The 141,252-nt window shown below is 41.6% G+C and overlaps 12 protein-coding genes across 15 annotated transcripts in view; 6 read left to right on the forward strand and 6 right to left on the reverse strand.

Moving 5' to 3' along the window:
• The first annotated feature begins 7,914 nt into the window (after positions 1-7,914).
• On the forward strand, positions 7,915-17,524 carry rundc3b (RUN domain containing 3b). 2 transcript variants are annotated; one of them, XM_071529258.1, is made up of 11 exons: positions 7,915-8,009; positions 11,305-11,420; positions 11,825-11,958; positions 12,944-13,029; positions 13,347-13,436; positions 14,054-14,134; positions 14,256-14,430; positions 14,887-15,044; positions 15,982-16,128; positions 16,213-16,334; positions 16,806-17,524. In XM_071529258.1, exons 1-11 carry the CDS (start codon positions 7,915-7,917, stop codon positions 16,949-16,951), a joined length of 1,350 nt encoding a protein of 449 aa, XP_071385359.1. In that variant the 3' UTR covers positions 16,952-17,524. The 2 variants fall into 2 exon arrangements, with proteins under 2 accessions (XP_071385359.1, XP_071385360.1); XM_071529259.1 differs by lacking the exons at positions 7,915-8,009; positions 11,305-11,420 and having other exon boundaries at positions 11,914-11,958; positions 13,350-13,436.
• An 82-nt stretch (positions 17,525-17,606) lies between these two features.
• Positions 17,607-23,213, reverse strand: slc25a40 (solute carrier family 25 member 40). The gene is made up of 10 exons (XM_071529236.1): positions 23,031-23,213; positions 22,734-22,841; positions 22,438-22,497; positions 22,228-22,334; positions 21,482-21,549; positions 20,968-21,092; positions 20,334-20,617; positions 19,768-19,849; positions 19,519-19,599; positions 17,607-19,407 (listed from the first exon to the last, which is right to left on the reverse strand). Exons 2-10 carry the CDS (start codon positions 22,831-22,833, stop codon positions 19,274-19,276), a joined length of 1,041 nt encoding a protein of 346 aa, XP_071385337.1. The 5' UTR covers positions 22,834-22,841; positions 23,031-23,213; the 3' UTR covers positions 17,607-19,273.
• Positions 23,214-23,512: 299 nt separating this feature from the next.
• On the forward strand, positions 23,513-30,908 carry dbf4 (DBF4-CDC7 kinase regulatory subunit). 2 transcript variants are annotated; one of them, XM_071529265.1, is made up of 13 exons: positions 23,513-23,580; positions 24,144-24,273; positions 24,414-24,586; positions 25,151-25,354; positions 25,588-25,638; positions 25,749-25,818; positions 25,956-26,032; positions 26,141-26,186; positions 26,328-26,373; positions 26,666-26,791; positions 27,020-27,125; positions 28,296-28,411; positions 28,598-30,908. In XM_071529265.1, exons 2-13 carry the CDS (start codon positions 24,213-24,215, stop codon positions 29,436-29,438), a joined length of 1,917 nt encoding a protein of 638 aa, XP_071385366.1. In that variant the 5' UTR covers positions 23,513-23,580; positions 24,144-24,212; the 3' UTR covers positions 29,439-30,908. The 2 variants fall into 2 exon arrangements, with proteins under 2 accessions (XP_071385366.1, XP_071385365.1); XM_071529264.1 differs by lacking the exon at positions 23,513-23,580 and adding an exon at positions 23,757-23,879.
• Positions 30,909-33,564: 2,656 nt separating this feature from the next.
• Positions 33,565-88,899, forward strand: adam22 (ADAM metallopeptidase domain 22). The gene is made up of 32 exons (XM_071529275.1): positions 33,565-33,673; positions 33,981-34,141; positions 37,496-37,572; positions 50,412-50,478; positions 53,540-53,622; positions 57,274-57,337; positions 70,425-70,491; positions 70,682-70,758; positions 71,525-71,599; positions 73,296-73,367; positions 74,471-74,637; positions 74,724-74,808; positions 75,466-75,556; positions 75,669-75,720; positions 79,466-79,565; positions 79,737-79,808; positions 80,591-80,683; positions 80,781-80,861; positions 81,001-81,051; positions 81,155-81,218; positions 81,397-81,502; positions 81,612-81,731; positions 82,491-82,659; positions 82,824-82,935; positions 83,771-83,861; positions 83,972-84,025; positions 84,536-84,736; positions 85,398-85,498; positions 85,623-85,689; positions 86,594-86,683; positions 88,295-88,418; positions 88,649-88,899. The coding sequence occupies exons 1-32, from the start codon at positions 33,586-33,588 to the stop codon at positions 88,667-88,669; spliced, it is 2,943 nt and encodes a 980-aa protein (XP_071385376.1). The 5' UTR covers positions 33,565-33,585; the 3' UTR covers positions 88,670-88,899.
• Positions 65,813-69,537, reverse strand: cldn12 (claudin 12). Its single transcript, XM_071529276.1, has 3 exons — positions 69,410-69,537; positions 68,038-68,295; positions 65,813-67,934 (listed from the first exon to the last, which is right to left on the reverse strand). Exons 2-3 carry the CDS (start codon positions 68,254-68,256, stop codon positions 67,140-67,142), a joined length of 1,014 nt encoding a protein of 337 aa, XP_071385377.1. The 5' UTR covers positions 68,257-68,295; positions 69,410-69,537; the 3' UTR covers positions 65,813-67,139.
• Positions 88,900-92,063: 3,164 nt separating the features above from the next.
• Positions 92,064-96,990, reverse strand: gtpbp10 (GTP-binding protein 10 (putative)). Its single transcript, XM_071529261.1, has 10 exons — positions 96,858-96,990; positions 95,586-95,779; positions 95,256-95,347; positions 94,690-94,834; positions 94,467-94,540; positions 94,272-94,324; positions 94,038-94,145; positions 93,799-93,876; positions 93,455-93,578; positions 92,064-92,805 (listed from the first exon to the last, which is right to left on the reverse strand). The coding sequence occupies exons 1-10, from the start codon at positions 96,888-96,890 to the stop codon at positions 92,561-92,563; spliced, it is 1,146 nt and encodes a 381-aa protein (XP_071385362.1). The 5' UTR covers positions 96,891-96,990; the 3' UTR covers positions 92,064-92,560.
• A 3,331-nt stretch (positions 96,991-100,321) lies between these two features.
• Positions 100,322-105,233, forward strand: osgin2 (oxidative stress induced growth inhibitor family member 2). Its single transcript, XM_071529271.1, has 6 exons — positions 100,322-100,336; positions 103,013-103,105; positions 103,323-103,459; positions 103,542-103,733; positions 103,862-103,953; positions 104,051-105,233. Exons 2-6 carry the CDS (start codon positions 103,039-103,041, stop codon positions 105,231-105,233), a joined length of 1,671 nt encoding a protein of 556 aa, XP_071385372.1. The 5' UTR covers positions 100,322-100,336; positions 103,013-103,038.
• A 1,714-nt stretch (positions 105,234-106,947) lies between these two features.
• nbn (nibrin) lies at positions 106,948-117,887 on the reverse strand. The gene is made up of 17 exons (XM_071529250.1): positions 117,720-117,887; positions 117,083-117,204; positions 115,042-115,169; positions 114,652-114,811; positions 114,469-114,572; positions 114,244-114,361; positions 112,495-112,685; positions 112,265-112,365; positions 111,962-112,094; positions 111,635-111,843; positions 111,187-111,358; positions 110,343-111,027; positions 110,094-110,183; positions 109,600-109,740; positions 109,088-109,201; positions 108,683-108,732; positions 106,948-107,919 (listed from the first exon to the last, which is right to left on the reverse strand). The coding sequence occupies exons 1-17, from the start codon at positions 117,748-117,750 to the stop codon at positions 107,886-107,888; spliced, it is 2,583 nt and encodes an 860-aa protein (XP_071385351.1). The 5' UTR covers positions 117,751-117,887; the 3' UTR covers positions 106,948-107,885.
• A 285-nt stretch (positions 117,888-118,172) lies between these two features.
• Positions 118,173-119,247, reverse strand: msmp2 (microseminoprotein, prostate associated 2). The gene is made up of 4 exons (XM_071529284.1): positions 119,126-119,247; positions 118,895-119,005; positions 118,691-118,799; positions 118,173-118,595 (listed from the first exon to the last, which is right to left on the reverse strand). The coding sequence occupies exons 2-4, from the start codon at positions 119,001-119,003 to the stop codon at positions 118,421-118,423; spliced, it is 393 nt and encodes a 130-aa protein (XP_071385385.1). The 5' UTR covers positions 119,004-119,005; positions 119,126-119,247; the 3' UTR covers positions 118,173-118,420.
• A 7,744-nt stretch (positions 119,248-126,991) lies between these two features.
• LOC139652232 (small ribosomal subunit protein bS16) lies at positions 126,992-133,008 on the reverse strand. Of its 2 annotated transcripts, XM_071529232.1 has the most exons (6): positions 132,422-133,008; positions 131,427-131,481; positions 131,077-131,191; positions 130,725-130,962; positions 130,676-130,694; positions 126,992-127,562 (listed from the first exon to the last, which is right to left on the reverse strand). In XM_071529232.1, the coding sequence occupies exons 1-5, from the start codon at positions 132,713-132,715 to the stop codon at positions 130,677-130,679; spliced, it is 720 nt and encodes a 239-aa protein (XP_071385333.1). In that variant the 5' UTR covers positions 132,716-133,008; the 3' UTR covers positions 126,992-127,562; position 130,676. The 2 variants fall into 2 exon arrangements, with proteins under 2 accessions (XP_071385333.1, XP_071385332.1); XM_071529231.1 differs by having other exon boundaries at positions 130,676-130,962; positions 132,422-133,001.
• A 451-nt stretch (positions 133,009-133,459) lies between these two features.
• LOC139652245 (putative uncharacterized protein MYH16) lies at positions 133,460-136,005 on the forward strand. The gene is made up of 4 exons (XM_071529251.1): positions 133,460-133,936; positions 134,246-134,300; positions 134,635-134,752; positions 135,004-136,005. The coding sequence occupies exons 1-4, from the start codon at positions 133,640-133,642 to the stop codon at positions 135,035-135,037; spliced, it is 504 nt and encodes a 167-aa protein (XP_071385352.1). The 5' UTR covers positions 133,460-133,639; the 3' UTR covers positions 135,038-136,005.
• Positions 136,006-140,454: 4,449 nt separating this feature from the next.
• The window catches only part of them4 (thioesterase superfamily member 4), a 6,161-nt gene continuing 5,363 nt past the window's right edge, over positions 140,455-141,252 (forward strand). The window contains exon 1 of the mRNA XM_071529268.1: positions 140,455-140,882. Coding sequence (XP_071385369.1) covers positions 140,733-140,882 — 150 coding nt within the window. The 5' untranslated portion in view covers positions 140,455-140,732. The remainder of the gene's footprint in view (positions 140,883-141,252) is intronic.

Raw genomic sequence — 141,252 nt, forward strand, 5'->3', positions numbered from 1 at the left:
GGCTCCATCCACCTGTGCTACTCTTCTGGGAAACAATCACACATAAACTACAGTGCCTATAAAAAGTATTCACCCCCTTGGATGTTTTCCCCTTTTATTGCTTTTATAAATGGAATCATGGTCAATAAAATGTGGCTTTTTTTGACAAGAATTTACAAAAAAAACTCTTTAATGTCAAAGTGAAAACGGATTTCTACAATGTAATGTAAATTAATTAAAAATATATAATGTAAAATAAGTGACTGCATAAATATTCACCCCCTTTAAAGTGACTGACCTAATTCAACAGAGGTCCAGCCAATTGGTGCTAGTAGTCTCACAACTAGTGAAATGGAGATCACCTGAGTGCAGTGAATGTGTCTCAAGTGATTGTAGTATAAAGACATCTGTGTCTGGAAGGTCCAGTCACTGGTTAATCAGTATTCCTGGCTACAATTACACCATGAAGACAAAAGAACACTCCAAGCAACTCCGAGAAAAGGTTATTGAAAAGTATAATTCAGGGGATGGATACAAAAAAATTTCCAAGTCACTGAACATCCCCTGGAGTTCAGTTAAATCCATCATTAAGAAATGGAAGGAATATGGCACATGTGTAAATCTGCCTAGAGCAGGCCGTCCTCACAAACTGAGTGACTGTGCAAGAAGGAGACTAGTGAGGGAGGCCACCAAGACACCTATGACTACTCTGAAGGAGTTAAAAGCTTCAGCAGCTGAGATGGGAGAGACTCTGCATACAACAACTGTTGCCCGCGTTCTTCACCAGTCAAAGCTTTATGGGAGAGTGGCAAAGAGAAAGCCACTGTTGAAGAAAGCTCATATTAAATCTCGACTAGAGTTTGCCCAAAGGCATGTGGGAGACTCCAAGGTCAACTGGAAGAAGGTTCTTTGGTCTGATGAGACCAAAATGGAGCTTTTTGGCCATCAGACTAGACGCTATGTTTGGCGGACACCAAACACTGCACATCACCACAAACACACCATCCCCACCGTGAAGCATGGTGGTGGCAGCATCATGCTGTGGGGATGCTTCTCTGCAGCAGGCCCTGGAAGGCTTGTAAAGGTAGAGGGTAGAATGAATGCAGCAATATATAGGGAAATCCTGGAGGACAATCTGATTCAGTCTGCAAGAGAACTACGACTTGGGAGAAGATTTATTTTCCAGCAAGACAATGACCCGAAGCATACAGCGAAAGCTACGCAGAAATGGTTTAAAGACAACAAGGTGAATGTTCTGGAGTGGCCGAGTCAAAGCCCAGACCTCAATCCAATAGAGAATTTGTGGCTGGATGTGCAAGCCTGATTGAGACCTATCCACAAACTCAGTGCTGTGATTGCGGCCAAAGGTGCATCTACTAAATACTGACTTGAAGGGGGTGAATATTTATGCAGTCACTTATTTTACATGATATATTTTTAATTAATTTACATTACATTGTAGAAATCCGTTTTCACTTTGACATTAAAGAGTTTTTTTTTTGTAAATTCTTGTCAAAAAAATCCACATTTTATTGACCATGATTCCATTTATAAAAGCAATAAAAGGGGAAAACATCCAAGGGGGTGAATACTTTTTATAGGCACTGTATCTGTCATTCTGGGTTGCAGGATTCCATTATCCACATCTTTCTTTACCTTTCAACAACTGACACGCCGACACAATACTGAGGAAGACACACACACACACACACACACACACACACACACACTGTATACACACACACAAATGAGACAGATGGAGTGTTAGTATCTGAAGCCCTTGAAGATTCAGGAATGGGTACAGGAGAGAAAAAAGTTCATTTCCTATATTTAACTGAATTTTATTTTGTCTTATAGTCTTTACTTCTTCTCTTTTCTCTTTCCCCAAGATGTTATCCCCCCCCCTCTATTGATTATCAATGGTAAGAACGATGATCAGTGATGATGATGATGATGTTGATAGCAGTGATGATGGTTGTAAGGACAGTGGTGATGATGTTGACAGTTACAGTAATAACAATAATTTCATTTTATCTATTCCTACTTCCTAACAACCCCCTCCTCTTAACTCAGTCTGTAATCCCCTACCATTTGATCATATGATTGGCAGTATTATCAACACTATGTTTATCCAAATATTACTATGAAATTAGAAGCCTTTGTATGTCAATGTCCATGTCTTCATGTCACACGGTGCATTATCAGGCGTACTTTTGTGTTGTCGTATAGTTGTAAATTGCTTGTATTGTCCATATTTGTTGGTAATGTAACACACTCCTGGTTCTGCTCCCTTGTGGTCTGTATAAGCAATAAAAAAAAGTGTTCCCTTAATACTTATAAGTCACTGTCAGCGGCTTGATCAACAACACAAAAACTGTTAGTACCTCACATGTATAACTATACTGAACAAAAATAGAAACACAGCATGCAACAATTTCAAAGATTTTACTTAGTTACAGTTCATATAAGGAAATTATTCAGTTGAGTGAAATTCTTGGCAAAAGAGAAATGCTCACTAACAGGAGTGTAAACAAATTTGTGCATGAGATGTGAGAGAAATAAGCTTTTCATGGGTGGTGTATTTTATTTTAGCTAATGAAACATTCGACCAAAACTTTACATGTTGCGTTTATATTTTTGTTCAGTATACTTGACATGGTAAGCTAAACTGGTCCCATCACATAGTGAAGTACACCATGGTGATGCTTTGTCTTCAGCCCCTCCTGAAAACAAGGGGGTTCATGCTATAGAGGCCAGAGGGGTCTGGCTCTTGTCTTCAGCTGATGGATCTCTGTTTGAACGAACTCCACTCTGACAGCTGGAAGCAAGGCAGAGACATCTAGCCCACACACTGACTAATCACTCTCACAAGAAATCTCCACCTTCTGGACCTGAGAGGACATAAGAGAGAGAAAGGCACAGAGAAAGATAAAAAAAAAAAAAAGAGCATACATTATATCACAATTTAGACTCACGTGGGAGACCAAACTATCTGAAAAGTAACTGTGTGCGTGAGAGTGAGCGGTGTGGTCAATTCGTGAAATAAATCACTCTGTTACGTAACAGGTAATAATGTTTTCTTAGAGTGAGGGCCAAAGGTTGCAATAGTCATCAGCAACACGGCAGCTCCACACACACACACACACACACACACACACACACACACACAAGACAGAGACATCTAGGAGTGAGTGAGGTAGGTGCAGTGAGAAAATAAAAAAAAATCCTGAGGTTGAGGTTTCTTTGTTTTAAATTCACGCAGAAAAATTATTAATGTGAATATAGTCATAATCTCATTTTATGCTGAACTGTAAAGGGTGACTCATTGACAAAATGCCATAAAGACATAGATTTCACACTATGACCTCACATCCTGTTCGGCAAACACCAAGGGCACTTCACTGAAGAACAAAGTTGATTTATTATGTATGTCGTCACACACTCGTCCTAAAACTTTAAACAGTCTCTCATAACCTTTTTTGGTGTAAGAGCAGGTGAGTTTGTGCTATAAAGTTATCAACAAACCCTTTTATGGTAATTACAGCTCAGTGAAACAACGTAGATAGAAACGCACGTGGATGACATCTTGCGTGAAGGATGTTGTTGGGAACAGCACATTTTAGAAATTAAAATTTAAAATATTAACAATATATAATGAAATAAAAGCCATACCAGATTTCTCTGAGGATTACATGGCAAGGACAAAACACAGATTCAACATCAACTGTATTATGGGTGAAGTGCCCCTTTAATATTGTCGTTGCCAGGTGGTTAGTGCTAAATCCTCACAATTGTTATTATAGCAGGTTCACCCAAGACAGAAAAGAGTCTTATACCCAATGATAAAACTGCCATCAGTGAATTAACTTTGAATAAGTCATCATATTTCCCCCCGTTATGACTGTTTTTGTAGTTGTGGTTAATTTTACTCACCTAATTCATGGGAACTGTCACCCTGGTGGTATGTCAGTAGTTTTGACACTTTTTACACTTTCTTTTTATGTCAGCAAGAGTGCATTTGCTTGCAGAGCAGAGACTGAAAAGGTCGCAAACTAAAACCACATAAGTTAGACAGAACACGGAAGAAGATCACAAGACTGTGTGCTATTTTGGTGGGGTTTCCCCCCACAGATACACCTGTTCTGACAAGATTTAAATGATGATCTTGACAGTTTTGAGTTTTTGGGGTCAGAGGTGTTTTGTTTTTAAGATGTAAAATTAACTTTCTCCAGTCAGCTATTTTTAACAAAAAAAACTACCAGTTAGGTTAGTACTGCCAAGTGAAAGTCTTTACAAATTCTTCCCATTAGTATCAAATCACTGATGTAGCTTCTTCCTTCAGAACAGAGAGACACCTCAGAGGTCAACTCAAGGACAGACTAGCAGTTTCATAGTGGCATGGAAATCCAATCAGAGATACTGTGACAGTAAAAACATACAGTATTGCCATCCATTGTGGGGTCAGCGTTGCTGCCATTGGCTTAACGTGGCTGTAAACAGAGAGTTTATCAAGTTTTATAGTGATACTTTGAAACCTCCTTGAGTTAGAGGCCACTATGTGACTGGCCAAGCCCACATTGACCAATCACAGCCAGACTCCATATTATAACTACAACTTGACTCTATAGCAGTAGTTTGGGATCCTGGTCCTCAGCACCCAGAGTCTGCTGGTTTTCTATCCAACCAAGTGGTGAATTGCATCCACCTTGCATCCCAGGTGTAAAATACTCCATGATTAGATGGCTAGAATGAAAACCAGCAGCGCTCTGGGTCCAGAGGACTGGGAACCACTGTGGAACAGATACACCAGTGGTGGGTAATCATGTGGTTTCACTGATTAGCTCCTCCTCTGGTTGAAGGTGTGTCAATCAATGAAATCAGCTGGTTTATTTTGGATGGAATGAAAACCTGCAGACTCTCTCCCACCATGGCACATGGTTATTTTAATCTAATTTTAATATACAATTTTAATATATCCGCTTTTTGGCATTTGTGGTGTCTCCTATTGGATCTTATGAAAATGGCTTGATCTTTATGCTTAGCGTAGCCTATTCACAATATTCTATTACATCTTGGTAGGAATAACAGGCGATTGTAATAAATTAACAGGTGATTATAATCAAATGACAGCCACAGCCAAAGAGCTGTGTATATGGTAAAGCACCGTATTGGTAGGAAATGCATGTGATATCATGGTAATACTGTGAATTGCAGTGGTTCTCAAAAAATCCTGATTCTCAGGATCTACTGCTGGCCCTCTATCCCACCTACATTTGCAGTTAATTGCATTCACCTGGCATCCCAGCTGTAAATCAGTCCCTGATTAGGGCTCTGGGGGAAGGGAGGAAAACGAAGGAAGGGAGGAAAACAAAATTAGTTCGACACGCCCACGTCTCGTGAACCTTAATAAGATGACAGAGACAGGACACACATTGTGCTGAGTTTTTTGAGGCCACTGGATGTCGCTCTCCTCCACTGAACCATCATGACTTAGTTGTATTGAGCCATCTAACACCAGCTGTTTACTCACAAACATTGTAAATACCAAATGTGAACTTTAACAAGGAAAATCACAGAAGTTGGATACATTTTTTCCCAACTATTTCCTTGGATTTATCAGCCTTTTGTCGCGTGCAGCTCAGCAAAAGCCAATACTGTATATCCGCACTGGATGTAAGTTTGTTTACTGATTACTAAAATCTCTTGTTATTGCTCCGCGGCTCTAGCCTACAGCTACCTGCATGTCCTGTTTGATTCAATCGATAAATCGTTATCAAACATCATTGATTGTAAGCACAGCAGGCACTCTACTCCTCTGCCCTATTCAGCATTATAGCAGTTCACTGTTTTTTTGTTTGTTTTAAAGAATATTTTAAAAGACACGCCATTCATAATGGATCAGATGATGTCCTGTGTGTAGATGACAGGCAGCAACACTCCCACCGTTATTTCAGCTCTCAAACCGAAGATGGGTCAAAAAAATCATCTGCTTTTTCAGGCTCCCTCTGGAGGGCTATAGACTAATATAATATAACACTTATATATATATAATACAGGCCTAATATTTACATGCCAGAGACAGAGAATAATCGGCCTACCGGAGGTTAGGCGATCTTACCTTCAAAATAAAAGTGTGGCGCTTTGATGAGAGGGTGAATTTAAAGCTAAGAAATAAATATTTGATGACACAAAAAACACACCAGAAAATTTAGGGCGATGTCTACAGTGTTCGACCGAAATGTGTTTGTTTTTGAAGGCCGATATAGATACACTAGGCCTACCGACTGGACTCGCCGAGATTTCCAATAAAGGATTTTATAGGGAGAATTGTATTTTTAAAATATTCAAGAATTGCATTTTAATTTAGTCTATAGCCTACTGACCCCACTTAATTATATTTTTCATGTTATTATTTTTGTATCATGTTAGAATTTTTTAAGAATTTCTTGAAATCTTTTCACAAGCTCTAAGAATCTCAAATAGTTTTTTTTTTTAAATTAGGCTTTATAATATAATTTCATCAAAAATTGCCATATGCCTTAGTCAGACAGCATTGTGAAATAAAATGAACAATTTGAATGTATTCCTATCTTTAAGCTGTTTAGTTTTTCCACATACATATAGCCTACATATATCTTATTTTCTCTTCTAAATCATATAAACTGAATCTACTGCAAGATACATAGCCTATCTCGTTGATTACTGACAGTTGCACAGACAGGAACAGGAAAATTGTCAGCTTTGAAAGCAGAACCTTGAATTTAAACTATATAGACACAACTTCAAGAGGTGAATGATAAATCAATTGATAAATAGATAAAAAGGAAATAAATTAAATTACATTTTGAGTTGCTTGGCTGAGTTTAAAAGCATTTAGCTATTGCTTATTTTCATAAAGCCTCAATAGACTATTATAATTCCCCGCAAAATAACGCGCCAAATGTGCGCCAAAATAACAGCAATTCCAGCGCACATTTAGTTTGAAAAGAGGGAAATGTGTCACAGTTTTATTAATTGTAGGCTACCACTTAAATGTGAATTTAATTCATTTTTTTTATAGGCTAAATTGTTTTTAATACATATAATTAATCACTGAACTAATCTATAACAATAAACAAACACCTAGCTACTAGAAGCTCCTATTGAAAAAAACGTTGCACAGCATGCTCAGCTTAACTGAGATTTTATTTACCTAAAAATGGGTTGTGAGGTGGGAATATTGTGGCTTCCTGGACATGTTTGGGTTAAGGGGAACGAATTTGAGGACAAAATTGCCAAATGTACTTTGAACCTTGCTTTGAACAGGAGAATATAGATTTGTTGATGAGTGTTGTTGTGAGACTCAGTTAAGCTGACAAGCTTGGGGTTGGATCACTACGAACAGCAGCCTAAAGTTAATTGGAGACCATTGTGGTCTCTCTCAAACAGTTCAGCATGTTTTTGTTAAATTGCAAGAAATAGGCATGACTAAAGAGAGAAGGGATTTGTTCAAGCAGTTGGGGAAATTAGGGGTTTCTTCTTTTTCTTTGTAAACTTTGTGCAGTTTTGTGACCCACAGGCGGAGAAGAAGATAATGATATTTTACATTCCACAGTTTATATTATGGGATATATTCCTAATGTAGCCTACGCAATTAATGTTTTTCGACCTGTAGATGGCAGCAACACGCTTCAGCTCGTCTAGTCTGCCAGAAATCACAGCGAAGAAGAAGAAGATGGTGAGCAATGGGGGTTTTATTTTGAAAGTTCTGACCAGAAGTCCTATGTATATTTATTCTGTCTGGCTTGACACAGGTTCCCGTCCAACCCCTCCTTCAACCCGACGGGAGAGCACGCCGAGGTGACGGAGCCTCCCAGTCCCGCCTGGTGCAGAGGGACCGGGGACTGCGCACTGCTTCCCCCACCGGACCGGCTGCACGCACGGGAACAAGCCGGGATGGCGTCGCTCAGCGTCGGGCTGCATCTCAGCCGCAAGCGGGGAGCCACCAGGAGCGGAGCTGTGGAGAGGAGGAACCTGCTCACAGTATGCAGGTGGGAAATTCACACTGAGCTCTTGATAGTGGCTGTCAGTGTCACAGACATGAGGATGAAAGAGCTACTGCAGCGTTGGGTGGGTGATTTTTGATGGCAGAGATTGGTTAATTAACACTTCAAAACAGCGCATGTAGCCTACTGCCTTTGTTTGAGGTTAGCTGAACTAAGGTAGATTTAAACCCCTGCCACCCTCCTCAATTAAAACATGATTTAATATGTCTAAAATAGGGAAACGCATACAAATTAAATGGAAAAAGTGCATCTATGCCTGCTGGATAAGTTGCATTGAAATATTATCTAACCAAGTGACTGTCTTCAGACATTCTGAAATTTTTAGCATCACATTGATCTCTGAAATCTAAGACTCACTGGTCCAATAGCAGTTCATTTCTGTAGGAACAGAAGCTGATGTCTAATGTGGTCATGATGGGGAAATATCTCTCTCCTGCATGCTGTTTATACTCTGTACTGAGAGCATCCGAAGTACCTACATTACTCTCTCTCTCTCTCTCTCTCTCTCTCTCTCTCTCTCTCTCTTCTCTCCCTCTCACTCACTCTCACACAGACACATAGTCACCACCAGCAGCATCCACAAGCCTTAATTAAAGATTCATGCAATCACATTTCAGTTCCCACTCAGTATACTGTAGGTGTATGGGTTGCATTCATGAATGATAAGTTGGGCAAGAGAGAGAGAGAGAGAGAGAGAGAGAGAGAGAGAGAGAGAGAGAGAGAGAGAGAGAGAGAGAGAGAGAGAGAGAGAGAGAGAGAGAGAGAGAGAGAGTGAGAGAGAGAGAGAGAGAGAGAGAGAGAGAGAGAGAGAGAGAGAGAGAGAGAGAGAGATTCTCCAGTATGTAATGGCCTATCTCTCTTGGGTTTAATGAATGCATGGCAGGCTCCACTCCTCATACACAGTGTAGTCATGAGTTATCAGTGCATTGGCTTGACACAATGACAGAAATGCCCAGTGTAATTCAGCATAGACTAAAATAGAATCTGACTTGATGGAAGTTTGGTTGGTTGACTACAGTAAAGCCGCTATAGTCTGCACACAGGTGTCACCCATATGTCAGTGTTTTTGTTCGGGGGAATGAAAAGGACTCTGCTGTGAGTATTGATCTGCGGTCCTCTCAGTGTGCTGGGAGATGTCATTTATACTGACATTCAGCCTGGTTCATCTGAGACAGAAGCAGAGGAGGAGGAGGGGTTAGAGAAAAGGAAAACATGGAGGTGTAGCTTTATTTTGGCACCAAATACATCCACAATCCAAAAATGAAAAAGCAAGTTCAAAATGCACCACCTGTGCTGGAACACTGTTCATCCTTGTGGGGATGAGTCCAACAGATTTACAAAAGAACGAACATCCTTTCCAGGCTCCGGGACATGTGGCTGTGCTTCTTCTGTCAACGTCAACTGAAGCACACAGATGTAATTAGGCACAGGTGCGCCTCGCTGACCAGCTGGTCCGCTGCCGGCTCTCTCTCCGCTTCCCAAACAACCATCAACTCCCCGATTTGCTACTAGGAGAAGAAGGAAAAGAGTGAAAAGAGAGACGACAAAAGGGCATCATGAGTGGAGAAAGAGTAAAGTAGAGCGTTGGAGTGAAAAACAAGGAGTGAAAGAAAAACAGGATAAAGTGTGTGTGTGTGTGTGGGGGGGGGGGGCAGTGAGCTTTACTGGGACGTGAGCATTCGATCAGCACTGGAACTAAGTGTGGAGTAGGAAGGAGAGCTGCTATTGTATTTGCAATAGCCTTTAATACAACTACAAAATACAATAAAACACAGTGACACACTGCCCATTAATATCCATTAGATGTTTCATCTCATGCTCTCCTTGTGTTCTTTTGGTAATGGTTATAGAGAGCATACTACCACAGTTGTGAGGCATTTTCTGTACTTCTGTGTACTTATCGCTGTGGAGAGAGAGAGATTCTGTGGTGGTAAATTGAATTTATGAAATAATTTCATAACCCATTTTGGCCGTTGAGCAGCTGTGCCATCACACAGATTAATACTGCAGACACTAACTCCATACTCCATCATAAGCCCTGCTGCTCTCAGCCCTTGGGCTGCATGTGAGACAGAAGGATGAAGCTAACTTTACTGATGAAACCTTGCTCTTCATGAAGTTTTGTTCTAACCTTTATAGGGACTGTAAACATTTCATTATCTTTTTTGTCTTCTCATATATAGTCATAGGTGTTTATGTTAGTTAACTTTTCCTTTGTTTCTTTGAGGATTTCAGTTTTCCTGTGTTGCATATGACTAGGTTTTAAGGGTGTGTGTGAATGCTTGAAAGAGGTAAGAATTGAAGAGATAAGTTCAGTACTTTGAAGAGAGGGATGGGTCTAAATGGCTTCGTAGAAATAGAGCTGTTTTAAAAGCATCAGACAGGTGACGCACACTGTGTGTTTACCTTTATCAAGACCCGGTTCTCCCTCATGGAAAAAGCTGAAATTCGGGTTTTTACCTCTTTTCACAGGAAGCACAGGCCCTGTGGTCACATTGCTGCTAAGCAACGCTTGTGCGTGTGTGTGTGTGTGAGAGAGATACTGAAGTCAAACTACTCAGTTGTTGACTTAAAGGGCTACACACAGTTTGGCAGAATTTGCAGAGCATACACACACACACACACACACACACACACACCGACACACATGCAACCTTGTCCATTAACTCTCCTTGCTGCCTAATTAACTGAAGCCAGATTAGGCAGAGTCGGTGCACATGACTGTCATGGTGGGCAGCACAACTCAACTCAATGACTGGTTTCATCCCAGAAGGTTAATCAAAGCCTCATTACAACGTTAGACGCCTGATGTGTTTATTCCCTTGCCTGTTAATTGGCGACACTAATGTTAAGCACTGAGTAATAAAATGAACAACACAATGTTTGTCTTGTGATGACGATATGATGATCGTTCTTCTGCTTTTCTCTTCTTCTTCTTATTTTTATTATGATTAATGTTTTTACCAATGTAAAATGGTCACAAACGTCTGTAAGAAAACAAGGTGAAGTGAGATAAGCATTCCTAGTAGCTTGATACAAGTATGTTAGTGTAGTGTGTGTGTGTGTGTGTCTCCTAATGCTTCCAGATCTGTGACTCACTCTGGCATGATGCAGTGACAAGGGAGGTAGTGTTCATCATGGACACTTAGATGGCAGTGCAGAAAAGTTAATTATATGTGGATACCTCTCTCACGCATTTAGGCTAAAGGTTAAATGATTAAATTAATGTTCTCCAGATATTTACCCTGATAATAATGTTGTTGTTGTTTTTTGTGTCCAGGTTTTCAGTGAAGACTCTGCTTGACCGCTCCTGTTTTGAGACAATAGATGACTCGTCTCCAGAGTTCACTAACTTTGTTTCCATCCTGGAGCATATCCTCAGCCACCGGCTCAAAGGTAGAAACACACAAGCAACCCCCTTGTCGCACACCCACAGACACACACACACAGGCACACAAAGATACGCAGCATGAGCTACATTCACCTCAAACACACATATATCAAACACAGGTATGCAACATTAAAGCTGTAGTAGCCAAGATTTTTATGTAAAAATATACCTGTCTCATCAGTCTAAAATCAAAAGAAGAAGAAGGAGTGTGCAGTTTACATCACATTAACATGATCTCTGGGTAATGAAGTCCTTCAAACTTTAAAAAATTCAAGCAGTTGTCTGTCTCTGCCACTTGTCAAAGTACGAAGTTGCCCAGTGCAGCTTTAACATACAGATTGGAGACGGATTCTTGCTTGCACATACTGTAAGTTTATGCTGAGTCTCTGCCACTGTCTTCTTCTCTCAGGTCAGACAACGTGGTTTGGCTACGAGAGTCCTCGCAGTTTCTGGGATTACATGAGAGTCGCCTGCAGTAAAGTCGCTCACAGCTGTATCCGAAGCATCGAAAGCATGGAGAATGTGCGATCATCTAGAGCCAAGGTGAGCATGAGCGGGTGTGAAAGCACATGAGCGCAGGACAGGCCCAAACCATCATGGGGTCTTGGCTTGAAGCCCATTAGACTTATTCACCTGCAGCAGAGGGGAGAGAAAAACACTCAGATCTTCAAAACAGTACAAAGTTAAACATATACAAACACTGCATTTGCAGTTTTAAAGGTTCTTTGATTTGACCAAAAAGTGAAAGGTAATGGCAACATTAGTATATACATATAGTATTTGATACACTTACAGTACACACACACATTATGCAGACTCAGACATTCATGGCTTCAGCTTAGTTTGTATTATCCCTTTTAGAAATGAACAAAGGGGACACGCAGCCCAAAATGTTAAGAACACACATGCTGACAAAAACGTGACTCAGTCTTACCCCTTGGATAAAAGAGCACTCAACAAAAGCTAACTTTGTTCTGAAAACCCTCTGTAGATCAGAACAAGCAACAAGGAAAGGGAACGACATGCACACACACACACACACACACACACACACATACACACACACACACACACACACACACACACACACACACACACACACACACATCAAGAAGTCGAATTTTCGGGAATCACAAAAAGCAGTCTTATCTTCAGTCTGACAACCAGCCACTTTTGAAATTATACATTTGACTTTTTAATGAACTTCCTCTGCTTTTCAGTCATGAGACCTGCTGAGCATACAAATGATGGTGCAAGCTTTTAATTCAAGATAATTAATGAAAGTACCAGGACAGGTTTGACATGGTTTCTATGCGACTTGAGTGATTAACAGCCTTGTTGTGGTTTCAGAGATTCCATCAGGAGCGTTGCATACTTTGATACTGGACCTCAGCTTATTATTATCCTGTGCAGAGTCTTACTAGTTGTCTATTTAGATAATATAAGGCACCGTGAAGATGTAGCAGTAGGTAGAGGATATCGGCTAAATATTTCTCTCTCTCTCGCTCTCTGTTTGTTGTGTCTGTAGGGCAGGGCGTGGATCAGGGTGGTGCTGATGGAGAAAAGACTGTCAGAATACATCTCCTCCGCACTGAGGGACTTCAAAACCACCAGGTCTTGTTGTGGCTCACAATTTCCCCTCATCCCCCTCATTAAATTCAACCCAATTACAGAAGTTTCATCAAAGCAAGTGTGGGTTCAGAAGGGTTTCTCTCACTCCAGTGTACTGCGGTGGTACTCAGCTAGTTTAGACCTTCTGTCAGCACAAGTCTCTCCTCACACCTGACCTCGAGCAGTCAGTCATCACACATCCTGCAGCTGCTCCAGCCGGCACCGAATGTCTGCTCCACTTTCCGATTTTTCCAGGTAGCGGACCAGAAAAGTGTGAGTTGCGTGAGCTCTGATAATGTGTTTACATGTGTTGGCTGCAGGAGGTTCTATGAGGACGGAGCGATTATGCTGGGAGAGGAGGCGGGGCTGTTGGCAGACACGCTCATCGGGCTCAACACCATCGACTTCAGGTACAAACCTCGCTCTGCTGTTTCTTACTGGAGCTCATCAGTCCTGCTTTCTCTCTCTGCTGTTCTGTCAGTGTGGAGTTTTCTCTGAATTCAATGCATTTGCAAGGAGTCATCAAATGATGATCGCCCCACTATTGTGCCAATTTTGAGGTTGAGGCTTTACTATTAGTAGAGGTGCCCAGAGATTGCACATGGGATATTATGTCAGCAGCTGCACTTCTTTATTCAAATACATTATCCATAATATACCAGATTATATATTGTGTTTACAATACTTCTTCAACAAAATAATAATTTCTTAAATTATAAACTGATAGTAATCGCTGCAGTATGGCTCAAATTATTGAGCTGGTGCTCCAAACTGAAATAAAATCACAAAGGGCCTTGGAAATTCTTTAAAAAAATAGTAGAAACTTTACCATGGTAGTTGAGGTCACATCACTGGCACGGTCATTCTAGATGGAATAAAACTGGGGGTGCTCAGGACAAAATGACACATCATCAGACCCCCCTGTCATTATACATGTCATTTCATGTGTCTCACACAGTCATATACAGGGGATACAGAGGTTTGATCTTCCATCCATGCCATCAGTGTGTCCTCTCTCTCTCTTTAGCTTCTGTCTGAAAGGCGAGGGTCTGGACGGCAGCTGCCCCGCTGTGATCGACTACACACCTTACCTGAAGTTCACTCAGAAGTATGTGAGGCCTAATGAGTCCCGTAACACAGTTCATCATCAGTATACAACATTGTGTCTACCGATATGCTCTCTGTGCTCATCTGAGGTCTCTCCCTCTTCACCCTCGTTCCCTGCGCAGTGCAGACAGCATCAGCAGCGACGAGGAGGAGATGCGGACGCTGGGGAGCAGCGGCAGTGAGAGCAGCACTCCTGACAAAATGGCCACCGCTGCCTCCATCTTCACTGAGCAGAGCAGCTTGGTTAGCAAGTGCAAACGCCTTGAGCAGAAGTATCGCATGGCACTGGAGCAGAAGGTAGCACCTGTGTGTGTGTGTGTGTGTGTGTGTGTTTCATGCGAGTGTGACATTGGGATAAATAACTGCACTGAGTGACAGAGGTGGGTAATGTATGCCAGTGTGACATTTTCTTTGCGTGATGTCTGAACAGTAATTAGGGGCTTGAATTGTTAAATGTCAGGATGAGTGTGTTCTGTGAAGGATCGTGTTGTCTGACACAGACACACACGGAGCTTGACATTTATCTCTTGCATACGACAAATCCCCAATGTTTCCGACACGCTCCTGTCCTCTGTTGCTTCAGTTGTTATTCAATATGATGAAACTACCATAAAGTCTCTTCTTTCTACTTTATTCTTTTGCTTTGAGCGAAAAGTATGAGTTCAGATGCAGAAAATGAGGTGAAAGCAAAGCGATCCCTTCACGGCATGAAACAAGCAGGTGAAAAACGGAGTGTGTGTTTGTATGCGTCAGGGTTACCTGGAGGAGCTGGTTCGTCTGCGAGAAGCCCAGCTGTCTGAGGCTGCGTCTCATAACAAAGCTCTTCAACAGAGCCTGGCAGACACACACCTCTCCCACACACTGGAAAAGGAACAGCTTGAATACATCATACTGGAGCTACAGGACCAACTGTGAGTTCATTCTGTTCTCTGTACATGTGTGTGTGTGTGTGTGTTTGGGTTTGTGAGATCGCAGAAGATTGGGTGGAGAGCACATTGCAGCAGATCCAGCTGTGAATTTGACATTCAGGACACAGTGAGAGGCCTTGATGATGCAGGTGGTTGTTATTTGTGTGTGTTGATGAATCAGCACACTGTCTCTGGCCAGAGGAAAAGCTGGACCAGCGTTGCATCTTTTAATTAATGTTGTAATCAGCGGGAGATCTCTCTGTGATCAATATTTTAGTGTGGGCTATATAAGATCTGTGATGCGGATTTGTGTCACAGTCCCTGGAGATGAAGCTGCAGTGTGAAGCCAGTGATCAGTGAGTGGTATGGATGCTTTAGACACAGCAGATGGAGGGAAGAGAGTAGTGACACAGAGAGTGAGGCATTGACAGTTACTGAGAGACCAGGAGAGTGAGATGCAGTGACAGTGACCATAGGCAGAGAAACGGTGACAGTGTATGACAAACAGGGAACGTGTTGGGGGGGGGGAGATAAAGGTGAAAGAGTGATGACAGAGGGGGAATACGCCAGACAGAAAGTGTTGGATTGGGGGAATTTTTAAAGAAAGGATGACAGATCTCTGTCCTTGAGAAATCTCTTTGTGTTTGAGGACATTTGGGCTTATAAGGCAGCTCAGTGTTTTTGCCAGGGGTTTGTAGGAGTGTTAGGCTGCAGAGACTGGAGACGGGAGGTGGTTGACAGATTTTTATTTTGTTTGGTCTTTGTTTCTGTTGTTTTGTCGTTGTTTTTTGTGTATGTTTTTGGTCTGGTCTTCCAACTTTTTGCTTACCTTGTGTATCCAAGAAGAAATGGGCCATGACTGTGTACACACACTTTATTTGGTCAATAAAGGGATGTTAACTGTCAACTCTCCGTCTTCGTTCGTCTGTCTCACCTTCAGGACAGTGCTTAAGAACAATGATTTGCGGTCCAGACAGGAGTTGACAGCCCATCTGACCAATCAGTGGCCGTCTCCTGACGCTTTGGATGCGAATGCTGTTGCCTTGGACACACTCCTGTACAGGAAGAGGACAGGACAGTGGGAGGAGTATGTGGATGGGTTGTCACCCCCAGCTTCCATGTTTAGTTTGGTTGTGCATGATCTTTATTGTCCTCTGTCCTCTCTATGCAGGAAGAGTTTCCAGAGTCTGGAGCAGCTGTCCGCTGACATGAGCCTCTCCCAGACTTCTCTAGAACCGTCACACACACTCAGCCTGGAGACCAGGCCAGCCAGCGCACACTGGCCCCACCACGGTACGTCTGTTTCTGCAGGCATGTACTGGGTCTGGGTCTGGGTCTGGGTTCCTATGCATGTCTGGCAAGCCTGGAAATGTATGGGGAAAGAATTAGCTAATCTCCAGGTCTTGAAAAGCTTGGAAATGACTCTAAAAAGTTAGGAAAGGTATGGAAAAATATAGTTGTACTGTCCTGATTATACAATACATTTTCTTTGCACATTGTTTTCATACGACTACACATTTTCTGTCCTCTCACATATTCTGGTATTTGTTGCTGTAAAAAATAATCTTCATTTATAGAGTGATATGACAGTTAGTAGGTGCGAAATCTGTCCGTGTAAATCATACTGACCAAAATTTTCAAATTAAATCAAGAAATTAAGTTCTGGAAAAAGTTTTGTTGCTGAAACTGTGTAGGAACCCTGTGCTTTACAGGAAGAGCTCCACCCCTGATATGAATATTAACCCTGTGCACCGTGTCATTCAGGTAAAGAGGAGACTCCATCTCTTCGAGGTCTGTGTGGCTCCCTGACCTCGGTAGCCAGCTACAAGTCTCTGGCCAGCCTGAAGTCCAGTGAGTGTTTGGCCAGTCCCACCACAGAGATCAGCAGCCCGGGCCTCACCCCTTCCTAGGGGGCAGAGAGCCAGACAGCAGATAACCAGGTCCAGACAATCCAAGAACTTTCTGAATATAGATAATATTGGTTCACTGTTTGTTTGCATTCTGTATGTAGAGTCCAGAGCTTTAAGAGGGGGAAGCTTGGAAATCTGAAATCAGAGGTACAAGTTGAGAATCTGGTGTAGCATGTTCCTTGAATTGTGTTCGAACTCTGACCAGCTCCAGCAGTCGTGTCTCACTAACGTACCTTTCAATTGAAACACTGCTCAGAGGACCTTGTAAGCGTAGATATGTGTTTGATTTGTTTGGTATGGTTTGTCTGTGTTTTCATCTATAGACCATCACTTTCAGTTTCCTTTCTTTTAGCTGCTCTGATAAGTGGGAAGTTGATTTCGGGGTTAACATGTCACTTTACAGTACTGAGAAGACACAGCAATGAACGCATGTGTCTTCAGAAGATTTAAGTTTTCACTACTCTCAAGAAGAAAAGAGTTTGACAGGAGAATATAGCATGTCGTGATACCATGAGAAAACAAAAACACTAAATGTTGGTCTATGTTCTGTCTCTTTCCAATGATTCTCATTGCTAATCGTTTCTTGTAGTTGAAAGGCTCCTTTCATATTGTCTGAGCTATTACTTCATAAGTCTGCTGCCATATATAGTTTCTTGAAATAGTTTCTTTTTATCTGTGCTCGTTGCTTTGATTTATGAATGTACCTGCACATTTTGTCAGCATTTTATCAGTGTTATGTTATCAGTGTTACGCATCATGCAGTATCACGTTGTTTTGTTCTCAGGTAACCATCACTATGATAAATGTTCACCCTGCCATTCTGGGTTTTAACTTTAAGTTTAGCTTTATCAAACACAGACGAGTGTGTTCTTATTCCCTTTAATTCGCAAAATGCAGTATTCACTTTTTAAGGCTAGTTACCACAAATGGGTCATTCCAAATATTCTATGTAATGAACACTGTTAGGACTCAGTAATGAATAGATCACCCTGCAACTGGCAACTTGATCAGATGAACAGATATTTGAGAATGAGAAATGAGTGCATTTGCAGAATATCAGTACTGTTTAATTTATATCATGTGACTGGGTTGATGACTAGCCGTGTTCCTCAACGGTGAACTCATAACCTTACTATTTGCCTTTAGCTCATTCCAGCAGTCATTTGCACATACAGCAGATGTTTTATGGTTATTTTTGCCTTTTTACCCTTCATTTTGAATAAACTCTGTACTTGCCAAAACAGCAAGACTACTGTATTGATTGACATTTGAGTCTCTTGTTCAGATCCAAAAGGTGTGGCGAAACCTTGTTAAAAACTGCCTTTGTACAAATAGTCAAGGGTCACAGTCTAAGCAATCTATGCTGTGCTCTACAGTTGTTCATATGAGGTTTGAGTCGCTCATAATGTAATGAATCAAATAATGAAAAGATGGTTAAATAAATGAAATCAGGCATGAATTGAAGAATTGAAAATTTCAGCTATATTTTCATTTTGCATTAATCACACAATTTGTCACAGTTGATGGGTTTAAGGAATAGGAAGCATCAGTCGTATGTGCTGGGACAAACTGGGTTCACTAATTATTCCAAAGTGAGATTCTTGTAAAGCTCAAAAAGACAAAACCTTCATAAGTGCTTTCCACATAAACTCAATTGGCACGATGGAAGTGTGTCTCTCTCACACACAGAGAGACAGAACACAGGATTGGGAGTGTTAGTGCAAAAGAGACGATTTCGATCATTTCTAGGGGGAAAGGGCACAACAACTTGGACCGACACAGAGGAACACAGCATAGGAGACTGATCTCACATCTCTAGTGTAAAGGACTCCAGGCACAGTGTGCATGACTACACATCCCAGTGACACACACACGTGGGACTTGGAACAATTACGTCTTAACAAAACAAAACTTTGGCTGCCATCTGCTGGCCGTTCTGTTACACGCACTTCACCGCATGTCATTTCAACACTGATATAATGAAAAATATTTTTTTCAGTCGTATGTACAGGATCTAGCAATACAAATCAAGGAAGGAATTCTGAAAAAATGTAATATTAAATTACACATTTTACTATCATATCTTGCTATATAATAAAAGCTTTTAGATTAAGATAAATTTGTGTCATCTATAATCTCCTGCAAGCAAAAAAAACAACAAAAAACAGAATTTGCTCAGCAGTTTCTATGTTTTCATTATCTTCCATTTCTGTCTGTATTTTTGATATGGCAACACTAGCCTTTTCCTTCCAGGTAAAGGCTAGTGCTGGCCGTATTGCTGGTTTACTCTGGGTTGGAGAAATTCAACACTCTGGAGAGCCATCAGGTGTTACTGGTCTGCAGCGGCCCCAGGGTTCTCTCCTGGTTGTGCTTGCGGAAAAAGGCCTTCCCAAACTCATAGGTGCTGATCATAATGGCACAGGCTGGGGCCACTTTGATCAGCCGGGGCAGGAAACCTGGCAGAGAGACGAAGGATGGGAGGAGGAGGAGAGGTTGTGTGTCATTTCACAAAATGAAACTAAAACAATTCACAAAGGTTTCACAGGTGAGCAGCATGAACCGTCTACCTGCAAACAGTCCACCAACGCCATTCTGGGCCACAATCCTACTCATCACACTGAGGGTGGAGGAGGAGGCTCGACTCGACACTGACAAGACACAGAGACACCGGTCAGCATGAAATACTCCTCAACTCATTCAACAACTGACTATTAATCTACAACGTTTGCAATCTTCAGAAGCCATAACCAATTAGAACTAAACAAGACACAGAGTATAAGAACAAAATATAGCATAACAAATAATGCCATAATTACAATTCATTGCTTGTAGCTCTCCAAGCTCCACCTGTCTTCTAGTTTTGACAACATCAAAAGGTAATGTTGCTATGGAGGCAACCTGAAAGAAATGTACAAATGAATGAGGAAACAATAAATGCTTGTTTACTAGGGCCGGGCGACATCGTTTATTGTCTTTCAGTGGAATCATATTGTGACGATAAGGTCATTTTGGGATATCGTGACACAATTTTGCTGATTAAATTGATGACAACAAGCTAATTTTATTTTAAAAATCTGACAAAATGAGGTATGAAAAATTTCAGGTTTGTTTGACATCACACCTAACATTACCATTCGGTCCAATGGGATGAACATGAATTTGACTAACGTGAAAATCGGGAAAAAATCGATCAAAACATGATTATCGTGGTATTGATTTCAACCATATCGCCCAGCCCTATTGTTTACTTATGATTTGTGATATCTTCTGTCCTCTAGCTCTGTCAAATAGAAAAAAACTTTACTGAGTAATCAGATATCCTCATCTACAGGATGCCTAAAAGCATGAATGGTGTTCAGTTTCAGAGGAGAGAGGCACTTACCGAGCCCGACACCGCTCCAGATATGAAGGTGATGGCGAGCGTGGGCTCCCTGGTGTTTTGGCGCTCACACAGCCAGCTCTTGCCCCTCTCATAGTTGTACCAGTACATGGCTGAGAAGGGCACGTCTCTGAGCAGCGTGGGCCCCCAGCCCCTCCACAGAGACAGCCAGCCTTCTGCCTCCACCGCTGAGCGAATACAGTCAGTCAGCTCCCTGTACGACTGTTTCTGAGACTGCAGCTTAGTGCGGATCAGCTCCAGAGGGCTGATTACTGTCACAGAGCCCACTGACACACACAGAGAGAACGACACTTCAGATAACCAGGGCAGAGAATAACGTTGATTGACTGGTCATGAACTCAAATGAATGGTATACATGAAATATTGCTATGAATTGAGTTTACCAAACGTGAAATGTTCGCATATGCAATTCTGATACTAATGACTCAAAAGAAGTCTTTTCTCCTAGTACGTTTTTCTTAAATCACAATTTTTCTTTTGATTAAAAATAAAAAAATAAATCACAAGGCTCAAGAGAAGCAGATAAACAGATGTTAAACCTATTGTTACAGTCAAAAAAATCTCTGTGAGTGCTTGAATGTGTCCTGGTTTGGTGATGGGACAGCAGTCGGCTCACCTCTGGCGATAGCTCCTGCCAGGAGAGGAGCCTCCTGAGCGCGCTCGCCCATCCTGACCCTCAAGGCCGCGCACAGCTGGTCGTAACACGTGAAATAGATCACAGTAGCCGGGACTGCCATCACACTGGAGATATCACATATGAAATACCATAAACTTTGCTGCCATCAAACTTCTGCTTTGACATTCCAGTCAGGCAAAGGTCAGAAAACCACTAAAAGAATACAAACTCAAAGTCACTAACAGCATGATTTAGCAAAGATCCAAAATTGCTCTTACCATACCACTTAAGTCAAACATCAGTCTTTGAGAACAATTCATGTGGCTTTCCACTAATTGGTACAACCTCAAGAGGAAAGCACCCGTAACAAGTGCATCAGCTATAGGCGATGACTGCTGGATGACATTCGACCAACCACATTAGCTGCAGCTGAGCATAACTCAGCCTTAGGGGAGAGTAGGCAGGATGAATTGTAATGAGGGAATAAAATAGAAGCACCAGACTTCACACTTACAGGGTTGGAGGGAGACCACTCCATAAGGATTTGATTCCTTCACGATGTACTATCTTGACAAAGGCATCCTGCAGAGACAGAGACGGCTCAATGTAACGAGGCATGGTGTTCGGCAGCCATGGGTTTTGAATCACAATACAGCTGTTCAGGTCTACTTTACACATTTGACCAAGAATAGGCTCTATGAATATGGGCAGAGATTAGTGCCAGTGGACACTGAATCTGAATTGCATTCATTTGAATTTTTGATGCTATAACCGAACAGTACCAGTAAAACAAACACACCTCAAGCTAGCCACAGTCACCAAAATCCCAAAAGTCTCAGAGACTTTGAAATTGAATTCTAAGAACTGAATTTGAAAGAATATCGAGGGTTGAATTTTTACCTCAGTCTAGTTTATAATAAAAGTTGAAAGCAATAATGATCAAATTCAAACCATTACATTCAGCTTCAAAGTTGACAATACAAATTCAAATTCTGCAATTCAGATAATTGTTGCATACAATTTCTGTTTAAGCATCAAGAATTCAAATTAATGCAATTCAAATTCAGTTTCTGCTGGTACTAATTTCTGCCCATAATATCAGCCACTGCAGTACTAATGCAGGACAGAACCATGACCAAAAACTTCTGCCCACTACTGTAGACCTATATATCTTATCTTATTACAGTGAACAGTGACTGGGGACAGACAACAGCTGTGTGAGGCAGGAAGTGTGTATGGGAGGGTGGGTGAAATGTTTACCAGAGTGCCATTGAAATGTCCACGGGCTTTGTACCACGCCTTGGAGTTGCCGTTTTCACACACACATATGTGGTCCATCAGTCCATTGCAGTAGACAAAGCATTTTCCTGGGCAATAATGAGAAACATTTGTAGATTACTTAAATATACTGTAGCTGTAACTTATGAGGCCATATAATAATGATAATAAACCAATGCATTTCGTTTGTACCTTTGGGGAAGGGATTTTTCTGTGCTTGAAGTCTGATCTTCACAACATCCAATGGTGTGACTGAAAACAGCAAAAATTCACGATTAGTTTCCACTACAACTTTATCTCCACAAATGTTGCCAAATCTGATTTCTCTGTAACCTGGGTGACTAATGTATTATAATACATCTAAGTTTAAACCTTTATTTAGACTATTACTATGTCAGGTATCAGTGTCACTCAAGATACTGCAAGTGCGCATGAGCTTTGCATTGTTTGAAGAAAATATATGCCAGATGTGAATTTGGGGATCTCACCAAACAGTGATGTGAGGATGGCTCCAGAGCAGGACGCCACCATCTGCTGGAGTGGAGTAATGCCATCTCTGGCTACTGGAGCAGAGCTTTGACCACTCATAATGATGCCTACATAAAACACAAAGACACAGTTCAACATTAGACTTCATTTAATATTTAGTTAGGATATGATTATGCGTGTGCCAAATTAGCCAAGCTGTGTCTACAGTAGCTAGATAGTTACAGCGTTAGTAACGTTACTTTCATTTTGGTGCGTGACGTTGTAGCACGCTCTGGCTAACTTAGCTAAATTCCTACCTGCTAAAGCTCTTCACCATCAACAAACTCTTCCATGAACACACACATCCCTCTCGGTTTTCACTTATTTATTTCCCTAACGGTGGCTAGAGCTGTAGTTACTGTCGTCCTATAGTCTCTCAGAGGGAAACAAATCTAACACATGGTATAGTGGTGTAGTGGGCTAGCCTAGCTAGCTGGTCAATTTACACAACAAACATGACATTTGTTATGCAGTTTTGATTTCAGCAGAGCACATTCTTTCGCATACATTCTTGAATTTCATGTTACGTAAATTGCAATAAAAATTATAGAAGACACTTATATACATCGTATGATAAAAAATAATATTTGAGAAATAGAACTGGAAATTATGGATATACGATTTTTTTGTGTGTGTAGAAACAGCACATTCAAACACAAAGGCAGCTTTACCAATTTCCGGGGTTGCCAAATTTGTAGCGTTCCAGCAAAACTGGACCACTTCTCGTATGTATGTATGTATGTGTTTAAGACCCCTTAAAGGCATGAAAAGACGAATAACAAGGCTCACGAAAGAAAGACAAAATATGTAAGTATTGACGTGGAAATTTAATGACAAAATTGCTGTAACGGTAAGTCGGCAATTTCAGTGCTTTCCAACTCAATGATTTTTACTGGTCAGGAAAGTGTCAAACAAATATGGCAACATTCACTACCCCATTGTATTTGAAGCGGGAAAGGGAATTTTTGTGAAATACCAATTCAAAAAGTTAGGTCTAAACCAGGCTAAACAGTGGAGGGGCTTTTAAAATCGCTTGCTAGTGGGTAGTCGACGGTAGCAAACTTGTGAATGTTTCAGCTGAGCTGTCTACTAGCTTACAAAAGAAGGTAACGTAAACTAAGTAACCGACAAAGTTGTCTGTCGGCTGTTCGGCGAAAGTGACGTTAGCTTACTGTGGACTTGAATCTCTAAATGGCAATCTGCGTTTTAACATAAATTAAATCCCTTTAGAGTTACGGGGCTAACGTTAACCACCATGTCTTACCCTTTTTTTTAGCTGTTAATGTCGAGACACGTGTTTTGTTTAACTCCTTGTTGTCTCCTTACCAGTGAGTTTGTAAATAGCCCTTCTTTGTTTACACATACTGCAGAGCGGAGAGCCAAGGACTTGGGAGATGTTAGCGATTCAAGAGAAGACAAAGTAAGACCTTGGTTTCTCAATGAAAGAGAATAAAATGAAGCCAAGACGCATCCAGAGGCATATCAAACCCAGTTTGCAAGGTACGGTTGTTTTCTCTATTCATAGTATTCTTTTGTGATGCTTATTTTTGTGTTTTATAGCTAAAATTGAGATGCTTATCGTAGCAGTTAACTTGTTTACTCCTCTCTCTTACCCTGTGGCTGTAATGCTTGTCTTTCAGAAAAAGTTGTTGATATTGGTGACAAGTCAACACTGAGCCAGGCTAAGTCGTGTGTGCCCTATCGGTCCTATCCTACACAAGTCAAACCTTTTGCTGGGAGAGTGTTTTACCTGGACCTGCCAGCCAACAGAAAAACAGAGACATTGGAGAATGACATTAAAGAACTGGGAGGGGTGAGAGAAAATCACATTTGCCCTTGGCTGCTCTTTGGTTGTCAGAAAGCCTCTGGTATTACTTCAATGTCAGCTTAACTTGTCTATGATTATGTCACATTACTCTTAGGTTTCAGAAGTATTCATGACACATTTTAAAATTGTTATATTTTCTGCTCAAGATGACATCCTTCCCTGGCAGCCTAATAGGGGAACAATTTTCCTAACACAGTCAGGCCTGTAGTCTCTGTATCTTCCACTGTAGACTTTATCAGACTGCACCTCTCCTCTACTTCCTCCTCTGCACTTTATAGACTGATACTTTTTATCACTAGCACTGTATTATTAGGCTATAGTCTGTGATTGTTTCTCCGGTATTTAGCCATTTAACTGACCCTGTTGCGACTTTATTGTGTGACTACTTGTTATGATTGTGATATGAAAGTGTTCTCTGCTTCTTGCACTCATTGCAAGTCACTTTGAAAGTGATTGGTATGTCTGCAATGTAATATAAATGCTTGTTTTCCTAAGTGATAGCTTTCCTCTCAGACACCTTATCCTAATTTTCTCTTCTCTGCCACTCAGACTGTTGAGAAGTTCTTCAGTAAGGAAATAAAGTATCTGGTATCTAACAAGAAGGAAGCTAGATATGCGCAGTGCTTTAGGCGTGACTCGCCTGTCCCCAGCCCCGACTCTGGACACAGTTCACCTCACCCTCACCCAAACCCACATCGACCCGCGAGCCACAGGGACAACCTCAAAGCTAGGTCTCAGGGCCAAACGGACACTGTGAGTTCACTATCATTGCTCCAGAAGCCACAGTACTGGTATTTTGTATGTTTGTCTCACTTCTTGCAAGTGTTTTATCCATCCGGATTGTTTTTTACAAACAGCAATTAGTGATACAATGTTAATATCAAGATTTTTTTATCTCCTTATTTTGATCTTTCTGGGATTTTTCTGGGCTGTTGAATATTTTTGAAAATGTGCTTTCTTTTTTGTGTCTCTCCACTATTTTGCAGTTTGTCACAAGTCGAGGGAAGTCTCTGGTGGCGAGAGTGGTGAAAGAGCAGGTTTGTTGAGTTGACACTAATGAGTTTACTAAGGCACTCCACACCTAAATGGTATTTTTCAAATGACCCCTTTTGCTTTTCTGTGCTAAGAGACATTTGTTTGTTTTTAGGAGAGGATACAAATGAACAAGATTCTGTCAAATGCTCTGGAGTGGGGTGTGAAAATCCTCTACATAGATGGTATGCTCTAGAGGCGATGTCCACTATAACATTACATTCACTATTGTTTATGTTGTTTATCATTTGAGTGTGTACTGTGCATAAGATGGTGGTTAATTTTTGTATGATTTAGATTTATTCTTTTATTCTGATTGCAGATGTAATGGCATATGTTGAAAAGAAGAAAACAAATGTCACCAACCAGTGTACTGTAACCGCTGCTGTCAAAAAAAGTGTAAGTTTACAGGTTTGTGTTTTGGTTATTATGATAAATCTGATTGATCTGACTTTGTAATTTGTTAGAAATGTTGTTTCTAAGTACTAATTACCGTATTCTTTGTAGGCCAAAGCTGAATGCACAGGAAGGCAAGGCTTTCAGAAATGCAAAGGTAAACGTCTTAACTTGAACTGAACAAGTTTTTAAAAAGCTGTTGAAGAAATGACCCAGTCTGCCTTTTATTTTCACCCTGAAATCTTGTCCTCCTTGTATGCTTACATTTAAAAAGACTACCTGCTTTTTTTTTCACCAGGGGGGCGGATCAGTAAACCTTTTGTTAAGGTTGAGGATTCAAGCAGGTAAGAGCCATTGGTTTAAAAAAAACAAAACAGCTAACATTACCTGTGAAATTGTACCATCTACCTCCTTTTAATTGTTTGCATCTGGGGATTTGTTCAGAATCTTTTGTCAGCATTTTTGGTGATACAAATATGTCATACAGTTTATTTAACAAAATTCCATCCAATTAGCCCAAAAGTACCCCAATTACGCCATTTACAAATTTGCAATACTTGCAATGTAACGTATCAAAACAGAAGTTCCTAGATCTGGGGATTTGGATATGTAGCATTTTCCTTTTCCCTTCTTCAGACACTACCGTCCAATCTACGTTGCTATGCCAAACATGCCTGAGTTTAACCTGAAGACGGTCCCTCCCTGTACTCCGTTTTGTGTGGAGGACAAGGATCATCCTGGGAAGAGACAGCGGGGACAAAGGTATGGTGTCTATTCTCTTCAGTGCTTTTAGGTATCTTGACTTTCATAAGGACTCTAATCTTCTTTGACAGCATCATTTTCTGAAGAATAATAAATACATTAATACATTTTATGACCTCGCTTATCAAGTTTGAACCAAAATTTGACAAAAACCTGTTTACAATGCAAGCTATTTTCTTGTTGATTTGATGCCATTTGTTGACCAACCTGTGGGTTCCTTGGGGACAGAGGGCCGAGTGAGGAGAGGGGACAGGGCAGAGCCAGGAAGAACAGAGACAAGAAACGAGGCGGCTACTGCGAGTGCTGCATGCTCAAATATGACAACCTCACAGTGGTGAGTTTTCAATCCTGTAATTGTTGAAAACAGTCAACATAAAATCGTGCCTATAATGCAGTTATAACTGGTATTACCACATATGCCAAAATACATATAACCTGATCTAATGATTCAGATCCTGTCATTGAGATCACTGTAGAATTCTAGGACACATAAACGGCTTACTGTTGTTTTTCTCAAATAATTACCATGCGTCCATTAAAGATTAGATGGAGTAGGCTTTATGCATTTGAATTTACCACTGTTTGTATTTGGATTACAGCTAGATTAAGTTTTAGCAGGGTGTACAAAGTAAATTGTAGCCTATATAAAAGCAGTGGTCATTGTGGACCAGCGATACAAGATCTGACACCAGGATGCTCCAGTGATCCCACTTCACTGCCCAACCAGAGGGAACGGGGAACAAACCCCATTGCTGATTTTTATTATTATTTTTAGTTTTAACCTTATTATAGGATACACAGATCAGACAAAGGCTGAAGACCTTTTCATCAGAGTCTAGATATGTTTAGACATTATTTTTTGTTATTTGCTAATGTGTCATGAAATGATCTTAGATGACAATATAACTGACGCTGGCAATAGCTGGCAAACTTGCAATTGAGTTTTGAGTTGTAGTATTGAGTTTAGTTTCACGTCAATTTAGCTGTGTGCAGCGAGCTGAATTAATGGTGTTAGTTCAGTTATTTTCCTCTAGCTCATAAGAGATGCATCTGTGTTGGTACAAGACCGAGGGGGGTCTTGTTTTGCTCTGAGATGCAGCGCAGCGTGTGTGTGTGTGTGTGTGTGTGTGTGTCATGAACCAAGTCAAACAAGTCATTCTTGTGAGGAGAACTTTAAACCAAAAAGCACCAAGCTGTCTGTCAGTGCTATTTCTCAAGTTCGAGGAGATGGCAAGCTCAGCCTGGTACTTCAGTAGGTGAAAATTAGCCCGGTTGTGCTGAGTAGTTCAAGTTAATATCAGGGAAACACCGCTCATAGTAAATTTTGTCATTCAATTTAACCTCCATATATGCTCTATATCAGGGAGAATATTTTTGCATTTAGTTGCCTGCAATGTAGAGGAGACTGTGCTCTGCGGCCTCTACTGGACAGCGGGCATTTTATTAATTTTTTTCCAAAATCTGTAAAGATTTCCAATCATTTATCTGGGTGGTTTTTGTTCAGCATCTAAAGAGTGAATGTCACAAGGCCTTCTCCAGGAGTGATGAGTACTTGGTGGTGGACAGACTCGTCTCAACACTGCACTGCAACTTCATCCATATCAAAACCAAAGTTAACAGGTGACTTTTGACATTGCTTTTGCTGATTCCTTCATAATATCCAACTACATGTGTTCTACAACTACAAAATGCATGTGAAGTTCTTTTCCCCAACGTTAGTCTTTATGTTCAGGGCCATTATCATTTATTTTCCTGGTTTCTGTTCCACTTGGCTCATGTCTGATTTTTTTTGTTTCATCTCATTAGGCCAAAGTGCAGCATATCCTCCATTCTTATTGCTCCTGGACCATATGGGAAAACTGAGCAAAGGCATATTGACACTACAGAGACAAAGGAAGAGCAGCAAACCCCCTGGACTGTCCCTGGGTGTGGGGAACTTTCTTTAGGGCACCTTTTAAAAAAACACAGTTCAGTTCCTGTTTCTGCTCCTGTGATCCGCGGTGAGGGTGACAGGAGGAGCTGTGACAACACCTCAGACAAATCCCAGCACAAGCACAAATCTCTCTCGCGTAAACGGCCTTGCAGACAGGATTCCCTGAGTATTCGCACTCATAGAGCAGAGCTGGCTCAAATTCCTAGACCCAAGGCAGAAACAGCCCCCTCTAGAGGTGAATCTTTTACCTCCAATCCAGCTATTCTCTCCAAAGTTCCCCAGGCGCACCCGGAGTGCCACAGGACTCATACAGACAAGAACGGCTCAACCTCACACAACAACAAAGAGGACTTACAGAATGAATTTCCCTCAAATAGCCTTAATGTTACGTCAAGTCGGCATGAAGTGTCTCCCAATATCCAGGATTCTTCATTGAAGGAGTCTACTCAGGACGGACACGTGTTGCCAGAGCAACTGACTGGCGTCTCAGAAAGTGAAGGAGGCAACATTCCTACACAAAGCCACTCTCCGGTCAGGGCGATACGGAGGAGGGTCCGAGTTTACAAACGGAAAAGGCGGAAAGTGGACACACAGCTGACATGTCAGGAACATGCTAAGCCAGGTGACATTCCTGATAACTCCATGCTGAAGCTCTGGCAGCTTTTCCAGTCTAGTGAGGACATGGACTTGGAATTTCGGGGGTTTGAGGACTAGGGAGGGGGCAGAAACTGATGGAATAACCTGGAATGCCATTGGCTTTGCTACTACCACAATTCTACCACTCTGTCATCCCTGGACAAGATTTTTCTTGTCAGCAGAAACAGGTTAAAAGAAGCCAGAATGATGAAAATTTCTCTTATTTCAGATGAAATGCAGCTGGTGATGTGCTATGACATTTCTGCTTGCAGCATAGTATAAGGTCTAAAACTTGAATGAGGTAAACATTTCTTTAAATAACCTATATGAACAATACAACTATCTTTACAGTGCCTGTTAAACACCCCCCCTGAAGGTGAAGGTGACATTGAGTCGTGGGTAATGACCTTTTCTAGCACAGCACCCTTTGATGTCACACCCCACCCCCCACCCCCCGACGTTATGCGCATTTTTTTTTCTTTTGCTGCAAAAAATATTTCAAAATACATTAATTTGGCATTTTTGGTCTAAACTCTACACAAAGTATTGTATCCGAGTAGAGTGGAAATTCATGGATTTTAGCTGGATTCATCTCATCCATGAAAAAAGTAAGTGTCTCTCATATTTTACAATGGTATTCACCGATTTACTCACTTGGGCTGTTATTGCCTCTTGGCCAAAATCATTCTATTCTCTTCAAAATTGCTTTCATTTAGAGCAAAAAAGTGAAGATAAAATGCACTGCTAGTTCCCCCTCTATACATTTATATATAGTTATTTATATATAGTAACCCCATGAACTCGACTCAAATGACATCTGTAAATAAAATGGCAATTCCATGCTAGACTTCTGAAGCAGAAAACACCTGACATCCTAAAATCCCACCAGAAAGTATTGAAGGGACCTGGTATAAGATTGACAGAAAAGAGTATTTTGTGTATATTTTAAGACCAAAAGTTCCCAAATAACTGTATTTTGAACTAATGTTGCAGAAATATGCAAAAAGTCAAGGTGTTGCAGCTGCTGTCTAAATGAAATGTTATGGTGTGTTAATGAATCTCAATGAAAAGTGTTAAATTTCACTGTTTACAGTCTCAGCATGCACAGTCTTTTCCGTTGCATTACTGAATGTCCTTCAGTTAAAGGGAAAGGCAACAGTGGCAGCTTCAGTGGAAACATTTTAACCAAACTACAGTAATCTGGAGGAAGATGACTTGAATCTCCACAGACAGGGAACTGATTGTAATGCATTTTAATGTGAAATGAACTGTAGGTTTCATTTGTGGTACTTGGTATTGTATGTGACATTTTAGGATACATCCTAAGTGCAATTTTCTTGACCTTAGGTCTATGCTTTGTCTGATGCAGTTGCTTTAGTATATTGGTATTGTACAGCTCAGAAAATCTATATCTATATTCAAAATACATGATGGTTTAAACTTGTCTCAGCATTTGTTTGTTTTTCATTCAAATGTGTTTTGATTATGACCTGCTAACTTTACAATGCATCATATTGATGTAATACAAATGAGAAACAGAGATTGCCTACAGTGTATATGTTTCCTCTTCCATAATAATAAAGATGAAATTGGATTTGCTGCTCCTACTCAATATTGATAGAATTACTCCTGGCATAACTGAGGGAGCAATGCATTAGCTTGATAGCTTCTCCCTTATTTGTTTTCCTGCATTTAGGGCATTAGCATAGTGCCCCTGTTCTCCTCACTGCTCTCAAATGGATGCACTGGGTCAAATGGGACTCTCTGTGTCACTAGGAACAAGGCATGAGCAACAACTTGTTCTACGAGGTACAAAGACAGGTGTGCTGCAAATAAAAAGGCACCGCTGAATGCAAACATTACCTTCAAATCCATGCTGTCCCATGGGAGCTCATTACTCAGATTGTAACCTGCCATAATTGGGAGGTGTGATCATGCATTTTCACAGATAGGGTCCAGACTGTGCTATATACCTGCCTGATAAGCCTCTGTAGTGGCTTCAAATGTATTCAAAGTTCCTTTGCTACAGTGGGAAATGACAGTTATAGCCACACAAAAATATTTATTTTCCTTGGTTGAAATACTCATCTAAAGTAAGATGTTTTGAATAAACAAAAAATAAGGCAGGTAAATGTGATTCAAACCAAACAAAAGAACATACCAGAAGTAAGATATAGCCTTGGTTAAAAGATTGTGTCCTGCTTGCAGGTGGAGAAACGCACACAAATCTAACATGTTTTGGCTCATACAGCTTTCGTCAGTGCATATGCCCTTGTAGATCTTTCTAAAATTGTTTTGAGACCCATATTTAAATATATGTGTGTAAAAATATGTGTGTATTAGAAAGTAATCACTGCAATATTCATTAGTAAAGCTCCCTCAGCTACCTTGCCTGTTATCACATATTATTTCCTATTCTTGCATATAGTTTGTTTTTACGATTACTTTGACTCAATAGTCAACAGTCAACTCAACAGTTTTAAAGTGCAAAATTGATACTCCTAATCAAATACATTACACTTTTTTGCAGCAACAGTAGCCCAAAGAAACCCAAAGTGAAAATAGTAGTCATAGTAACCAAAAATACTGCTACTAATTTTCAGTAACTGTGAGTGTCAGCTTTTAATACCATCTGTATTGGCTCCATGTTATCAGAAACAGCCATACAGGCTTTCTAACAGCATTTTATGAAGTGGTGAAGTGATTATAAATAATTGCATTTAATTTGACATGAATTGGAAACAAAAAGGAATGTTCACTGTGTTTATAAGGCCCTCACTCCTACAGCTGCCCGCCAGAGTCTGGATTTAAACATAAACCAAAAAACCCAATCCAGGTTCATCAAAGGATGAAGTGGAAGGAATCTCTCTGAACTTTCTATATATAATGTTCATCACTCCATCACTATATTTTCACTCTGACACCTGTCTGAGGCTTCAGTCTGGACCTAAACCCAAACCAAACAATCCAACCTTCACAGTAAAAAGTAAAAGGAATTCTTTAACTAAAAATACAATTTTAAAAAGTCTTTGTAACATTTGACTTGTGTAACTTTAACAATTAAAGGAGTAAATAAAAATCTGTAAAGCTTGCTGTTTTTGGCATGAACATAAATTGTGTCAGTGTAGATTTTACTATTTTTCAATTAGTATCATATCACTGGACTGGGATTCGCAGAACATTACTCAATATCTTGAGTCAAATCAAATATGATGTTGTTTGATCAGCTGTTGCAGACACTAGCTGCGGTGTCTTGAACACCTGAATGCGGGGTGAATGCTTTTAATTATGAGAATAACAGCCATAGATACTAACCTGCTGGGCTCTATCAGTAGTTAAAAATTGTGAGGAAAAATGAATAAATGGTAAACACAGAGAGGAAAAATAAGAGATGAAAGGGGAAGCCACTGAATGCAAATGATACCCATCCCATAGCCTATTGTCTGGTCATCTGGTATATCATGGCTTTCTGAACATGTGCCCATGATGTGACAAAATTGGAAAATATCACAGGACATCTAGGACAAGGGCTCCCAGAAAATTGTTTTGTAATGAACCCCCCATCCCCCATCCCCCACCCCCAAACACACACACACACACTGATTGCCTGACTGGTTGTCACATCTCATTTTGCTTGTGGGCCAAACTTGGGTTTTGGAAGACTTGGCAGATGATGGAGTGAGCCACGGTGATTATAATCGTCAGAGCTACAGAGAGGATGGGCGCTTCTGCAGTAATTTCACATGGAAGATGCAGGACAGAGGCGGGCGGGCTTTGGTAGAATCATTCCAGTCGGTCCAGTAGGAAATAGGCCGGGCCCACAGCTTCCCTGCATCCCTGCATCCCATCTCAGCTCTCTCTCTCGCTCTCCGCTTCTGCTCATATTTATGCATAAGGCGTTTCTGCAGTGAGCCGCTGGATATTGATGTGTTTTAAGGAGGTGTCCCCGCTCCTCTCCTCCCTCCCTCCTCTCCCTCCCTCTCTATCCTCTCTCCTCCCTTCCCGCTCCGCTGTGCTGAACCGTGGGGTTTCGGTGCGCTCAGATGCGCTCGGCGTTCAGACTCATAAGGACCCCGATGGCCCCTAACCAGAGGGACTGCGCTAACCAGACGACCAGCCCCGGCTTCAAGCTGCCCTAGCAAAGGCAGGACCCCGCAAGTCCGCTCCTGGAATACCGCATTGTTTTATCATTTCCCTCCTCTGTCATCAACAAGAGAGAAAGGTGATGATGCGCCTGCGATGGTGGATTTCCCTTTTGTGCGTCTATGGATTGATGCACGTCGGTCACCCGAGCAACCCTGATGCCCGAAATGGTAATCAAGGCTATTTAAGATATTACATGTAACATTATTGCGCAGCTAGAATAAAGCCGAGCGGTTATATCGTTATCAGCATGTTTAATTTCATTCTAGGCTAGGCGAATCCGTGAACTGCCTCTAAAATATGCATGTAGCCTATAGCTATTTTATCTTATCAAAGAAAATCTCCCCGTTGTCGGTCTTATCACCGTTTGAAATGAAATGTTTGTGATGGAAGTGTCTCTGCATCGTAATAGTGTTTTCCGCAAGGAGGCACAGGCTAGATCCCAGTAATGAAATCGGTGTTTTCCTCCCTGTGCAGGAGACGCCTTGTCGAGCTTGAAAGCTCTTCGTGATGCAGGCAGGTTTGTCGGGAAGGAGGACACAGTGCCTCTCCGCCTGCTCTACAGCAGGCACAACCACAGCCAAATCACACACGACGTGCTCAACACAAGGGTTAGATCCGGCTCCAGCTCGACGCAGGTACATGGTGTCTTTAGTGTTTGTCTTGTTGGGATGCGGTGCACACATGTGTGTGTTGGATCTCACAAAGGAAGATGCCTTCAGTAGCCCGTTGCCATAGGAGCCATCCGCTATTTCGATCTTGTTTATGTTTTTGTTGATTCATCCCCTCCTCTGCCCTTGTCCTCAGATGGGCCCTTTGTATTTCTACCCACAATTAGTTAATTACTATCAATATTCAAACAAAAACAGAGGCTTGAAACATTTTGGCAGGAGCAGAAATGGGATAATTAGATTGCCTCTGCAGGTACTATGTGGGTCATCTACAGGATGCTTGGCTTCATAGGCTATACAATGGGCAGGCCACACTGCCTGGAAGTTAATCAGAAATGTCTAGTTCAGTGGTAAGCCCATTCAGATGCACCTTCTGTTATTGTTTAGACTGGTCATACTTTGTGAAAACCATTACCCTCTGAAACTTAGGTTGGCATTTGGCCGTGCTGAACCATGATAATCAATTATTGAGTGATATCTTTAGCGCTTCCCCGAAAATGTAATCTTCTCATGTCTTTGAACCTTTCCCAGCAGGTGTCTCACCTCACCTGCTCATATCTAATGCAACAATACATGAATTACCTCAATTTCTTCATGAATGAAAGTGACCAGCAGGCTAGATGCATGGCCCTATTGCAGTAATCTACAGAAAAAGTGTTGTGGAAGTCTCACTATCACTTTACAGATTGACTTGGAATCCAAAGGTGGAGGGTTAAAGGAGCATTAAAATAGATCCCCCAAATTATTCTTTACAAATGGGTATCAAAGGTTATTATCTACAGTAGGCCTATGTTAGGATGCCAAAGGCTTCCTGTGCCCCTTTTAAATGTAAGATGAAATAAACGCTGTACACTTGTAGGTAAAGTAAGGTAAATTGGGTAAATTGTGTTTTATGTGCCTACACAATCACCCACAAAATCTGTTATGTAACAAAATTATCCAGAAAACTATTGGTCCTAAAGAGAGTTTTAAAACCAGTACACTGGGTTATCGAAAACTCATGGGCTTAACAATTTTGTTGTCTGGCAAGATAGCCTACCAGAACCAGTTGGCTGGTCCATAATAAGTGCGATATAGTGCACTAACCATAATCACTGTAAGTGTGTTCACTGACTCAGTTCACTGTACCAGCATGTCGACTGGGTTCATTTCAATAGATGAGTCAATTAGCATTGTGCTAACCTGTCATGCGTTTTTAATTTGTGAGGCTTAGGCTTGTGTAGGCTAGCCTATTCAGGGCTCCTAGAGAGTCGGAGAGGCTACAGATGGTGGCAGGCAGGGAGGTGTTAACCCTTTGTCTCTCATACCTCAGACAGCGCTGGAGCCTGATGGGTAAACAAGCTAATGGGAACCATCTGCCAACAGATATAATGTTATGTTTTTTTACATTTTCCTTTCAAAGCTGTTATTTATTTCCACCACAGATGTGTCACGTATCACAGTTGTTCTGCCGACTGGATGGGATGTATTTTAAAGCCAGTGGCCTAATTTTTGCAGAACAAATGAACGCTAGTTTTGTTTCTACTTACTGTGAAAAGAATCTTGATTCACTTCACCAATGTCATGACAAAACCCCGGTGTTATTACAAAGAGCCATTTACTTTATGTGGAGCCAGTTGAAATGAGCATAATTCCTGAGTTGCATATAATTCCTGAGTTGGCAGCCCATGAGATGTTTTTGTTTTGCTCAGTCTGATAATTGTATGGAGTATACACTGTGTCAGCTTATGGTTATAAAAAGAACTCACATATAAGGAATCAATTTCTACCTCAAATTTCTCATTAAGCTATATAAGATACATTGTAAGTGAGGAATAGAAAGAGATGGAGGAAGGAGCAAGACAGAGGATGGCATCTTTGATTTGATCTGTGTTCTCTAGAGAGTTAAAACAGGCCTGCAATCAGCCGTGATGTCACTTGCAAAAGTTTTGATCTGTTTTTAGCTCAACAGCCTAAAACAAATCTGTCAAATAGTCCTGAAAATGTGTGACACACAGAAAGCTATTTATAGACTTCTGTTGCATTGCCTATTTTCAGTCTCAGGCACAAACAACTACACCACTGAATGAGCAGTTGGGAGTTCAGCAAAGTGCTCTTGGTGTTTTGGTGGAAAACAAATGCTTCAAGTAGAATCAGTGTGTGTGTGTGTGTGTGTGTCTGTCTGTCTCTGTTAGTTTGTATGTTTGTTTGCCTGCCTGTCTGTCTGTTTGTCTGAGCCTGTCTGCCTGTTGGTCTGCAGTGGAATGATAGCACTTAAAGTCATACTTCCATAGTCATGAGTGGAAAGTCAGGCCTGTTATAATTTAGAAATCAATGAAACAAGAGTCAGTGATGGTCTCAGAATATTGGCCCAGCTCAGTCGAACTGGGAAATGTGCTCCCATTAAACACAATTACTGGTACCACCTCCCACGGATTCAGTCTGCCGGATTAGATTTCATCTGAAGTGTGCCGCGAAAAGGGATTGCCCTTTGTACGTGCTCACACACACGCACACACACACACACACACGCACACATACACACACGCACACACACACACACACCCCTTATATATGCATTGAACACACATGCACACACAAACAATAGAGTCTGTGGTCACTGGGGACCTCATGGTCTAAGGTCGTCCTTGGGTGAAAATTGGGGCATCTCCTCAAACAGAAACAGAACACACACACACACACACACACACACACACACACACACACACACACCCTCCTCCCCTAGTTGTCATGCAGTGTCCGGTCTGTAATGAAGGTGGCCCGTGGGCCGTGCCTGGGGGAGGGTTAGCCGTGTTTTAGCTTAGCTCTGGGACTCCCCTAGTCTTACACAGGAATGATTGGAGGGAGTTCTCATTGCCCCTGGGGTGTGTAATGAAGCCTGTACCATATGTGCCCGGCGTCGGGGATGAATCAGACCCTCCTCCAGCCAAATCAATCACACACCGTGCATGCAGTCAGGGAGGAAGGTGTGTGCATGTCTGTATGTGCACACGGTCATATGCTATCCACATGCATTCATGTGTGTTCTTAGTGGTGTGTGTATATGTGTGTGGGTGACAAAGAACTGTGTTTTTAGCTCAAGTCAAAGTAAAAATCTTTGCTGAAATTCAGAAGATGGTAGAATTTGGTGCCTTAATGACAACAGTCTTTCACTCACAGCTGATTGGTGCTGACAAAATACAATACGGCCACCCCATCAATGTTATGAGAATTGATCCATGAATATGATGAAAATAGCCTTCAAACCCATTGCATTTATTTATTTATTTTCCTTGATGAACTGAGTATTAGTCACTCTTCTCTTCTCTGCCACCTCTTCAGGTGAACCATGTGGCCCAAGCAAGCTTTCAAGTCGATGCTTTTGGTAGAAAGTTAATCTTGGATGTGGACCTGAATCAGTAAGTATTACCATATTATTACTTTCTCTCACCCTTTTTCAGTCCCCCCCTTTCATTATCTATCTATCTATCTATCTCTCTCTCTCTCTCTCTCTCTCTCTCTCTCTCTCTCTCTCAGCACAATATTGTTTTGTGTAAATGAAAGTGGATTCAGTAATTTCTAAATGTTTATGTGCTGAATCTTTCATTGCTGACATAGCCCCAGCAGGAGCCAAGTGATTGAACAAGTGATTGTCTCTGGACTGTAAAGCACTTTTTGAGAAATTCACATCATACACTAGTTTAGTGTAAATCTCCAAGCACATATTGCTCCTTAAACTAGTGTTGACTCCAGCAGTATTTTAGCTGAGGCTGATCATGGACGTCCTGCTGGACGGACAGGGCCATATTTCCCTGTTCTTTCTTGTGTCGTGTATTGCCTGTATTTTTGGAAACGGGCAATAAATGTTAGGACATAAATAAAATGTAGTAGTGTTGTGTGCAGAAGTGGATCATTGTATGTATGCACGTATGTGTGTGTATGTGTGTGTTTGTATGTCTGTGGCTGGGCGGTTATTGTGTGTGTGTGTGATTTAGAGGTCCCATCATAATAGCAAGTGATTTACGGTAAAGGCTGGAGCGCTGCCCTGTCAGACACTGATATTGATCACACCACTGTTGATGGAAGGAGAGCAACTCTCTCTTTATTTCTCTCTCTCCCCCTTCTCCTTGTCTCCATCTCTCTCTCTCTCTCTCTCTCTCTCTCTCTCTCTCTCTCTGTGCCTCCTTCTCATACACTTTTTTCTTTAATCTCCCATTTAGGCCTCTTGCCATCTAAACCGTTTCCTGTTTTCCCTCTTTCTTTCTGTTTCCCTCTTTCACTCTTTGAGCCCATGGGCGGTGTTTGTCTCATTTAGCCCAGAAAGAGAAAGACCATGTGAACGTGGTACACAACCAGAGTGAGGCTGCAGCTCATTACAGCTGAAGTCACTCCCCTTCCTTCTCTGTTGGACTCGAGTCTCCCTGTCCCTCTCACGCGTCGAGTGTGAGAGTGAATGAAACGTTACATCACAGGAATTCCCAAGTATAAAGGATGTGTTACTGGAAGCCTGCAGCTCACTGCATGACGCATCGACATGTCATGGATAGACTCATGTATGCAAATGCACACACACACACACACACACACACACGCACGCACATACACATACCACACTCTTGCACACATGCAAAAGCACACACACATTTCACATATTCATCAGCACATGGTTTTAATGATGATGCAGTTGTTATTCATCTCTGTGAGACAAAAGTGTGCTTACAGCATCCAACTCTATAATTTCTTAACAGGAAATGGCGAAGAAAGTCCAAAAGAACATTGGCTGAAAGTAAATACTTGTCGTTTTTTTTTTTTTTTAGTATTAGTTAAATCATGTTTTTAGCCTACCAAAGAGTGAATTAGCCTCTGACCAGAAAGCGCTGGGCAACGGTTTGACATGCGTGGCTCTGAATAAGAATGAGACACTGCAATCAGCAGAATAGAGCATTGTACTCTGTGACTTGTGCTTATTCTCCACTTATCTTTTCACGCTCTTTTCTTCACACTGGCTCTCCTTCCTGCCATACACACACACACCCACACACAGTGTTATGGTTGCTTAGGTTGAAGAGGTCTTATGTTATAGGCTGCATGGCTGTGCTGTGGTGCTCTGAACGTTCCTGTCTCCGTCCCAGTCCCAGTTTTCCATCTCTCCTGGGGTAGATTCCTAGTTTCCCACTGTGTCTGAATGACTGCATCCCAGATTCCTCTCCCTGTCGCCCTCCTCTCTCTCTCTCCATCCCCAGAGCCTCTACTATACTGCACTCCACTGTTCACTGATCCCTCGCTTGACAGCCAAACCCATTGTGTTTACAGATAGCTTTCATGCCAGTCAGAATAAACTCTGCTGGTGTGTGTGTGTGTGTATGTGTGGGAGGTATTTTAGTTGAATGAGCCAACATGGTTTTTGGCTCCCAGTAGCAAGACCTAGTTCTCTCAAATTGATCAATGAGTAGCTCTGCTGTGTGTTTTTTGTGTGTTTAACTGTTGCTGTGAGCAAACAAGAGAAGTTTTTTTTCCAGTTTTAGTTGTCTGCTGCGTCTCTGTTGCTGTTTAACATCATCATTATCTTTTTGGAACGACCTTTCAGAGTCTTTGCCTACAGTGTGCGTTTAGGCATCATGTTAAAAAGTCACATGTGAAAACCTGCATGTGAATTCAAAGCACATGTGCTTTTTGGACACATGTTGGTTTTCATATGTGTCATAAATCTTTCATGTTGTATTCTTCAATCAGTTTTTACTTCAAATGTGTAAATTTCAGTGCACAGGTGTTTTTTTTCCATGAGAACATTTTTTTCATCCATTGCATACTTATAAATAATTGTTTCACATGTAAAAACTTTCCCTCGAATGTAAATAAACATTTCATTTGCACATGGGAAACCCAACATATGTCCAAAAAGCACACGTGCTTTGAATTCACATGTAGGTTTTCACATTTGTCTTTTTTCGTAAGGGTTCTTGTCTTTGTTTGGACCAATAAGCGGCTGAGAAGAAAGCTGCACTGAATAGCCAGAGTGTGTCCTGTATGTGAAGAATAATCAGTGTGTGAAAGTGTGTGTTGTAGTCATTAGCTCTGTCATCAGTACGTGGCGTATTGACGCAAGCCTCCTAGCTGAAGTGTGTCTGTCTATGGGGGGGGTCATGGGGTCATTACTCCCCCTAGCTGTCTTTGTCTTCGGCCCACCCCAAATTGCCATTCATGGGATTGGAGTGGGATGAAAATGTGCTTGGTGTTGGGGGTTGCCTATTTTTTTTATCATCCCCTTTACCTCCCCTCCCCAGCACACACACACACACACACACCCTTCTTCGTAGCCCCCCCCCCCCCCCCCCCCCCCCCCCCCGTACTACCCCTTTACCCCGCCCCTCCCACCTGCTCACGCTGAATAATACATGGTGCTGTAAGATTAAAGAGAGCTGCTCAAATGGGATGCGTGTGTGTAATGGCTTCCGTCCCTTGTCCGCCGTGTGGTGTAAGCGAAACATTCAGTCGATGTACGTGCGCAGAGTTGCATACAACTGCACGCCCACACAAACAAACACACACACACACACACACTCAAAGTTAGTAAATCCAGTATTGTTTGAGTTGAAGACAGCTGTATATGTGATTGGATCAGTTTGGGTTTTGCTTATTCAACAGTAATTATACCACTCAGTGCATTGTTTGGAAACCATGGACCAGAGATGGCCCTCTCAACTCCTGTATTACTGTACTATGATGTACTCCTGCATCATTTACATTAGATAGAAAAGCTGTTGTGTTAACACATATTCATCTAATTCTGTTCCATCAGCTCTCTTTCTCGGTGAGGAGGGACTGAATATACAAAACTCATTATTAACATTTGACCCCACATAACTGTTGACCCTTTATATAAACAAGCAGCAAGATAGCAGCCTGGCCGTCCCACAGTGTGTATGTTTGCGTGCGTCTGTGTGTGTGTGTGTGACAGAGAAAGAGAGAAAGAGGGAGAAAGAGTGTCTATGTCTGTATAGTGTTTGTATACGGTTTCTGTTCACATGTATGTTGTGTACGTATGGCTATGTGTGACAGACAGGTGGGTAGGTACAGCAGGGACCAGAGAGTTTGCTAACCACTACAGTGTTATGAAATAAGCTGCTGCAGCACAAAAGGAGGTGGGATTCTCCATCTTCTCATGTGGGATGTTGTCAAGACACTGACAGACACACCACATATTATTGTTTCTACTACTCTGTCATGTCAGCCTCCCCGCATGCACACACAAATTCTCTATGCTAATGCTGAGGGTCAATTACAAGCAATGCTAAATGCATTATTCATCATTTTAAAGGTGTGGGTGCATTGGGGATGACAGCATTGGTGGGGGGTGAAGGTGGTGCTGGTGTGTGTGTGTGTGTGTGTGTGTGTGTGTGTGTGTGTGTGTGTGTGGAGGAGGGGGCGGGCAATACAGCGTTGATATAACCATTGGGTCTATCTATGTTAGGGAACCATTGGGTCTATCTATGTTAGGGAAGTCCAAACATTTGTCCCATGGTTCAGTGGTTTGATGAATGTGTCCATATGTGTGGTGCATCCGTGCATGTATGTGAATTTGTGTGTATGTATGCTTGTGTATGTATGTGTGTGTGTGCATCTGTTTGTGTGTATGAGAGAGACAAAGTGGTTATTCTCACCAATGTGATTTGAACCCTGAAAAGGTTGCTGCTGAGTCTTTGTGTGTTGGCTGGTTGGGCCTCAGGTGGAGAAGTTGCACACAGAAGTGGTGTTTTAATTAGAGATAACAAGAATGGATTGAAAGAAATGAGGCTTGGACAGAAAAAGGAAGGATCAATAAACAATAGGAGGAAAATGAAGAGGAAAAGAGAAAGAGAAAAGCAAATTTCTTCATCTCTGTTTCACGCTCTCTCTCTCAGTTAACCTCCTATTCACCCTTTTTTCACTCTTAGGACAGATAAGCGCATCAAAATGTCATCAGACTGATAGCTAGCTCATGTTGACTTCATGACTTTGTGCATGTCCGACTTTGAATGGATGTGTTTGACATTGGGCATTTGATCACTAAAATGTGTGTAGGCCTCAGACCGCCTTGGACCGTGAAAGGTGCTGATGCTGTGGTGTTATTAGTGCGTGTCCCTGTACTGTGCGTGTGTGTGTGTGTGTGTTTGTCGCTTGTACACGTGGGTGAGGTCTTGCATACACACATGCATATGATTGAACCCTCTTGCTTGCCCCATCACAGGCTAATTCATCATCCACCCTTGTCTCCCTCCTTGCATCCTGACTTTGCTACAACCCGACTCTGCTCTTCTCCTCCTCACATCTCTCCTTCTCCACCTCCATCTCTCTCTCCCTCTGTTCCCAGGTCTGTAATTTATTGCAGCGAGGCGTGATCTGATTTACTGTGGACTTAATGAGAAAAACACAGAGGGGAGTGTGTGTGTTTGTGCAAGTGTGTGTGTGTGTGTGTGTGTGTGTGCGAGAGAGAGGAAGATAGAGAGAAAGAGAGGGAGAGAGAGAAAGAAATAGTGAAGGATGGAGAGAGCGAAAGAAAGACAGAGAGTTGCAAACCGAAGAGCACAGAGGGAGAGAGATGTGGATGTCCTTCATGCACCCTTGAGTCTTGGTGGGTGGGTTGAGCACATACAGGAGAAATGGAGTGGACTGTGTGTGTGTGTGTGTGTGTGTGTGTGTGTGTGTGTGTGTGTGTGTGTGTGCGTGAATGCGTGCTCGGGGGTGGGAGGTACTTGAAAGGAGGAGTACCTGAAAAACAAAACAGAGCATCCCTCTCCTCTCCTCTCCTCCTCTCCTCTCCTCTCCTCTCCTCTCCTCTCCTCTCCTCTCCTCTCCTCTCTCCCTTCTCTCTCTCCCTCTATCCTACTTTCTCTGTCTTTTTCACTGTAGCCCCAGGCAGGGCTTCTCTCTCTGATTTGTGTGTCGTCTGATCACACACACACACACACACACACACACGCACACACGCACACTTTAGCTGGCTCAATATCACAGCCGGAGATGTGTATATGACTGTGTGCATGAGTATGTGTGCATGTGTGTCCGTTTGTGTGTTTGTGTATCTGTGTCTACGAGCTGTATGTGCTCACATACAGTATATTAGTGAACTGGCTCAGTATCACAGCCAGAATTGTGTGTGTGTGTGTGTGTTTGAATATATGTGAGTGATGTATACGTATATGCAATGTGTGTATGTTTGTGTGTATGTGAGTATGTGTGGCAGGAGGGAAGAATTCAGCAGCATTGAAGGAGGTGTGGTGTGATGAGGAAGGGTAGGTGGGTTAATTTTGGTGAGGTGGGAGGGGTAGTGAGGGTGTTAGCATTATCTGTGTGTGTGTGGGGGGGGGGGGGGCACGTGTCCTTTTTCCTGCAGGCATTCTGTAGGCATGGTTGCAGAGAGATAAACAGGGTTAGGTTAAGGGTAAGGTTAGGGAGGAGGGCCCGTCTTTCTTTTTAGACTTGCGGGATGTTGAGCATTGGATAACGGGGTCCTCCTTTTACCCTTTCCCCCCCTCTTTCTCTCTCTCTTCCTCTCTTTAAATTTCTCCATCTCTGCCCCCTCCTTGCCCCCTCTCTCTTTCTCTCCCGCCCTCCGTCCCTCCCTCTATTCCCCCTCTCTTCTGTCGAGCCGCCTCACTCAGTATGGAGGATTAGTGGAGACAAAGAGAGATCCAGGAACCGGCTCTCGCAGAAGACAGGGACAGAAGCGTTGTTTTCTCAGCAGGAAAAGATACTAATGCCTGTTTAAAGACTATTGTTCCTCATAGATTACTCCTTTTCCCCTCTGTCATGCTGAATAAACATCCATTGATCAACTGAAAGTATAGTACGCTGTTATGAGATTGCCACCTGAGACGAACCACATTAAGACATTTTACCAATACACAGAATCTGATGTAACAATCCCTTTGTTATTTGATAGATACTTAATGGAGAGCAGTTTTATCAAGATACACACACGCATGCATGCATGCACACACACAGAAGAAGTATGTTTGACATAACAGAAATAAGTTGGCAATCAAAGAGAAAACGGAAACAGGGCGTCGTTACTTAGTCCCAAGTGTGCAGGGCTCCAAAAGTCTGTCTCTCTCTCTCTCTGTAAATCCTGTTTACATGCTGCGGGGTTCAGCGGTACCATTCCACATACTGTCACAGATACTGATCTTCATGTTCTCTTTACGGCAGCGCCCACAACATCCCCAGCCACTGCATAATTCAGGAGTCAACTGTGCTTTGCCTGTGTGTTGCGTGCTATAGAATAGGCTGTGTAATAGACCCAAGATGCTGCGTTGGGGAGAGACATTTCCAAACGAGGCTCACAGGGCCTGGGAATATAAGGTTATTATTTTTTCCCTACTTGTTCTTTTTTTATTCTATTAGCAGCGTTTTCTTGTTTGTGAGCGTCAGTATTCCCTGTGCAATAAGAGGAGGGATCCCGGTGAATATGCCGGTGGAATTGCCCATTTGATAAGTGATTGGAGAGTGAATGAATTACAGCCTGGAGACCTTTAATGAGGCCTCAGTGGGAGGGAGGGAGGGAGGTGGGGGGTAGGGCAGGTGAGAGCAGCTGCAGCTTTCCCCCAAAAAGAAACCTTCCCCCCTCTCACTGTCCCTCTCCTGCACTCCTTTCTTTTCACGTCTTATTTTCTCTTACCCACCCCTTTCCATCTCACTCCATCCCCCCATGCATCCTATAATGCATTTATACTTTCCTCTCTGGGTTTCTCCTCTCTGACTCTGCCTTTCTCTTCCCTCAGCACTCCCCCATCCTCATTACAGACCCCTGACACAGCACATGTTCAGCCCTTTGTGTGGTGCTGCCCCTGTATTACCGGGTTAAATGGCAAATCCATATATGGAGCAGAAGTCCCTTTGATTTGCCTAGAGTGTATATGTGCAGATGCGTATGGATCTATGGATGTATGTGATTGGTTTTGTGGCTTAATTTGTCTTTTGTGCGTGTATTCTTATGTTTGGCTGTTTTGGAGTATTTTCTTTTTTTCAAGTGAATGTTTTAAGAAGAGTCTTTGAAAGGAGCTGTGTGAAAACGATGAAAAGCCTGGTACCCCAACACTTGGAGGGTTCTGCCAGCCCACGCACACACACACATACACACACACACACACACACACACACGCACATTAATCCTGCCAATCTAGCCTTTTTGTGCTCTTTCTCATCCTAGTGCCATGGCAGTGCCTGGCGACACAGTTCGTGAGAGGAATTTTAGAGCACATGGAAACGTGGTTTCTGTGTGTGTGTGTATGATTCACATCAGGAGATCAAATGGAGTTGCCACAGCAGATGTCATTACCCAGAGCAACTCACAACAAATGCATTAAAGGAAGGATGTAAGAGGAGGCTTGGTGTGATTGACAACCAGACGGACCCTGTGGACAGCTTGCACTCCCCCGCTCAGCCCCTCTCACTGCTTCAGACAGTTTTACCTCACGAAAGTTTTTGTAAAGCCCCACTTAATAAAGTTGAATAAGTCTTTTCTGTGCAGCATTTTCCCAGCTGAAGGTGCATGCAGTGCTCTGATGTTGCCATTGGTGTTGAGAGTCTGTGTGTGTGTGTGGTGGAGAGAGAGAAAAAGAGAGAGAGATGTGATTACTATGTAAATGGCTGTTCTCGGGTAGCTCTGGGGTGTTTTCAGCTGATGTGTGTCTGCAGATCCATGTCTGAAATCTCCTCTAGGCTTGATTGACAGCTGGACGCCAGCTCACAAGCAGATGTTGCCGCGGCGATGAGGCCAACACATCTCATCCAGTACAGTGGAGGATAAGCAGCGGATTCAAAAAGCAATGAACTGAGAGAATGAGAGTAATAGGCAGTGAATGTGAGAGAAATTGAGCAAGAGAGGAAGAAGAAGAAAAGAGGAATGGAGAGATGTGGGAGACGTTTTTGTCTCAGTTTCAGACACACATCTGGTTTCCACGGAGACCTGTAGGTGCCAGATGTGCATTAACATGTCAGTCTGACATGAAATCTGTCCGGTAAACTCTGGTAGACCAATTGCGCCACTATGAATCCATTTGCATGTTCTGGAGATGTGATATTCTACTATATTTATAAGCATAACATATCATCGATGTCTCTGTTCCTCTTCCCTCATCCCTCTTTTTTACTTCTCTCCGTTTGTCCTTGTTAATGAAGTCCTCTCCCTCGATTTACAAACTCCCTCCCTCTGATCATCATTTATGTTGAATTTTTGCCGGGCTGCTTCCCAGAGAGATGGATCACACACAAATAATGTATGAGTGTATGTGTGTGCATCTGTGTGTGTTATTTTTGTGTGTTTCTCAGTGTATGAGAGCAAACCTATTAAATCAGACATGTACATATATATAGTGTGTATGCGTTAACAGGGAGGGGATTGCATGTGTTGGAGGAGAGAGCGCTGTGTGTGTGTGTGTGTGAGAGAGTGTGGGGGATGGGGTTATGGGGTGCAGCGCGAGCGAGAGGCTGAGTTTGCGTCTTTGTCTGTCCAATAAATTATTTAAATCCCGCAACAATTAAAGCTGAAATCTGTTATCGGCGTCCTCCATTAGCGGCCCCCGTGTCTGCCATGCTGCCTCCGTACGCTCCTCAGTCGCTCCCCCTGCCTGGGCTCAGCGTGGGGCCTGATCCAGATCACAAGCTCTGAATCTTAAACACACAACAAAGGCTAACACCGCGCCGCGTCTGCGAGTCAGGGATGCGCACACGTGCGCAACGTCTTCATCACAGGAGCCCGTGAATATTTTGATGGAGGTTCTTTTTGATGCGAAATCAAAAGATGTTGACACGATGTTGCTCGTGCCTCTAGATGCGTGGCGTATTCGCCGTGTTTAATTTGTCTACATGTGCGATGGGGGTTAGTTGTTAGTCGGGGGTGATGTGTTTAATGCATCATCTGAGGTTGGAGGGTGCGAAGAAGAGTGGGTGGGAGGGAATGGGGGGGTGGCTTGTTTTTCACATAGAGGTCGCATGCTTTTTCAGGAGAGAGCTTCAGGAGAGATTAGGCGGTGCATGATGGGATATCTGTTAGGGCCCCGAGCTCTTTATTCACACCTTGTTCCTCCTTCCCCTTTAACTTTCACTGCCTCTTTCTCTTCCTCTATCTATCCCATTATATTCCCCCCTTGACAGCCATTCCCTCCCTCTTTCCATTTTATCTCACTCTCTCACCTCTCTCCCTGCATTTTTTTTATTGCTGTAGCAAACTGCCCATTAGTCATCTTAGAACCAGTCTGCTTCCCTAGTGTATGTGTGCAAGCTGAAGTCATACACATGCGCACATGCACACACGCACATGCACACACGCACGCACGCACGCACGCACGCACGCACGCACGCACACACACACACACACACACACACACACACACATCCATGTACACACACTGCACACACTTATGGGTTTCATTCCAAACACTATATATCCATTTTGGAAAACTTTTGATATTTCAAAAACACAGATGATTCTAACCTCAAAAACAAAGCCATTTTGTAAGAAACGTTATATAAGTTATGATGACTCATAACTTCAATAGTAATTGATATTTTTGCTTCACTTTCAAGACAGCGGTCCTTTCGTCAAAGAAGATATCACAATTTTCAAATGGTGTTTATAGAAATGAAACTATTCATACCTTAGTGCTGGTCTGTGACAAAAATAGCATTTTTAATTGGTCGCACGCATGATTTAAATAGTCCCATAACCAGCATAATCTGGATTTCACCTAATTGGTTACATAAACCATCAGAGCTACTCCGGGGCTAAACAAATTAAACATTAAACTTCAAACTAAGTGCAGTGCAGAACCATGGAAGTGATAACAACTTAGTCTCAAATGAGGCTAAACAGAGTGAATGAAGATTATTCCAGTTAGTTAATTCAAGACACGAAAATAATACATGCATAAGCATGTTGAAAAATTGTTGAAAGTTTTTAAAACTTTGCTATGGAATCATGATTTTAATTTTTAATAACATTTTCACATTATTTTTTCATGGATTCTTTTTTCTGGTTCTGTCTGATATTTTGTCTGTGATTGCTTGGAGCTGACAGCTCACTGACATTCCACTGAAATAATGAAAATACTTGTGTTTAGCCCAAGTCAAGGTTTTTGTGAAGCGTCCCAGAGCTGAGACGAAATAGGTCTTGATTTTATAAGACACGCATACTCCAGAAGCTGTTAGGCCAAATGTAAGCCTTGTTCACAAAAACACTTACATTTTCTTGCATAGTTATACCAGATGAAGTCAAACTCCTGCTTTAATAGCTCCTGCTTGTAAATAGCCTAGATGGAATATTTCTTCTGGACAAGAAATGTAATAAACAAAGTGATACCTGGAGGTAAATTTAATTGCCCTAATCTTTGAGTTCAGCTGGAAGCTGGATGCTTCCATACAAGTACTGCACTCCAAATAAAGTCAGGGAAATACATGGGAAGATCTTACACGATATACTGTATATCCATCTAACTCTACTATCTCTAAATTTAAACATATAAGTGATATTTATCTTTTGCCTTGCCATTTTTTAATGTCCTATTGTGAATAAATTCTGGAAAGTTTTTTCCTCATACATAATATATTCTATTTTGAGTATAGAAGTAGACTGAGAGTGTTATGGCAAAAATATTATATATTGCTTTGAAAAGCAAGAGAACTTCTGTCTTGAATACATTATTAACCTCCTTGTTATGTTGGGCAAATTCTCTTTACACAAGCAGAAATTTAAGAAGTCATCTCCAATGCTCCAAGTATTTTTAAGTGTTATTGAAAATAAAAGTGCTATAATGTTATATAATAATATAATAATAATTTGTACATTTGCATTGTTTAAAAAAAAAAGACAAAAAAACAACAAAACGACAGTCACCTCATACTCACACCCACACTTTCCAAACTTCACTGTGCCCCCACACTGTATGGATGAAATTGAATAAAGAGTGGTTTGCTCAGCGAACGTTTGGGGTGAAAATCCATCCCACCTACTTTGCTCTTGCCGATGATTGGATGCTGACAGGAGGTTGGAGGTGATTGATGGCTCTCTGGGCCAGTGTGGTGAGTGGTCTATTCGGGCACTGCATGCTATCTTGGTTATGGATTTTTGTGTCACTTCCTATACTCTGACTGATAAACACCAAGGCGCTACCGGTGCTGGGGCACTGCCAGTGTTTCCCACAGATTTGTTGCTTTGGAAACGATGTTAAGGCTCCTGATTCAGCAAAGTGGTAAAATTTAGCTAGTAATGCTGATTCTTTTATACGGTTTTCCTCCTCTGATGTGAGGTTGGTTTCATTTGTGGTGCTTTGTCCGTAGCATTTGTATTGTGTGTGGGTGGGTGTGTAAGTGTGTGTGGGTGAGTGTGTTTATAGAACTGGTCTGAGGTGACACTTGGTGTGTATCCAAGCATCAAGTTACTGTTGGCCCTGTCACTGCTCATTGAATGTGTATATAAAGACATCAGAGCACCTCAAAGCCCACTCCTACCCTCTTGTTTATTTATATGTGAATGTGTGCTTGTGTGTGTGTGTGTGTGTGCTTGTGTGTGTTTGTAAGCGTGTGTGCCTGTGACCGCCTGTGTGTGTCCATGTTCAGGTCACCTATTTGTGAGATAAGAGGCTGAAACTTTTAACTGTGATATTGCTTGTTAAAACAGGCTGAAGAAGGAAGAAATCACCATTTCTGCACCGCATCCCTCTCTCTGTGTGTGTGTGTGTGTGTGTGTGTGTGTGTGTGTGTGTGTGTGTGTGTTCACTGTAGCTCATACATCTCTGTCTCAGATAGGGCCTGCAGTGTGTATCTCCATAGGGATTCTTGGGTCCAGCTTTGCTGAGAAAGCACACATAGACTGATTTACCCTTATTTATGCCACTCTTTCTCTTTCTTGCTCTCTCAATCCATGCTTCCTTTTCACTCTGTCTGTGTTACTTCTTTTCCTCCTTATCAACCTTCACTTGTCCTTCATTGCTCTGATACTGACACACACACGCACACACACACACACACACACACACACACACACACACACACTAGACATTTGCTTGAAGGCTGGATTTGTATAATTGTGTTTGTGTGAGTTTGTGTGCTGGAAATAGCTTTGTCCCTCTACGCTGGTCATAATTGGCTGGGCTGATGCTCTGAAGCTCTGTGCTGCCAAGACAGAATACAGTCATTCTATAAAATACAATTACACTTGTCCAACTGAGGGACACTTAGAATGAAGATCGGCAATTTTCTAATTTTTCTTTTCCCTTCCCAGTGATCTCCTGTCTTCAAAGTACGTGGAGAGGCATTTGTCTGAAAATGGGAAGGCTGTCATCACCAAAGTAAGTCTGCAACTCATCTCTCTGGATGCTTTCTCAGACTTAAATAGTTGCAATTAGAATGAAAACGACAGTATAATTCATGTTGCCTAGGTGTTTTGACGCAGTGAAAGGTAGTGTGGTTCTGTGCGCCAAAGGGTAAGACACCTATAATGTCACGCTGTGATGTCATTCCCTTTAGCGTACTTTTACCCTGACTCAGAGTCAGAAATTACCAGAGTGGCTGAATCAGCGCTACTGATGATGAGTCTTCAGCTACATGTTGTAAAGTTGCAATGTCCTTTATGCCCTGCAGGATTTCCTCTCTCCCTTAGAGTTCAGTAGATTAATCAATATGTTAGAGATATATTACCTCATGTGGCCAGGTCTTGGTTAGGCCCTGATTTCAGAGGACCTGAGTGGAGCCAGCTGAAGCGGTGGCCTAAACCTTTAACTACCATGAGATTAAGATTGCTGCGATAATCCACTGGAATCTGGATTTCCATTACAGGTCACATGCTGCGGCGGTGTAGTATGACAAATAAGTGGTGGGATTAGAGGATTCACTCAGCTAAGCAGCAGATTAGTTAGATATTAGATATTATACAGAGAAGAATCCAATTTACTCCAAATACTGTATGATCTGGTCACTCAAAATTTTGATTATTAGAATTTTGTTTGCTTGATTACAAAGCGACCTTTCTGTGAATCAGTTCATTATATAGATGAATATCCAGAACGTAGTGTGTCTCTGACTTTGATTTTACTTTATTTCCTCTCTACTAACAGTAGAAAGGATGATGTGCGCTTTGTGTTTTCATTTACGCTTTGTTATTCAGGAAGTTTAATATGAAACAGGCTCTTGTCTGTTTGTCACTCTGCTCTCTGTTGAGAGATGAAAAGTCAAAATGTAGGCCTTGATCACAACAGAATTGCTGCTCCACTTGGTACGCTTTGTTAAGTGGCACATCACACACACACACACACGCATAAATAGACAACATGTACATACACACGCACAAACACTTCACTTCACTTTTCTATTATTTCCTTATCCTCATGCACTGTCTCTCATGCACATAATCTTGCAGCGGCACTCAGAGGGCGCGCTGTCCTACTTGTTTACCAAGTGACTGACCCTGACATTTTCTTTGTTCATTGTGTTGTTGTCCAGATTGGTTTCGATGATTAATTATTCTTATATAGGTCCTAGGAGATCATAGATCAGACCGATTTAGCAACACACACGCTGTCACACTCACACACACACACACACATACACTGACACACACACACACACGCTCAGGGTGTACCCACAGTGCCAGGTTTTGGGTGTTTCTTGCTTTGATGAGAAGTGGAGCAGAAGGTTCAGGGCGACAGGGGGAGGAGAGACACTGGAATAGTAGAGCACAGCACCAATTATAAATAGCTCTCTTTCTCCCTCACCCACTCTGTCTCTTCATTTCACACACTCTCTCTCTCTCTACCTCTCTTTACCCAACCCCTCTCTGTCCGTCTCTCTCTCTCTCTTCCTCTCTAGCTCTTTCCCGGTTTAACTACCTAACTTCCACAACCTCTTTTATTGCAGCCCATTCACTCTATTTTTCCCCATCTGTCTGTCTGTCTGTCTGTCTGTCTGTCTGTCTGCCTGTCTGTCTATCTGTCCTCCTGTGTTCTATCTTTTCTTCCCCCTCTTGCCAATAAAGCACTGCTGTTAAGTCTGCTTATATCTTATCTGCCAATACTGGCCATCTTGGATGAGAGACTGTGGAGAGAGAGAGAGACAGAGACAGAGACAGAGACAAAGAGAAGCAGTGTTAGTGTGGCATGCTTCTAGCTCCTAGCTCCTATAGCGTGTTTCCTATGTCCTAAGAATCAGATTCAGAAGTGATAGCTAAGTATGACATAATTGGGAGTGAGGGAGGGAGAGAGAGACGGAGAGAAAGAGATAAAGAGAGAGAGAGAGAAAGAGACAGACAGACAGACAGAGAGAGAGAGGAGACAGCTGAGAACCATGGGTTTGAAATACAGAGAACAAATCTTACCCTCAGCACGACTGATACAATTTCGCTTCCACAATTCAATGATAAACATTCATGGAGACATGCAGATAGAGTACCTCTGCACATGTATACACACACACACACGCACACACACACACACACACACACACACACACACACACACACACAGGTGCTGTTCATAAGTATATAAATACAAGAACAAACACAGACGCACACACGCCCTCACACAAACACACGAGACGGCCATGTATGACCCATAGGGCCCAGGATAGGGAGAAGCCCACAGAGAGCGCTGGAGGTAGAAGTGGACGGAGCGGCGTGTTGCTGCTTACAGCAGCAGGCCCAGGAGAGGCTGCAGAGCAGAAATTGATCCTCTGATAAAAGCTGCCTTTCCTCTGGGAGACCGGCTTCCTGCCTAATGGCTGTTAGGCTGCAAGAAATGGACCAGGAAGAGATGGCCTGCAGAGCACTTAGACACTTAGACATCATACACATCTATAGAAATAAATGTGTGTTTATGCTCTGCACTTGGGGAGAGAGGGAGAGACACACACCACACGCTCATAAAGGGATAGATGGAGAGACAGAGAGAGAGAGAGAGAGAGAGAGAGGAAGGTCAATTCGATGGTGAGGAGTGACAGAGAAAAAAAGTATTTTATATGAGTTGTTGTGGCTTCCTCTTGTGGAGAGGTTGGGATGGTATGATGAGGTGGAGGAGAGTAAAGGCTCAGACTAGTTAACACACAAATGGTAGGATGTGACTGGGTTAAGCTCACAGAGTGCAAAATAACACACACACACACGTATGCGCACATATTTACACTAGATCATCTATACACTTGCATTCTTGAACAAATATGCTGAGATGGATCACTTTGGTCACAGTGTTAGCAGATGAATTCTCTGTGATTGATTGCTCTACGCTCATTTCCTTATGGAGCACAGGGAGCGCTAATGAATACAGAGAGTGGAATAATTCACTCTGAGTGTATGAGACGTTTTAGGGGGAGAATGTGTGTATGATGTTAACCTGTGTGTGTGTTTCTGCGTTTTGCTTACAGGGAGGAGAGCACTGCTACTATCAGGGGAAGGTCCGGGACATTCCTGACTCCTTTGTGGCTCTCTCAACCTGCCATGGACTGCAGTGAGTACTAACTCTATCTGTGTGTGTGTATGTGTGTGTGTGTGTGTGTGTGTGTTTTTTCTCTACCGACATTGCTATCTCCGTGTGTCCCAGTCCTGGGCCTAACTCCATTTAGCCGTTAGGCCAGTATAATTAGTTTTAGCCGGCCTTCTCTCTCTATGTATTTATCTTTATACTAGGTCATCATTCACACAGACAGGTGCAGCTCAGCATCGACTGGGAGACTTGTCTGTTTAGGATTCTACATATAAGGCCTTCTCTTCTCTTCTCTTCTCTTCTCTTCTCTTCTCTTCTCTTCTCTTCTCTTCTCTTCTCTTCTCTGCTCTTCTCTTCTCTTCTCTTCTCTTCTCTTCTCTTCTCTTCTCTTCTCTTCTCTTCTCTTCTCTTCTCTTCTCTTCTCTTCTCTTCTCTGCTCTTCTCTTCTCTTCTCTTCTCTGTGACGCAAACACACACACACACACACACACACCTCTCTGAAGTGTTTTCCTGTGGGACGTTTCTGTTTCTCCCGTTGGTATTTTTAGATTTTGTGCTCTAAAGCAGCGCTCTCTGAGAGAGGGATGGGTCAGAAACAAGGCCTGCCAGGAGGAAGTTATGTACATTGTATATGCATTCATGTGTGTTGTGTGTTCTGTGTTTGTGTGTCTGTGTATGTATGTGTGTGTGTGTGTGTGTGTGTGTGTGTGTGTGTGTGTGAGAGAGAGAGAAAGAGAGAGAGATTGGGTAGTGAGAAAGAGGTTGACGTAGGGTTATACACCTACCTACATACCTGTAAATTGAGAAGAGGTATTTCAGTTCAACTAAATATATCTTTATTCAACCAAATATGAGGCTAATTAAACCAAATACATTAATGTAATCAAGTAAATTCAACTAATTATGGCAAGTGGGTGAAATCAGGTTGAAACTGAATATGCTAAATCAAGCAAAAGCTTTAAATAGCCTTTGCATATTTTATCTAATTGTGGCAAAGTGTTAATAAATTTGTTGGCACGAATTATGAAATAGTGCACACAAAATAATGAAGATGAGGACATTAATTAACCAAAATCAAACAAGGTACATGTCGTACACATGCGATACCATCTCGTGCCTTAAAAAATATATATATTTTCTCCACTCTCAGGCTCCATAGAAATGAGTGATGTAATGAGTATAGAATAATAGGATAGGATTAGACAGACAGTAATAGTTATTGTTCTCTGCAGACTTCATTCCTTCAAGTATCCAAGTATCTTAATTTGCCTAAAAGTACCTATAACTCCTACTGTTGTGTAGCACTTTATAACACTGCTATTATCATTATTATTATTATTATTGTTATTATTATTGTTATTAGCAGTAGTAGAATTAGTATTTAGCATAATATTAGCATAAGTATTAGTATTATTTTGTACTCTCAAGTTTTTAGATTTTTATTGCCCATTAACTTCATGTAGAACCAACTGCCCTGGGCCTGGAAAATACACAAGCAGATATTAGAGAGGAGACAGAGACTCAGAGACACACCCAAGCGAGAGAGAGAGAGAGAGAGAGAGAGAGAGAGAGAGAGACACCCGAGAGAGAAAGAGAGACAAGGGAGTGGTGTCGGAGGTTAGAGATTTCAGGGAGAGTATTTCTCTGATGCTGAGTCAGGTATTTACGATAATATACATCCTGCCATCTCCTCTTTCCTTCTCTCTCTTGCACAAACACACACACACACACACACACACACACACACACACACACACACACACACACACACACACACAAACCCTACCCGGCAATGCAATATTAACCGTCTAAGGGGAGATAGTGCTCTCAGATACATCCATCATAGTTGACATAGAGAGTTTACCAATGACTGTTGTGACTTAAACCTTCCTGTTTTGAGTGTTGAGAGAAATGTCAAAACCATCAATTTAGTTCACAGGTTTAATTGAAAAGAAAATGCTCATAATGATTAATGATTAATTAATTAAAAATGATTAGAATGAATGTTTTGGCTTCTTGTTTCTTAGACATTTGTCAAGTTCTGTACTAAAAATGGTATCTAATCAATTTAAATCCATTTTTAATCCAGGACTAGGCTTTATCCGTGCAGAACTGACTCATAGTAAGTCTGATAGTAAAGTCTCACAGAGTTCAGTGCTTGGTCCTCTTCCTGCCACTGATATCTAGCTTTAGCATTCTGGCGCTAATGGACTCTATAATCAACTTAAATCCATCAGGCAGTGGAGAGCTGGTCTACTGTACAGTCACCTCTCGTGTGAAGTTGTAGTGTAGCTTAAAATTTTGGAAAATTGCTGAGGAACTGTGAATTTTCCTCTGTGTCTCCCTCTCTGTCTCAGACCAGAATGAGCAATTTTGAGTTTGGATTGCCAAGATTCTATAATATTTTGATGATGTGTAACAGTGACTGGACCCTAGATTTTAAGACTTAGATTGACAAAAATCCAAGGCACACTCCCTTATAATCAAAAATTAAAAAGGCTTTATTAATATGGTTAATGCATGGCAAGAATTAAAAAAACGCACCAATGCCTTCCTCAGGGAGCACCCTTCCATTATACTGTTATATGATTATACTGTTTCACCTGCTTATTTGCTCTCTCTTTCTGTGTGTGCGTGTGTGTGTGTGTGTGTGTGTGTGTGTGTGTGTGTGTGTGTGTGTGCGCGTGTGTGTTCTGTGTAATGTGCTGTAAGTGCCATGTTGGGCAAGGACAGGGTAATTGTTGAAGGTGAGTTCTGTGTGCTGAAGCGCAGAGAGGAGGAGAAGAGAGAGTAGGAAGAGAAAGAAGGATTGCATGTGCCTGCGGTGTTTACCCTCACGCCTTTGCAGTTTGACCCGACCAATCTCCTAAAAAGCTTCAGATAAAGTTAATTAATGGCTGTGAGCCATGCATGTGCACGCACGGTACACACACACACATGCATTCCCAGACAGAAAGACCTTCACCCAGCTGCTAAATGAGAAATTGATCTCTGACTTTTTAAAATGATTGCTGGCTGTAACGATACAGTGTGTATGTGTGTGTGTCTGTGTCTCTGTCTTTGTGTGTGTGTGTGAGATTTGGGGGGGGGTTGCATATGTGTATGTTTTAATGTGTTGAATGTATTTTGAGTTTGTAATTGCATACTGAATGGATGCAAATTCATTTGATATAAATTAATGTTAGATGGGATCAGCAGTGTTTTTCTGATTTAGTGCAAAATGCGCCCATTTCCAAGCAGCCTGAGTCATAGCCTACTTAGCAAACCAGCAGTGCCCGACCACTTCCAAATCCTTATTGTTCCAGACATATAATCCTTAGGTGACCTTTAAGTTTGCTGTGTGATGGAATTCTCTGAGATGATTGGGTGACCTTTTGTTTCACATTAGCCTCCACCCTTCCCAGGCAGTGCATTCAGGGATGGATCAAAGACTGTGGTGAGGGCAGCAGAGGATGCTGCCCAAAACTGCATTATAGTTACTTTTATGAGAAATGCTGTAATAATATAATAAAGCCAACCATAAAGAAATACTGGCCCAACACTGAAAAGGCTAACCCATCACACTGATATCTTAGGAGTAGAATTCAGATGCATTATTCCATTTAGTGATGAATAAAACAACAGTAACGTTGTTACCCTCTCTCCCTCTCCCCTCCCTGCCACTCTCTTCTTCAGTGGGATGTTTTTTGATGGGAATCACACCTATATGATTGAACCTGGAGGACAGGGCAACAGCAATGTAAGTACTCCTGCACTCTACACAAAATATATGCTGGTTCCTCTCTCACAGTTTATCTATTGTATTTTTTTTTATTAATTTTGGTAAATCGGTGAATCATTATGCACAGTATATAGGGATTTATATGCCAAAGGGGAAACAAAATAACAGAAACAACAACAACAATCATCAACAACATTATCTCCACAAACAAAATTTAAAAAAAACGGGGGTAGTTTTGTTTATTTTTTAAAACAAAAATAAACAAAACAACACAAAAATCTACACGCAAAGTTAAAACAAACAGCACACAATCATGGCCATGGATATAAATTGACTGATTGACTAGGTCTAGGTAAGACCAGATAATGTGTGGGTCAGCTCTCACACCGTTGATCCTGGCAGTCGATCTTTCAAGCAAACAAATAACCAAATATGTTGTAAAATGATAGTGGGTTCAAACCAATTCTTCATAACATGATATATATATATATATATTTGGGTTGAACACAAAGAGATAAAGAGCTGGACGGTGAATCAGAATCAGATGCTGATATATTCCCAAAGAACCTTGACTATTGGGCATTGCCAAAACATATATAAATAGTTTTGTGTCTCAGGACTGGAGCATTTAGTACAGTCATTAGTCAACCACTTTCAATTTAAATTTACAGGCAGGTGTGAAATCTATTAAAGTGAATCAGTTGATGAGTGAGGTTCTTAGATGAAGAGAAAATAGTATTCCAAACTATAGACCAATTCTATTCAAAGTTAAGGTAATGCAGATTTTTTTCCCGGCTCTTCATTACTGGAAGAGGGCTAGTAATACATAAGAACAGTTTACTGTGGGCCAAGGCTACCAAGCTAGATTAATTAGAAGAGATCATTGCTACATTAGGGTGGGGGCACATGTGAGGTCCCATGGGACCTCATATGCTGTACAGAGTTGAAGATAAAAGAACCATGAAGAACCTGGAATGAAGTTATTATTCCTTCAAATCTTGAAAGGAACGAAGACCGTGGTGATCAAAGATATAATTTAGAACAGTAAATACCTTATTTACCACTGAGGAAATGGCATAGACCCAGACAAAAGATGATTGTTATACCAAATGGGAGACAGATAAATAAAAAAAATAGATGCCATACAGTGTGTTTCATTCAATAGACCCCACATGTGCCATGTGTGCTTCCTTCACCTTTTCGCCACCAGTTGCTGCTCAGCCCTGTTGAATTATCTGCTGTCAGATATTCTGCTAGCGCCGATGCTGCGCTACAGGACTATTGTGCACAGCAGATGATCAGTGAGAATAGAAGTCCTGATATTAGAGGATTCTTACGCGGGTCATGTATTGTCCTGAGAGGACCTCCAGACAAATCCGCATCAATTACAGATCACACACCAGTCGTTACCACTTTTCCTAATGAACCCTGAGTCCGGAGCGCAGGACCCAGGACGGGGAGATTTGCTGCGTTACAGAGCCTGGAGATAGCAGAGCAGACTACAGCCAATTAGATAATAACAATTACAGGCATTATGGTCGGAACGAAAGGACAGATCAGAGATGGTCTGAAGACGCCTTGAGCAACAGAGCGAGGGAGCAAAGCACCGATCCTCTGTGTGTATGTGTGTGTGTGTGTAAGTATATGTGTGTGTGTGTGACTCTAATTAAAATGTCCAGAAGAAGTGTGTGTCTGGGTGGTGTTAATCAGTAAGGGATGAGAGGAGAGAAGATAAGAGAGGTCAGGGACTGTGCGCATGTGTGTGCGTGCGTGTCTGGCACTGAGAGCTACTTAAGATTCATACCCATACGACAGGTTTGCTGCCCGTAGCGTTGAAAGAGGGAGACAGAGAGCAAGTGAAAAGGATGGACAGAGATGTAAAGAGCAGATGGAAGGTGAGAGGAGGAATGTTGACGGAGAAAAAATGCATGGGAGGTTTGAGAGGGAAACAGGTGCACAGAGAGAGGCGGAACTAAGCACAAAAACAGAAGAAAATACACACAAGCGAGGTCTACTCTCTCTAGACTCCCATCAAAATCACGTATATTTAGATTGATTGTTTAGCTTACTACTGTATTAGCCTTGTCAGCTGTCTCTGCTGTAAACAAACTGTAAAATGATATCAATTAATTGGTTTGTAATGCTAACAGACGTAAAGAAAGACTGGTAGTATTGTCTATACCAGGGATGCAGCTATAAAATACAAGAGAGAGAGAAGAGGAAAGCGTGAAAGAGGAGAGGAAATTTGGAGTTAATGAAATTAATAGAGTATTCTGAGTGCAAAAAATGGAAGAAATAAGATAGAGGACAGAGACAGAATGAGCAACAGCAATGCTTCAGCCCTTTGGGTTTATATCACATCTGTCACGGCGCTCTCCTCCCTTCCAATCTTTCTCAACTCCCTCCCCTTCTAGCTTTCGTTCTCCTCTGCCTCTGTCGTTCCTCTGTACTGTTTTCTGGAGGGACTGAATTATTCAAGCGAGAGAGAGAGAGAGAGAGAGAGACAGAGAGAGAGTGAGAGGACGAGGGTAGAGGAGAGAAAGAGAGAGAGAGAGAGAATGTGAAGAGTGCACTCCAAGATCTCTTAACTCAGAATATCACTGCAGCACTCCTCTTCAGATATCTCCATCACTCGCTCACTCGCTCGCTCACTCTCTCACTCACTCACTCTCTTACTCATACACACGCACACAACACACTCTTCCCACATGAAAACACTCCCTCGCACGCAGACTTACATCTGACTGGTGCTCCTAGGCCAAATTTCCATATCGCTGTTTGCAGTGGGTGTTGGATGCAATTGTTTTTTGGGCAGATGTTTGGACATAGAAAAGATCTGAGCATGCGTCCATAGGTTTGGGAACAGATTCCCTCTGTTGGGTGTTGTGGTGTAACTACTGAGGCTTTTTTGGCGAACAGTTGGCGCGTAGCTTCACTGGCTGCATTGGTTCTGGCTCGTTAGGTTGGGGAACCCTGGCTGCATGACAAGGCCGGGGACAGCGCTGCCCTCCAGCCCAGTGGTGGCTGTCAGTTTGTCAGTACTGAGCTGTGGATGTCTTCCCCCCCTGGGCGATAGTCCACCCTGACTGTCTCTCTCTCTTGCTCCCTCTCTGTCTCTCTCTCTCTCTCTCTCTCTCTCTCTCTATATTCCTCTATCTTTCTCTGTCTCTCTCTTTGACAGTCTGCTTGGTTTGCAGTTCATCCTCAGAAGTTCGTCAAACAGACACACAGATGCCTGCTGAAAAGCCTAAGTGCTCCACATGCCCTGCGTGCCAACTAACACACACACACACACACACACACACACACATACACACACATACATACACACACATACATACAGTCGCACAGTGATGGTAAACACACTGTCAGAAAATGGTGTGTTCTAAGTTAATTTTAGAAAGCTCTCTCCTTTTTAAAAGGTTATGTCTGCTGTATTTGTTCGGTGACGTTCTTGGAAGGCTGTTATGTAGATAAACATGCCACATATCACTCTCTGTCAATTAGTAAAAGAAGAAAAGAAGACGAAGCCTGTTTGTACCTTTCCACTTTGACGCTCCAGTAATTCTGGCTGTTATGATCTAGTTGAATGTGACAGTAAATAACATGGAGAGATGGGGTGTGTGTTGAGAGAGAGAGAGAGAGGGAGGGAGAGAGGGAGAGGTGGCATGACTCCTGTCTGCCATATGGTGAACCCATATGCCCTTCTTCCGCCAAGCCAGTAAAAGTTAGGCAGGATGTTAGCTAAGTGTGTACTAAACAAGCTGCCATGGTCACCTTATGCAGCTAAATTAAAAGTAATAAATGACTTAACATGTCATGTAAACAAGCTGGTATGCAAGATTCACTAAGTTGGCTACAGCAGAGGCAGATACACAGCACTAAATCAAAGGTTTAGCTTTGCCACAGACTTCACAGACCAAGAACGTGCTGTTCCTCAGTGCAACGTAGCTGATAATTCTTGCACTTGTGTGTGTAAGTGTCTGTGTGTGTGTGTCTGTGTGTGTGTGTGTGCGTGTAGCGCGCACGCATACAAGTGATGATGTGTGATACTGGCTTGCATATGCAGAAAACACCATATGTTTAGCTCTGTCGTTTTTTGCCACCTTCCCAACCCCACCTGCACCTCGGGACCCCTGTGGCTACATCTCAACAGCTCTCCTCGCTTCCTTCCATTTTTCCATTTGCCCTCCCGTCTCCTCGGTCAGGACTGAGACGAAGATTCGGAGAATTAAACATTTCCAAACTTCCCTCTTTTGATGTTCATACCTGGTCTGTGTATTCTCGCTGTGTGTTCCAGATCCTGCATGGGGGTCTGAAAGGAGGAGAGGCTGGGAGGATTAATAATGGCAGAGGGAAGAGGAGTGGTGGGGGTGGGGATTGAGGCTGCAATTTGAAGGGGGTTGATGGTTATGGAAGATGGGAGTAGAGGATACAGAGGGCGGGGGGTCGCACTAGGTGCCAAGGGGAGGGTTTTGAATCTAGGGCATGCTGGGAGAGTGTGGGTTAAAGTGGGTGGGATAGGAAAGGGGCTCCCCTGTGGCCTCAAGCCAACTGCATGTTACTAAACTGGGACCAGTTCATTCACACATGCAGAGATAGAGCGAGAGACAGAGAGAGAGAGAGAGAGAGAGAGAGAGAGAGAATGAAAGGAGCAGAGCCCCTCCCTATTTTATATTCATGAGCCAGCAGTCTGTGTCTGAGGTACCATCTCCCCTGGCAACACAGGCTCCGCCCCCGTTCTTTTGTACCAAGACATCTGAGAGCCATCTGTGTTTAGACTCCTAATCCCCATCCTTACACACACCCTGCCGAGTCTGCATTCTATATGCTGTGCTGTGCTGTGCTGTGCTGTGCTGTGCTGTGTGTGTGTGTGTGTGTGTGTGTGTGTGTGTGTGTATTTGTTTTTGTTTTTTTAACAATATATTTATTGGATTTTCTTAGTTTTCCACAAAAACAATAATAATAATAAGCCAAACATATGAGCAATAATAAAACAAACAAACAAACAAACAAAAACAAAAAACAAAAAACAGATCAGATCAGCAAACATATACAGGAGGTTACAGGAAATAGCCTATATTGCAGGTAAGTCACAGGTTACAAGAGTTCAGGTTCAAGACACTCCTTGTAAAATAACGGAAGAAAAATCAGGTCCAAGATAATTCAGATAGGGCTGCCAGACTTTGTAGAACTGATCTGTTTTGATGTGTAAAATACTTGTAAGATATTCTAAAGGAACCAGCTCAAATACACCAGCCCTTAACACAGAAGGGCCCTTATCACTAGTCCACTGTAATAATATATTTTTCCTAGCAGCAAAAGTAAGAATGTTACATAACCTTTTGCTAGCTACAGTAGTTATATTTCCACTTGGGAGGCCCAGAATCAATGACATTGGATCCATTTCTAAATCTTTGTCAAATACCTTTTCCATTTCACACAGTACTTCAGACCAATACTTCTGTAATTTATGACATAGGCAATGGATTAAGGTACCTATTTCGGTTTTACATTTGAGACACAGAGGAGAAATTGAGGGTTTAAAAGAATGCCTGCGATTAGGGGATATATGTATTCTGTGTATAATTCTAAACTGGATTGCCTTTGTTCGAGTACAGATGGATATCTTTTTGGCATAACTCCAAATATTGTCCCATGTCTCCTCATTAATAGTCACTGACAATTCCTTCTCCCATACACCTTTAACCCTCTGTGTATTAGTAGGAAACATGACACACATTACATCATAAAACAAACCAAGAGATACCTTCCCTGGTTGTTGAAACAGCAGTTTCTCAATAGCAGATATCTCCGGGTGATCTATAAGGGTCGTACTCTTAGTAATACAGTGCCTTATTTGTAAGAAACGGAAAAAATCTTGTTTTGGGAGCTGGTATTTCTGTATCAGTTGTTTGGACCAGAACTTAGCTCTATAGCACTTACTCTCGTTGTTCTCTCCTATCTAGAAACTTGCTTGTGTTGTATGCAAATCTCATGTGTAAGTCGCTTTGGATAAAAGCGTCTGCCAAATGTGAAATTGTAAATTGTAAATTGTTCAAATGACATTAGACTATCATTTGAAAATAAGTCTCCCAATTTGGTTATACCTTTGTTATCCCATCGCCGGAAGCCAGTATCCAACATTCCTGGCAAAAATTCAGGATTGTTAATTATTGGGGTAAATGTGGAAGTTAATTTGAACCTCCCCTCCAGACAGCGGACTGATCTCCATGCCTCCAGAGTATTGATTGTTATCGGATTGGCACAATTATCGCTTATGTTCCTAATATTCTTAAAAAATAATAAATCTTGTAATCTAGATTTCAATAATAATGATTCGATGTCCAGCCAAATAGAGGAAGTATCCTTATTTACCCATTCAGATATATACCTCAAGTGAGCACACAGCTGGTATACTTTGATATTTGGCAAATCTAAGCCACCCATAGAGCCTGGCAACTGCAGTACTGCCATTTTCAGTCTAGGTCTACGTTTACTCCATATGAAGGAGCTGAGCCAACTATTCAAATCTTTTAGGACCCTATCCGAAAACAATATAGGAATCATTTGGATGGAATAGAGCAATCTGGGTAACGCATTCATTTTTTACCAGGGCTATTCGTCCTAACCAAGAAACAGGAAGTGAATTCCAGTGCTCTAAATCTCGTCTTATTTTACCAAATAATGGAACAAAATTGGCTTTATACATCTGATTAAATGATGGGGTAACAAAAATACATAAATAGACAAAACCAGAGGGAGACCATTTGAAAGGAAAGGACGGCATAGTATTAGGTATGGTAGTAAGACTACCCAGGGGAATAGCCTCTGACTTGTTTAAGTTAATCTTATATCCAGAAAATTTACTAAACAGATTGATCATCATAACAAGAGCTGAAACTGATGTCTCAGGGTTAGATAAAAACACTAGCCCGTCACCAGCATAAAGAGTTATTTTATGACATGCATGTCCAACCTGTAAACAGAGGGTGAGAGGGGTGAACTGGGGAACAAAGAAGACACTGGTCAAGGGAACACAGTAATACAACCGTTAATTCAACATGCAGTAGCTGCTCAGATATTCATGATGGATGTGTTGTGTGTGTATGCTACAATTAATAAAACAGCAGCTATGTTATACACCTCTTTAATTAAGGTCACATCTCAGCCAACATTAAAGGGTCACATCAAAGAAGGTACTGCATCCAATTATTACTGTTGCAATTTAAGCTGGTGGCTGTTAATTCAAAATGATCAGTCCACCCGGACCACATCAAAGATAAGACAAAACACTGGAGTACTTAATCAGTTGCCAAAACTATGTTCTAATAGAGTGCTCACTGTCCTTAATTGCTTCTGGTTCCTCTGCAGAACCGGTCTTAGGATAAGTTTGATATTTACCAACAAAGCAGATCACTGTACAAGTCAGGGCAAATGTCAGGGAGGATGTGTCACTTTTGTCCTGTAACCAGACTAACCACAGTCTTGATGGACAGTGGCTGACTCAGATAAAAAAAAAAAAAAAAACGGCCCTGGAAATTTGACTCAAACTGGCCCACCACAACTGACCCACAGATAATCCCCAATCCTCACAATATGGATACATGTAGAACAAAGTATTATTAGAGGACAATGTATTATTATAGACTATTTTTCACATCCCTGCAATTTGGGGTTCACAGAAAATCCCTTGTTAATGTCGTTCATGTGTGTTCAACTCGTAATTCTGATATTTCTGACAACACCTTGAAGGCAGCGTAATTTGTTAGGTCGACTCGGTCACAGATTTATGCACAACATAATCAGCCTGTCATTGTCAGCTCATTGTATGAAAGGTAGAATATACCTAAGTAAAGTTGGCAGGGGGAGAAAGATGGACCCATGAGATGTGATGAACTTATAACCCCCCCTCCTACACACACACACACACACACCTGTATGGAGGCGGCCAGTGAAGTGCCTCACACTGACTGACTGACCTTGGTGACACTGGTGCAAAAGTATGTCAACAATTTTCATTTCTCTTAATGAAAATAGGCAGACTGAAGGGAAGACGTAGAGAAGGAATGATGTTGATGCATTTCTGGGAGGCCAGGACCTTACAGGCTATTGTTTTAAACAATTTATCAATTAAACTGGAAACGTGGAGAAATAACTATCAGATCGGCACTGACTCCCTCCCCCGGTCTATAATTCAGTCTGGTAAAAGACATGGTTCTCAGTTTGGTCTTTCAGCTTTTTGACTAAGAGGGTGAGGGTCAGAAAGTTAACTGAAAATCAGGTGGACAAATTACTACAACAAATACATTCACTTTGAACCATGCAAACCGCCAGTTGTGTGGCCATTTTTTGTTGCCGTTAATCATATTAAGTACTTTGTAATGGTTGATCAATTCTGAAACATTTTCCGATTGAAAATTGGCATGTTATGTATCTTGTCATCATCACAGCAAATAAACAGAAGCAAATAAAGTTTGATTAAAGTTTTAATAAAAATAAAAATAAAAAGTGTAACGATGTTTCACAGATAATTTCATTTCCCTCAATATTGTACAGCATAACTATGATGGATACATTAGAGCTTTGAAAAAAAAAATGTCCAAGAGCCCAGAGCTGATGATGCAATTATTAACATTTTGTTAAAAACGATATACAAAATGCGGTATTTATAAGTTAAATTTGGCTTGATGACAAGGACTGTCACCATAGAACAACCTTCTCAGCCAAGTTGGCAGATGTTTAATACTGTGACTTATTTGACATTAAATCAAATAGCACACGTTCATGAAGTGACCCATCTGTAAATCAACAGATGTGTTGAGCAGAGATGAACAGCATGCTCAACCCTGGCATTTCTGTTGGTGTGTTTTTTACACTTAATAAAAATGTAAGTCTATACAGTAACTCTACAATACTGTAATTCAATCAAAAACTATGCCTGTATCTTAAATTTGCAACAGTGTAATCTTAGTGCCATCTTTGTATGGAAATGATAAATTCTTATAAAAATTAAAATGTTAACATTATATGTTACAACAAATTATGTTATAGGTCATACAATTCAAAAATAGTCAAGGCTAACAAAAAAAAAAGTTTACAAAGGCAAATGTAACTTGGCACAGTTTACTTCATTTAGTGCATTAAAAACAAAACTAAAACAGCTGCTCTTCACAGGACACTGTGACAATATCAGCAATTCACGTTATAGAACATAGATACAAAGATTACAAACAGCTAAGTCAGTTAGTAATTGTCCCTTCTAAATCACTTACTGTAGCAAGTAACTAAGAATTTAACATTAATCAGAATCAGTGTAAAGTACAGTAGTGATAACAGAAAGCCTCCACAGAGACAGCTTTACATGCAAAAGTGACAAGTTATTAGTGTATGAACATGATTTGTCCAATATAAAAATGTAACAGTAAAACAGATTTTTCAATTTTGCCAATCAGCCTCAGGGCTCTAGTTAATCGACAGTACTAAACAGTATATTGTGTTGTTCACACCAGTGCTTGTATAGAACACAGCTGGATCTTTGTTGTAAAGACAATCGCATCCTTCACATCTTACCTTCATATTATACCTTTACCTCTTAACACAGGCTCTCATCTTCTATAATCAGCAATTTACACATGTGAAACAACTGGATAGCTTAAAACTATCACTCTAGAGGCCCTGTATAGCGCTCATATAATTAACTTTGATCCATCATATTTTATTAAATGTATCGATAGTGAAAGGCATGGAAAAATTGGACTAACGCTCTTGTAGATGGCCAGCAGGCTTCAGAGTGCCGAGGTCAACAGTCTCTCTGCTGTTAAAGTCCCTGTGTAAGTACGGGGATGTCGATCTCTATGGCAGACATCCGTGAGCGGGTGGAGTAGCGGTGGCCTGCGTAGCTGGATGAGTAGCCCTGAGACGGAGCGTAGCTCTGAGAGGGAGCATAGCTGTAGGCCTGGGTCCCCCCTACCTCCGATCCATACCCATCTGGGGCTGAAATCTGAGACATGTAGACCTGGGGAGGTACAGGGGCAGCCACACTCTGGGCATAGCCCTGGGAGGGTGCATAAGGCTGGGTGTCAATGACGGTGGGAGCGTAGGTCTGTGGTGGGAAGGGCTGGGGGCCGTAGACTGGGGAGGGAGGATATCCATTGGCAGTGAGAGGTTGGGTGGACAGAGAGGTAGCCATGGAGGGTAGGGGCAGCCAGAAGGGTGAAGGCAACTTCTTACACATACAGTACCACATGAACATCAGCAGGGAAGCGAGCATCAGTCCTCCAGAGCAGCCTATGGACACATAGACAGCGAACCCATCAGAGAAAATGTTGTCGTATCTGATGTTCATTTCCTTGGTGCGGAAAAGGAACCACACGGAGGGTGCCAGGGCGATGGCTCCACCCAGGAACAAGAACATCCCGGCCACCAGGTGACAGCCTGCGCTGTTGACCAGGCAGCGGGTGGTCTTAATGTCTGGTTCAGGCTTGTCTGAGCAGCAGCAGGTCTTACACATCCCAGACATGCATAGCAGCAGGGCCACTGAGCCAAACAGCAGGCCTATAGGCAGGCAGAACTGCAGGAGCCTGAGGTCCAGCTGGTCCACTTTAGAGTACCACTGGAAAAATGAGAAGGAATGATTTCTGTTAAGACAAGCGTAAACAAAGAAAATAGGATAAAAAATGGTTAAAAGTTGTATATTTGATTTCTCCATACAATACCTCTGAATCATAATAGTAACAGCCCGAGTAGCCATCCTGCTTCACGCACTTGGCCCACAGCCCATCATACACGCTGACATTCTTGGCGTTGCGATTGAAGGTGACGAGTCTCGTCACACGCCATTGTGGAATTAGGGCTGCCACAGCAATCCCTCCCACAGAAACCAAGGCAATGATGAAGGAGAAGGCATTGGTGGCGTGGATGTCCCGGCATGACATGGTTGGTGTTGACAGGAACTGGGGCCACTAGGAAAGTTCCTGTTTTAATAAAAGAAGAACGGCAGCCAGACAGACAGAAATGGATGGTCAGCACAGTGGAAAGCAAGGGGGGCAACTGGAAAACAACTTAAGTAGCCAAACTATTTCATACAGTTGGGTATGTGTTTGAAACAATGTAGATGTATACAAATAGTTATACGTGGTTTATTAAAAATTAATTAAAAGAAAAAGACAATGTTATGACAGAACTGATGTTCTTCCTAGAAAGAAAGCTGTACTCCTTAACAGTTTCTCCAAAATGGCCCCATTACTATTGAAGTTGGCTAACTGTGCCACGGTCTGACCTAGCTGTGGGCAACCCCCCTATATTTCTATTCACCACAGCATAGTTGACCCAATATCTGCTGTCCCCCAGAAACAATGCTCTCATTTCATTAGCAAACAAAGTGGGGATGCGTTGGTTGCTGAGGCTGCTAGGCAAGCAGAGGGCCTATACTATAGAGCATTACACGGACTGTACAGGAAAACAATAAACAATTGAATTAGACTGTTGCTTTCTTAACGTGACAGCGTGCAATGGTGACTGACCATGGCCATGTATGTAAACTTCACATTTTGTCATTGTCCAAGCTTCATGGCAAGGGACTAAAATCAATCAGAGGTTCATGATAACTGCATCATCCTTGTTAAATTGTTTGACCACACGCTGGCTTATGGAACAGAAATACAAATAGAAATATATAAAAGTCTAACCTTGTGCCCACGCCATGGCTGTGTCGTTACAGGTGATCAATTTAACAAACTATCTAGCAAGGTAGGTAGCTTAGCCAGTTAGCATATTGGTTAACGCAACAGCAAGTCTATTATTCTATTGACTGGGGAGCATCTGTAAAACTTAATATGGTTAATTACCAGGTAGTACGACACCTATGCTCGCTAAAATTGTTGGAATATGAAAAAAATGAACCAGAAAAGTGTGATACGAATGGTATGAAAGAGGTGCTGCATCAACACTAGCTAACTAGCGTTAGTTAGCTAGGTAATGTTAGCTGTTAGCTAGCATTAGCAACCTGTTGCGCCCCAAATTCCAAGATGTGAAGCTCAAATGCGGTAACTACACTGAACATACATACATACACACAACATACATTACCTTATATTCCAGCAGTTCGATCGTGTTTAGGGTGAAAAGGGTGGCATTTCAGCTCGTTCTTCTATCTAGTTGCTCCCAAACCCAAGAGCCTTATCGCTGCCCAAACTACCAGCGTAAACAGGATGTGGCCTCACAGTTGTCTCACAGGATGTTTCAGCCCTGAACGCTGTCTTGCAGACGAGGTGCGGCGCCTTGCCTCAAATCAGTGCTTCTCAGTCCTGGTTCTCATGACACAGGGCGCTGCTGGTTTTCAGTCTAGCCATCTAATCAGCGGCAGATTTCTACAGTGAATGCAAGGTGTATGCATTCAACTGCAATTAAGGAATTGGTAGGGGAAAAAGGAATACTCTGGGTCTTAAGGACCGCAGGATTGAACCACTTAACTACTTGCTTGCTTTATTGTTCAAAACACAACCAATGAAGCACACCAAAAGCAAATAACATCCCCTAAATTTAACTTTAGGTTTCTGACAGCCTAGCGTATACAAATAATGTATCTGAAACATATCTGTCTAACTGAGAAGTACCTACAACCCAAATGGCAACAGTAGCCTACAGTACTCCCTCCGGCCTTTAAATAAAATATATGAAGATTATAATTGAGTCAATGTCCCAATGTCCAAAAGGCAAAAGGTAGCACACACAAGTCTTCAATACAAAATAGACAGAATTTCTATTTCACCAGTTTACTTTGGCCATGTTAAACAAACAGCTCACAACATACAATATGTCTGTCTTTCAGACAGTTTACTCACAGTGTTTGGCCTCCAGATGAGTTAAATAAAATCAAGTCAGACTTTTCTCTAGGTAGCAGCCTAGCAACAACAAATATGTCTCCTAACATTATGCTTGTCTTCCAGACAGGTCCCATTAATATAATGTATTTACTTTACTTACCATGTCCTTGGCAATCACTGTGATAAGCTGTGATGTTAGTGTCAGTGCACTTGATTGAATGTCGAAGCTATATCACATAGTATGAATAACAGCCATTTATTCTTTTTGTGTCTTTCAGGGAGACGTCCAGATTCACATGATATACAAATCTGCTGGGCAAGAGGGACTTGATGATCTCCTCAATGGTAAGATGATGTCTTAAAACCTGATAAGGAATTGAATGCATTATGAATATTAGTAAAATGATGAAATTAATATTTGATTTTGAATTTAACCATGTTACACATTTCTTTATGTCTGTAATTTAAAAAAAAAGTGTGTATCTGCTTCAGATAGGTAGTGGATATGAAATCATTAATTGTGTGTGTTTCCTAGGTGATCTCCCAGAGCCGCCATTCCCCAGCCCTCCTTTTCCTGGGTCAAAGGTTATTCACAGGAGAAAAAAGAGACAGGTATGCACTATAGGCTTAGTCTCCCACAGGCATATTTGTTGGAAAATCATCATTATTAGCAAGACGAATGCTAATGGAGTCATCTTGAGTTACTTGTGTGTGTGTGTGTGTGTGTGTGTGTGTGTGTGTTGCGCACATGTGTGTGCATGTTTCTGTGAGTGCGTGATAGAGAGATAATTATGCTCTAGATGCTGTTTGTCCAAAGTTAATTATGTTGCTTCCCGCCCGTATGCTTTATGTTAATTCACTAAGCTAAAAAGAGTGCTCCGCTCCCTCGCTCTCTCCTCCCACACAACCGCTTTCCATATTCCCTCTCTCTTCCTCTTCCCGTCTTCCTCTCTCTCATAAAATATTTACCATATGAGTGGAAGCTGCTCCGCTCTTGCCTTCTCTCAGACAGTCAAGTCAGTTTTTCTGCAGCTGTCTGTCTCCCAGTCCTGAGAGCTACACTAATCTGGTTTGTTGGAATTTGGAATAGAGACAAATCTGATTTAGCTTCGCAAAGTTCATCCCTATTTGATTTTGGCTTTTCTTTTTCATGGTGATATATGAGACATGAGCTGATCTTTCTGTATACTGTTTATTATTCTGAATATTTTCGAAGATGTTGAAGAAAATGGAGAGAAACGGGTGTGTTTGTGTCTGTCTCTTTGTCTGTCTCTCTGTCTGTCTCTTTGTCTGTCTCTCTCTCTGTCTCTCTGTCTGTCTCACTGTCTTTCTGTCTGTTTATATATTCAAGCTGACAGGCTGTGTTGTTTCCTCTCAGGCTCCACGTGAGTCACGCAGCGTCGAGGATGAGACCAAATACATTGAGCTGATGGTGATCAATGACCATTTAATGGTGAGCATTTTTAGACAGATTGTATTATTAGAGCTCCCCCCTCATCATATGGTTGTACACTTATGAATAACCCTCTTATCACTGAGAATATTACTGTGATGCACTCATGATTTTCTCAGAAATAAGTCATGCAACAAGAAAAAAAAGGCTAATTGCTTGCTATCGTTCTCTTCCACCTCAGACCCACATAGACTGATGTTCAACACAAACAGCATGCAGTGTGAGACGTAATGTTGCCGATCGGATTTCATTTAGATTTAGAAAACTTGTCTATTTCATTGCATGCCACAGAAAACTGACTGTGACGTGGTTCCTCAGTGAAAGTGCAAACATTAAAATGTAGAAATAATAAAAACAGTACAGAATAAATAAAATGGTCTGCAAATGGAACAACTGTAAAACAGTTCTGAATAAAATTGAGTCCAATGGTTTCCAAAGGTGAAGACTACAAAACATCCAATGGTTCAGTTTGAAAATCCTTTGAAATATCCTGTTGAGCTTTCTCCAGGCAAATAGGTTCCTTGTTCTTTTCAGGCGATAACCTTTTTTTTAAAAATTGTCAATGAATCCCCAGAGCAGAGAACAGTTTCGTTTGCATTAGAATTGATAGTTGTAAACTTTTTTCCCCATACATGTTGTCTGCTTTTTCCATATAATTTGTTTATCTTACCGAAACTCATGAAGTATTCTCACAGAATTATCTATGTCTGCCATGTCTGCATAAATAGACTACAAACATTATAGAAATTTCAACAACTAATTTTGTACCATACTGAATCCCACATGCCATTGCACACTAGGCAACATGTTGCTGTTGTGTTCTGTGATTGGTTAGTTTTAGTTCAGCATTATAGAAAGATTTTAACCTACTACTTCCTATATTTTATATTCCCTGTGTCTGTTCACTTAAATGCAGAAGTTAGTATAACACCTATTGTTTTAAGTATACTGATGTTTGTGAAGACCCTGCCTACTAAACCATTTTAAAATTCAGCTTATTTAAAAGGCCTAATGATCAGGAGGCTCTGTCGAGTTTTCAGACAGGACTCAAGTCTGTGTCTGTGTCCAAAAGCTCCACTAGGCTGCATACTACCTCGACTGTTGGATATTTTTATTTTGATATACTTGATTGATCACCCAAAGGGGAAAACGTTTTCATCCTCTGGTTGGGGTGCAGGGTCTGCCAGGTTGCAGCGCCCCTGGGGTGAGGGTTAAGTATCTCTCTCAAGGATACTTGGACAGTTATGGCCACACTGGGGATCAAACCTGGTTGCGGACGACTTCAGTCAAATCACTAACAACTAGGCCATCCTGCTGCCCCCAAATCTACTTGCCTGAGAAGCAGCCCTATTTTTTTCCAGCAGTGTAGATGGGCAGCGCTCTCAGCAAAATCTATTCAGAAACAAGATGCTCCTACAGTATATCATCACACCAACAATCCTGAGGAAACCTATTGGGCACGGATTTGCCCAAAAACCTTTCCTGTGTTTCATAGCCTTAAGATTCAATATATTAAATATGTTAACTATGTTTCCTTATTTTATACATTTCTACATTTAAATTTTAAATTGTTGAAAATTCCTTTGTTCTAGATTATGGCTCTTACATTTGTCTCCATTTCTTCTCTCCCCTCTCTCTCTCTCTCTCACTCTCTCTCTCTCTCTCTCTCTCACTCTCTCTCTCTCTCTCTCTCCAGTATAAGAAGCATCGGCTTTCCGTTGGGCAGACGAATAACTATGCTAAGTCCGTGGTCAATATGGCTGACATGGTAAGAATTGTATTGATCCTCTTCTTGGAAAGCTTACCACAAGCACTCCCAGGTATTGGACTTCAGCACACATTGCACTGATTTCTCATTTAACCAATCTCACTCTCTCCACTTAAAACCTGTCGTGGCCCATAATATGCTGTGAGCAGCCATTAACTAGCCAGTGATGAGTTTTCAGGGCGAGGAGAACTGAAGCGGCAGTGGAATGCCACCAGGGCCAAGGCAGATTTTTCAATCTTTCATCATCTGCAGCCTCCCCTGTCTGCTGGGCTGCTGAAATCTGATATGCAACAGGGTCACTTCTGTAAGCTGATAGGCTGGTGAAACAGGAAAGGGGTCATGCCTGTTTCCATGCCCTTGAAAATGAGTGAGCATATGAAACGGCTGCTATTTGGAAGTACTCATTGATCTCCATGTAGGAGTGCATCTGCCTCTTCCTCTAGTCTGTGCCATGTAGCCAAGGCACTTAGGTTTATTTACAATGACATAGGGCATGGTAAATGTTACTGCAGTTGCCCAGAAATAATGGTGCATATAAATAAATAGATATTTCACAATGAACACAAATATGATATCTTAAGATATTATGGTGAGTAAAAAGTTTCCTAGGAAATGCCACAGTTATGCCCATATCACCGATCCCTCCCTCTCCTGGTCTGTCTGCCCATCTTTGTCTTGAGACTATTGGCTCAGGCTAAACAAAGAGACTTTGCTCTTGCCCTTTTCTCTCTTGTGTTTGTCTAGCCAGGAGCCCTAATAGATTTCCATCTTATCAAAACAAATATTATCATTCGCTCTCCAATTTGTCCCCATGACGCCCTTCAGGAGACTGTTACCCTTGTTGACTCTGTCTGGCCCTCTGTAATGTGCTGCTGTCTGATGGGAGGATCGTAGTGAGAGACCATTAGACTGGAGCTGTTATAATGAGCAGCTGGAGTTGTTGATGAATGAATATGAAAACCAGTCAGTTTTAATGTCACTCAGGCCATTTTATTTTTTATTTGGCACTGTCAGTCTTTGAATTTGAAGCTCCATCCCTTGGTAAATAGATTTAGTTAGTTCACTTATCTATGACTCATATTGAACTAATTTTGATCTTCCAGATCTTCAAGGAACAGCTAAACACTCGCATTGTGCTAGTTGCCATGGAAACGTGGGCAGCGGACAACAGGTTCAACATCGACGACGACCCCATGGTGACCCTGAGGGAGTTCATGAAATATCGAAGAGACTTCATCAAGGAGAAATGCGACTCAGTTCACCTCTTCTCGTAAGTCTGAATGTTCAGAAGGATTTTCTTGTGTATCGGATAGTTATTACCTTTTTATTAAAAACAAAACTTTCTCTCCTTATCAGAGGGAATCGTTTTCATAGCAGCTGGGGCGGAGCTTCCTATATGGGGGGAGTTTGCTCGCTGACTAAAGGAGGGGGAGTCAATGAGGTAAGTCAATGATCAGGGATCAGTTATTCCTCCAATTTAACTGAAGCAAGGGATGGAAAATGTGTAAAACTGACCTCGGACAAGTCATTGCATCTCTGGGTTGTGTGTCTGTATTTTCATGTAGATTATGACACTTACTTTCCCAGTTTCTGAACCGCTTACTGTCAGTTCTCCATTAGATATAGAGGATCCAGGCTGTGGAATAGCTACATCCATATTGCCAATGAATCCTCTTCTCTCAACAATTTCAATTATAGACTGAGGACCTGTCTGCTTAATGTCTTCCTTACTCACATACACACATACTACCACACTCTCAGCTCTCTCCTTGATTTCATTTTTGGATAAGGAAGATCATCATTTATTTTTCCTCTTTTCAATGATATGTTTTTATTTTTGTTATACTGTTTTTTTTGTTGCCATTTAGTTTCTGTTATTCCACTTTTTTATCTCACCTGCACAATCTGTAAATGTATTGTCTTGTGTCTTCTGTATTTACTATTTTGTATGTGCAAATAACTAAAGCAAGAGTTGCATTTTTTGTGCATCTAACCAGGCTAATCTTCTGTTTCTCTTCTGTTTTCCTGTTTATTCTCTGTTTATTCTATTCTATTCTCTGTCTCTCCCTCTTCCTCTCTCTATCCCCCCCTCCCTCAGTATGGAAAAACAGATGAGATGGCCATAACCCTTGCCCAGTCTCTTGGACAGAATATTGGCATCTTCTCTGACAAGAAGAGGATCCTCAATGGTACAATTAAACCTTGATGGATCCTTTATGTCTTACTCTCTCACATACAGTACAGTCATACCTTTGGCTCCTGTGCTCCCAGTGGAAACATTTCCGATGTGTTTTTCTCTAGGCGAGTGCAAGTGTGATGATCGTTGGTCAGGCTGTATCATGGATGATGTTGGGTAAGTTCCTTTTAAAGTACATTATACAAAGTGAATCATAACTCATCTCCCACAGATGCTGGCATCCCAGATTTCCCTCTTTGTGCAGTGTGGGTCGGCAAAGTTTTCCCAATCACTGCTACTCAAAACAATCAAATACTTAGATTTATTTGAGAATGCAGACTAGTATCAGTATATAAGAGGTTGTCACCATCTTGGGTTATTATAACCACCAGTAAGTGCTAACATCACCTTTAGCTCTCAGGCCAAATCCCTGAAGAACTGGTCTTACTTTTGTCCGCTCTAGCATTTATTTGCGTTTTTAATTTTAAATGAAAATGTATGACATAAAGGTGGTTAAACTTTAACAGTTGAGTCCTTAATTCAAGCATGAACAAAAAGGTGATCCTGCTATCTCAAAACATTGGAATGGGGCAAGTGTTTGTGTTTATAAATTGATTGGCAAGGTTCTTAATAGAAGGACTAAAAGAACCACAATGTTTTTCAATGTAGTTTGAATCAGTTTAAAGTTGCTGCCATTTCTTTTTATCTTTATAAATAGAGTATCCCCTAAATCTTAAGTTGCAATGTGTTATGTGAGTCTCAATTCATCTGTCTATGTGAATATACTGCTGGTATCAAAAATTCAGCACTGGAGCGTTATTGTAGTTTGGTTATTCACCACTAGATGTCAGTTGAGTTTTGTTTCCTATATGATATTGACTTGTTTATATAACTTCATTGGGCTTCTCTCAGCAGTAATGTCTTATGTAATCTGTTGCAATTTGCTTGTTAAGATAGGCGATAAATCAGGCTCTGGTTATGTTCTGTGTTTTCAGTTTCATGCAGAAATCATGGCAATGTTTGTCCTAAAATGTGTTTGTGTGTACACATCTATATACAAGCTTGCTTGGCATTGTGCCACTGTGAGCATCGGGATGTGACTGTGCGTGTGTGTGTCTGTAAGGCTCTGTGAGAGTGTGTGTTTACCCCCTGTTCTTAAATACCTCTTGCGTTTCCCCTCAATCCCAAATGGGACAGCAGGTGAGCAGAAGCTTGGCTGGAACGCTGCTCGTGCGGCTTGACCCAACTGGCTGCCTCGGAGGGGTTGTCAGTCATCACAACCTTTCCCATTTCATCCAATAGCATTACAGCCTCTGTGGCTCAGTGTCCCGCCCTAGCTTCTCTTTTTTATTCAAATGATATGAACAAATACAGTCTGATGTCTTTTTTTAATGCACCGGCTGTATTTTTCATAATCATTTTGTATACTTTCACATGTACTTTAAGTATATTATTTAGTTTTGGGCTGATGTCACCTGCTGATCAACTTTAACCAAGAAAATTGCACTGATTTGATTATTGTGATTATCAATAGGAGGGTTCCTCTCCCTCCTGCCTTTTGAAAATCAGGTCGTCTCATCATGTCTTCCTCCATCTCTAACCGATTGATACAGTCTGCAATGTCATTCTCATCTTAGCCAAATATTTGTCTACCTCATTTCCCGTAACAGCAGTACGCTCCCCTAACACACCCTGTCCAGATCCTGCTCTAATTTGGGTTACCATAGCAACACTGCCATGTGGTCATGTGGTCACATGGTCAGATGACCCTCTACGCCCTTACGACCCTGTCCCCTGTGAATGGCCCTGACACAGATTTCCTTTCCCTAAAATAAAGTCAATGGTATTTCAGACACTTGTATTCAATGAGCAAACCTCTGTCATGCCCATTGATGGACTTTTCTTTTCCTCTCAGCACCTGCATGTCTGATAAACCTGACTAAACTACTTTCAGATTTTTTTTCACAGGGTTTAGCTGCTTACTGTGTGAGTGTGTGTGTGTGTCTGTCTGTCTGTTTGTATGTTTGTGTTTTTACATATGTGCATGTGTGTGTGTATGTTGGCTTATTATGGGCATCCTAAATCCTAACTACACCTAATATGAACTTGGCGGATGGCACAGTCCTCAGAGACAAGAGATGCACAACTTATTGTTTTAGCATGCATGAAGGTCAAGTTAGGATTTTGAAGTTGTTCTTTAGATTTTCTGGTTTTATTGTGTTTATTTATTTCCTGTTGTTTTGTTCTCATGGGAGATTGGACGTTGCCATGACCACACCAGGGCAAAATATGTGTTTTAAAGGGCTAATGATTAATATTAGAAAACTCAGTATTTGTCTGATCTCAGGAATTTGAATAAGAAACAGAACTAAATAAATACAGCACATCCAATGTTTTTAGCCTTTTGGAATACATATTTTGCCCAGAGTGATCTTTTGTATTGTGAAATGACAACTCTTTGTCATTGCTGGAGAACAATGTTGGTCCACATGGTTGAATCTGAAGATTGTATATATTTTCTGGTGACCAGTGAATCATCCAAGCACATTTCACCTTTATTTCACTCTTTCTTATTACTGTTTAAGAGGGGATGAACACTACAAGATTTTGACAAGATTTAGCCCTGACAGAAATTTAGAAAAGTGTCGTGTAAATCCCACAGAACTGAATATTCAGCTGGGACAACTTTGCACCCGCTAAGTTCAGGAAATCTTCCTGGAATATTGTAGTGTGCTTCATCTGTCATTAAAGCATCATTATAGATTCCTCATAAAACCGTCATCTCTGTAACACAGCAGGCTGATACACACTCAGTCTCATTTTATAGCTGCTCTCACAGCCCTTCACTCTCTCCAGCAGCGCTCTCAGTGAGTCTGCCTGTTATTGCATTGTCTCTTGTGCCGGCCCTGATGAGCCACACTAACAGAGCCACTCTAGTTAGACATATGTTCGCAGTATAATCAGCATTAGGGCTGATGTTGCAGCAGAAGATAATGTCTAAATTGCTGCTGTGATTGCTGGGATAAGGGGGGCAACATGGGGTTTGGGACAATGTCATGAAAAACATCAGAATCGCCACAAGACATTTGATTTAAAGAGGATTAAAAGACATTTGCTCAGCACTTCCAAATACTGTGGGCTCCAGATGTTGAATGGTTTCCAGGTAAATGTTTCATCAAGTGAGACTTTACCCTTATTTTATAGGTGAACTGAAGAAATAGCTTTGGGACCTTGAGTTGAGAGTTGCAGATGCGAACAGTAGAGCTTGATTTCTGTTCTGTACATCTAGAGTGTAATTGTAACATTGATTTTAGGGATACAATACCAATTGATAATGCAATAACTGTCCCAATGTGCATCATCCACAATATTCAGATTCATTCCAGGACGAAGAATTCAGGAATTCATAAATTCATCTTAGACTCCATTCACACCCTACACATATCTCCATACTCACCTCACAATCTTAGCTACATACATCTGTCCCGATCTTATAGTAAGGAGCTCATCTGAACTGTGAGTATGGTAAATCAGTGATAAAACTTGAAGTATTTTTGGTAAGATATCTCCCATGATATTAAGGAGAAATGCACGTCCATTATGTTTGCCAAACCTGCCGTGTTGTTGTCTCTAGTACTGACTGTAACCATCATCAGCTAAAAAAAGAATGTTTAATTCAGTGTGAGGGCATGAGGAAGTGAATTTGCGTGTGCAACTAATTGTAAATAAGTATATATGATGGGCTCTTATGTCAAGCTGAAAACGGTATTATTTCTTCTACATCAGCTGCTAAGGTTCAGCTGCTAAGTTGTTTGTGGTGTAAATTTGCTGTGAGTAAGCCCTCCCTCCCCCAGTAGTACATGTCTGGGGATGCTGGCTGTGCTGTAGGGAAGCTGCATAATGCTGTGGTTGTGTTGAACAGCTTCTACCTGCCCAAGAGATTCTCCGACTGCAACGTGGAGGAGTTCCACAACTTCCTCAACAGTGGGGGCGGAGCCTGTCTGTTCAACAAACCCCTGAAGGTGCGTTGGCGCGTGCGCACACACACACACCCACACCCACACCCACACACACACACACACACACACACAAACACACACAGACACTCACTCGTGCACTCACGTACACCTGTTCATGTCTCTTCAGTAGTTTGAAAAGTATGTTAATTATATTAGTTTTGCCTTTTTCTCCAGCTGTTGGACCCTCCAGAATGCGGCAATGGCTTCGTGGAGCCGGGAGAGGAGTGTGACTGTGGGAGCCCAGCGGTGAGTAGATTAGATTGGATGGATCAAATTAGCGAGATGTAATCTAAAGGGTTAACTCAATATTCATCCAAGGTCAATGCGATAGGCCAATTACCCAACAACAAAACCACCTGCTGTGTCAGACTTTGTCTAATCAGCAGTAATTTCATTATAATTACTGAAATTAGGGAGCTGTACAGTGATTATACAAGGTTTATAGAGAGAGACCTCTGTTGAAATTTATAACACTCATATGGCAGTTTATATGACAGGTGTGACCAAGCTTGAGTCCCAAGTCAGTCAGTGAGGCACAAGTCTCAAGTCAAGTGTCAAGTCTAAATGTAGAACACCAAGTCAAGTCAGAACAAATCAAGAGTCCAGTATCAATTTAATTTCTTAAAGAAAAATAAATATCTAGGATTTTTCAATGCAATATATTTTTAATAGGACAAAAACTTGGTAAGAGCATCATGAGTTTGATTTCTATAATCAGTTTCAACTTCAGTAAATTGAATCATTCCAGACAAATTCAGAAAACAGAATTTAAATTCAGTCGTCTGGTGGAACAAATCTCATAACTTTAAATCTAACTCATTTACACAAAACACAAGATCTTTTGTCAAGACTTTAGAAACCAAGTCAAGTCAAGTCTTCTCTTCATGCATCAACCCAAGTCTCAAGCAATTAAAATTAAGACTCGAGTTCCCAAGACCCTTATCAAATCATTCAGCAAACACCCACTTCCTCAGACAAAGAGGACGATTAGGAAGGGCTTGAGCAGGTTGTGTCTGTCTGTCTTCTAGGAGTGTGCACGTGAGGGGGAGAACTGCTGCAAGAAATGCACGCTGACCCAGGGCTCCAAGTGCAGCAATGGACTCTGCTGCAACAGCTGCCAGGTACAGAACAGTCCGCTATGCCTTCCATCCTGTGACACAAAAAACACTAATTGCAAACACTCACGGTCTGTTTGAACTGTGTTGTTTGTTGTTGTAGATGGAGTTCATGGGAGTTGTGTGCAGGGAGGCAGTGAATGACTGTGATATCCCCGAAAACTGCACCGGCAACTCCAGCCAGGTGAGCGTGACCTTCCATCACACGGTTCTTGGCAACCTGCACTGTACACTAATATTTATCAGAATCTCACAGTATCTGTATGGCACACACATCAAAGCATTGCTGAGTTTCTCTCCTATTACATGACTATTTTTTGTAGTGTCCACCAAATGTACACAAGATGGACGGCTACACCTGTGAAAAAGACCAGGTGAGATGTTTGATTATTAACTCTTACAGTATTCTAGACTTTAAAAAAAAGCCTTCAGCGCGTTTGAAACCTTTTATGTGAGTCTCCATACTTCTTTCTACAGGGCCGCTGCTTCAACGGAAGGTGCAAAACCAAAGACAGACAGTGCAAGTACATTTGGGGAGAGAGTAAGTGTAATATTCCTGTGTACAAATCATCATTTTCATATTAACAAAAATGGAAAGATTTATTCGTTAGACCACATTCACCAATGCAATAACAGATTTCCCAGAATTAAATGCAGTTGATAGAGACTAACTGTCGGCACTGCAGATCTTAATGTTGGCTGTGTCATGTCTCCCTCAGAGGCGATGGCGGCTGACAAGTTCTGTTATGAGAAGCTGAACATCGAGGGAACAGAGAAGGGCAACTGTGGGAAGGACAAGGACACCTGGATCCAGTGTAACAAACAGTAAGCCCGTCCTCCTGCCTGACTGGAACCTGTGCAGTTCTTTCATCTTATTTTGTTATTATGGCGTCTTCTTCCCTAATGAACTTTGGTTATACCCTTTGTGTTTCAGGGATGTGCATTGTGGGTACCTGCTGTGCTCCAACATCTCGCCTGCCCCGCGACTGGGTGAACTACAGGGAGTGCTGACCACTTTCACTGTAGCCCAGCACAGTGTTTCTCTAGACTGCAGGTACACACACAGCCTCAAATTTAGCGAGAGACCTAATAAAAAAATCCACCCTGAAACACTTTAACGCTGTTAAAAAAACACAGCTATTTGTGATGTACCTTGCATCTCTGGGCCAATTTTGTTGTATTTTTCTTATTCCTGTGGGTAACTGGCCAAACGTAGACGATGTGACATCATGTTGGTATATTTCCAGCGTGGCTACAACGAAGTTTGAAAGTGGAAAATTCCCCTCAGTCCCTCAGAAACAAAGAGCAAGGGCTTCTTTCCATTTTTTGTTCATCCATCGTACAGGGAGAAATCCATCACAGAAGCAGCAGAGATAAAAAAATTTCCACAGACAGTAGTCTCAATAGACCATAATGCAATGCAGTCACAAGGCATGTGTTTTGAGTAAGGCCCCGGAATCTCACTTTTTCTCAACTGGAAAAACTCGCTTTCTTGCTGTTGCCATCGGTATCACTATCATCGCTATTGCTCTCTCCTCCTATCGTATAACCCACAGCTAAATACAACATGTTCACACCTGTTCTCTGTCGAAAGCCATTCTGGGAAATATTGGAAATCACTAACTTAAGTAGAAGTAGCCAAGGCAGATTGAGGGAAAGTGGGTATACCAAAAAAGTTAATTACAACACATATGCACAGTGACTTTTCATCCTAGTGTCACCAGTTGTACATAGGTTACGTTTAGGTCAATTCAGCACAGTCTTTTCCATGTCAAGTGCTGTGTGACTGACTCAGCTTTGTTTGCGGTGGCAGCGGCGGTCATGTGCTGATTGACGGAGACAGTGACCTGGGCTACGTCGAGGACGGGACGGCGTGCGGGACGGACCGAATCTGTTTCAATCACAAGTGTCTCCCCATCCAGCAGTTCAACTTCAGCACCTGCCCCGGGACCACCGACAAGACCATCTGCTCTGGACATGGGGTACACACATACAGCACACACACACACACACATACAGCGAATGTATACACGCTTATAGACATCAGGTAGAGGTTCAAGAGGTTCAGGTGTCAGGACAATCAAGCATTGCAGAAAATTTCAGTTTACATATTTGACTATTCTGGGTTTTTCTTTGCATGTTGTAGGCGTGCAGTAATGAGCTGAAGTGTGTGTGTCACCTGGGCTGGGCAGGAGAGGACTGTAACTCCACGTCTCCTCTCAGCTATCTCGTGGTGGGACCCACTGCCTCTGTTTCAGGTACGGCTGCTACCACTGTCCCTACTTTATATCCCTACTGGTCCATACTTTTCTCCATTTCACATCCATTTTCTGCTTCTCTTTACCTTCATGTCCATGTATTCTTCTCTGCACTCTCCGAATTTATATCTGTACCTCTCTTCTCTATCCACCCAATTAATCATCTCCACTCCCATTCACAATGATCCTGAATACTATGTTGAATACACCAAGCTTTTGTTTTCTTTATTGATTGCTCATTGCACCTCTCTATAGCCTTTGTGTTGGAGTCACGTCTGCTCATTAAAGTCAGCTGCATTTGTATTCACTGAACCATGCATGTCATTCTTTTCGTTTGTCATTATTTTCACACTCATTCTTTGTCGACAGGCTCATGTCTTTGACGGAGTGACTTGAGGTCAGATTTTAGTTCCTCTTCATTGTGTTTGTCTCGTCTTTGATGTCATTTCCTGGTCCTCTTCCTCTCTCACCCCAATTTCAGCTCACCTCTGTTGGTTAGTTTTGACCAGTGTTGAGTTATAGGATGAACAGTATCAATGATTGTGTTGTCATGAGTGGGGACCCACTGCACATGTAAGTTCCCCCCCGCAGTAGTGCTGAAGCGTAGGCCAAACAGCTAGAAGTTTGGTTGTTCTCAGTTTGCTCCCCTTTGTTCTCCTTTTAGTCTTTCCCTCCTACATGTACTGTGTTTTGTTTTGTTCTGCTGCAGTGTTGTGTGCCTTGTGTATCCCTTTGTGTCCATATTATTCTGGAAACAAGAAAAACACATGCAATTAACATACATTTGCCCTCCTTCCCCTCTCTTCCTCTCCTCCTCTCTCTTCCTCTGCCTCAGGTATCACCAGCACCAACATCATCATCGGGGCCATCGCAGGCTCCATCCTCTTCCTTGCTCTCATATTGGCCGTTACAGCCTGGTGCTACAAGTGAGTGTCCCTGAGGCCTCGATGTGTTGGGCTTAATATTATGTGACACATTTGACAAAAGTCATATTACTGATGGACTCTAATGAGGATGCTCTTACTCCTCTTTGCAGGAGCTACAGGCAGAGATGCTATGTTGAATCTGAGGTTCATCGAAGATTCTGCCGGTTTGCTGACTTTAACGTTTTTTTTATATTGTATTTCTGTTGGTTTTGATGCATTACTACATGACAGTACCTTCAATCTTTCCACCCTAAGTCACACTTTAACACTGTTGAAAAACAGTTGTTTGGCAACCTAGCTTGCATTTCTGGGCCCATTTTGTTGGTTGGTGTTGCATTTTTATTATTCCCGCAGATAACTGGCCAAAAGTAGAAAACGTGACATCATGTCAAGATATTTTCAGTGCAGCTACAATGCAGTTTTCATAGGAAGAAAAGTTCATCTATCTAAAACATCAACAATAAACGTTGGCTTTGGTAAATGTAGAGGCAGGTGGAGGGAAAGTCGCTACGCCAAAAAAGTAAATTACAACACTTCAAAACAAAATAATATAACAATAAGAATTTTTTGAACATCATAAATTGATATCTGTGCATCAGTATCTGAAGATGGATTTTTCCTTGAATGATTATTTGCCAGTCCCATCTAAGAGTGTTTTTCTCCTATGTTTCCAGACAAATGCCCCCAGGCGACTATGTGACGAAGCCTGGGGATGCAGACTCCTTCTACAGCGACATGCCCCCCGGTGTCAGCACCAACTCCGGCTGCAGCTCCAAGAAGAGGTCAGCCTGCCTGTCACACCTGCAGATTTACACCCTGTCCTTCACTCCCTCAATCCCATCCATATCTCAGAACATCTCACTGTTCGGCTTCAGGTGTGCCATCTCATTCTCACCCATTCATCTGCCACTGTGTGTGTGTGTGTGTGTGTGTGTGTGTGTGTGTGTGTGTGTGTGTGTGTGTGTGTGCGTGCGCGTGCGTGCGTGTGTGCATGAGCCTCACCAATGGCTTTTGACCATATTGTACTGCTGTGTGGGTTTGTCACCATTCTCTTTCAGCGCACTCTGCACCCAGTGCCTTCTCTGTGTCACAGGTACAGACGAACTCAGTGTGTGTTCATATGCATGCCTTATGCACATATTATACTTTGTTGAACATATCTCTTTGAATTTCTTATTCTTTATGTGAAGTTTTGGTGTTCCTCAAAAGTGTTCCATTTGTCATGTCATCATCCGGTTGTCATGGTATTGTTTCACTGCTCATTCTGTTGCCATGGCGTCTCCATCTACTACTCCCATTTACCTGAGCCTTCCCCTCGTCTTCATGTCTACAACAGGAGCAGAACTGCCTCAAGTCCGTTGGATAACGACAACCATGATTTATGATTTGTAATGATTTATAACACCAGGAAGGATGATATTTTATTGAAGATAACACCTTTTTGCTGCTTATAGTTGGCTATGTCATATATATATATATATATATATATTGTATACCTGTGTGTGTGTGTGCGTGTGTGGATGTGTGCATGTGTAGATCTAATGGCCTGTCCCACTCATGGAGTGAGAGAATCCCAGATGCCAAACACATCTCTGACATCTGTGAAAATGGTCGACCAAGGAGCAACTCATGGCAAGGTAATGCACAAATTCCTACTCATACATGTTCAATACCATAAAAACAATCAACCCCCAGACAAATATACTCTATATACTATGACTTTCTGGTAAATGTGTGTTTTTTTGTTCTGTTTCTCTCAAGGAAATCTGAGTGGTAATCGTAAGAAACTGAAAGGAAAGAAGTTCCGTGCTCGCTCTAACTCCACAGAGTAAGTTCCCTGAGGCGAGCCGGTCAAACTGAGGTCCTCTAACCTCCTCAGATGGGATATACTGATCAGAGGAAGCCCTGGTCTTAAATAGTCATATCATGTTCTTTTAAAGGCTTGGCATAGTTGGAACAAAACTCACACAGCTCTGGAAGTCAACAAATAATGTAAAATTGATGTACAGGAAGACTTTCCTTTCTCAGATTCTGTATCAGTCATACACAGTATGTTGCAGCCAGACGAGTCTGGAGAATTGATCACACTGCAAGACACAGTGTGATCGCAGTATCCTGAGACTCGCCAGGCTTGCAAGGCTATGTTGTACCCCCAAAAGCAGAAAATATCCATTTGATTTTTCTCTGAGCCTGTGAACAAATAACGTTGAGCATTTGCATATGCCTGGTGACTGTGAATGAACACAGCACAGTGTGCATTGGCTGCCTCCCAGCCTGGCGTGTCGGTTTGTTTGTTTGTGGGTTTTAAGGTCTTGGCATATGAAGTAGTCTGCAGCGCACACCTGTTCTCATTGCAAGCATGAGACTGACTGAGTGGCAAGAACTGCTTGGAATGACGTGACATGTAACCAATATGCAACTGAGCCTGTTAACACACAACACAGTTGTCGTGATTTTCATGGTGCTGTTTTCATCTAAAAACCACACAGGTCTGTCCACCATCTTGTCATTTTCTCAATTGCATCTTGGTGTCTGTTCAGAATGTCTTTGCTCTGCTCTGCTTTCCTAAAATATTTCCTCCTCCTCTCTTCCTCCACTGGCTTAATTCTTGAAATTTTCTGTCCCTTTTCATTTCTCTTCCTTCCTTCCTTCCTTCCTTCCTTCCTTCTTCTTCTCTCTTCTCCCCTCCTTGTGTTGTGTCCATCACCCCCCCCCCCCTCCTCCTCCCACAGGTATTTAACCCCTCGCTTCAAAACAGAGTATTATGATGTAACTAAATGGGTAGAAGATGTGAATAGAAACACTCAAGGACCTTACCTTAGGTATTACCTCAGATTATGTCCTGTACCCCACACGCTTGTCTAAAAACCCTCTCACCTTTGATTTGATTTATGGTTTGGTCAAAGAAAGTAAGAAGTTGCTCCATTCTGGCATTTTTTCTGCCGATGGTTTAGTTAGTTACATCTCAGTGTTGTAATAAACAGTTGGCATGTTGTGTCTTGGAGCTCCTATGAGGGATTAAAAAAAGAAGTATTTTTGCTTTACATTATAATATATCCTATTTTATCTGTCATTCTTCCTATTTGTTGTCAGAGTAGATACTCATTTTCCTTTGAAACAGCTGCATTTTACTTTGCCGATATTTTGTCATTTTTTCCAGTAAAGCCTTCTGCTGTGCAGTATTGATGAAAAAACGCCTGTGTTACAATGTTAAAATTTTAATGCAGTCATTTTATTCATAATTTTTCCTTATTCCCTCCTTTGCTTCTTCCACACAGCCTCTTGTTACCTCTGCATGTTCAGTGTCGTTCTGTCTGTAAGTGTTTATGTGTGTCGGCCCTGGCTTGCTCCCAGTGACCTCACCTGCCTTTGTGTCGGTGTGATGTCATCACTGAGACGACTTTCTGTGCTCTGTTGTGACATCATCGCTGTGTACTGCTGTGATCAGATTTAGGCCACCGCTCTGATCTGGTCCAAGGTCTATAGATAATCACACCAAAGACAAACAATATAGTTTCCTCGGCAACAACGAGGAAGCTCATGGGCACATTCTGGTCCCATGTCAGTTCACCAATTGTTTATTCATTCATGCAAATTCAACACAATCAATCAGAAATCTATAGACCTTAGTCGTGTCCAGGAACACCTCCCTGACCCCCCTCCTGCAACAATATCTATCAAAAGGCAGAAATAGTTTAATTCTTTCTATTATTATAACCAGTCCAAGTTATTTCAGCTCAACATGCAGTACTGGTGCATACGCCTAGGGGGCACTGCTTCACTGGACAGGACCTCTCCCTCTGATTCTCTGAGTCTGTTGTTCTTACCCAGCTCCGGTCTGGTCTGCTGTCCCACTCACCTCATCATACTCACTACTTCCAGCATTCCTCATTCAATACACACATCGATCAAACCCTTCAGACTTCACACCGGCTCATTCTGACGGCTCAGCGGACAGTAGAAGTCACCCTCAGCAGCATGTGTTTCATAGTCGATAAGGGTGACTTTCTACACATTCTGGCTCTACCTGATGATGAAAAAAAATGATGCTGTCCCAGGGCGAAGCATGTGAGTGGCAGGAAACATGACTCTGCCCAGACCAGTGCTGTGAACTGTGTACTTGATGTAGAGGTTGCCCCTAAAAGCTGAGCTACTTGTCATGAGTCTTTATGTTTTCAACACAAATTTGGGATCTGTTTGTGTCTGTGCTTTTGGTGAATTACAGTAAGATCTTTTAAGAGCAACCTCTCTCTGTAGGAAGGTGAAAACTCAGTGACTCAAGGAGGATGTTGCCCAAAGTCACAGATCTCGCATCAGCTTATCTTCCTGAATCTATCCTGATCAATCCATCTGTGTCTTTGTCCAACTTAATCCTATACCAGCTAGGAGAGAAGAAGCAATAGTTGAATAATGTCACTTCCTGTCTCCCCTAGGACGCTATCCCCCGCCAAGTCTCCCACTTCCTCTACAGGGTCGATTGCATCCAGCCGGAGATACCCCTACCCCATGCCCCCTCTCCCCGATGACCAGAGGAAAGCCAACAGGCAGAGTGCCAGGGTGAGTCACAGTCAACTGGAGTATATCACACACACCTTTAAAAGACCACACCAGGGACATTAGAGGGCACTAAAACATTTGCTAATTGGGATCATAATAGCATCACAAAGAAAGAAAGAAATGTACAGTGAGTATATCTAAACTCTAAACATGTCTTCTCTTTGGTTTTCTGCTCTGTCTCTTATTCCCTATTCCTTTTCTCTTTTCTTTTTCTCTTGTTCTCTCTTCAGCTGTGGGAGACTTCGATATAACAGCCCTCTTACCTACTCTACTAAAGACCTTAAGGAACTACACCTTTCTCTCCTTTTCTATGAATGAAAAAACAAAAGTGAAACAAAATTGACACTAAATGACAAAGAAGAGAGAGAGAGCACCCCATTGGAGCGCAAATAGGCAGAGGTGTGTGTGAATTATTGTATGCAAGGGCCTCCAAACCTGACTTGCTCGACGGCGCCAGTCTGTGTGTTGGATCTCTACGAGACGAGAGGAGCGCCCGCTGAAAAACCAGCTCCAGATCCACTCCAGACCCGCTGGAGCTCAGACTCAGACTGAGCTGCTCCTGACTGCTCAGGCCTCTCACCTATGGGACTGGAAATCCCACTACTCCGACCCCACCCGCCCCTTTTCCCCAAACACCCCCCTCCCCCCCCCCCTCACCCTCACCCTCACCCCGACCCATCCTCCTTTAGCTTGGCTCTCACCATACTCACTTCAACACAACCATCACCCTTGCCAGGCTGATGCCCCGACTCGTTTGGAGCTCCTCTCTATGGGGGAGGGGGAAGGGGGGGGGGGGGGGGACGGACCAGGAACAGGTCATCCTGTCGTGTTGCATCGCTGGATTTCTTGAACCATTTTGAAGCACGTGAATCACTGTAGAAAATCCAACACTGTATGCATGAGACAAACTCCAACAACCTCCTCCTATTGGTCAAGAGAAGAGAAGAACGGCGGTCTGATCCAGATGGAAAGCATGTGGGAGGGAGGGCAGTGATTTTATACCTAGGCTTAGAAGCTTTCTCTCCACTATAGGCTTTTATCAGCAACCCATATTGTATCACCAGTTATTATAGCCCATACCCCATGACATGGACCCGACCTCCCCCCCATCCTGCTCCTTCACCCTGCCCTCCCCTCGGTTGTTTGTGTGTGTGTAAATATGTACAGTGAACTACATAGAATATGTGTTTTTCTTTCTTTTTTGTTTTTTTACTTTAAGACAGGAACAGATTCTTGGGGACGTTCCCTCTCTCCTGTCCTGTTCCTGCTGTATTGTGACTTGTAGACCAAAGGGGATCTCTGTAGGTCTGCGTTGAGACCCCGCACTCGTTCTTCTGTCTGTGTTTCTATTTTTTGTCCTGTAGGCCTCATTACTTTTCCCTCTGGCTTATCCTGTGTGACTGTGACCTCTATAGCTTTCTCCATCCGCAGCAGAATGTAAAAGTGTTTTTTTTTATATCTTATCACTGGTTTCATCCTTCTCTGGGATAAATACACATAGACATCCAGTAATGACTGATAAAGTAAAGCAAAAGGTGTTGATTTTGGCACATTAATTAAGAATGTTATTGAGTTGGCTGTTGATGAGTATTATTTTAACTAACTTGAATAATTGAACGTGCCCTTCCTGATTGCAGTGAGCGGAGAGAGATGTGTTTGGTGTAGTTATAGATGTGAATGCCACTTTTCAGTCTTTTCACTTGGTGGTTTTGGAAATTCCCGTGGATAATGTTAAGATGTATTTAGTTTCCTCTAATTCTACTTTTGGATGTACGAGACCGTACTGAAAGCTAATCACAATGGGAGTACATTAAGACACTCAGGTCACTTGAATGTGAAAGTAGGAACTTCATAATGTGGAAATGAAAGTTTTGGTTAATGACCTAGCCCATTGAGAATCTGGAAATTGTGATTGAAATGTGCATTTTGGATTTAGCTGTGATGATTCAGACATTTAGCCTTGTAAATGATAAAATATGCTGTACAGTGCTTGCTGTTTGAGCTTGTGAAGACCAACAGCATGACAGTGCTATATCAAATTATGTCTTTCCTCTGGTAAGCTATCTGTGGGACCATATTGGGAAATAAGCATGTCACTGAAAGATGTTTTCCTTCATCGCCAATTGCTGTTGTCTTAATGGGTTTTTATACCACAAACTACACTGTTTGACAATAAACAAGTTATTATTAGCCACTTCAAGGCAGGCAGTCATGAATTTAATCTAGATTGAGAATCCAGGTGCAGGTTCTGTATAAAAAAAATCCTGAAGCTGTGCTGAGACTCAGACTAGCTTAAGGTGGATTTTTTGGAAGGTTTTCGCAGATCAATTCCCAAAAGCAAGTTCTCTGTACAAAGTTACACTCCAGGTCATTGCCCGACTCTGTGTAGAAACTGTTCTGTCTTAAGGCCTCTTGTGTGTCATTAACTGCTTTTTTTGTTTCGTTTCAATGTGGCCACTCTTCATTTTTAGTTCATGTATGCACTAGGACTGTATAGGTATTATGATCTTCACAATATTGGATTAATATTGCTACTAGTATCTTTTTTATTAAGTACCTTTATAATGTTCACTTTTTCTCAGCATTATGTACAGCAATTATTCAAACGGTAATTAAGTGCATTATTGTAATTATGTGTGTTGATGAGTTTGAATGGAGACATGTTGCGTTATGAGTTTTTGAAACACATTTGTCCTGGGGCCAATCCAAGGTGTCATTACTCTGGCATGTGCTGATCTGTATGATTTCTATGGTATAAGGATAGGACACAGCTACGACAGCATGAAGTATAAATGTAATAGAGATCTGTATGGGCTCATGATTTGCCTTCTACCGGAGCTTTCTTCTTCGCTCTCGTCTTCATCAAGTATTGATTAATGTCCACTAACCCTATCTTTTTTTCCTGGGTTACCCAAGGCTGTGGAAAGTATTATCTCAGAACTCTCAAGCAATATTTTTAACATCATAATACTGTGCTACAACAAACTGACATGTTGTCTTAGTGTCATGGATATTGCCCTATACTAAACTTTGAGGATGTTGCACTGCTATGCCAAGGATGGGACCAGAGGGGTTACAATGATTTCTGTGACTATACAGCTGTCAGTCTTCTCACCCAACCAGGTACAAAGGCCCTGGAAACATTTCCGCTGTGTCCGCCCACACGGCCGGACCGACAGAACCTAACAGGACTACACTGGCTGTCCGCTTTGCCGAGATGTCTGTCTCTGTCTGGCCAGAGACTTGAATGTATTAGTAAACTGGAGCACACCAACCACCCAGCTGTGGCCTCTGTAGAGGCAGCAGACCTCAGTCTCAACCATGTGGTCCCATCCTGCCAGCTCTCTCTAACAGACACCTAGGCACTCTGCTCCAGGAACCTTAAACCCCACATGTACTAGTTCCAAATCTATCTACATACTGTAGTTGCTGTCTTTGTTTGTTTTTTGTTTTTTTTGCTGTATGCTGTACATAGACTGATGATGCAAAAATCAATGCCCATATTTTTTTCCTCTTACTCGATCATTCAGTATTGTAATATATTTAATATAAAATAAAACTTTCATCGACACATCCGTCTACACTGGCATTTCTACTAATTTAAAATCTGTATTCAGGAAAAAACACAACAGTGGAAAACAGGCTTCATCTGTTAGATGTTTTATATTACAACATAGTAAATGAGCAGCACACCAATAAAAAGGAATACAATCTCAAATGAAACAGAAATAAACCGTTCAACCCAATTGCACCTCTCCTCCCTTTCAAGGTTGTCCTAACCTCGGTCTTTATATATTGATCTGTACTATTCGGTGCAGCTGGCTCTAATGTCAGTGCTGCTTTGAATAACACTTGACTGGAATAGAATCCCATCAAGGTTACACACATCTGACTCAGTCAATGGGTTGTCACCAGTGTCACAAAGTCCGTTCAGTTTTCAAAGTTTTCATCAGTGTTTCATCATCCTCTTGTTTGCAATGACTGATTTCAAACGGACCCTGTTAATTTTGGCTTAAGTGCTGATAACCTCCAAGTACCAAGCCTGTAACCCCAAAACAAGACAGTCCTGGGGTGCGGCTGTCACTTACTCATACCAAGTCCATACAGAGTGAAGCAAGCAACTCTTCACATCATAGTTCGACTCACGCCGAACTCCTGGAGCCCCATATCGGTGTGGCTGTTTTGGCCGTGTCAGTCTGTCTGAGTGTCTGCAGTCTATCTTGATGGATGGCTTTAGTTGCTGTGGCTGCATCTTCATCAAGCGACTCGCGGATGCAGGTTTTCAGATGTTCGATACCAAACCTAGTAGAGGCAGAGACTGGAACCACGTGTCTGAAGAGCATGTTCCTCTTGGGGATCATGTCGTCGGGCAACAGGTCGGAGAACTCTGCCGGTGAGGAAAGCACAACAGAACTAATGAAACTTACAAAACAACAGCCCAGCCTTTTGCCCTGTGGTAACATGTTATATTCAATAGGAATGGCTGTGATTTCTTGTCTTTTGTTGTTTTCATTATTCAAAATACATGCTTAGATCAAATTAATTAATTTCAGACTGATCATTTTCATTTTAAACAGTTGTTAGGCAAGTTTTTGGTCTATTGATGTACTTCTGTTAATCCGTTTCTTTTTGACTGATGTACAACCATCTATCTAAAATCTCAGTAAATGAGATGGTGAGGACCCTGCCTTATCCCTTATGTTCAGGCTTAGCTACACTTAAAGAGATTTTGTCAGGGTGTAATGCCAGTCTGTCCTAATGTGATACACCTGGCAACATAATTAAGTGCTTAAGTGTCTAATGGCAGCCATTTGGAGAAAATGACTCATAAGCTGGTAGGAAGGAAGATAAAATTGTTTTTGTCCATGAGGGAGAAAAGATTAAGAGTGAAACATTTTCATTTTGGGCAGGCATATTGTAAGCCAGCTCAGAGTGAGCAGAGATTGGAATTAATGTATCTGGGGTGGGGGTTGGTGGGGTTGCTTGTCTATTAATTAATAAATCTTAGAAAATGATGGAAAATATATCAAAGTCACCGTCTGGGTTTCGCAGCTGCTCCTGCAGCTCTGCTAGTTTGTCCTCAGCATCAGGGAGGTCCATCTTATTCACCACCAGCAGAGCGGGCTTAGAGACAAGCTCCTCCTTGTACAACTCCAACTCCTTGAGGTGGTGGAGAGACGAAAAAGAGGATAGAAAGAGAATGAATAGTGAGTTTGAAAGACAGATGAAACAGATATGGAGGGATGAGTCAGGACATGGATAAGCGGCAGAGTGGCAAAAACAATGAGAGTCAAGAGAATGGGATTAACATTATGTAAATTAGAAGAACTTTATGAGTGAGTAGTTTCTGAACAGGATCCATTCGCCGTGTTGGTCTCACCTTCGTCAGAAGTTGCACAGCTTCAAAGGCCGACCTAAAAGGCATTTTGCTGGCTAGCTGGAAACCGCAAACATCCACCTGCAGCCCGACAAAGGATAATCACAGGAGACTTCATCACTATCAGTCTGACATTTTCAGCCGACATATTCAAATTATGAGAAGTGTGTCAGCGCATTTGCTTAAGTTATGTACAAGAATATCACACACATTCTGCTACTCCTTTTCCTACTACTACACACCACAAACAGCAGCTGCTTGGTCCTCTCCACATGCTTTAGGAACTTGTGGCCCATGCCTTTGTTGAGGTGAGCGCCCTCAATCAGCCCTGGAAGGTCCGCCACAGAGATCTACCGGTGAGAAACAACCATCAGGACGTCACTCAGAGAGGGGAAAGCACTAGAAAAAACCACTTACATATACAGAATATAACAGTCAAGAGACAATATATCAAGCCCTGATATAGATTCCCATACCTGCTTATGATCCTTAAACATCAGTTTGCCAATCTCTGGCCTCAATGTTGTGACTATAACAAAGATTTTACAATGTCATTGACAAAAACAAAAGATCACAGACAATTGTACCAGAAAGACTATCCAGTTCTTTGACAAAAGCAAAGATGAGAACACAGGAACATAACGTGTGTGTTTATATCTTTGTACACTCACAAGCATAACTAGCAATTTGAGGTGTGGCATGAGACATGGCCGTCAGCAGAGAGGACTTTCCTGCATTGGGGAACCTGGTGATGATAAAACACAAGGAAATCAGATATTTAAAGAATTTAGTATATCCGTTCCAATTCCAGCCTCAGCCTAAATGAACTATCTTGTACCAACAGACAGCGTGTGTGAAACCATACTGTATGTTCATGTGTGTTTCTGCGCTCACCCCACCAGGCCCAGGTCAGCGATGAGTTTGAGGTCCAGTCGGATCTGTTTGGCCTGGCCCTTACTGGGCTCGAACCCGGAGTGGAAGGACCCTCCATGTCCGCCCTTTGCAACCAGCACACTATCGCCCTCAGCATTCAGTTCACCTTAGAATTAGTACTGCAACATTAGCTGACTGTTACACTCGTACTACTCTTATGACACAAATATGACAGTTAATTACAAATAGTTCACCTCCTCAACGTACAACATTAAGTCCATTTCAAACTTTGCCTCTCTGTTCGTGTCGACGGACGGAGCGTGACTCGAAGCAACACCAACTGTTTGACCAATATCATGGGCAGCTATAGGCACTATGACTTATGACTGTTGTAGTTCACCAACATGCTTTCAGGGCTGGACAGTATTAAGTCTTTGTTGTTTAAAAATTACAATAACTGGAAATGCCAAGCTTGGGCGGGCTGTTAATTTATCTATCAAATATAATCAATACATGGAAAACCTCATATAGCAGCTGTTATTGTCATGCTGCTGGTATGGCAATAGGTTGTGGCGTTTTTGACGTACCAAGTGCTTTGCCATCATCAGTGGTGACAGTAATGCCAGCAGGAGCAAAGATCTCCTGGTCCTTCCCCCTCTCCCCCTTCAGAGCCCGGATACTGTTGACAAATAAAACTCACAATGCTCATTATACACACAAAACACATCCACTTTGTGAAGAAATAATTGACCAATGACTACATGACTTAATATCTATTATCACACACATTTATATCACTAACAAACTTGAGCTCAATGATAGACTAATGATAGTTTTCCAATTGACCTTCTGGCTTTACAGCATGGCACTGGAGCCATGGCACTTGGATACTCAAGGCTGCATTTGGAGAGACGAACCTGCTGTTGGTTCCCACTCCGGCTATAAAACGTTTCTGGGGGTATTTGTCCTTGATCCTCTTCAAGGTCATATCCTTTTTAGCCACCACCCAAACGTCTCCCCCTTTCCCCCCATGCCCCCCCAGACGGGGCAGACCCATGCCCCCACTGCCTCCGCGGACATACAGACGAAGGTTGTCCACAAAGTTTCCATACTGGAGGCAGGCAGAAAAAGAAAGAAAGGGAACTTGCATTAGACAATGATGGGATTTACCGTTTTTTAAACATTATTTTGTGAAATTTTAACCTTTATTTGACAGCTGACATAAAGAGACAAGAAAGATTGGAAGAGAGAGAAGAGAAAGGGGGATGATGTGTGACAAACCTCCTTGGCCAGATTCAAACCCATTCAACCCCCCCCCCCCCCCCCCCCCCCCCCCCCACCACACACACACACACACACACAATGTTGTCCATCTATTCAAATGTGTAATTTCAGGACTTGTACATGGGTTTGAGATCGATTTAAGATCGATTTAAGTCTGTGAGAAACTGTCACAGACTCAGTACAGAAACATCCAATATACAGACTGAACTTTTCTAGAGCATATAACTTAGACAGACATTGGTCTCTGTAAAACTGTGTGGCCCAATTGATAAAGTATCTGTCCATCTGCGCTGCATAACATTTTATACTATATAGCATGGTTTCTTAAAATATAAGTTAGACCACTGACCAAATTTGGTCAATGGTCACCTTCGGTTGAGTTCCCATTACGAGAAGAATATGAGAGACACAGTTTCTCATTTGAATCCTGGGCTTGAGAAAGATCCCTTAGTAGACTGATAACAGCTTTACAAACCTCATCACAAGGTTAGCTCATCATGAGCAGAAGGGGTTTCTGACTATGAAAGGCGAAACACAGATGAAAGGTGGTTTGAAGTTGATTACTGAGGAAATGGGGGCTCTATTAGAAAATAAAAACTTGGCATTGCATCGTGATAAGCTAGCTAACAGTTAACGTTGTTCAGGACATCGTTAGCTTCGGTGGCTAAGTAGGAGTGGAAATCCATAACATGTCAAGATAGACCAGCAGAGTACAGAGACTAGCTTACGTGAATTCATTCAACATTCACGTTTTAACACTAACGTTAGTGTCTACCATAGCCATCTAGCCGTTAACGGCTGGAAAGCTATGCCCAATGTCACTTAGTACACTGCTGCTGTTGACATCATTTTAACGACATTACAAACGTTAAAATACGACAACAGTGACTTGCTTTGTTACTTACCTTCCGGTAGCAAATCCTGCTAAACTGGACCATCTTCAGTGGAGTTTATTGTCTCTTTTCATAGACTATTGTTAACTGAGCTAGCTAGCAAGTTCACATGTGTTTGTAGCATAACACGGTCCTTCCATGGTTTGTATGACGGAGAGGAAGTGTTGGTCTTCCTCTCATTTCATTGGATCAGGAGCCGGAGGGGCGGAGTAACAAGCATCCTCATCCATCCAGATACACACAGAGCTAGAGACAGACTAGCCCATGCAAATCATCCAAGCATTGCTTACATTTCTCACTGTGGGTACATATATTTGCAGGGACCACGGATGTCTGAAAACTTTGCCAAGGAAGCTAAGAGCCACCTATTGAAATTTCAGCTAATGAGTGAGCAGAGACAAAAATGACATTTTTCACTCACTAAATTCCTTGTGGGTAGGTAATTGTTTGACATTAACAGATTTAAACTTAATTTAGCTATAACTTAGCTGTCTACAGACATAATATATATAGACATTGGTGCCATTTGTCAGTTTTGTGCACTTTTGAATCAACTAGAGACAAATGTAACTGTAATATGAATGAACATCTTATATTCATTATCTTTTGGATTATCAAAATGATATACAACAACTGATCTATGCTGGAAGTTATCAAAAACTATGTGTTATTTTCTATTTTGTTTTGTAACCCATTATTTGAGCCGGGTCAGTGTAAAAGTCTATGGCAATTCAATCAGTTCAGAATTCAACCATTAGTTTACAGGAGTGGATGCTGTTCAAAGTTATGAGCAATTCTTTGAGGAAACTCTCTCAGATTTACAGTGAAGTAAATAGGCCAATGAGACAGTATAGGCTTCATCACAAGGACAATGGCAGGACAACAAAAATGGTGAAATTTCTGAAAATTAGCAGTTAAAATCTGGAGTATACTCAAGATCTGAGTCTTTATTATTAGATTAAAATGGCATTTTGGTCTACTCCACCAAGCTGTAACTTACTGACTCACAGGAAGATAGAGCAAACCAGCAACTACCTCAGATTTCTGGCAGCCACTGATCAGAGCCACAAAACCTTCTGCTCAAAGGCCTGTGCTCAGGATCAGCTGATAGACATATTTTGAGGAGCTTATGCAAGCTGTCTTATTCACATGCTGAAACCATGGAAGCTACAAGACGGTACAGAGAGTTCAATGTGAAACGGTACTATTATCCTTCAAGCAACGGAAGAGAAGTTCCAGGAGAATTCAGAGGAATGAGTGAGAACATTTTTTTTTTCATGGCAGTGGAATCTCTATTATCAATTTTAAACTCATGATAAAGCAATTGCACAAGAAAAATGTCCTGATTTGTTTCATTTCTGTAGGACCATTCAGATGATTAAGGTTTCATATCAAACTTTCAAATGCTTTCTAATTTGTTGTGATAGTAGGAACCTCAAAAATGTAAGACAAATTGAAATCACCCTTATCCTGCAATTCCCTGATTCTTTGTCACTAAATGAAATATTACATTTCCAAAATTCAGCACTACTAAGTTTAAAATTGAACAACCTAAATTAGCATTAAACACAAAAAAGCAAAGCATCACTTTTTGTTGCAGTACCCTGAAAACTGACAAAAGTAGCTATCAAATCAAATTAAATGAAAAATATTGTCACCTTAAACTATTATTTTGCACTATTTACAGGTCAAGTGTGTACATTTTAGAAGTAATAGACAATTTTGAGAAGTTCAACTAAGGTAATATGATGTAAAATGACAAAAATAAATAAATAAATAAATAAAATACATCTGTGAACAACACCACCAGCACGTTTAAGAGGCTTCTGTTAGGTCAGAAAAGAGGGGATTTGCTATGTGACATTTCTTTTACAGCAACACTTTCTTTTCTTTATACTTTGTCTTCTACACATTCCAGCTGGACAGCAGTGTTGTACCTGCTGAGTTCACAGCTATGAATAAAAGCTGTGCTACATACGTTGCTCACTAGGACACGAGGAAGGGGAGCGCACTAATTCAGACCTCCATCCTCCAGAGAGTTTAACAACAAGCGAGTCTATGAGACACACTGATAGAAAAGACAAACCGGGTGGCCAGGCTCTCCCATCCAGATGTGTGGGAATCATCAATACAAGAGCTTTTTTTCCATAAATATACTATTCATGAATAATGCATTTATAATACATTAATTTACATTTACAATTTTCACAAATCTTGTCTCGTTCCACCAAATAGTCATAACTTCTGGTAGGCTTAGTTATGACTATGAGCCAAAAATGAACCCTTAATATGAGCCAAAAATGAACCCGTACAAGGGTTCATTTTTGGCTCATAGTCATAACTAAGCCTGTAAGCCTTGGCTGTAAGGCCCTTACAGCCAACCCACAAAGCCCAGCCGGGTTCTCTCACAATAGGCCAGCCAGTCTTTCCCAATTTATTCTCTATGTAGCAGCTCCAGATTTTACATTGACAACTGATGTGCCACACTTTCAAGACTAGCCTACTCTGGTTTCTTTGAGAGAGAGATGTTCAGGGTCACAAAATGTATTCAGGAATATCATTAAGTGGTAGTTGCCTGAGTTACTTATAATGGCCGAATAACCTTAGGCCTAGTTTTACCAGTATGAGTGCATAGTGTGTAATGTTCGATTTCAGTAGCCTAATCAATCAAAAAATAATGAATTACTATCACCTCCTCTAAATACGAGATTTACATTGAATTATCCAAAAACTATATCCCAGTAGTATTCGTTTTCACCGTAAACAGTCGCTGTTAACTCGAACAGAAAGAAAATAGCAGAATATTTGTACTTTCCCCGGGTGAAAGTATCCCTCCGCTTTGAATAGATCGAGCGACAGGGTGAGAACGACATTGGACATCAGCGCCATCTGGTTCTCCTGATCATTCACGTGAGAGGAAACTATAAGGTCAACTAAGTTTTGAAACGAGTACGCATTGCATTTCTTTTTAAAGTGACGAACCCAACACTCGCGGCTGCGCTGTGGAGATGCTGAGGGATGCTCTGTCCTCCCGGCACTCTGTGAATCGGTGCTCGCGCTCCACGCCTGCCGGTGCAGAGCGAGATGCGCATGTGACGACTAAAACAAACGCAGACCCGGTTTCTCTCCCTCTCTCTCTCTGCCATAAAGACACAAGGAAGATCTGCCCTTCAGACGACATTACAGGTCTGATCAGACCTGACTGTACCAGGTCTGTTCGGATTTAACTGCAAAGAGGTGAGCGAGTGAGTGTGTGTGTGTGTGTGAGAGAGAGAGAGACAGAGAAAGAGAGAGAGAGAGAGAGAGAGAGAGAGAGAGAGAGAGAGAGAGAGAGAGAGAGAGAGAGAGAGGTTGGCTTATTGTTATCTCATGCAAACCCCGAGTTGGATAGGTCCTCCCACCGGTGTCTGCCTATTTATACCGTTAGAAACGCTGCCGTGGGTCGTAATAACAAGGAGCGACTGGGAGATAGCGAGATAAATCACACCGCGGTAAGAGATTGTGTTCTTCCCTCAGTGGTATGGATGGCTGTGAGTGTGTTTGACCTAAATTATGCAATGATGGTGCCATAGCCGCTGATCGCATGTGCTCCTTGTGTCTTGGATGCAGTCTCGCAGACCGCTGGACGGAGTGAGAAGAGTAAGGACAGGCTGCTACATCATGTTAGTTTCTCTGTGTTTCAGTGACATCATCCTGTTGGACTATAATAGGTACCTGCCAGGCTTGGTTTAAATGTAGCCTAATTTTGAAACTGACGGGCAGGCTACTGCGTGCAAATGAGCATAAGTTGTAGGCCTATGAAAGCCATACTCACCTTCCAAACAGCTATTAGGTCAGAAAATTAACAAATCTTGACTGGCACGCAGTAGCCTAGTAGCCTAATTGCTTAAGTAGGCTAGCACCTAGGCTGATTGATTAAATAACTTACATGTATTTTCATATGGTTATCACTGAGGATAAAGGAGCAAATATTTATTAAGCTATTAGTTTCATTTTGAGTATTTTCCAAAGGGATACAATACTGAGTACAGAGGCTAGGCAGAGTACGGCGATGTTCTAGAAAGTATCGCCCGTCTACACAGATGGGTGCAAAACACACAAATGTATGCATGGGCAGATAAACAGTCCAACAAACCAAACACAAACTTAGCCTATCAATGTATTTTTTTGTTTTGTTTAGGCTTCTCAAATCAAACCAACAGTTCATCAGATTTAGAAAGTGGTATTGTTTGGTATCACGGCATTTCAGTGTTGCCCTTTCACGCAAAGTAGTTCTCTCACCATCTGTTCTGCATTTTAACAATGTGTTTGCTTTGTTATTGAATTAAATGAAATGCCAAAGATATATATATAAAACAAAAACATGTAGATGTATCCTCATTACTTATTCGTGTTGGTGTCATTATCATTTGGAGAATTAAAAGTTGTACTGTAACAGGTGTAAACAGTACATGCAACTCCGAGGTTTACAATAATACTTTTCTGATAACAATCCTACTCTGGGTGACAGTCTGGAGTTGGAAAGACTATAAATTCAGGGGATTGGATAACAACCACAACCACCCCCACTCATGTCCCACACTTCCCAATACTGCAGTTATATAAGCCTGGGGTTGTCAAATGTTATCATCTCAAGAACCCCCAGGTAGACACACATCAGGCCACAGAGCCCCATTTTGTGCCAGGGATGGCACCTATATGGGGAAATTTTTGTTATTGATTTAGTATTGAATTATCCAAATGTTCAACATTGTATGTGGAGAGATAACAGTGGTTCAATCTCACATTGAGTCTACTGAAATACAGTTAAAGTAAACCATTCCTCATTTTGCTACCGACCCTCTGGAACCTTGTGAAAGACCTCATTTTAATAACCACTGATCTACACAACTGCATATACAGTGAAGGCTCAGGCAAAAAAACTTTGTCTTCTCTTGCTGGTTGTGCTTCCAGTGTGCCCTCCGGCCCTCTCTACTCATTTTCTTTATCTTTAAAAGACTGTGAATGTCATTCAGTTTGTTTAATTCAACTGTGGCGTGGAACTGCCAGTTTCAACCTGCCAACTGGGGGCACAACATTCTCCAAACAGCGAAGGCAATGCGCAGAATCCCAGTGCTTTCACTGAAAAGGGTAAACAACACAATGACCAAAGAAAACCAGTTGGCTTACAGACCCGGGTCAGATAAGGGAGGGAAGGACAGAGGGATGGGTGTGAGATGAGGCAGGCTGTTTTGGCAGCAGGGAGACATGGAAGTTAAGGGAAGTGAGGCAGAGTTTCAGACATAAGTTGAGGACCGCAAGGGCAGTGTGGAAGCGGGGCAAGTGAGCACTGTTTGCTAGGTTGTTGTTGCAGGTGGGTAATGTTTTGGCGGGATTGTGTTTGTGCATGCGTGGCAGTGGGTGTATAGGGGGTGGCTGGCGGGTATGAGAGGGAGGAGCGTTGATGGTCTGGTCTGTCAGCATGCCAGGACCACATTCCCATCCTGCCGCTGTTGAAACGGGCGGTAAAGACATAAACAGGCCCAGCAGGATTAGGGTCCACTCGGAGGAGTGATCAGGGGGGATTTGCCGCCCGGCGGGCACACAATGGCACTGTCGCGTAACACATAAACACACACTACACATGCTCAATGGCAACGTTTCACAACAGACCTGAGCCTACATAAATCTGATTAGAACTCCCTTTTGTTTGGGAAGCGGCACCGGAGTTAACAGAGGCTAGCCTAGCCGCAGGCCATGTTTGATAGGACAGGGGGTGTGTTGACGCTGGCGGCAAAGAGAAAGACTAGGGGCACGTTGTGTTGTGGCGGGGTGTGTGCACGTGTGTGAAGCCCAGACAGAGGGGGAGGGTCATGGCTGTGTGTGGAAGAGAGGGGCACAATAACAGGATGAATAGAGGTTTCTTTATTCCCTGTGTGTGTTTGTGGGTCAGCTGATGATGGTGGATGGAGACAGCACTAGGGCCGAGGCTAACATAAAACAACAACAGTGAACAGCAGACACAAAGAGAGCGAGCCGGTATGAACCTGTCTCATCTAATCTGACCCAGAAGTATGGAAGCACTGGGTGGACAAAGCATGGATGAGCCTCCGCTTTTAGCTAAAACTCAAATGGACAGCTAGGACTGGTAGGAACCATCTTCAGCTTTCTCTCCTTCTCCTCTGTAGTGCCGGCTCTGGCCCTGGCTGCAGCCATGCCTCTTTTGGAAGAAACCACTCTGCCCCAAGAGCACCCACCCACCCTTCCTGTGGTCATCATAGGTGAGCACATTACCCTGACCTCCTAACTTTTAATAATTTCCATTGTTACCCCATTTGGTAAATACTAACATTAAACACTCCCTTTGACTATTTTCATCATAAAAGCATGCTTTGTGCTTTATCTAACTTTTATCACCTAACATTTGTGTTGGACGGATTTGCAAGCTCCTATGTGATGCTAATCCATCACTTTCCCTATACCTGGGTCCGTCTTTAGGAAATGGGCCATCAGGTATTTGTCTGTCCTACCTACTGAGTGGATACAAGCCTTACTTAGACGCAGAAACTGTCCACCCAAACCCGATACTATACCGAAAACTGCAGGAGACCAAGCACCTAGCCATCACTGAACAGGTAAAAACACACAAGCATGCATGCGTATACACATATGCCCACGCAGTCACTCAGGCACGTCATGATGGTGATTTTTCTGCAGGATCTGGAATATTTGAGTGAGGGTCTGGAGGGGCGGTCAAGGAACCCTGTAGCAGTGCTGTTTGACACACTACTGCATCCCAATGCTGACTTTGGCTATGAGTTCCCCCCTGTCCTACAGTGGAGGAGGGACAAACAGCAACACATCCCACATCTGGTGCTCGGAAGGGCAACACCTGGGGGTGCCTGGCATGTAAGCTACTCCTATCCTTTTAACCTTCCTCACCTTCGCTACTAACCATGGTCTCTGACAGTCATTCTCTTCTTGTCCCTCTTTGAAATAACATTTTCTTTTGTTCTATCCCTCTCTATTTTCCTCAGGCAATGGAAGGCTCCATGCTGACTATTAGTCTTGGCATCTGGATGGAGCTTCCTGGGGTTAACTACAGAGACTTGGCCAATGGGAAACGCAGGTAATGACAGAAAACAAGGGACAAAAGCCTGACAGCTCGCACTCTCACACCTCCCAGTTTTATGCTCTTCTCCTCATCCCCTCTCTCTTCTCTCTAGGGATGTAACCAGTGACAGAGCCACCCCAGAGGAGATCTCATCCTATTATCGCAACTATGTGCAACTAATGGGCCTCCAAAAGAACTTTGCTGACAACACCTACGTGACCTCTGTTCAGAAGCTCTGCCGGGGGCACGAGGGGGAGGGATTGGAGAATGGGCACACTGATCAGGGAGATGGAGGGGTGGGAGACGGGGGGAATGGGGGCTTTCAGGGAAATGGAGTTGAATGTGAAGACAGTGGAGGAGGGGGGGCTCTCTGGGAAGTAAGGGGATATCAGCAGGTGCAGAACGACACCCATGTCCCCTTCTCTCTGTTTGCAGAGAATGTAGTTCTGGCCACGGGTGCGTCTGATTCACCTGCTCGACTAGGTGTAGAGGGGGAGGAGCTGCCGTTTGTATTCCACAGCATCTCAGACCTGGGATTGGCTGTAAGCCGTAGTAAACTGGATCTGAACTCCGATCCGGTTTTAATTGTAGGTGCTGGTTTAAGTGCTGCAGATGCAGTTCTGTGTGCGTGCAACAGCAACATTACCGTGCTGCATGTCTTTCGCAAAAACTTAGACGACTCTGACCTCATCTTCAAACAGCTGCCCAAGACCCTGTACCCAGAATATCACAAAGTCTATCACATGATGTGCTCCCAGTCCCACACAAACGTGGCTCCCTCCTCTGCTTCTAATAGACCCCAGGCAGCAAGTATTGCTTCCTCAGTCTGTGCCAAGATGTGCTCAAAGCCCCAACATGCCACAACTAACATGGCTGCAAATGGCAGTCCCAGCCTGTTCCCCGACTACACCAGTTTCCCTGAACACTGTGTGGTGTCCTTCCAGTCCGACATGAAGTGTCTACTGCAGGGGAACAACTCCCTCAAGGCATTCAAGATCTCTATGGCCCTCGTGCTGATCGGGACCAACCCTAACTTGTTTTTTCTGAAGGGGCAGGGCCAGTACCTGGGCCTGGATCCAGCAAAGCCCATCTCCTGCAAGCAGAACCCCATTGACATCCACCCCTACACTTTTGAGTGCACTAAGGAACCAGGTCTGTTTGCCATGGGCCCACTGGTGGGAGACAACTTTGTTCGCTTTTTGAAGGGTGGCGCTTTAGGCATTGCCTCCTGTCTGCTGAAGAGACTCAAGAAGAAAGGAAAGCTCATCACCAACAGTGGGAATAACTTCATTTGAAAAGATGAAGGCGGGGGGGGGGGGTGTTTCATATCAGCTGCCATATTATGTTGGCTGTAGGACACCGATTTCAAGAGCATTTACCAATAGATGTAAAAGGTGAAGGGTAAAACAAAAGTTTTTAATCTTTTCATCGTGTATGCAGTGTTTTCTCATCAAAACTAAGGCTTTTTTACGATTTTCTGAGACCAAAAAGACAATGGATGTACGCGCATTAGTTTCTATAGAAACAAAAGACAGCATGCAAGTCTTGTCTGACTTCGTAAGAAGTCCCCAGAAGTCCAAGCTGCAGTGTGCCAATGTTCTATGGTCAAAATATCTGTAACCTCTCCACTACATGGACCTTATTTTCTTCAGGGTTATTTATTTGTTCACCATGTGTCTTTCGATACAACCCAAGCCTCCCATCTTCTACCAACACTTAACCGGCCTTCGTATCACACTTTAGTTCGTTTTGAGCTTAGCCTACATACAGCCTACAGAAGGAATGCTCACAAGAAGCCACTAAACTAATTGTCAATGCTTTGATCCATGTTTCTTCATTTGGGCCAGTTCGAAGAACTTGGCACCCTATAGCTACAGTTCTGTAAGTGATGGACATTGGCAGAACAATCTATGATCCCAACATATCATCTGAACACTGAGTAACACAACCACAAGTGGCAACGGTCAGCAATATGGGATCCACACAAGACTTATCTCAGAAGATGTGACCTAACAAGTTCATGGCTAAACAATCTTTATGTTCCTGATGATTCTGAGCCGACACCCACACCCTTTGCTTGTCTCATCTCAGATGGTCCTTCCTTTAGCTGCTATTGTAGGTAGTTGGAGCCATATACTTAAAAAAAGGTAGAAAAATGTTTAATAAATCTGACCTGGTACTTTAGTTACAGTGCTACTAAAAGGCTTTCTATGCAAATACTTTCACTTGCAGACCTGAATGTATTCATGGACAGTCATTGCTAATTTACTGTGTGCGTCACATTTGGATTCAACTGACCTGGCATAAGATATGGTCATTAACTTCAGCCCTTGAAGATAATTGCCAAATATATGACGACTACACTTTAATATAGTGTAGTCGTCATTCATTTTGCCTTGATAATCTAGCAATTCTGGCACAGCCTATGCCAGTTCATCTGAATCAATGTCCATATAGATACACGTGGCGAGGGGGGGCTTAAAAAACAAAGAAACACAAAAAGAAAAAAAGAAAAACAGGAAAAACAAACTTGCGGGATAACCACTTGTCCCCAGTTTATAGATTACCATCTAAATCATGTATTTTTATATTGTTGGTGAATCAAATCTAAGCATCAACATTGTATTTTTGTTAGCCTGTCATATTGTTAGCCATTTAAATTTTGACATATTTTGGCGGACTCTGCAAAGGCTAAAAGGCTCTACTCTCCAACTACTCAGATGGCCTGTGTGTATCTATACAATTCTCCTGGCATGTTTCATACAGCTTCACAGAAAACAGACACTATACTTTTCATGTTGTGCCAAATGCCAAATAATTGTTGTGAGGAGTGACGGTAGGGATCTGCTTTCCCAGTTTTATTTCCTTTTTTTTCAGTTATTTAGTCACTGTTTGCAAACAGTGTGTTTTCATATGCATAACTTCTGTGCATGCTACTCATGCACAGTTCATGGTTCGTTTATTGTGATGTGATACTTTATTGATCCCTGTGTAGGGAAAATTCTCTTTTTGCTTGCCCCTCTCCATGGGTGGATCGCAGCACAGGGTCAGCTATAGAGCAGCACCCTGGAGCTGGTAGGGATTCAGTGTTTTTCCCAGGGACATTTCAGTAAGGCGGATGCTTGCTGACATGGGGGCTTGAACCCCGATTCTCTGGTTGGAGACCAAGCTCCCTACTCCCTGTTGCCCCCAAAAGGAAAAGACCATTATTGCTGCAAATTCATGCTGAATCCTAGGTCAAAACTCATACTTGGCACTTGCTGTGGATATAAGGGGACAAGGTAGGCTTCAATTATCTGTACATAAAAGGCTTGCAGATGTTTTGGCATGGTGATTACTTATCTGCATAGTTTGAGATCTGTGCAAGTGCCTAATCAGTTGATTTTGTGGAGATAATTAAGGAAAGAAATGGCAACACTTGAATCCCTCTCTTCTTCCCAGGTTTACCAGTTTCTAGTACAGCTAAATCCAGGGAACACATTTGATCTTTATTTCATAACAGAGGAATAGCTGCTTTGTGCATGTAGAGTTCACTCTCTTGTACAATTGAAAAGGGTTTTTAATGTTTTATATGCTGTATTTTTTATTATTGACAAATAAAAACTTTTAGAAAAATCTCTGAACATGAAACTTTTTTTATACATTGCTTGCTGTCAATGGCTTAATTAGTGTAGACAATGAAAAGATTTCTGCCAACATGTTATTGCCAGCAACGACAGAAAGAACACAGAAACATAAAACATTTGCCATTAGTTAAGTTTTCTGGTCATTTTAGCACAATGATAAAGAGTTAACTCAAAGTTGTATTAATTGACATTATTGTTGAAATGCAAATAATGGGAGTTCTAACAAATGAGTCCTTGCTATGTAGGGTGTTGATGGAGTTTGACATACTTCTCGTGCCTTTAAAATGAATTCCCTCTGCAGGACCTCTAGATGCAGGTGTTTCATCTTCTCTTGGTTAGTTTGGTGGGGTTGTACCTAAACACACACACAAACACACACACACACACGGTTTAACTCGGAGGAGTGTCCATGTTGTGATGCTTAGGTCTGACGTTGGGCTTTTAACATTCCTGATGGATCATTCCTCAATGTCCTTAGTGGCATTTTGAACAAACATTAAAAATAGCCCAAATTAAGCGCTGTAAAACGCGGACAGTGTTTGAACAGCTTAAACCAAACATCCTTCCTATAAACCACGTCTGGAGGCTTCGTTTAGACCTACCCAAAAAATAAAGGATTGTTTTCTTAGCAGCAGAGTCTGTTCCCTGGCTACGCATGACTGACTGAGCATGATGACTCAGTGATCAAACAGCTCAGCCTTGACATACACAGACACACACACACACACATACCCACAAAATCAATCTCACACTGTCTCTTTTCTGCTTAGCCAAAGAAAACACAGCAGCCTCAGCGCCAGCTTACATCACCATCGTTACCCTGGCAACCGCTCACACTGCTGTGACGGAGGAATTGCAAAGTTCTGATTGGTTAAACCGCCAACAAGCTGTAGTGGCCCCAAATCCCTATCTCTCAATTAGTTCTGTTTACCCCACCTGATTATAAGGGCTGGGATTGGATAGCTAGGATCGTTTCATCTCAGTTACAAAGAGCTAAATTTATTTTCACCGCCTTGCCCCTCATATATACTGGATACATTAAATGGGTTTTTGGGGTTGAAATGTGGATCATAACAGGATTTCCTCACGTAGAATGAAAATCAAATCCATTTCCTCACCTGAAGAGGTCATCCCCTACACTCTCCTCACGCTTGCTTTGACGCTCCTCCTGAAACAAACAGATTCAGATTTTGAATGTTAGTCAGTTAGTTACTTTATTTATATAGCACTTTTCAAAACAGCAGTCACAAAGTGCTTCACAGTTGATAATAAAAATGCATAATAGTACACAGAATGAAAACAGCAAGTAAAAATACAATTTATAAACGGAAACAAACACTCAACAATAAAAGCAATATAAACAACAAAACAAAATTAAAAGACAAATAAAACCAATAGGAATTGCAAAGCAACAAACTTATAAAAACGCCAGCCTATACAAGTGGGTTTTTAAAAGTTTTTTTAAAATGTGAGGCATGGGGCAAATCACAGACAGGCGGAGAGAGAGAGAAACACCAAGGTACCTCAGCTGCATCTCTCAGCCATTCATCCAGGTCTGAATTCTTTCCCCTGTTGTGGGCCAGCAGATCAGACCCTCCAATGATGTGGGGCGAATCCTCTGCACCTGGCACTGGGATCTGTCACATACACACAAGGACATGCATATGAAAAAATACAAAAGATACATGAGGCAAGTTTGTCACCAGGACCTATAAGCTCCCAGTAACAGACTTAACCAGAAATTTAGACTTTTGTCTCCCCGCTAATGGAAATTTTAATTGTTGTCACCAACTGGCCCAAAAAAGGTGAGCTGTATCATCATGTTCACAGTACACTTGTTGACATATATGCAACTAAAAGCATTTCAACTGCAAACTAGAGAGCCTGTCAGAATTTATAATTTCATTAAGTACTGGTTATGAATTTCAAAACATTTCAGTGTTCAGAGGATTTTATTCTCCCAAATACATAATGGGCTTGGTTAAAATAAGTTCTACAATATGTTAATGTTGTGTACACCACATCTTCGACTGACCTTGCTGAAGCATTTGAAGTTCTTTGCGTAGCAGTTGCCCTGCCTCTGCAGTGGTTTGGTTTTGGGAGGTGCCGCCACAGTGAGAGACTTAAACTCCACCAACACCAGCCTTTTAGGAAGGTCTTCGTCTGCCTCTGACACCTGCAAAACAACACAGAAGGAATTGGACTTTTGTGTGATGGAGAGGTTATACTATTTTCAAGCATAGATTATATTTACTGAATTTTGGTCAGGTCATTCATTTTTGGGACAGAAAATAAGGGTCAAATATGAAACAAACACACAAGGAGAGAAGTTTAGATAACAGTAATCTGGCCTTCAGGCAATTGTATCCTAAGTGAATGATTTTTAATAGACTGGTGAAAAATTGGTAAGGCAAATGTTGCCAAAAATATATAGCTAGGAAATACTGTATCTACGTATAGGCAGAAAAAAGTGCTTATCCTGAGACAGAGAGGCAAGGCAGTGAAAGAAAGTCTCTTCACAGGACTTACTGGGGCCTCATGTTTGACTGCAGCGGGCTTCAGAGGGGTCTCCTGCTCTCCTTTAGGTTGGCCAAGATCTATATCGAGTAGTTCTGCATCCTGGAGCAATACGAAGAGTGGAAAATGTACAATAACAGTTAAATGTAAACTGATGTCAAAAGAAGAATGAAAGCATTCCTGTGTGCTGAGATAGTTTCTTGAAATGACAAAACAACACTGGCAAAATAATAGTAAAAAATATATAGCAGCTATCCTCACCACAACATAAGACACGTCCTCATCTTTAAAAGGCTGCAAGTGCTGACTTTTACTGGCTGAAGACCCATCCGCTGGAGGTTTGCTGGACATTTGATTAGTTGTCCTGTTTTCTGAAGGAGGCAGCTGTTGTCTCTTGGTGGAGGAACTATGTTCTCCAATTTCTAGGCTCTGGTTTCTATTGGATGCCAGATCTTTTTCCAGGCCCACACATGGCTTTTGGTTGGTTTTGCCATTCTCCTCTGGGTCACCCCGTTTTCTCTTACTTGTAGACGAAGGTTCCTCAGCATTTAAGGCCTTTTTCTGTTCAGCTGAGCGATGTTCCACCCGCTGTGCTTGCTGGCCTTGACTGTCTGAGGTCTGCTCATCTAAATAATCCATATCCTCAGACATAATGGACTCCAGTTCCTCCATTTGAATCTCTGCCTCCATCTCCTTCCTCTTTCTACCCCGTGGTCCCTGCTGGGCCGGGTGGGAGACCCTGTCTGACAGAGCCTCAGACTGTCCTATGAACAGATCAGCTCCTGACCCCAGCTGACTCTGGGCCCTGGCTGTGGGGAGTTTGTCTGAAAGTGAGGGCGTTTGTTTGGAGGTGAGTGAGCTGGTCGGTGCACATGTGGCACTGGATGATGTTGGTACAGCTCTCTTTGGCTCTGACATAACAGCAGAAGGCTCGTCCTCCAAAGGCCTTGATGACAGGGTGGTCGAGATGGGACATGGGTTAGAGAGAATCTCAACCTTTCTTAGTACAAAACATTTTCTCCCACACATTGACTGGCACTATTGTTTTGGTACTCTACTCTAAGGTTACATTACATTCTTTAAGCACTCAAGAGTAAGTATTTACCTTTTTTTGCTGACCGGCTGAAAGAAATTGGTAAGAGTGGACTGTTTCTGTGGGGAAACCTGTGCAGAGGTTTTTTGTTTCTGAGGGGATTTGCCCCACTGTGGGTATGTCCTCGTGCCACCACTGGCCTTAGGAAAGGATGGTTGGGACCTAGCATCATCATTCCTTCCACCTGAAATTGCAAAAACATTGATTTTAAGGTAAAAAAAAATGTTTTACAGTGATTCAGGCATTTTGTTGATGATCTTATTTCAGAGTGAATTACAATTAGTGAGCAGGTAGAGGTTCTGTGTCTTCCTCAAAGGACATGAACACATTGGCTGTTGCTGGGATAGAGCCTGTGACCTTTTGGTAATGGGACAGCTGCTCTAACCACTAGACCACCCCAAAGTGCATTTAACAGATAATCAAGTCTAACAAACACATCCAGATGAATCCGTGCAGCTACCTTGCAGTTTTGACTCGGGTTTCTTCCTTTGTAAGCCTGTTTTCTCTCCAGTGGTGAGTGATGAGCTCATTGTATCAGCCACGACGGATGTGGTGCCCATCTCCTGAGCTGAAGATCTGGATTGGCCGAGTTGACTGGTGTTCCGGTTTTGCCTCTTCTCAGGGGTTTCTCCTACTGCCATCACCCCAGTCACCTCGCTGAGCTCCATCCTGACAAAAAAGGAAAATGACACACATCAGACAGATTTTCTGGAAAAGAAAGAAGGAATACCTTTGGACAACTTTAAGTTTAAACTGATTGATTGTGTCTGTGTACATGTGTCTGTACCCTTGTGTAGGCTCTGTGTTAAGTGCATATGCTGTGATGTTTTGAGATGCCGCTGGTAACACAGTCTCATCCACTGCTGTATTCTGTGAAAGCGTAGCACTTGCAATTCTGGGTTTCATATTTTGTATCGACTCTGAAACACACCCAAAGTATAAAAAACAATGCAAGTAAAAAAAACAAACAATGAAAAACATCAATACAAAAGCATAATTATTAATTAATTAATAAATCAATCAATGCTTCTCTACTCATGAAAAGACAAGTATCAACACACAACAACTCAGGTTGTGATTTTTCACCCACCTGAGTCTGGTGTTAGACCGGATGGATTGCAATACTTGTCACAGGAGGCATAGATGGCAGCCAATCCAATTTCAGACTCTGTGATGACTCGAAGGCCCTTTCTGTGTCAGTGGGAAGGAGTGACAGAGGCCTAGCTTTAAAGTGTTCAGAATATGTTATGTGGATTACTAACTTATCAATATAAAGTCTTGTAAGTGTTTTTCTACAGAAGAATGAGAGTTTGTGCATACTGTTGTAGAATCCTCCTCACAGAGTTTGCCCACTCTGTGGTGGTGGAGGGCAGCAGAGCCTGGGAGTTGCCTGTTGATACGTCGATCACACAGCTCTGTGGAGACTCCAGCAGGCCCCGGGGCAGCGAGCCCTCCTCCAGCAGCTGGCTCCTGCCACCTCCAAAACCCACTGCGGTACTCAGGCGCTTTAGCTGGCAACAACACGGGAGGAGAGCGGTTACACAACCCAAACGTGTATGTGTGCAGTAGAGCAGAGACAGAGAGAGACAGAGAGAAAGTGACAGGGTGGGAGAGAGAGAGGAAGAGAGAGAGAGAGAGAGAGAGAGAGAGAGAGAGAGAGAGAGAGAGAGAGAGAGAGAGAGAGAGAGAGAGAGAGGAGAGGAGAGGGACACAAGCACACACACACACACACACACGCACACACACACACACACACACACACAGACCAATATGTTGTGTTTTTGATTCTTGTTTTATTGAATGTATTTTTTATTGTTGAACTGTTATGACTATTGATAGTCATTATATGATGGAGTGCTAACCCAGCACACTCACACACACACACACAGACGCACACACACACACGCACACACGCACACACACACGCCGTACCTTCATGCTTTGGCAACATTGTTTGTAAACTTTCATGGCAATAAAGCAAATTGAATTGAATTGAGAGAGCGTGACTGTGTGACTGACAATACAATTCTTACATTAATTTCCGCTCATTTACTTCCTGTCCTAGCTGAACCTGATGGCTCTCTCTTAAAGTCAAATGCTGATCAGGAGGCAATGATAGAGACATAAAACCTAATGGAAGGCTTAAGGCTGTACGTGGTTCATAAATATTCCAACTATTATAAAAGCATGTAATGCAACGGATATTCTACAAGCTTGTGTCTTGTGTGACGTTGTAAAGACTACTTTGTTGTACTAAAGCACACTTGTAGCTGCAAGCCAACTAGGAAAATGCAGAATCTGTATGGTGTATGGTGGAGAAAAAAACAACAAAAATTCTAAATGTCAACTAATTTCATTAAGCAGGGATGCAAACACATCAGGGGTCAAAATAGTACAAAAAAATGAACACACATTATACCTAGGGAGGAATCTGGTACACTCCTCTGGAGGTAAATTGTTGAAAAGTAAGTGTTTCATTTCTAGTATTTTTTTGAGAATATGCCAAAAACTACCTCTTTAGGTCAAGTTAATGTGACTGTGTAAAGTGAATGTGTAGGAGTCACCTTGTAAGGGGTGTTTTCACACGTGTCCATCAGAGGGCAGTGTCATAAAGGATAGGAGTTAAATATCTGTAAACATGATCTTGCATCTGCCATTTACTTATTGTTCATAGTTGTGTAATTCTCCAGCAATTCAACACTGTCTACTGCCTGGCAGCCGGCTGGTAAAGATGACGCTTCTGATTCTGATAATATCATTTGATTTGCCATTGTTTTTACAACTCACGACTGAATAACAAGTAGACTGATACCGTTGTATTCTGAATCAGACACCTGCCACCTCTCCTCCCCTAATGATTCTCTAGACAAATTTACACAATTCACATGAGGGGTTTCACAAATTGCAATAACTACACAGCAATTATAAGGATCACCTTGGAAACCTTAGGATGACTGCCATTCTACTACTATCTCCCACAAAGAAGACTCGAGTGATTACCCAGTGGTTTGAAGAGCGTGACAATCATGTTAGGCTCTCTCTCAGATGTGAGGAGAGATGCGGACAAACCTGTTTGCCGCTGAGGAAGAGGAAGGTTTTCCCAGCAAAGAGCTGTTTGCGCACTGGTATCACTCCAAGGTCCACTCCCTCTTTACTCAGGCTGGGCTCATCAATCTCAGGGATGAAACTTGAACAGCACAGATGAGACATTGTATGGTTCAGTGTAACCTGTCATGTTCAGTTCAGCCTCAGGGTGAGTGTGTGTGTATATATGGAGCGGGGTTGTAATTCTACCTCTCAGCTTTAGGAGGGGTTAATTTTTGCTGAAGGGCTTTGCTGAGCTCGGTGAAGAACTCCTGTTTCACGATGGGCCGACAGCACAGCAGAGCAGAAATGGTCTAATTTGAAACAGAAAACACGTATTCAGGGATGAACACAATCACACATGAAAATAAGGAGACAATGTCCGGTCCTGACCTTGATGGTGACTTTAACAGTAGGCATGACCAGGTGAGTGCAGTCCTGAGTCCAGCTGTTGACCAGCTTGCCACCCAAAGGCAGCAGGGCCCGAGAGAGTGACGCCTTGCCATCATTGTCCAAACACGACGAACACACCACCACCTTCTGACAGTCCACACTGGGGCGGAGGAGAGAGAGAGGGAGATGCATAATGTGGACGACCGGTTAATGGCATTCACTTCGGCTTCTACTTCTGTATTGGAATATTTAACAGGTGCAAGTGAAATTAAAGGTGAGAGAGACGATGCCAGACTCATCCCAGTCTGCTGATTTACAGGCAGCCCTTTTCTAATATCATTGATTCAAAAATCATTGAAAAGATCAACATGCCTTGTTTCAATTTCATACCTGAACTTGCTGTGGAAAACCCCGAATGTGACATTGTCCCCTGACTTCAGGTTCATCGGTTCGTTCTCTGACAGGCGTTGGCTGTTGACAAATGTGCCATACTTGGAGCTGTCCTTTAGAGTCAAGGTCTAGAAGGAATAATCAACCCATGAATTTGTCAATCAATCAAACAAACCACACTTCATCTTGTTCAATGGTTCATAAGGTATGTCTCAAGAAGAAGCCCATCCTCTGACTTAAATCCATGAGGCCTTAGAAAAAGCAGAGGCAGCATTGGCAACGATAATATCCCAAAGTCAGGAAATCAATGAAACCTTAATGCACTACTGTAAGAACAAATGGATAGGAGTGCAGCCCTGGTGCTTTTTGTCCAAATGAGAAATGTTGCTCTCCAGAATGGGGAATAGTCAGATGTGAAACAAAGTAGATTTGCATGCTTTTTGAGTCTTACAACATATAAAATAACACAAAATAACTTTTAGAGGCTTATTAGAGGCACATTTATGGTGAAGTGTGTAATAACATGTTTCAGCTCATATGAGTCTTCATCATGGTATATGCAGGGTCATGACCACAGATGTCATATTTATAAACCAAAATGCATACAAAATCATGTTTGATAATGGCTGATCATGTGGTAGTTGGGTAGCCTAAATTTGGAAACACCCAATTCAAGTCCCAGGAGCTGAAACACATGGCTCAACAGTAATCTTTGTCATAGCCATGTCAAACAAAGGTGTTTAAAGGTTTTGTTTTAAATCACTGTAACAGTGTTGGTCAAATATCTGTGTATTTTGCATCTTTTATCACTCAACAAAGGATGCAAACTTTTTTTGAATCACTATGTAACTCAAAATTTCACTTAATATTGAAAATATGAAATCCTTGAACAGCACCTTATATACAAAATGGATATTATAACATTACACTTGTGAATGACTACAGTTTAGCAGTATATTTTAGTGTTACAGTTGTGAGAGGCTGGAGCAATAGCACCACCTACTGTGCAGTGACAGAAATAGTTTTCAAGTGCACTCATATTACTCATCTACTTAGTACACTGTTAGTAGGGCTATGCCTTATGGACAAACTAATATCCCAATAATCATTAAAAAATATATATTTTGGTATTCATATATCAGTAAACATGCAAATCACATATTAAGTAATCAACAAGCACATAATTTGCTTCAGATCTCATTTTGTGAGAGATTTAAATTAGCATTTGCTGCTTATCATTCATTTAGACAACAGACCTGTGTATTGTGATAAATCAGTATAATTTAATCACAATATAATTCTATTGAAAGACAATAAACAATAATATTGAATTATTCTCCAGCCCTAATTATGAGACTATGAGAATAATAGACAGTTGGCTTGGGTACCATGGCAGGAAGAGATATTTGGCTGCACTGCAGATTGCTAATGCTGGTGAGTGAGCTAGACCTACATTTATCAACGTGTCTCCAAACATCACAAACACTGACCCCACAGAGTTTAAATTGATCAAGCAAGATTTCCAACTAGTGCCATGAGAACAATGATTGTGTTACAAGAAAAACATTTTCACAGCTGTGCTGCAAGTGTTCTCCACTCACTCAATCACAAGTGGACTTGCCTGAAAATAAAGAGGAGAGACGATGTGCTAAGTATGCAATAGCTGTGTTGAGCCAAAATCACTGTTCTCAAGGCACCTGTCAGTTTTTGTCTCCTGGTAAAAAACTGAAAAACTGCCCAAAGATGAAGGCATCAGAGGAAGGTTAAGGCCTTAAAGTGTCATCCGAACCCCTCATTTGCACATAAGGAGTACTTTAGAGTATATAACTCAACTGTCAAAAGCCTCACTTGTCTGAGGATATGCATGTGACTATGAACCCACATATAAGGTCCATTGGATGGGCTGAGTAAAACTGTAAAGCACACAAAATCAGTGAATAATCAGAATAATGATGTGAATGAATGTGAATAATGAACCATATCTGACTTCTACATCAGTGTACTGGGGACAGCATCTTCTCATGTCACCTCTGTGTCTCACCTGATCAGTAGCAGTGAGGTGGGCGTGGGCCCTGCTGATGGACTGGTCGTTTGGCAGGATGATGTCACAGTTCTTGCGCCCCACCACATACTGTTTGCTGGGTAGGAGGTAATGGGTCTCACCTGTGAGTGACAGGGGGGCAGTTATGGACCTGCTAATGAAGCCTCACTGTGTCACGAACAGACAGCTGTCTCAAGATGCTGCGACCACATTTACTTACATGGCGAGTAAAAAAATAATTGCTTTCTGTCCATCTATCTGTTTTTTTTTTATACGTGTGCCAAGTCCAACCCCCTCACCACCACCACCCCGAAAGCTAGCTGTAGCTTGGTTAACCGAAGCTAGCCAATTCAGAAAGTTCACTTGCTAGCTCACAAAATGAAACCTCACCGAGTAGATAGGTGTTTCAGTTGTGTCAAAACTCTCTGCTCCATCCTCAAATAAATGACTTTACCGCTAACGTGTGATGTGTTTCCTGGTCGAAATCGGCTGCGTTGCTTTCTAATGTTAAGTGTTGATGTTAGCTATGTTTACGCTACACTACTAACAACACAGATAGCCTATTAAGCCACTGAGCTAACGTCAACTCGCTGTGTATTTATTTAGCGTTAATATTTAAACCACAATTCAAAATTACCTCCAGGTTCCAGGGGTTTGAGTGTCCACATTTTATACTGTGATCTGTTGGCTTCTGGTTAATTTAAACCACAAGCATGTCAGGAGAAACGTAATATTGCCTGTCTTTATTGACTTTATTAACTATTTTACGCCACAAAAACTATCAACAAGATAGCCATCAACATGCATCAACATCGCGCCCAACACGTGACGTCCAAAGTCTGCGCCGCCGCCTTTTCAAAATAAAGGTCCGTTCCAGGTGTCTGGAGAAACCAACTGCTAATAATGACCTAGGCTACTGTATTTGACATTACTCTTTGTTGTCTATTGTAGAATAAGCAGGTATCTGGTTAGAGTGATTATAAATTAATGCCATAATGAAGTATAATACGAATTTACACATTTGACAAATTCAGAAAATAGAGGAGTAGTTTTTTATTTGACCTTCAAACACAGATGTACCAGTGGTAGCTACAGTACGTTAGATAGGCTGAGGCATGACAATAATAAACAGAATTTTAAAAAGTTACATTATAAATATAACCTGGCATTAATGGATATTTTCTATGATAGTTCTTTGCAGATTATGTTTTTAAAAAATTAGCATAGTTGAGTCCTTTGCAATCCTCATGGCAAAACACAACCCATGGCCTTGGCTTATTGAATATGAAATAAACATCACCTTTCATCTATTGCTATCCTCTGCATGAATTATCAAACTCAGAATAAAGGATCATTGTCAGATTTCCATGGCTGGCCTGCAGCTGGTCTGAGACGGCCCCTCCCCCAGAGGCAGGGCAGCTTGTGATTGGCTCTCATCACAGCAATGCTGTTACAGGAGTCAGGTTTCCGGACGATCTCACACCAATCTGGATAGTCCACAGGTTTAGATTCACTGAAGGAAAGATCAGAGTTAGATAAGTGTGCATGTGTCACAATATGTACTTTTTGGTGACTGTGTATCTAAGGCAGGCAGACAGACAAACTTACTGGTCACAGCATCCCACTCCAAACGGCTCCATGCAGACACACTGGTAACAGTCCTTGGTTATCCAGCTCTCTCCTATCCCATACACCTGTCCCATGTGTTCACAACTCCCTGCAAAAACAGCTGTCTGTTACTATGGCATGCACATACGAAACCTTGTAGGAAGCATTTATCCACACACGCAAATATCCACACACACACTGTACCTTTTGTGTTGAAGTAGCACTCCCCGCTGTTATACACAGAGAGGCATGGCACACTGGCACTCAGGATTAAGATGAAAGCCAAGAACGCTATCCTCACTGTGTTTGCCATTTCTGAAAACAGTTTTAAAAATCACAGTGCACAGGTGTGAGGTTTGTCATGACATAACCCCAAAACAGCATGATCATAAAGAAATGCAAAGGAGAAATGGCAGGTTGTTAGTTCAGTCTTACCTGTGTTGAAGCTTCCTCTATTTTATACAAAAGCTCTCCCTCGCTTTGTATTCTTTCAGTTCTTCTCTTTCTATTCTTCTTGCTTTCATTCACTCTGTTGTTCAATATTGTCGTCCTTCCGTTCCTTCTGTTCCCCTTATGGTTCTCCTGTGTTTCTCCTCCGCAGCGCCACTCTTGAACTGATGCGCTCTCTCCCTGTGGTCTCAGATATTTATACCGCACCAACATGTCTTTATGTCTGCACTCATTTCCACTTTCTTCGCTTCTATTTGTCCACCCCCCCCCCCCCTCCAATGATTGTCCTTCTATATCTGAACACACACACACACACACACACACACACATTATCATCATCTTCGTCATTCCCTCTTGTGCCCCTCACAGAAATTGCCCTAGAGTATACAGTGTGCACTCTTTCAGATAACATTTGTCTCAGCAGGCTCTATTTGACCCTATATCAGTAGATCACACTGGTGACACCACCCATGGGACATTCAGCCACTGGCCATTGGCCTATTGTCCTACACAGGAGCTGCAGGTGTGTGTGTGTTTGTGTTTGTGTGTGTGTGTGTGTGTGTGTGTGTGTGTGTGTGTGTGTGTGTGTGTGTGTGTTGTTCGCCCAGATGCACATTTATACATATTTAAATGAGACATTCAGTGCAAACTATGGTTGAAAGCTGATTTGCAAAAGGACGTGGTTTCTGTTTTTATTGTTCGAGTCTGATGTTATTTCTATGGTATTCAAATTCTTTTTCCTCACAATTCCCTAATGATGGAATTTCATCTAATTCAGTGATGCACATCAGTTGCTTAATTCATATCATTCCTAATGAATCATTCTGTAAATTACAGGACCCTGAATATGGCGTTGCTGTGATTCAGTGAACCTTAGTTTAATTTAAGTCTGCTATTTAAGTCTCTTTGGACATACTGTGTGTTTGCTTTATTGTATTCTTTTTCTGGCATGTCAATTTGAGTGTTTCAATTTGAGTGTTTTTGTGTTGGAGACTGGGTTTCAATGAATGCTTTTTTTTTTCTTCTAATCTGTTAATACATTATTCTCTTTCTTTCTTCTGGGAGTTGTTTGAATAACCCACCCTGAGTCTTCTGATAACATACACACATGTGCACCTGTGAGTGAACGCACACACACGCACGCGCACACGCACGCGCACACACACGCACGTGCGCACACACACACACACACACACACTTACCCCAAGGCCCTTTACTGCTCTAAAATGCACATTTCATTATTGTTTTATCCTTCTCCTGCTGTTCAGCTGCAGTTGCATGCCAGATACCCTCAGATGGCTCCACACCAACCTGTCTGTCCAGTTCAACAACTGTCCCTGAAACAACTTTTGTTTTCAAGAGACGTCAGGATGCGGGTTAGGAACATGCTTTTTCCCCATCATTTTGCTGGTATCCACATTAGAAGGTAGTTATAAAATATAAGTCAAAAGTAAGCAGACATGTTATTTTGTGACACCCTGTGGTTGGCTGCTTTTCATGTAATGTTTCATAATATCGCCCATTAACTCCCCCCACACATCTAGAAAACATATTATATCTCACATGAGTGCCACTGATTTTCCTGTCAGTGCCCACACAAGCTTGCACGCATTTAGATTTTACTTATTAGGCTTCCTTAGAACATGCAGCTATTACATAACAAAATGCCTCTCCAACAAGTGTCATTAGGCAAAAGTCCAAAAGCATGCTCCTTCAACATATGACAAAAATCAATTAATTAAAATACAAAAATAGTCTGCTATAACAGCAACAAGTTATATGAAGCGTATGGTTCATTATATCTGATGCAGTGGGGCATGAATCAGGGATGTGGCAGTGGGGCATGAATCAGGGATGTGATAAGAAGAGAGATAGTGAGTCATTGGGGAGGAGGTTAGCACGCAATCACTTTATTCAAATCCTGCATAGATAGAAGAGCATGTCCCTGTCTGTAGCTTACTTTTGAAAGGAGGAGAAAAAAGAGGCGGGTCAAGAGAGCCCGAGGCAAGAAATGGGAGGGTATATTTCATTATCAGTGAATTTAGATTATAGAGAGAGTGGGGCAGGGAGGGTGAGACAACCGCCTGATGACACGCTCTCCAATAACACAAAGGCTCTGTTCAGCTTCTATGATTTGAAACCTGGACGGCACCAGGAAGACCGCCTGTTTGCTCATGGAGCAGGTTGCACTCATACAGTAAAATACCATGGCAGTTAAAACAAACCTGGTGATTCAGGGGTTTGTCTTGTTGGCTGGTCTACATATTACAAAGAGACTGTGTGTGTGTGTGTGTGTGTGTGTGTGTGTGTGTGTTTGAAAGAATGAGAGCATATAAAGACTGAAAAACTTGATGAACACAGTCATGTTTATTTTTCAATTCATGAAGAGAACATAAATATCAACAAAAAAAAGCATGGTTAATAATTTTTCTACATTTCTCATGGTAAAAAACTACCATACTACCATAATAATAATAATAATAAAAATACTAATAATCTACTTTATTTATGTAGCACTTTTCAAAACCGGTTACAAAGTGCTTTACATCTCTGTCCACATTACTTTTGTTTTATCTTCACAGCGATTCAACCAAGCAATTGAGAATTAACCCATGAAATTCCAGTGAATAACAAACTAATATTCAGTAACAGACCGCTGCCAAGTTTACTGTCAACAACCATTTTACTGAACATCTGACCTGGCTGGGTCTTTTTTCTCCAGATAGTGAGATGGCAGGCGGATGAGAAGACAAAGTGCCAGACTCTGTAGGAATATGTCTGATATTTAGTTGACATGATAAAGCAGGAGAACAACCGAATATCAAACATATCACACAGCCTCCGGCCAATCACAGCCCCAGCAGAATGGAACAGTCTGTGATAGAGAAGACAATGATGAGAAATGAGAATAAATGAGGAATCTAAAAGAGAAAGAGAGAATGTGCATGTGCGTGTGTGTGTGTGTGAGCGAGAGAGAGAGAGAGAGATTGATGACTGATTTACCAAAGCAAAACTTTTAGCATGTGCAAAACCAGTGACATAACCTCTGATTTGTATCACAAATCTTAGTGCTGACTTTGAACATTGTAAATCTGGGCCTGAATACACCATTTATACATGAATACAGAACATATTTGTACTAGTTTTAAAGAAAGACAAAGGATATCAGAGACATTTTCTGGAGACATTGGAGGAAAGGCCTAGAGGAAGGGAGTCACTTTATTGCTGCGCCCACCCAAGGAGATATGGGTTGTGCGCACTGAATCGATAAACAAGAATTGCGTAAGTCAACAAGAATCTACACCAAGGAAATAGGTGACACTGTTGCCATTTGATCACACCTATCAGTATCCGTGTCTGCTCCAGGGAACACAGGGTAGATGGGAGGCAGCAGGCAACAAAGCAAGTGGGAGAAAACAGCCAAGCAAGAGAAACAAATCATTCCAACATTACATGCAAATAGAAATACTGTACCAGTTCCCTTTATCCACACACAGCCTCCCTTTGTTCTGCTGCTGCACTCAGTGAAAGATATCTCAATTAGAAATGAAGCTATTGAATGGTTCAAGTAAAAAATGTGATTACTTTGAGTGCTGTGTGATTTTGTGTCTGTGTTGTGTATGCAGTGTAGTGTGTGTGTTGTGTCAAGCAGTAAAATGTGAAAAAATGATCCATGACCTGAAGTGTTAAGTGTGTGTTGTGAGCTGGTGTATATCAGTATGATCTGTGTGTATGAGCGTGTGAGCAAGTTCCCAGTGGGACAGCATTTATATACACCCCTGTGAGTTTGGGGTACCACCTACACTCACTTTTTAGTAAAAAAAAAAACACACACACACACACTCACAGTACCCCATGTAATTAGAGGTATATTGATCAACTGCTGTGGCCTGCAGCCTTTCCTCCCCACATTAGCCTGATCAATAGATGTGATGTTCATCGTACCGTGAGCTGTCCCACACTCGTACACACATGATCACACGTGCAGAGTCAAATTACTTTCGGTTATTGCTTATAGGAAGGGCAAACTTGAATATGACACTTCACTAAGTCACTATAGTTGTATCCTGTTTCTCATATTTCCTTGAACAATTCAAATGCAGTTGAAGCTCTAGCCTGTATCAAAAGACTACCTTCATTAAGGGATTTAGCCACATGCCAAAACACAATGTTATATGGATTAACTTTTCAATAATAGTTCTCTCCGGTTGCTATTACATTTTGTATTATGTTCAGTGACTCAACAGATACATGTAAATAACACTAATTCAAGTCATTTTTGTACATCAGGGTGGTATCAAGATAAACTCCGTAGTCAAGGTGACCTATGGTTGTCAAGGTGACCTGTGGTCATGATATTGTAATCTCCTCACACTCCCCTCTGAGTTCAGAGGGGAGTGTGGGACTCTCGCACATGTTGGCTTCACATCATCTGTCAGATATGATGATTAATAAAGGACACAGCTCTTTCACTTGTAGCTAAGTCAGGACATTTTTAAAGTTTATTTTTTTTTTTTTTAGAAAAATCACTAAGAAAGTGGTGTAAAACAGATTTTACTTCATCTTAGCTGATGATATATACAGTAGATACAGTATATAGATGTATATATGAGACATAATGCCAAATGATAATTCGTTTTGTGTTGAATAAATGAATGAAGTGTGTTTATTTTGAACATATAACAACAAATAAATAAATATGAAACTAAACGAGAAAATCCATCAAATACAACAAAACCAAAAAACATACGGCAGATTAACAAAAAAAAAGAGTAGCCAATATTACATGTTTGAAAAGGAGTAGGAAGAAGTAAAACTTATTTTATCCTACCCCCCTTCTCTAATTAAATAATCACATCCATATATATATATATATATATACATCCATATATACATATGTGTTCTGAATATATGTGATGCATAGAGACAAAAATATTACCATGATGCAATATTTTTCATTCACAGACATCAAACAACGTCATCAGCGGAGGACAGACTGCCTCACACTATTTTAATACCAAAGGACACAGAAGTAGCCTATAGGTAAGGCATTAAATGAGCTTGTGCATTATATGAGCAATAGCACTCGTTTATGACATTAGTCAGACGCTGAGCTGCGACTGACTGTGCCTTCCCCTGCCGCTCCTGTACTCTCTCCTGGTAGGACGCTGACCTTGTGCGCTCACCAGGGCGGAATGATAGCCCTCTGATCACCCAGGCCTAATTGTGAGCCTGGGGGGAGTATTGTAATCTGTAAAGTCCAACAGATGGAGGGGGAGTGTGGGGGGGAAAGAGAGAGATGAGAGGGTGATATGGAGGAAATAGAGGGCAAAAGAGTGCTGTACACGGGGTAATAATAATAATAATAATAACTTTATTTATATAGCAAAAACACAGATACAAAGAGCTTTACAATAAAAATAGACACATTTAAAGTGCAAAGAGAATAAAACAAACTAAAAGCCATAAAAACTAATCACATTATAAAAAACACAAATAGAGTAAAATGAACTAAAATGCCATAAAATATAATGAAACCACCAAAAAGCAATTTTAAACAAGTGGGTTTTTAACAGTGATTTAAAAGATGATACAGAGTTTGCAGCCCTGATCTCCTCAGGCAAGTTGTTCCAAAGTCTAGGAGCCCTGACTGCAAAGGCTCTGTCCCCTTTGTGTATCAATCTGGACCTTGGAACAACAAGTAACAACGTATCCGATGATCTCAGGGAGTGGAAAGGGACATAAGAGCAATAAGAGATCTGATAGATAGCTTGGGGCAAGGCCTCTCTGGGCTTTGTAAGTATAATCAATAAAATCTTAAAATCAATTCTAAAAGCAACAGGTAGCCAGTGTAGGGAAGCCAGGATCGGTGAAATGTGATCATGTTTCCTAGACCGAGTTTTGGATGAGCTGGAGGCGGGAGAGGGATTTTTTGCTGATGCCAGAGAGCAGGGAATTACAGTAGTCCAATCGACTGGTTATGAGAGCATGAATGACAGTTTCCAGATTTTTGGCAGAAAGAAATGGTCTAATCCTTGAAATGTTTCTGAGATGATAAAAGCAGGATTGAACCATTGAATTAACATGTTTATCTAGGCTGAGGTTTTGATCAAAAATGACACCAAGATTTCTGCAATGCTGAGTTATTGAATGAGATAGACTCAAGACTGTTCGAAATTTGGTTGTTTGAACTATCTTGACCTATGATCAATATCTCTGTCTTATCAGCATTTAGCTGCAGGAAATTTTGTGATATCCACTTGTGGATGTCATGCAGACAGTTTAGCAGGTTGACATTTTTCTGAAAGTTGTTTTCAGCGTCACAGTTTAGATAGATCTGAGTATCGGCTGCGTAAAAATAGAAACTGATATTATGTCTATGTATAAGGTGGCCTAGAGGGAGCATGTAAATGGAAAAGAGGATTGGACCTAGCACTGAACCTTGGGGCACCCTGCAGTGAACACCCGTTGTAGCTGACCTAGAATCAGAGGTACCAATACAGAAACATCTGTCTTTTAGGTAGGACCTGAACCATTTCAGAGCAGTGCCACTGATACCAACCCAGTTCTCAATACGGTCCAAGAGGATATCATGGTCAATGGTATCAAATGCTGCGCTTGTGTCCAGGAGAACAAGAATGGATTTATGGCCAGCATCAGCTGACAGCAATAAGTCATTTATGACTTCTGACTAAGAGCAGTTTCAGTACTATGGTCTTTTCTAAAACCAGATTGGAATTTCTCAAAAATATTATTTTCATGAATAAAAGCAAGCAGTTGATCTGCTACAACCTTTTCTAAAACCTCAGCTAAAAATGGGAGCTTAGAAATAGTCCTAAAATTGTTAAGATCAGAAGAATCAAGAGACGGCTTTGAACAAGAGCAGTTTTAAAAAATTCAGGAACAAAACCTGTCAACAGAGAGCAGTTTAAAATTTGCAGAATAGAGGGGGAAACTGTAATAAAAATGTCCTTTAGAAATTTTACAGGAAGAATATCTAAAGGACAGGTTGAGGGTTTCATTTTCATTATCATATCAGTCAGTGAAGATGGAGAGATTGGATTTAATGAGCAGAGGGAAACTGCACAGGGCTTCTCAACAGTAATTGGGTAAACAGGGTAAATATACTTTTTAATCCTTTGACCAAATATTATGTTTATATGCATCTTAATTAATTCATAGGGCTTGTTTACTCTTAGTCCAAATAAAAGTATGATTTCAACACCTCAAGTGAACTAGAGTATCTGGCCCTGATCCGGTTAGGACTTCAAAGTCCTTGTGGTTTTCCTATCACATATTAGGAGTTAATCCAATTCAACAGTCAAAGTTGTTTTCAGTTTGGTTCTGTTGATAATCTAGTTGCAACCTGCCTGTACACACAGTCACTGAGTATGAATTCATCCAGTTCTTTGGATGGTTTGAATCTACATTCAGTTGACACATCAATAATTTTTTACTTATTTTGAAACCCAACTGCTTGTCAAGATGCAGCATTAGATATGTTCTAATGTAATAGATTTAAAACCTATGGAGATGTACTGTACAGCAATAACAAAAGCCAATCAGTCATTCCCAGGAGTTTTGAATCCCATCATTTTCCCAAGTTTATGCCATGCTCTGACTGAAATCTCAGTTTATTGCTCCAATCTAGATTAAAGTTTAAAATTCTGAATTGTCCATAAGAAACATAACATTATTAAGCTATGAGGCTAACCATTAGCCTCTAATTGAAACATGTGTAACAGTTCAATAAATGTTTTTTTCTAAATTGTTCTGTATGAATTAAAATCTTGTTGTCTTTCCTGATGCAGTTTAAAAATAAAATCACACACACTCAGAAACAACTCGGGTAGAAAATTTTATTACAGACTCACATTTAAACAGATATAGCATTAGGTTTTAATGGAGCACTAGGATTGGTCAGCGACATACTGTAGGGCCAGAGCTTCACTGGGGTAACAGAGTGAGGTTTATAGGGAGTGACAGACATAGGCTTTGGGCTCTCTGATTGGCCAATGCTGGTGATGTGTATGCGCACACACACAGACACACACAGACAGACACATACACACACCACACACACACACTCACACAAACCCTGAGGGAGGGTCACTATAGAGACGCACAGACAAGGTTAACAACGATTATTCAATACCCATCTCTGTGTTTCTGTGTTCGAGGGACAGAAGTTATCTAACAGACAAAAGAATTCAACCAAAAATAAAGGGCAACAGTGTAAAGCCTAATGTACTTCAGCAAGGGTTCTTAAAAACAAAGGAAGCAGTGGTACAAGTGCACAAGTTAAGATAATTAAATTAAAGTGAAAACAAAAATCACCCTAGAAAATGTTGTCGTTTTTGCCTTCTTGCCTCTTTTTTCTCTCTCTTCCTGGTTCAGTTGTTCCTGCATTTCCCATAGTCCCCTATTAACAAAAAGAGAAATTAATGACAGCATGAAAACAAAAATCATTTAATGTAGCAATGAGGAGGAATAGCCTGTTCTGAAGCCCAGAGAAAGGAGTCTGATCATAAATATATAAAAAAAAGCAATCTCTCTGTCTCTGTCTCTGTCTCTGTCTCTGTCTCTCTCTCTCTCTCTCTCTCTCTCTCTCTGTCTCCCTCTCTCTCTCTCTCTCTCACACACACACACACACATTAATCATTATCTATGCAACCAGGATGCAGGTTAGTTAGTGGGTAAGTATTTCACAACCCAGTGGCGGTTAAGTCACACACCCTATCTATTGTGTAGATTCTGCGCTGTACATTCAAACATACTGATGGTGATGACTATCATCCTGAAATAACAGGACAGTGACGAATACTGAAAGACAGACAAGACTAAACTTACATAGCACTTAGCTGTCTATGTGTATGCATGGTTATGTGCACATGTGCAAGCACACTTATTTTACACTATCCTTATTGTCCTGATGTGGTGAACCCCATCCATCTGGTGCTTTAAGTAGATAAGAACAAATGCAAATAATAACTAGGCTATGCTGTCGGGGACAGCAAGGGTAAATCCCTGAAATTCCCCAATCCTCAAAGGCCCCATTAAATCAATGTACCTTAACTATGTTTTTAACACTCAATAATACATTTAATTAATTAAATATAGCCACTAACGGCAATGGCTAGGTTCATGCCAGTACAGCAGCCAGAGCTGAAACGTGGAATGTCAGTTTGCATGTCAGTTTTGTCATATTAGGCTGTTGAGCCTTCAGTCCTAAAGCTATCAAGTTCTGATGAAGAATGTAATAGCAAGTTAAACGTTGTCAATATCCAACTTTATATTGGCTTTACTGTGTTTAGCTGTACACTCAAAATGCTGCTGTTGGGCAAAATCTGGTCAGATCTGTATGGAAATTGGTGTGCATATTTCACATAAAGGTTGGAACATGATTGCCCACTTTCACTAATGACGACCAAACTTCAGATTTCGACTAGGACATGGTCCTAGAGCATGTGGACCGAATTTCGCGTAATTTCACTAATTGGATTAGGAGATACTGTTTTCTGGCCTTTGTGGCGCCCCCTATTTATATATATTTGAATGGCTTTGCACACATGTTCATTCTACATTATATGTGAACATGTTGCCCAGGTTTCATGATGATTGGACAGTCTATCACTAAGTTATAACAATTTAGCTTATAGGCCACGCCTCCTTCACAACTTTAAAAGTTAATATCTTGAAAACTACAGTAGATATCAACAATCTATAAGCAAAATTTAAAGAGTGTAGGACCATAGATGCTACTGACCGATTTTGGTGGTAATTGGTCAACTGTGTAGGAGGAGATGTTAAAAATGTGAATTCAAAATATCTAAAAAAATTTACAGTTAGGTGGACATGTGTACCAAGTTTCATGTAAATCGGACAAACGGTGTGGGAGATACAGCACTTTAAACTTTTCATTTTTTGACCTTTAATTATAGTGCCACCATCAGGCCAATTGGGGTCATATTTCTTGTGAGTCTAATTGAAGCCACACTACACCATGGTGCAAAGTTTCATGGCTTTAGCATCTACCATCTCAATGGTAATTGAGCCCAAATAGAAAAACAATAATAATAATTTTAAAAAAAAGTACCAGTACAAAAATTAATTAATTAATTAATTAATAATAATGACAGAAATTGAAAACTTAATATAAATCTCAATAATTGCCTGAACAAGTCTCTTGACAAATTTCAATACAATATAATGCACCATTGGTGAGATATGGGTCCAAATATCATGGAAATGAATTTAATCTGTTAATTAATAATAGTTATTATAACCATAAACACATCAAAATCAATAGAGTTCTTCCTCTAGGGGTCATCAATGTCCATACCAAATTTGAAAAGATTCTTATAAAAACTGTTCAAGTTATCGCGTTCACACGAAGGATCTGCAGCCGACGACACAAAACTAATTTCAGGGATTTAATTAGCACATGCTACTGGACCCAGGGCTGATATTTTCATTAAGTCATCACATTTTCCATGCAAAGTTACAGAAGATGATTAGGGCCACATGTGAAAAATTTATTTTTTAGTTCTGAGATCAATCTCAGAATTCTGAGAAAAAAGTCAAAGTCCTGACAATTCTCAGAACTCAGAATTCTGTTGTAGAATGTTGTTTCATGTAGAAAAGTAAGATATTTCTCTAACACACACATTTCCTTTGTAGTTGCAATTACAAAGTCCTTCAAATGGATAATACTCTTATAAAGTACAAGCACAATAGAGTAGTTACAGTTAGTAAATGCGATTATCTCCACTCTCCACTACTACTCCCTCCCCTCACTCACTCTCTCCCCTTTTTTGACACACATTTTAAAGGAAAAATCCACCCTCGGATACACTTACACTGTTATACAGTATATCATTAATATGTGATATTCAATACAGTTTTTTTGTTTGTAATTGTGTAAGTGTTGTTACTTTTTTGTTGTATCAACGTTTCCTCAACCTGCCTCATTTATTAGTTAATAGTGATTTCTTCTTCGCGACAAGGTAGCTACTATCCATCTGAGAAGAGGATGGAGCTCCTACATTTTTCTCAAAGAATAAAAAGTGCCGTCCCCTGTCACGCACCCTAAACGCAACATCCAGCCTCACCTCACCTATCCAGGACTGTCATGTCATGTGTGAACCACTAGCGCTGCCCGAAAAGTTCACACATCAATCTTACGTGTTCTATGTGTAAAACATTATAGAATATTAATATAAAACAGCATTTTCCACCAAGATACTGAGAAAAAGTTACACCCCACACCTAAATATATATATTTATTATATATATTATTATATCGTTAGTTTGATAACAATTGATTGACGTTGCACACACTCAAGAATAAGCCTAGATAACAGATCACTGATTAGGCCTATTCATGAAGATTGTTATCAGTGACTGCACAATCTGAACAAGTGTTGGTCAACTTTAGGCTACCACTTGGCACAACGGCCCCAATACAGCAACCTGCACCCATCTGGTCGCAGCTTATCACAAATGTTTCCTTTAACAAAACAGATCTTGTAATACCTCATCTCTGTTTAGGGGCCTCTGCCTTAGCTTCTTCTTGTTTAGGGGCCTCTGCCTTAGCTTCTTCTTGTTTAGGGGCCTCTGCTTTGGGTTTGTCTTGTTTAGGGGCCTCTGCTTTGGGTTCCTCTTGTTTAGGGGCCTCTGCTTTGGGTTCCTCTTGTTTAGGGGCCTCTGCTTTGGGTTCCACTGGTTTAGGGGCCTCTGCTTTGGGTTCCACTGGTTTAGGGGCCTCTGCTTTGGGTTCCACTGGTTTAGGGGCCTCCTTCACTTCACCACCGCACAACTTCCTTTGAGAGACAGTTAAAAATGTTTAATTTAGTAAAAGAACAGAAATCATTGTGAATTGAACAAGTGCACTCTTCGGGAATTTAAGAGAGGCTCCAGCATAATAGTTACCATACCTAGCTGTTGCTGAATCTTTGTTCACAAAGTCACACACTTTGCTCCGCTGTGCTATTTGCTGCTTCAGAGATGCCACTTCTGCTTCCCAGCTGGTCTTCTGCTTCTCAGATTCAGCTGCAGGTATATGAGAGTGACATCACATGAGGAGTTTGCAATGTTTTACATATTAAAGGCAAGGTAAGGACTTTCAATTCTTCAGCCAGATGATAAATGTATCCGATACAGTACATGTGCTGGGTGTGAGAGGGAGAACAACTAAATGTTAATATGTCGCTTTGTCTCTTGCCATTATCTCTCAGCTAAACGAAACACGACAAGTTTAAGAATCAAAAAACAATACAGCACTTACATTTGACGTCACTGCGTTGTGATTCTTCTAATGCCAGCTCGTCATTCATGTGTTTCTGTGGGTGGAAAGGCGGATCACAACAACTCAAACCTGTATTTGTTACTAAAGACCAATGGATTGCATTACATTACAATACATGACATTCACAATACAGTTTTAGCATTGTGGAAGCGGAATTCCTTCCCGTGTATAAACATGCCTGCTTCAACCAGTTTCATCTGCAAATTTGTGAATTTCATCCTACTTTTAAGTACGACCAAGACTTCTGCAGACATGTGCCTAAGTCTTGAGAATAGCCTACTATAACCTGCTAAATTAGTCAAGAGTTTGAGTGGTCCCGCAGTCTTGGTTAGGAGCTGCCAGTAGGTGGCTGTGTGACCCAGACAGAGGTGGAGAGACATTTTTACTTTCTTCAACAGAAGTCTCACTGAGCATCCCTTAAGGATAAAAAGAACAAACCAGGTGTAGATACAATTAACTGCATGGCTGAGAGCAGTCGGTAGTGTAGTGGAGGTCAAACCCACTTAAACTCAGTCCACTCACCTCTTTAATGGTGAAATAGAGCACCTTTTTAGGCTTACATAGCCTACAGTAGATCTCCAAGATGTACATCATAGTATTACCAAACTGATGTAAAATTCCTAACTAAAAATAACTATTACAGTTTTAGTGCGCCCATAGTACGCATAAGGAAGGTTATATATATGTGTATGTGTGTGTGTGTGTGTGTGTGTGTGTGTGTGTGTGTGTGTGTGTGTGTGTGTGTGTGTGTACATATGTGTATATACATATATATATATATACACACATATAGTGACTTTGGTATTTTTTTCCCCATAAGATACCTATAATAATCCTGAAGCCATTTGTAGTTTATAGTCTATAGCATCCTTTAAAAGGATTAGCTTTTTTCCGTCAGGATAGTTTCGATACCAAATGTAGGCATCTTTCTAACATACAGGTTTCATACTACTGTCATCTTTCTTAATCCCCACCTTGGTTGCCAGGCAGGCTTCCGTATCGCCTCTCTTCTGGGTTTCTGTGGTCTGCAGTTTGACCACTTCGTCTTCAAGCGTCTTCACCTCCGCCGTGGTCTTGTCCACCTGGTTCTGAACCGCTGCCACCTCCGCCTGGTACTCTCCCACCACATCCCGAGTCACTCGCAGTTTGATATCCTGGAACCTGTACCGTTTCTCTTCTCGTTCTTGCTCCTTGTGCCGCAGTTTGACAAGCCCCAGCAAAGTGACAGTCAGTAACACTGATAACGTCAGCAAGAAGTTCACCTTCATGCTGCACAGGATGTGTCTGTAAGCGTTAAGTATTGTTCTTGTTGATGGATTTTATTCTACCTGATACCAGAGGGAGTCACTGCACCACCTGTCTAATTCAGCAAATCCTCAGACAGAATTACTTTGCCCCTGGTTATGCCTCTCTTCGTTTGCTGAATTAAAACAAAGTTGTGGTTAGCCTAATTCAATCACCCGCGCCGATTAAAATTGAATTAATGTATGTTGGGGCTGGCCAGCGCAACTCTCGGTCTGTCAAGACACCGGGCTTCAAAAACACGCCCCTTCCTGACTTCTTGAGAGAGAGCGGACAGGTAAGAGTACAGGATAAGGAGTGTTGACACCTGTCATGTCCTACACACCCTGCTCAGCTCCTAACCTAAATATTTCAAAACTGACTGTAGATATATGTTTAATTAGTCTTTATATAGGGCTATTGAAAGAAAGGGGACATGGAGCTGTTGACACCTGTCATGTCCTGTGACATCTGGCCACTGAACAAATCAAATACCATGATACCATGAATATCCCTGTATTTCTTTTCAATATAATAATTATAATAGACATGCAAGGGAGGAGATAAGATCATCATGCAAATCCAGTAAATCCGGTCAAGCGTAATTTTCATGGTGTTTGTATGGGTGTGTGTCGGAGAGAGTGAGCCGGAGAGAAACACAAGGAAGTGGGTTTAATGTCAGCCACACCCAAGCATCTGGTTCAGCAGGTGGAGCAGGTTAGAATAACCAAGCTGACACTGCGAGGGAAGGAGAATCTTTCGCACTCGGACACACACGCGTGACCGGAGAGACACCGTGACCGGAATGGTTAATAAGTGAACAGCAGCTGTCAAGAGGAATTCTGCATCAGGGGAAATCACAGCTGCTTGGCCCTTTTCTCTTCTTTCTTCTCATCCTCGCCTCGACCAAGATGAAGGTTGTGCCCGCTCTGGCCGTCCTGAGTGTGACTGTGATGGTTGTGATGATATTCCAGGCCGTGCGGCAGGAGTTGAACCTGCGCAGTTTGAAGACCAGCATGGTGCAGAGCTCTGCTGAGGTCAAGAGGAAAGAGGAGGCCATCGTTGAAATGAAAATCAAGATCCAGACCCTGAAGAGCGATCTGACACCCCTTAACACCAAGAGGGATGAACTGTCAAAGAAGAAGGAAGAGACTTTGAAAGGCGTAGCAGACGCGGGTAAAAATGCGGAGACCTGTAACACAGAGAAGGTGTGGGAGACACAAGTGTTCACTGTTGTATTTCTTACAGTCATAATATGTTAAATATTTACAGACTAGAATCACTTAAGGGCATAGTGTACATGTTGCAGTGTATTGTTGATCTTATGAACTCAGTGTGTCAGGATCAATTTTGGAGACTGTAATTCTCTTTGAAGCTATATTGAAGATGCTGTATACCTCCTTGTTTAACCACATTTACATGTTTAATCTAAGTGTCAGTACAATAGTCCTACTCTCTCCTCATGCATCCATCTACCTCACAAATGAGAAACTCTCTCACCTCTCCCCACATTATAGGCAGAGGCTGAGAAGAAGAAGACAGAAGTGGCAGAGAGCATTACTAAACTCAAAGGTAAGGCAGCTTTTTTATTTCTCTTCTAGTGAAAGCTCCGGAGACAGACCGCCCTGAGTTTCAGTTGCAGATCTGCACACCTTGCTCAAATCCTAACCTGCTAATCTTGCACCACCCACAGGCCACTGAAGAAATCAAATAGCCTACCAAAATTCCTTGAATAGCCATCCCATATTTGATTCTAACGTTAAAGTTAGAACGTAACTTGATTATTATATGTATGACCTACTAACCCATGCAGACTGTCCAATAGGTTTCAGTTGCTGATGTGCACACCTTGAGGGTAACACTTGTCTCGCGCCTTACCAAACTCTGTCCATACCTTTGTCCCCAGCTGACCACGAAGAAGCAAAAAAGAAGGCCCAGGAGGACATTCAGACCTTAAAACAGCAGATCCTGAATAGAGACAAGGCCATTTGTGCATTTGTGGATCAAACCAAAGAGGAAGGACGGTAAGATATTAAACACGTTCACACAAACCCCGCACAGTCCCAGAAGACAAGTATGTGGTCGGGCAGGTAGAGCAGAGAGGAGAAGAACAGGCCTCACGGTTTCAGGGGGAGAGCACTGCATTACAGAGCAGAGACAGACACTGTAAGACAGACACAAAGACTGTAACACAGACACAAAGACAACCCTATCATGTCATCATGTCTGCTCACTAAACTAAACATTGATTTTTCTTTTCTTTACTATTTTGCAGGACGCTGTGTGGAATTTCTGAAGGCACAAACTGAAGTCGAATTCAACGTGAACTCATGGCGTGCATGGCGTGTGCACAGGGACACACAGCGTCTCATTTTAATAATGGGCTGGCAGATAAACACATTTCAGAAGGCAGTCCCTCTTTTAACCATCAATGTGACTATTGTTCTGTCTTTTTATTAGGAGTAAAAAAACGTAGAGGTATTTATCTGGTTGAACCAGGGAATCTGCATTCTGTAGCACTCCCTGGACCAACATGCTGGAGGAATATGAATGGTTTGGTTGCCTGTCTGCTAATGATGGTTCAGAAGACATGGCTGATTACTAGGGCTGGGTATCGTTTAAAAAATTACAATACCAGTACCAATACCAGTACCCTTAAAGTGATACCGATACCAATAGAGTACTTCATTCGATACCTTTTTTTATGTTTTGGTGGCATCTCGGCATGCTGAACTGCCAACTCCATCACATACACCGCGCTCGACTTCACCACCACAGACTGTATGGGTTGTAGCTGCTGCGGTAGTGGGCCAATCACACGTCGCATTAAATCGAAGAACGCTTGCGGTGATTGGCTGCGAGCAAAACCATACAAATAGTCATTTGTTTGAATGCAGGTATCGTTTGACTGGAGAAGTTTCGATACTACTTGGTACTGGGTTATTTTGGTCGATACCTTAAAGGTTATCGAGTACCGATACCCAGCCCTACTGATTACCAATAATCAGGAGAGGACATGTTCATGTGTGTTATCTCTGAGGGATATTTTGTTTAACCAAATCAACCTAATTCATTGAGCCATGTAGTTTACATGCTCAGTATTTCCATATGGTAATGTTATCACCAATGATTGTTTTTATACTTTGTCTATTGTTGAAAAAAGGTCAGTTGAATAAAACCCTCCCTTAAAATCTGGCTGGTGTTTACTGACATAGACACACAGACACTTTCCCAAACATATCACAAAATGGCAAATTAAGATGGAAATGTGAAATACCCATAGTTGTTAAAGGTGCAATAAGTAAGAATTTCACTGTCTCATTACATAAAATGAATTGTTTATCAATACTAGTGACTCCACTATTACTTTGCCAGAAAATTTGATTTCTGGATTTCAAATCTGACTTTGTTTAGGAACAAGCTCAAGCTCAACATGGAGGACAGTGCCAGGAGCAAGCAACCTGCATTGCAACTTATTTTGTTCTCAAGCCAAAAAAGCAAATGACAAAGCAGTAGTGTTGTCATGGTATTTTGTATCATGTCATATTACTTCTTCACTAGACATTTGTTAGATCTCTGCTCTGATTAACTACCTTACTCGTCTCTATTATGGAAATATGACTATTATTTATGCCAACATACTAAATGGTGACAATATGCGCATGCACACACATACACACAAACCCTTCAGACTTGTTCCATTATTTCCCACAGTCCCCTATTCACATAAACAGAAATGAATGATAGTACAAAAAAGAAACTACTAACAACTAGAGCAACAGCCTGTTCTGACAGCAGCATGGGTCTAGCATGGGTTTTTCATTCTGAGAAAGGAGTCTGACTGTGGGCTGCAGAGAAGCCGGACTGGTAACACCTAAAGAGCAAACAGTCTCTCTGTTTCTCACGGTCGCTGTCTGTCGCTCTCTCTTCCACACACACACACACACACCGGCACACAGCCATGCAAATCATTACCTTTGCAACCAGGATACCGATGGGTGAGACTTTTACCTATGGTTAGACTTTATCCTAATGGTAAATCCAATCCATCTGCTGCTTCGAGTAAAGGTTACTAAAAAAAAAAAAGTAATAAAATGGTAATTAAATGTGCCAATTAATAATTCCATTGAATTATTCTGCCTTTTACAGATCCATTCATAAATTCTGTACTTCATTCATCATTTAGAGACAGAATAATAAAACATTAATTGACACATTTAATTAGCATTTTGTTACTATTTTTAGTAACACTTTAAATTGCATTATTTTAATGTGAATTTAATTAATCACTTTCCAAAATGTTTATTATATGTATCTATTAATGAATCAATAATAATGAATCATTGAACTAGTCTATAATAATTAGGTTAGCACACATGAACCTCTACAGTCTCCTGTCTTGGCTGCCAGCAGCTGTGTGACAACGAGACTCATTCAAAAGCTTGCATGCCTTCAGAATAAACACAACAAACTGCTTGTACTGTAGATAACATAATCTGCATGGCTGTGGGCAGGTTCAACACTCATATTTATGATGATGTTATTTTATTGATACTAGGGAATGCTTGAAAAATAATTGGAAATAAAAATAATTGGAAGTGGAAAAATTTGAAATAAGAACTCTTACTCTCTTGAGAGCAACACTTTGTTTCTCTACTTATCATACTCTCTGTCCATTCCCTTATTCCCACCTGAATACGAAGAAGCAAAAACAAAGGCTGAGGAGGAGATTCAGCATTTAAAACAACAGATTCTGGATAGAGACAAGGAGATTTGTGCATCTGTGGAAAAGAACAACGAGGAACGAGTGTAACATGTTAAACACATTCACAGACACACAGTCTGCTCAAGCACACACTATATTGCTTCAGGTTCAGGTTACTTTATTTGCACCTTTAGGTATCCGGATCCGTTCCAAAATTTAATGGGTTCTTCCTTGGCCCATGCTACACCCTTCCACGATGTTTCATGAAAATTGGGCCAGTAGTTTTTCCGTAATCCTGCTAAAAGACAAACAAACAGACAAAACAAACAAACAAACGGCACCGAAAACATAACCTCCTTGGCAGAGGTAAAAATATCGGCCCTGGTTGAACCAGTGAATCTGCATTCTGTAGCACAGCACTCCCTGCACCATCGCTCTGGAGGAATTAACAATAATCAGGCCAGGACATAATGTGTTTCATCTCTGAGGCCTCGTCCCAGGAACATTTGGTTTAACCAAATCAACCAAAGTCATGCAGCCATGAAGTTTACATGACCAGTACTTCCTTATGCTTTGTCAACATAGCACCCATGTGATCATCAGTTACTGCTGTTGACAAAATGTAAGTTTGAATAAAACCCTCTTAAAATAATTATCTGGGTAGTGTTTACTGACACAGACACACAGACATATTCCCAAATATAATATCACAAAATGGCAAATTAAGATGGAAGCTCATATTTGCTAATGGCACAATATTCCAATATTGCCCCATGGCATCTGGTCTGTGATAGTGTGTAATCTTTATGGGGGGGGGGGGGGGGGGGGGGCTAGTGAATGTTGCTGCCTGTCTTCTCCTGTCTGGTCCTGTTGATTTATGACGGCATTGCCTGTACTCATTTGCATGGTAGCACATCATTCTGTTAAACTCTGAATTGGGCTTCTATATGAATGCTTATCTTGGATTATGGCACAAGGGATAGTGGCATCAGATGCTGTGTATTGATAAATGCACTCTGTTTGAGCCTGCTGTGCTGCTTTTCATACTGCAGGGACATATCCAACATACTATACTTTAAACTCAGTATCAGTGTTCTGAAAAGAGGTGGTTTTGGCACCCAAATACCCAGATCTAAAACAACATGATATTGGCAAGGCCTCTTACTTCATTTCTGTTATTGAAAGCTGCAACGAAATCTAACTTTTGTTAACAAATTTATGTCACATTATATTTGGGCTGAATGTCATTGGATAGGCTGGAGAGAAAATAAGCACCTGAGGCTAGCCAATGTAAACTATGCTGTGGCATGCTCCTCTAGCTCCCCCTAGTGCAGGACCGGGGATAAGCAGGCCTAAAATCTAATAGGGCTCACCTTTCCAGCTGTCTTATCACCTCTTCATCTTTCTATGAAAATATTATAATAAATATTAGTGAGTTAAGAGTGAGCTTGGAAGCCTACACCAGTCTCTATAGGCTACATGAAGAAGCCAGCTAAAGTTAATAAGAGAAACAAAATGTCACTGTGCCTTCCCCACCTTTATCCTCGTCTTTTCTTACTACCAAACATCTTGCTGATACTACAAGTGAACTGAGTGATCAGTTCTAATGGATTACATTAAACACTGGAGTTAAGAAAAGTTGAAGAAATGTGTTCAAAAATAGCATAACAAGACAGAGCCTCTTTGTAAATCACAGTCTTTATTTCAGATAACGATATACAGAAATACATATAACATACAGTTGTACAACATCAAAGTAGGATCTAAGAGGGGAAAACAAATAAACAACAACAAAAAACAGACAAGGCTTTTTACATGAGCAGCTAGGTCAAATATAGCATCAACTTCAGTCATGTGACGTCACATTGGTTGACAACAGGTTGACAGAGCCTCTTGTGGCAAAAAGCATGGAAAATTTGTGATAAATACTGTATCAATAACAAGTTTAAGGAAGTGTCTTTCAAGATATTGCATAGAATTTATCTGGTTAAACATGTGTTAGAAAGATTCAAACTGGATATTGATTATAAATGTGATTTTTGTGGACTAGAAAAAGAGAGTATTTCCCATCTATTTTTTCCACTGTATATATACAAGAATGTTCTGGATTGATGTGACCAAGTTTCTAAAAAAGAAACTTAAGATGAATTTTGAAATAGATATGTTTGATGTAATTCTATATTTTAGTCAAGATAAGATTGGAAATAACATGCTGTATATCATGCAACTATTTATTATTTTTGGAAAATTCCATATTCATAAGAAAAAAATGGTCAGGAACCAAGCCAACTTTCCTGCACTTTATTAATTAATTTAAACAATATAGCACCATTTTATCTAATGTTAAAAACAAAAAAGCTATTAAGACCTTAAAGTTATTAAGCGAATAGAATATGGTGGATATAACATAAACTCTGGCATTGTAAAATGTGTTTTTTGTTTGTTATTATTTTTTATCTTTGTCTCTATTGTCTATGTATCTGTTTGTACCTTTGTATATGAACTTGTGTACAATAAAGAAAGAGAAAAAAAAAAAGAGCCTCTTGTGGCCAATTTTTTTTATTTTTTTTATTTTTTTTATTTCTATCATCAGGATCAGATATACAAAGTTATCCAAAAGCATAAATGGAGTAACAGAACAGTTTGACACAAAAAGATACAAAATGAAAATAGTGCAGTACAAATTATATTAAGATGTTAAATTTGGAGCACAAACTTAAAGTTTTCACAGCTTTACTATTGCATGAGGTAGATAATGTTCTAATATAGGACTCTGCTTCTTTTTTAAAGGTAGAGAAAAAGGGTTTAGTTTTCAACACCTTACATTTATGGATATAAAACTTGGCCCTCTTGTGGCCAATTTGTAAGACCGTTAGCATGGAAACCGACGTAACAGGAAATTGCTCTTCCTCACAGCCAATGACAATGCAAACGTCGAATCACATGATCTGAATGACGTCGTTGTAATTCCGCGTGCAGGAAGTTGACAGCGGCAGATGACATAAGCAGCTACATGAAAGTCATTCACAGGCGAAAGAAAGCAAGCGGCGTCAACATGACAGTGTCTCGCAGACTGTTTGTTTCACAGAGATAGTTAGTTGTCCATAAGTATTTCTTAAACATGATTAATTTAGGAGGCAGCTGAATATTCACTGGGAGCTGGTAGGCTACGAGTTATATTTATGTTACAGTGTTAGCAAAGGAGGTGTGTTAGGCAACCGGCTCAATACATTGCTGTTAGCATCAGCTATCTGTCATAGGTAGCGGTATTATAATAAGGTTTTTCCAGCATCCTCATCATGATTAGAAACAGTGTACAGATGGCAAGGAGCCTCGGCAGGATATCCACAGGCTTCATGAGCATCCATCCACTCCCTGCTAAATGGGCTCTACACCACCATCCTGTAACCTGCTTACCATTCAGCACCAGCTTTACACGGACCATGGTGGTAGGTGAACCTGTATGGTAGAAGAAATTACTATGCTTTTATATAAGTACCTGAAAACAGCTGGTTGGTGTGTTGTTTGTTGTTGTTGTTTTTTGAAATATGGTTTAGTTTTTTGTGCCTTTTGAACTCAGTGGCTTCATTCTTTTTTCCTTCTAGATATTTCTCACTTGTAATGCTGTGTTGTTCTGTAATTTTCCACAGAGAATAGAAATAGAAGATGGCAGCAATAAATAGAATATAATTAGAATAGAATCGTCATTGCCACATTATTATGGAAAAGGGTTTTGGACTAGCTCTGGTGTGGACATAGACATATAGAAACTAGAAAAAAAAGAAGGGCTAGCTGAAGGCAACAGGAAGTTTTGATTTA

The sequence above is a fragment of the Centroberyx affinis genome, unplaced genomic scaffold (genome assembly GCF_046629955.1).
Source record: "Centroberyx affinis isolate AG114_WGS23_722 - 3 ecotype Tasmania unplaced genomic scaffold, CSIRO-AGI_Caff_v1 ptg001775l_1, whole genome shotgun sequence".
Taxonomy (NCBI): Eukaryota; Metazoa; Chordata; class Actinopteri; order Beryciformes; family Berycidae; genus Centroberyx; species Centroberyx affinis.

Bases quoted from the DNA above. Each gene is read 5' to 3' on its own strand.
- msmp2 (XM_071529284.1), bottom strand. From the start codon at position 119,003: ATGGCAAACACAGTGAGGATAGCGTTCTTGGCTTTCATCTTAATCCTG. The intron at 118,800-118,894 runs GTACAGTGTGTG...CTGTTTTTGCAG, and splicing joins GTGCTACTTCAACACAAAAG to GGAGTTGTGAACACATGGGA. The intron at 118,596-118,690 runs GTAAGTTTGTCT...TCTTTCCTTCAG, and splicing joins GGAGTGGGATGCTGTGACCA to TGAATCTAAACCTGTGGACT.
- nbn (XM_071529250.1), bottom strand. From the start codon at position 117,750: ATGTGGACACTCAAACCCCTGGAACCTGGAG. The intron at 114,362-114,468 runs GTAGAATTACAA...GTGCTGTTCAAG, and splicing joins ACCCCTCCTAAAGCTGAGAG to TTTCATCCCTGAGATTGATG. The intron at 107,920-108,682 runs GTGAGGAAATGG...GTGTGTGTTTAG, and splicing joins GTAGGGGATGACCTCTTCAG to GTACAACCCCACCAAACTAA.
- LOC139652245 (XM_071529251.1), top strand. From the start codon at position 133,640: ATGAAGGTTGTGCCCGCTCTGGCCGTCCTGAGTGTGACTGTGATGGTT. The intron at 133,937-134,245 runs GTGTGGGAGACA...CCCACATTATAG, and splicing joins AGACCTGTAACACAGAGAAG to GCAGAGGCTGAGAAGAAGAA. The intron at 134,753-135,003 runs GTAAGATATTAA...ACTATTTTGCAG, and splicing joins CAAACCAAAGAGGAAGGACG to GACGCTGTGTGGAATTTCTG.
- dbf4 (XM_071529265.1), top strand. From the start codon at position 24,213: ATGAAAGAGAATAAAATGAAGCCAAGACGCATCCAGAGGCATATCAAA. The intron at 26,033-26,140 runs GTAAGTTTACAG...TATTCTTTGTAG, and splicing joins CCGCTGCTGTCAAAAAAAGT to GCCAAAGCTGAATGCACAGG. The intron at 27,126-28,295 runs GTGAGTTTTCAA...GTTTTTGTTCAG, and splicing joins AATATGACAACCTCACAGTG to CATCTAAAGAGTGAATGTCA.
- slc25a40 (XM_071529236.1), bottom strand. From the start codon at position 22,833: ATGAGTGGTCAAAGCTCTGCTCCAGTAGCCAGAGATGGCATTACTCCA. The intron at 19,850-20,333 runs GTAAGTGCCTCT...CATTTCTTTCAG, and splicing joins CTGGAGCGGTGTCGGGCTCG to GTTGCCTCCATAGCAACATT. The intron at 19,600-19,767 runs GTAATTATGGCA...GTGTCTTGTCAG, and splicing joins AGAGCTACAAGCAATGAATT to TGTCGAGTCGAGCCTCCTCC.
- gtpbp10 (XM_071529261.1), bottom strand. From the start codon at position 96,890: ATGGTCCAGTTTAGCAGGATTTGCTACCGGAAG. The intron at 95,780-96,857 runs GTAAGTAACAAA...GCCTGCCTCCAG, and splicing joins GCAGGATTTGCTACCGGAAG to TATGGAAACTTTGTGGACAA. The intron at 93,877-94,037 runs GTGTGTAGTAGT...GTCGGGCTGCAG, and splicing joins CCAAGCAGCTGCTGTTTGTG to GTGGATGTTTGCGGTTTCCA.
- rundc3b (XM_071529258.1), top strand. From the start codon at position 7,915: ATGGCGTCGCTCAGCGTCGGGCTGCATCTCAGCCGCAAGCGGGGAGCC. The intron at 11,959-12,943 runs GTGAGCATGAGC...TTGTGTCTGTAG, and splicing joins TGCGATCATCTAGAGCCAAG to GGCAGGGCGTGGATCAGGGT. The intron at 13,437-14,053 runs GTACAAACCTCG...CTCTCTCTTTAG, and splicing joins CTCAACACCATCGACTTCAG to CTTCTGTCTGAAAGGCGAGG.
- osgin2 (XM_071529271.1), top strand. From the start codon at position 103,039: ATGCCTCTTTTGGAAGAAACCACTCTGCCCCAAGAGCACCCACCCACC. The intron at 103,460-103,541 runs GTAAAAACACAC...ATTTTTCTGCAG, and splicing joins ACCTAGCCATCACTGAACAG to GATCTGGAATATTTGAGTGA. The intron at 103,734-103,861 runs GTAAGCTACTCC...TATTTTCCTCAG, and splicing joins CACCTGGGGGTGCCTGGCAT to GCAATGGAAGGCTCCATGCT.
- cldn12 (XM_071529276.1), bottom strand. From the start codon at position 68,256: ATGTCATGCCGGGACATCCACGCCACCAATGCCTTCTCCTTCATCATT. The intron at 67,935-68,037 runs GTATTGTATGGA...TCATTTTTCCAG, and splicing joins GTTACTATTATGATTCAGAG to TGGTACTCTAAAGTGGACCA.
- adam22 (XM_071529275.1), top strand. From the start codon at position 33,586: ATGATGCGCCTGCGATGGTGGATTTCCCTTTTGTGCGTCTATGGATTG. The intron at 79,566-79,736 runs GTGCGTTGGCGC...CTTTTTCTCCAG, and splicing joins TGTTCAACAAACCCCTGAAG to CTGTTGGACCCTCCAGAATG. The intron at 84,737-85,397 runs GTGTGCCATCTC...GTGCATGTGTAG, and splicing joins ATCTCACTGTTCGGCTTCAG to ATCTAATGGCCTGTCCCACT.
- LOC139652232 (XM_071529231.1), bottom strand. From the start codon at position 132,715: ATGAAGGTGAACTTCTTGCTGACGTTATCAGTGTTACTGACTGTCACT. The intron at 131,192-131,426 runs GTAAGTGCTGTA...ATATACCTGCAG, and splicing joins ACAACGCAGTGACGTCAAAT to CTGAATCTGAGAAGCAGAAG. The intron at 130,963-131,076 runs GTATGGTAACTA...TGTCTCTCAAAG, and splicing joins AAAGATTCAGCAACAGCTAG to GAAGTTGTGCGGTGGTGAAG.